Source organism: Ananas comosus, linkage group 17 (genome assembly GCF_001540865.1).
Source record: "Ananas comosus cultivar F153 linkage group 17, ASM154086v1, whole genome shotgun sequence".
Taxonomy (NCBI): Eukaryota; Viridiplantae; Streptophyta; class Magnoliopsida; order Poales; family Bromeliaceae; genus Ananas; species Ananas comosus.
In genome coordinates this window covers 2,191,669-2,319,167 of record NC_033637.1, presented here as the reverse complement: position 1 = coordinate 2,319,167, position 127,499 = coordinate 2,191,669, and the positions used below count along the sequence as shown (strand labels likewise).

Genomic DNA, 127,499 nt, shown 5'->3' with positions numbered 1-127,499 from the left:
GCGGAGATCGGCACGCTGTGTTGGGGCGGTTGTTGATTACATTAGTACTGTTAGACAATTAATTCATTCTAATATCACATAAAAGTTGATAGAATCAAAATATGACCGCGGCTACCATACCAAACGCTGAAGATAGATCTGCCGCTACTGAAGGTGAAAGTGGTGGCCGTGCACGCTTATTCTTTGGTAGGTGAGGATATTGTGAGGATTAATTGCAACAAGGGGTCCACTTCCCATGGTGAAACTCTATCTGGTCGTGGAATTGCTGAAGGTTCATCCTTGGACCTACGTATCACACCATAACATAAATTGAGACAACTGAGAAAAGTGAATGAATGAAAATAAACTAAGAACAAAAAGTTGACATGACTATCCAACATGATTTTTCTAATATAAAATATCTTAGATAAGCATGTCTACTTCAAAGATCTCACTCTGAATCTTCCATCGAGAGGTTGAAGCATCTACAAACCAATAATAGTGCACTAAACCTGCAATATTGGAAAATAGACCTTGCTAGAGATGTTGAGCTTAATTTGTACGAATTGTATATCATTGCTATACCATCTTTCAGGGAGCTTCATCACCCTCGAATCTCATCTTAAACCTCATGCCCACAGATTACTTACGATTTTTGGCTTCAAGATATTTGTTAACGTTACGACAAACTCAGATCGGCTTGTTCTGTGTAACAGAGGAACAGTTACTCAAGAGTTCATAATTTGCTTTTGAAGCAGGTATGGAAGCTAAATTATCTATCATCAAATTATCATTAGAAAGCTACACACTTCATGCCAGAACTAATAACTGTAAATGTGAGTTAAAGAAGAGGAATTGTATTGATGTGGTGCTTCTTTATGTACATCAACTAAGATTGCATAGAATAATCTGTTTTTTCTTACATGGTTTCAGAAGCTGAAATCAATTTGAGTCAAAGAGTCAAACCTTGGCTTGTAGAATATAGAAAAGAGGGTTCCAGTAGCAATGGCATGGAAGCAGTAGCCAGAACTCCAAGATGCATGCTATGACCCGATATGACGGACGATGGCATGTTGCTCAGCTGCTCATTAATCGCCTTACACCAACCCTCAACTCACCATTCTCACCTCTGCCACATATAGCAAATAAAGATCATTAAATTATAGGAATCAATGCACCAAAGAAAAATTGGAGAAAGAAAATTGAAATATATGGACAGTCACAGTACCATCCTGATATTACTACAAGTCCCTTAACTAGCACTTGAACAATCTAGTCGCTGAACTCTCGCGCATATATCACAAATTCATCGCTAACAATTAGAAAAAAAATCTAAGGTGTTCTATAATATGATCATTACACACCTGTATAATGACCATTTTTCTCCTGTGAAATAGCATCCTCATTTTTTGTGTACTTGAATAGGACACCAAAAAGCCATTTTATAGAAAAGAGAAGTTGCACATTGTCAAATTCTTTAGTGGCTAGAGATGGAATTGCAATAAATGAGGGGTTTTGGACTAGCAGCATCAAGTGAAAGTTACTATGTTGCAATATCAGGATATTCAGTGACTACATAGATTTTGCCAAGAGAAGGGGGAAAATAATCCACAATGAGACAGGCCATATACAATTGGCTCATCGCCCTGCAAAGAACTATCTGCTGACCTCAAAAATATAAATGCATCACCAGCTACAAGTCTTTTTCACTGACAAAGACGCTCACCTGTGTTGTGAGCAAATGACGCCTAGGTTGCCCTGAAAGAAATGGTAATGGAGTAGAATGTTATGTAGCCCTAGCTCTCAGTTTTAACCATCAGAAAGAATTGTTATATATGCCCACTAAATTCTTACACTGAGCCTGAAATTCAATGAGTCAACATCCATGAGACTAGACTACCTAAACAAAATAGCTATCTTTCAGCAAGCATCAACTGAACTTTCAAGCTCTCTTTACCAACTGGCCCATTAGTTGGTATCAATAGGCAGAGACTAATAATGAATAGCAATACTATAACCCATATAAAATCAAAGTCTTTCATATGATTGATATTACACAACTGCATTAACAGGAAGACAGTACATGAATCAAAAGATATATTGTAAAGGATATCGTAGTGAATGTTCCTTAATTAGTAAAAAGAAGCAATCTTATCCACGAGCAAAAAGGACAATGTTCACACCTCGAAAAATATGACGGAAATGCCACTCGTTCGCATGAAGATCTTTGGCAACTAATTCCTGCCATGGTGATTCTGAGACATATCCTGCCACAAAGAACAAAGGAACATTAAAATGATGGATGTAAAAAAGTAAAAGTAAAATAAAAAAAGAAATGATACAAATTTAAAATGTAATTGACCATAGAGGGAAAAAAAAAAAAATCTACTGTGGCTGACCAGTGGAGGTAGACATTCGTCTGCATGCCTCCTAAGAACTGAAAATCCACCATGAGTGCTTGTGTCCGAAGCAGTTAGCGTCTTGCAAATGAGTACTGTGCACCTTTCAGGTTCAGGTTGTGCAGGTGTCTGGACTTAAGACCTCACTTTGCTGAACAGAAATAGCAAGAAAAAGGGTCATATAGATACAAAAGACACCTAAGGATACTATGCTGATGGAAATAGCAAGAAAAGATTAAGGATTAGATTTTTAAATAACCAGTAGTTAGATAATTCAGAATAAAAGATATCCATCAGATAAAGATAACAAGAAAAAAGATCTCCTCACAAAAATTAAAAGAAGAAATAGTAACTTCAACTTCTGTAGTTTCTACGGCTGTCAGAGTGTGACATTGCTACATTGCAATTAACAGCAACCATAGTAGAAATTGGCACAAGGAATTACAATATGAAAACAGCAAAAAAAATTACTCACATTTGCATCCGGCAATAAAGTTATCTGTGCAAAAACTTCATCTGTATCTGCTTCAGCCTACATGTAAACGAGATGATAAGCGAATCTTCTATACAAGCATAATATCAACATTTCTACATACTATAGAAAGCAAGAAGGACAACATAGAAGTTTGGTTAACAGCAAGATGACCGAATCGAACTAACCTGTAGTCGAACATTGAAACCTTGCATAGGATCTTCGGATGGAAGATTGAACACGGGATCGGCTGGTCAAGCCCTGATTTGTTGATGCTTCAAGCTTCAAAATAAGAAAAATAATAATATTATAATAATATAATAATAATAATAATAATAATAATAATCAGTATGAGATAAGTAGCCATTACCAACTATGTTTAACATCCAACTATGTTTGCTAGCTTATAGAATATGAGTATCACTTCTAAAGCTTTGAAGAACACAATAACAATTCTCTTTTGATGAAGAGAGAGAGAGAGAGAGAGGATGGGAAGCATGCCACCCGCTATATTCATTAAGAAATAACACATCCAATATATAGAACTACTGTTACCTGTTCCATATGACCTCTGGAAAGTAATAGACCGCTGCTCTTCATGGGAACTGTAACCAGAGTTCTGCACATGCATGCCAGAGCTCGCGAAACAAGGCATCACCAAGAGGTCCTTCAGGCATAATGTTTCAACCAATACATTAGAAAAAACCCTATAAATTTGGATATAATTTACAGCGAATATGAAAATATGAGTCAATTAGACCATTTATGCAGTTCCTTCTCCGTCAACTTATAAATTGTGATTATAAAAGAAAATTCAAGTTTTGCTGAGGCTTATGGTCCATAAGGTGCAATAAAATTTAAATATAAACAGATCTTCATAACCCGAAAGAACTACAATTCTGCTTGACTCGTGATTCACGAACAACGAGCCTTGAAACAAGAAAGGCATTAAAGAGATCTCTACGGGAGCAGCAAAAGAGGATAAGAAGTCAAAAACATTTGTAATCTAATATCATCGACAAGCAGAAAACACAGAAGAAGCACCTCGCCTACGAATTTAAAGAGAATTAGCCCCAAAACCAAAAAGAAAAAAAGGGAAAGTGACTGATCCGCCTCAGGTGGGTAAACTTAAAATTTGGTCCTCGAAGATAAATATCTCTACCAACATTAAATTCTCCAGAAAATTTATCTAATTATTAACAGGTACAGCAAGGCCCACCCTATCCATTCAACCCAACATGGAAAATACGCAATTTTCCCCAAAACTCAAAGTAGAGGGCAAAATCAGAGCCATTAAGACCAAATTTAAGAAGAATTGAAAGAGAAAGAAAGAAACTCACCTGATCCAGGTAATCCCTCAACTGTGCAATTGAAGTCGCCATGAGGATTGCGCAACAACCTCTTCCGAGAGCTCGATTAGAAGAACTCAAAATGCAAGAAGACGAAGACACAGAACTGATGAAACTATTATTCTGATCTACCCCATTTCTCCAGCAATCTCTACACAGTAAACTCGAAAATGAAATCGAAGCCGAGAAAATATACGACCTTGCTCTTAGCTCCAGAATCACGTTTTTAATACTTATAAAAGTCCCACTGATCCAGGCATTAATTCCCAGCCCTTTTGAGGCTCCGCCTTCTCTCTAGAAACCCTAGGGATAATCTAAGCGAAAGGCGTCGCTTGATCTTTGGGAAAAGTCGCTACTACACCTCTCCTATAGTAGCACCTGCGCCCCTACTCTCTTTTCTCTTTGTGGTCAGTTGCCGCTTTTAACTCTCTTCGTAAGCAAAACGACTAAACGAGCACCCCCTCACGAAAATACCCCCCCTCCTCTCTCTCTCTCTCTCTCTCTCTCTCTCTCTCTTCTCCCCCCTACTTTTGAAACGGAAAAATTGGATCTTTAGCGGCTTAATGGGGCGTAAAAGCACTTCTATGCCCCCTTATCTTTGTCCGGATTTACCGAGAGGCATGTGAAGTAAATTTCCCCTGAAAACGACTAATTGGCGCCCAGGGAGAAGAAATTGGCGATTAAAACTCGAATTTTGTTAGGGTTCCACCGATTTGGGACTGTGGGGCTCAATTTCGACGCTTCAACTACAAAAGGCTAAAAGACGAATGAATTCGATCCGAGACCGAAGGAGTTCGAGTAGAAAAGGAGAGAAGAGGCTGAGATCTCACACAAATTAAGCCAAACAAGCTCAAAACACCCCAAATTAGATAGAAAACTCTTTGATTTCCCCAAAAACAGGGTCTGGAACCACCATTTCAGGGCAAAGAGAGCTCGATCGGCAGCGCTTCTTCTCTCGACTCCGATCCAAGCACTCTAGGGTTCCGAATTCGAATGCGTCGACGGAGCTCGACGAAGAAGGGGTGAGGCGGAGAACAACACTAAAGGTCGCTGTGGAAGCGACAGCAGAGGAAGGGAAGGAACGGTGGGAGGAGAGGGCCAAGCAAGTGGTGGGAGAGGGAACTCGCTTCGTCCTTTAACGCAGAGAGAGAGAGAGAGGCATAAAATTCTAAAAACAATTTTTTTAAAAAGAAACGAAAAAAAAATAGGTAATGTAGAATACAAAATAGTGTTTGTTGTTGATTACTTTATTATATTTTTAAAAATTTAGTGGTTTTAAATTAAATTATTATTATTATTACTATTTGTGCTACGACCCCCTCCTTCTAACGGTCCAGTTTTTCCCGCGAACTCCTCTTCTTACCGCGCTTTTCCGGATCTCTCCATGAGTATTTACGATTTTAAGGGTTTTTTTGCAATAGCCCCTGACAATTTTTTTTTTTTAAATTGCCCTGTGTAAAAAATTATTTGCAAAAATGGCCCTGGCCCCGCCCGTCAGCGCCACGTCAGCGCCACGGCGGCGGGGCTGGGCCAAGTGTTTATATTGAACACGGTGAACCATTCACCGGTTCAATACAAAATTTTTGATATGGACACGATGAATGGTTCACCGTGTCCAATACAAAATGGCTAAAGTGGATATATTTGTATTGGACACGGTGAATCATTCACCGTGTCCAATACAAATAATTGGACACGGTGAATGATTCACCGTGTCCAATACAAACACCCACACATTAGCCATTTTTGGCTAAGTCGAATGTATTTGTATTGGACACGGTGAACCATTTACGTGTCCAATACAAAATCTTGTATTGAACACGGTGAATGATTCACCGTGTTCAACTTATAACAATATGCCCAGCCCGCCCGCGTGGCGCTGACGTGGCGCTGACGGAGCAGAGGCCAGGGCCATTTTTGAAATAATTTTTTACACAGGGCTATTTCGAAAATAAATTTTTATGGGGCTATTTGCAAAAAAAATCCGCGATTTAAATTTAAATATAATTAAAATATTTTTTTAAAAAAATAAATATATTACAGTATTTTATTTTCTATCTGTTTTATTCATTAAAATTTAAACTAAGTTAATGATGAGTCATCAGAGGCTTCGGCTTCGAGAAGGACACCAAAAAAAAAAAAAAAAATATTCAGTTTAGATTGTAATAAGAATCTAAACAAAATTACAAATACTCAAAAATTGACAAAATATTTTTTTAAACAAATATAGCATATTATTTTATTTCGTTTATTTTTAAAAATAAATAAATTGTACACTTGGTTCTCAAACAATAATAATTTTAATTTATTTTAGTTATTTAATTAGTTCGATTTTAAAATTGTTGCAATCTATATTTTATAAATCAATTTATTCACTAAATAGTGATATATCATAATATAAAAAAATATATGTAATATTGTGATCGATGATACACAGGTAATTAAGAGTCACATTATTTTTATATCAGAAATTACTTATATTTAGTTTATTAAATTACGTTATAGACTTAACTGTAATATATTTTTTATTTTTCAAAAATTATAAAAATTAATGTTTGAGAACAAAAATGTCAAGCAACTTATAATTTGAGAATTAAATGTGCAATTTATAATGTATAAATGAACATAAGTAAAAATATGAAACAACTAAGTTTTCATTTAAAACATTGGGCACCAATTATTAATTTTTTATCACTACACTAAGAATGATGAATAACAAATAAAATAATATACTTGGTAAGCTACAAATTAATATGATTATATTAGTATTGTTACATTTATTACAAAATAAAGTATTTTGCTTCTCTATTTGACGAAAAATTTTGGAAAATAAAACACAAGCTATGAGAGAGAATATCTTCATTTTAAATCACAAATTAGCAGTTACCGACAACGTAAGAAACGATTAGATCAAGGAAACCAAGTTTCTAAAGGGAGTGTACTACACGGAAACAATTATTGAGCTTTCCAAAAAAAAGTTATTTTTGTATTTAACACTCGGTTAACAATTATGTTCAATCACGTATTCATTTAATGCATGAATATTTTGTAAACTTAATTAAACATACAATTTTAAGTACGTTAAAAATGCTGGACCACGCTACTTTATTAATATATTAAAAGCATTGTGTCTAAATTTTGTTTTTTTATTAAGTTGATCTTACCATTAATTATTTTTCAAAAAAAATCTAAGCTCATACAATAGTAATACCTTTTTTTTAATATTATAGTAGTCTCGGAGAAAAAAAAAAAAAAAAAAAAAGACAACAGTACACAGTAATTAAGTGCAAATAAAATTTTTATTACTAGAGGTATTTATATATTGTAGCCATCTTAAAAACATTAAAATCCAATAAAAACAATACAGCATATGTTTAATTAAGTAGCATTAAGAACTTATTATCATACTCTATATAAAATTATAACTAGTAATTAACTATTTATTATTATTTATATTATTATTATATTATACTTTTAATTTAATTTTTTGAAAAAAAAAATACACTAATTAGATTGTACAACGTGAGCAAAAACAAGGGTACATGATTTCACGCGCGAATCCTTATCACTGGACCCGAGGATCGGATCGGCTATTCAGGAGCTCGCCCCGTACACCCAAACAAACTGCCCTTAATTTACCATGTAATTACGTGAGAGAAGCACCCACTGAACATTTACCTCTGCAAATGCTTTTAATCACGAAATTGCCACGAGATTTAGTAGTTTTCCCGGATGCCGAGCATAACGGGACAAACGTGAGCAGGTTTTTTTTTATTTCCTTATCAGCTTATGGTCTACGGTTGTTGCGAGCTTAGATATTCGAGCCCTACCATTAGGGACTCGACAACGTTGGCGTAGGACACCCAGTGATTCGACAAGACCTGGTGTACGGTGTATGGAGGGGAGAGAGGAGACCGAGACCATGGGTGGATCAGAGCAGAGGGCGTGGTGTTGTGGGTCCGCGAATCCTACGGTCGTGCTTCACATCACCGTACAACAAAGATCTTTTTCGGATTGTTTTTCCAGGCCGAAAATTATTCAATGGACCCAGTCCACCAAAATAGCCTTCTAAAAATTTAACTTTAACCACAATTGTTGTTTACCACATGTTAATAAATGTTTTACCTTCGCAGGCCCGTTGCGTGATCAACTTCTTTTTACAACGGAATATTTTAGTACCTCAAATTAAGCCTGATATTAGTATTAGATCAAAAATAACATTATGTTACGAAATTTATAATTACAAAATATTCTATCTTCACTACGCAAGAATATATAAGCGTCACGTCAACGACTGTGAAGAAATTAAGTGAACTGGTGAATGATTCACCGTATTTAAATACGGTGAATGGCTCATCACCTATTTCGTGTTCAAACTTAGTAGCCAATGCGCTGATGTGACGCTTGTATGGAGGGATAAGACCAGTTTTGTATTATGAAATTTGCAGAATTATTTGTGAAAAAAAAAAATATATAAGGAAGCTAATCATAAAAGCTCTAATACTTATTAAATATAATCATTTTGAATATATATATACTACTTAGCCACTAATATTTTGTTATCTGAGAATTAACTTAAAAAAAAAAAAAGATAGAGTTCAATACCCTGCTAGGTGAAAAGAAAAAGAAAAAAAAAAAAAAAGTGTCAGATTCAATAAGTTGAGAGATAGGATCTTGGGGAGGGGCCACGTGGCCCAGGATCACGTGCCAGCCCAGAGCGCGGGTCGTACTGTCCAATCGGACGGTGAGGATCGCATCGCTACCGGGCACCTGATGGGAAAATAATTCGAACGCCGAGGGTAATTTGGTAAGTGGAAAAGTAGCAGGGCGTAAAAACGGGTCAAAAACAAAAAAGCTGTAATTAATTGAGCAGTACGGGAAGCGGAGTGGGAGGGGACCGCGACAGCAGGGCCGTGACCCCGTTCCGTTCTGTCGGCGGAGCAATCACTGCCGAAACGGCGTCCGGACTGACGGCGTCAGCGCCCGCAGGGCTCTCCCGCGCCTCGAACGGCCCGCCCTCTCCGTACGGCCGCCTCGAACGGCTCGCCGTCGCCGTCAGTTGCCGTTCGGCCCACTTGCTTTTATCAGTAGATCTTATTAATTAAAAAAAAAATCAAATTCTTATTTTTTTACTGAGAACAAAATTATTTTTAAGTATTTAAAAATAGAGGACTGATTTTTTTTTTTGTATCTTTTTCTAATAATACTATTTTAATAGTATTTAAGCTCTGGGTCTTACTTGTTCGTACTTCGTAGGTACTATATTTCAAGTATTTTATAAATGTTCTTGTGAATGCCCTTCAATTTATTTTTAAGGAAAAATTTCAAAAACTCCTCTAATGGTTTCGTACTTTTTCATTTTAATATTCTATAGATTAAAGTGTATCAAATTAGTACCATATAATTTCGCACTTTTTTATTTTAGTATTCTGTGGTTTAAAGTGTGTCAAATTAATATTCTGTGATTTTATTTTTGTATCAAGTTAGTACCATGTGATTTTATTTTTGTATCAGATTAGTACTCTGTGGTTTTATTTTTCTCTTAATGAAATATTAAACCACAGGGTATTAAAGTGAGAAAGTGCGAAATCATAGGGTACTAACTTGATTCTCACTTTAAACCATAAGATACTAAAGTGAGAAAATGTGAAACCATAGGTACTAAGTTGATACACTTTAAATCATAGAGTACTATAGTGAAAAAAAAATGAAAGCACAATGAGAATATTTGAAGTTTTCACTATTATTAATATATGTTATCTCATGTTACACGAGTTAATATAGATGCAATTAATATATCGGTATATTATTTGGGTATATTAGTGATTCATAAACATAGACCCTTTTTAATATTTAATGCCCTTAAAAAAATTAAATTGAACACGATAATTAAATTATTATATTGATATTTACATGATGATTAAATTACTGTATTCAATTTAAAAACGCCATATAAAACCTCGCATGGTAAAAAAAAAATTTATTTATACAAATATAAATTTATTAAAATTATTTATAAAATAAATTAACGGATTAAATGCGGAAAAAAATTCTTAAAAATAGGTCTATATATGAAATAGCTTTATGGATAAGGTCCGATTGATTTTCGCGCAAATGTTTTTCTATAACGTGAAATAATGGAGATAATAATAATATCTCAAATATTCACCACTTTGGAATAGTTGCAGCTATTTTTTATTTACATAACATCCCATAACTCTTGATATTTTTAATTTACAAAGTTCAAATCAACCAGCCTGGTTTTCTTAGTAGAAGTATTAAACTGTTGGGTTAGATTTCATAAATGATTTGGCTCCTATAAAGGTCGTGAGAAATAAAAAATAAAATAAAATGAAATGATTTTATTATTTTATTATTTTATTTTATTTTTTTGTTGGAGGTGAGAGGTTTGAGATGTCCAAGTCAATTGTTACGTTCAAGGGAACAGGAAACACAAGCGCTGTTAGTTTAAGAGATCGACATCATTACTCCAAAGCTCTAAAATTTTGTGCTTGATTGGTAGTGTGAAAGTGGGGAGCAGGTTAGGCGAAGAGGGAACAAATATTTTAAGAGGTTTGATCACATGGCATGTGAATATGTGATGCTTCTTACTTAACCAAACATTTTAAGGACCCTTTTTTTTTCTCTTCCTTGATATCTTTAACTATTCAGCATGATTTCCTCCAAAGATTTTTCTTTTTTTCTTTTATTTACAGAGTAGTCATCAAAACTCCATTTTTTTTCCCAATGTAGATGGTTTGAAATGCATTAGTAAGAGTTTTTTTTTTTTTTTTTTTTTTTTTTTCTAAGAGATAAGCAACACGTTATCCGTTTTGTTAATTTCATTTAGAAATAAATTTAACTAAAAATGCGAATCAACTATAATTCGAACTTGGGATCTCGGGTACCAATCACCGAGCCTTTTGCCACTTGCGGTAAAGAAGTGCAACTTCATCGAGAAAATTTAGTGGACTGTATGTATATTTTATATCTGAATCTTTATTAATAAGTTTCAAGTTATAAGTTTTTACTCAAATTTTTTTTTTTAAAGAGATAGGTAGCAGCAATCTACTGGCCTCGTTTATTTCTATTTTTTAAAAATAAGCTTGGCTAGAAATATCAAATAACCAAGTTTCGAAATTGAGATTTTGAATTTCAACCACCTAACCCTCAGCTAATTGTGTTAAGTACCATTGATTTTTTTTCACTCGAATTTTAGGCGCAACCACATTAGAGTACTGGCCCGATAAGCAATAATAGGGTGTTTTTTTTTGTTCTTTTTCATTTTTTTTCTTATTCACATAACGAATTTTCTTTCTCTCGGAATTTTCAACTTGAAGGATCGATACGCAACTACTACGCAAGACAAAAAAAAATAAGAACAATAATTTTTGTTCCTAATGTGTCAATTTTTTTAATTATTTCACATATTAGTCGTGGCCGGCAATCACGAATGAGTCAGATACCTGAATATTCTTTCTTTAATAATTTAATGCCATCTAAGAAACTAAGAAGATATCATGAGTTGAACAAAATTGAGTGGAATTGTGTGTTGGAAGATCCGGATGGATGATTGATCATTTCGGGTCGGGTTGGACCACCCCTTTTTCTATTTTGCGACAGCAACGTGTGCTGTGGAAGTTATCTTTTGTTGAGTTCGGAGAGGATAAGGAGAAAACAAGCTTTTTGGCAAATGAGGCAATTGTTTTGTTCTCAACTCCCCCACCCAAGTGACTCCAGATCAATCCGGGACTCTTGTGCCGCAACTTATTAGCTGATCTTAACTTAGAAATGCGCAGCATTGCACCAGATTTAGCTAATCCAGCGGTAGGACGATATGTTCTGTTAAATTCAGTGATAATCACTTCTTCTTCTTCTTCTTTCGAACTTTTGAGACTTTGGAACGGAGATAGTAGATTGGGATGCCGAGCGCTCTAACTTTTCTTTTTGGAAAATTTAATGTTCTACAAATCTCGTCTAAGCTGACCGGAAGAAGGAAACACATGCAGTCTACAATTGGGTATAATAAACTCAGAATGCGCGCGACGCACGATAAGTTATGTAAAAAAAGACGATGGATCAATGAATCACGGTGATGATGAGCCTAGATCCGGCCAAGGCCGACATGATTATGTTTTTTTTGGACTGGGCCACTACATCATCATTAAATAGTTTGAATTATAAAATTTCCTGGCCGATCCACGGTCCACTTTGAGTAAAATTAACAATATGTTTTGTCTCATATCTTTAAAAAAATTTGGGAGCTGGGCCTCAAATCACTTCAAATATGATTGCAAAGGTTAGAATTACAAACAGTAATACAATATGCTCTTTTTTTTTTTTTTAATTCCCCTTAAAAAAAGAAAATTCAAAGAATATTTGCATAGAAGAAGATGTTGGTGATACTCCCATCTCGTATAAGATTTGTGGCCTAGTCCGGCCCAAAAGCCCACAGAGCCTATTTCTAATGGGCTTTACAGTTAAATGGGCCTGTAGCATGAATGTTCCATTTTGAGCGCACGAACACGTAAAGAAAATAAGTAAATAAATATTGTCTACTATAAAGAGTATATCAGTAACTAACAAATTAAGAATAGAATTAATTACCTATTCCTTTTTTAAAATAAAAACAATACAATGGGCTCTTAATTTGCAATGGTAAAGAGTAGGGGTGCGAGGCGTGGCTCGTGGACGGCGTTTTTGGCCGGCTGAGCCGCGCCGAGCCGATCAGGTGGGGCCCACTTGTCCAGGGAGATCCAGATTCCGTGCTTCTTGTGCCTCGAGAAGTTCAACGGTCAGCCTCTCGGTCAAGATAAATGGGGATACAGCTGTCAAAAAAAAAAAAAAAAAAGAATACTATTAATCCCTTTTGAATTGGGACGTCTCATGATGATTAACAAAAAAAAAAAATTTTACTATAATTTTTTTAAATAAAAAAATATGATTGATCTGTTACTGATATATAGTATAAGTGTGATACAGTAAATTTTTTTATTAATAAAATGACATATCAATATACTTATTAGAAATAAAAAAAAATTAATATTATTAAAAAAATAGAAAAATAAAAGANGAAAGATGAACTCTCTTAAATTTATGTTTGACAATGTGTTTTGTAAACGCACTAGCTTGGATGTCCACATCTTTTTTTATCATTAAAAAAAAAAAAAAAAACAAAAACATAGCGTCTCAAATTGGACTTACATTTACAACTGGGCCGGGCCCATGCCCAATTTTCTAAGGCTCAGATGGAGTTGGGTCACTTTTTGCATAGGTGCGCCATGTGAACTACCAATACCGAGACGAATCAATAGCGTAAGATATTTTTTCGTTATTAGTTGCTGGTCATTATTATAGGCAAAAAAAAAAAAGAAAAGAAAAGAAAAGAATGAGAAGCAATTTATTCTTTCACCTTTTAATAAGATAGTGAGATTTTTTTAAAAAAATTTTATATTATAATAAATCTTTAAATTTGAATGTAGAGTAAACCATATGACTTATCAAACTGTTTCGTCAACAAAAACTCGCTGAGGAGTTAAAGATAATTGCATAATAAATTTAGCAGAGCCGAGCAGAATAGAGTTACTGAGATATCACGGTAGGCCACAAAATTTGCCATCGTGTGACCACCTAACCGCTAAAAAATCCGCCGCCAAACCAATCAACATCCGCGACAACTACTAATTTTGTTCTCCCTATAAAATTAATACTATTTAATTCACTAATCAACAATAATCACAATCAGTAAGAATAGGTAAAATTGTGTGAGCAGTTCCTCAACTCTCTGCCATTTTGAAGCAGACCCATCAGCTTTACTTTCATTTTATTAATTAGAATTGAGTTGAAAGCACTAAATTTGATTAATTATTGACGAACTTGATGAAATTTTAATTATTTGATTAAGATTACTTTAAGTTTTTGAAAGTAAAATGTAAAGAAAATGTATGATAAAAGTTGAGGGGTAATATTGTTCTATAGTTTTATACCAAGGACGAGGACTAATTAATGAAACCAGGAGCACGAAGTTCATTGAATCCGTTCTATATATGTATTCGTTGAATGTGGTCTTTAGTTTATTTAACTTAATTATAACCTTAGCACGCCAATGTTGGATGATTAAATTAAACTCGGTGATTAATGAAGAGTCCATATATATCCATGACAGGTTAGTAACAGCTAACATATCTAACAGGTCGTATAGAGGTTCCTTAAAGAGAATTCAATTTTTTTAAAAAAGTTTTCAACCGATAGAAAAGTATCTGTTGACCTCAAAATTATATCCATTCAATTTATTATTTAATTTTACCTCGAGGTTTAGTTTCGCGTAGCTTCAATTGAAATTTTAATAAAATATTAACGGAGATCTGTCTCTCGCTTATTTCTTCTCTTTCTTGTGAAAATTTTTTGGACGGTTCTAAAACAATAGTTTTGACCGATTAAAGCGAGAGAATAATAATGTTTGAATATACAATTTTTGTAGACTTAATTTCACTAATTACAAGATTAATTGGATTACAAGATCTAAACATATGTGGAGCCAAACTAAACATAATAAACTCTGATGATAGAGAATACCATGGCTGTGTCACTGCAATAGGAAATTGTATTTTAAAATGTCAAAAAGTAAATGCTAAATGATGGTGTTACGTAGGTGGTCTCCTAATTTGGTCTCCCACTAAACCATCGAGAATGACAAAACATTATCTCCTTTGAAAAATTTAACATCTAGTAATAATAATCTTAAGAAATCGATTGCCATATGCGGAATACAATTATTTCGAATGAGAATTAATTACATCAATATATAAGATTGTTCTTTATCTAATCAGTACATTGTTAATCTTAATTAACCATTAATTGGGCCAACTAGTTATCTACGTATTTTTTGATGTACCATATTCTATTTAAGCATTTGATTTGATAGTTACAACTGAAAGAACTAATTAAATGAAGAAAACACAAGTATTAAAATATAAAAGGCTCATAAATGGTGATATATATAGGATAAGATTGTAGGGCACAAACAAAAGGCTTAAGCAAATCCCTGGTATGCTTCTGGAAGTACGGAGCGCTCTGTGCTTTCAAGTCATTTTCGATGTTGGGATTTTCAAATCGACGATCAGTTCCGTTAGACTTGATCCAGAGTATTTTAAGTATATAGAAAATAAATTTTGTGATTTTTTGATATCATTTGCCTAGTGATCGAAGTGGCTCAAAATCAACGGCTGAAAATAAAAATCTTACAAAATATGATGATATGACATTAAAATTTTAGATAAAAAATAGTGATCTTGTTTTATATAGTATAAAGAATTTTCTATCAAAATTTCACGTAATTTGAATATTTCTACACCGTTAAACTTGCAAACGGCTCACCACGATCATTAAAATTATTAATTTTGAGCCCCTTCGATCAATAGATAAATGATATCAAAAAATCACAAAATTTATTTTCTAGATACTTCAAATACTTTAGATCAAGTTTAACAGAGCCAATCGTTGATTCGAAAGTCCCAACATCGAAAACGACTTGGAAGCACGAAAGGCTCCGTGTTTCTAGAAGCATACCAGCTCACTATATATATAGAATAGGACTACTACACTCTTATGAGTATTGGGCCCTTCGTACACCGTTAAACTAACAAATATTCCATACCGACCGTTAAATATTGTCGAATTTGAGACCTTCGGATCGTAAGGTAAATGATATCGAAAAATTATAAAATTTGATTTATAGACGTTTTAAATGCTCTAAATAATATTTAACGGTGTAGATCGTCGATTCCGAAGCTCTATCATCGAAAACAACTTATAAGTACAAGGGCGATCGTACTCATAAGAGTATAATAGCTGGACTCTCTCTCTCTCTCTCTCTCTCTCTCTCTATATATATATATATATATATGTGAGGCTACTATGCTATCGGAAGCACGGAGCCTTCCGTGCTTCCAGCTCGTTTTCGATGTTGCAACTTTCGAATCGCCAATCGGCTCCGTTAAACTTGATCTAGAGTATTTGAAGTACGTAGAAAATAAATTTTATGATTTTACGATATCATTTGCCTAGTGAACGAAGGGGCTCAAAATCAACGGCTGAAAATAAAAATCTTACAAAATGTAATAATATGACATTAAAATTTTAAATCAAAGATATTGATCTTGTTTTATATAGTATAAAGAATTTTCTATCAAAATTTCACGTGATTTGGATATTTCTACACCGTTAAACTTGCAAACGGCTCACTACGGCCATTGAAATTTGTTGATTTTGAGCCCATTCGATCACTAGGCAAATGATATCGAAAAATAATAAAATTTATTTTCTAGGTACTCCAAATACTCTAGATCAAGTTTAACGGAGCCGATCGACGATTCGAAAGTCGCAACATCGAAAACGAGCTGGAAGCACGGAAGGCTCCGTGCTTCCGATAGCATAGTAGCCTCACTCTATATATATATCCTTTAGTTAATGTGAGGTCTATAATTTATTTTGGATTGTAATTCTATAAATTTCAGCGTCTAATTAAAGGCTATATTTACTACCCTGACCTTATCATTCAAATTTTTTTTTAAAAAAATTACTAAAGATAAAAAAAAATTTGTTTAAACCCTTATAATCGTCGAATTAGGAATTGTAAAGAATACAATCTTTTTTAGCTGTAGACTTAGCATTTTTTTTTTTTCCCTTTCCTGTTCCAATCGCGGCCAGTTCCGTTCCGTTTTTGCCACTCTAGCCATGTTCCCACCATACACACTCATATGCACATGCAACCTAAAAATTTCAACCAATTTGCAAGGGCATATTAGTCAATTATTACAAAAGGAAAAAAAGAAAAAAGAAAAAAATCAATGCATGCATCCTTCTACAGGTTGGACCTCTTTCCTTTTTAAAAAAAAACTTTTCTTTTAAAATTAAGAAAAACTATATATATACAGGTTGGACCCTAATAAAGACTAGTCCACAAAGGTGAAATGAACACCACCACCAAGTTTTGGGACTATTATAATAGTATTATATATTGTGCAAGGTCCTACCTTCTCTGGTCTCTCCTTTCTTACCTTTTGCTTTTCTTCTTCTTCTTCTTCTTCATCTTCTCCTTCTTCCTCTTCTGCTTCTTCTTCTTCTTCTTCTTCTTCTCCTTCTTCTTCTTCTTCTTCTTCTTCTTCCTCTCTCTCTCTCTCTCTCTCTCTCTCTCTCTCGCCCCTAAGGATTTTAAACAACTTTCTCTCTTATTACTTTGATTGGCCATTTAATTTCCTTCCTATCACAACTTCATCACTTGTTGCCTTGGTCTTCTTTTTTCCCTTTTCATTTGATATATATACATAGATAGGTATATATATATATATACACACACACACACCTTAAATTGGAGTGTGGAGAGTTAGATGAGTACTACTCCATATAATATGGGAGGGCAACAATTTGGAGACACAACTTACACCAAGGTGTTTGTTGGAGGGCTTGCTTGGGAGACCCAAAAGGAGACCCTCAGGAAACACTTTGAGCAGTTTGGGGAGATTTTAGAGGCTGTTGTTATTACTGATAAGAACACTGGGAGATCCAAAGGCTATGGATTCGTGAGTTCTCCTTCTCCTTAACTTGATCTACTTTTTCTTTCTCCTCTTCTTAATTTGATGGGTTACTTTTTGCAAATACAATTCCTTTTATTTTATGTGCACATTGTATATCACTAATTACCTGATCTTCTCTTTTGGGTGCATATATTCTCCAAAGAATCCAAGATGTTTCATATATATGAACATATTTTTTTGGATAAAATTAAGCATCAGCTAGATATCGAATCTGGAAATAATAGAATCAGGATCTACTCTAATTAATTATTATTATATATACACTTATGTAATATCATTTCTTTTTTTTCTCTCTCTTTTCTGCATATATGTATGGTATTTATGTTCCTTAATTATAATTTGATCTATCGAAATGTGTTTATGTTTGGCTTGAATCAATGCTTTACTTATTTTAATTCTTCTTAATGCCAGGTTACATTTGGTGAGCCAGAGGCCGCAACGCGAGCTTGTGTAGATCCTTCGCCGGTGATCGATGGAAGACGGGCTAATTGCAATCTTGCTTCCCTTGGTCTTCAGAGATCTCGACCGACAACACCTCTACATGGTATTTATCTCCGATTCTTTATAAACATCTTAATTTATTTACTTTTTCTCCTTTTTAACTATGCAAAAATCAGTACATTTTACACTCATTCATAAATAGGTTGCATATAATTTTTATTTTTTTTGAAAGCCTCTAATTAAGTAGTTCATGAATTTATAAACTACTTATTGTGTGATATTCTTCAGTGCTTAATTACAAGCCTGTTAGAAATTTAGTGCATGGTTGCTGCGATTCATGAGAGCAACATATCATCAAGTTTGGTCCTGCAATATAAATTTAATTATATAATTTAATCTAAACTTTGGTGAAGCTTCAGTAAAAAAGAAAAAGTAGGGCATGGTAATTAGTAATTACGCAAATAGAAAATATGAAACAGTTGTCTCCAAAAGTTAACATTCCTTTTCAACAAGGTGAATGATAACAGGAATGGTAGTTATCCTAGGTAGTTGTTCATTTTCCATAAATAGTAGCTCAAAAAGAAAAGAAAAAAAATTCATCCTTATTTGTTTATCACTTTATATACACAATCGATACAACATTATTTCTTACTATTTGCTAGGTTGATTAATTATTCACCATGCATGTTTTGTTTTTGTTGCTTATTATTAATGGAAAAAAATATGTGACAACTTTATTTTAATGCAGGAGGGAGCAGGAACTTTAGGGTTATGAAATCATTTCATGCAGCAGGCCTTCAAGGTGGAATGGGGGCAGCTTTTCCTTCTGCTCATGCCACCTTCCCTCATTATGCCATCCAGCAAGGGATTCCCTACAATGTCTATGGGTAAGCTGTAAAGATACATACATCATGCATGCTTAGTTGCTTACTTAATTACTTATAGCAAAGAGCACTCAGATGCATAGCATGTGCCCACACAGAGTACTACTTTTTTTTTTTGAGAGAGAAATAGGTAGCACGCTACCCGCTTCGTTTATGTCATTTAGAAATAAACTTAGCTAAAAATGTGAATCAACTAGGATTCGAACTTGGGACCTCAGGTACTAACCACCAAACCCTTTGCCACTTGCTCTAGGGACGGTCGGTCCCCACGCAGGGTACTTCAAAAGGGGAAAACTCTAAATAGCTATCCTTTTCTATGTTTTTCACTTTCCAGTCTTATAAGATTTTGTTGTTAGATAAGATAGTAAAGTAGTATATATATATTTTTATAATATTATCCGAATAGTGCGATATTTGTTCTTGTTTGTAAAATATAATATCTTGTTATTATCCAATTTAAAGTGTGAATATAAAAGCAACAATGTTAGGGAAACAAATTGCAAACACATTATATGATAGGGAGCGTCAAAATGACCATACACGCTCAAACGCACACGTACAAACATGTGCGTTTGTGGGTGCGCACATGGACTTGTTGGCACAACAAACTATATATGGTAAAAAAAAATAATAATAATAAAATTGATAAAATAGAAAGAGAAATGATCTAGGCTGGTCGCTCAATATCATCTTTATATGTTATTAATATACTAACACTTATAATGTGAAGATTTTTGATTGATTCATGCACGCACTTTAAAGTGTCATATAGATTTGCTAACATGTCAGTAACATTAATGACGTATAATATTATGAGCAACCAGTAGCAGTAGTAATTAGTTGATTACTAGCTCCAAATGCATATCTTATCCATCCTCCTACAAAATTAAGCTGACATATTCTTATAAATTTCAGGTATTCTCCATATTCTCTTGAGTATGCCTATCCAGCGGTATGTTGCAATCTCTTTGCTACTTCATTTCCTACCAGAGTATTATGAAATGGAATCCTAAATTAATTTCAAAGGTTTTAATTTTATCATTTAGTCTCATGGTGTATATATATGAAATAGGTAACTAATAAGGTATTAATTTAAACAGCCACATGTGATAATAAAACGCATTATTTGTCAAATGGAATATTTTTAATGGACTAAAATGCTTCAGTGCGGTCAAATACAAAGGCATTAGTCATAATCTTCATGTGATCACAGAGTTACTACAATCCCTATGGTGGGGCAACATCTCAATATCAGATGTATGGAGGAGCAGCAACTGGATCAATGGCTACGGCGCCGAATGGATTTTATCCCTATTTGCAGTTAGGAGCGGGTGGTGGCGCCGCCTCTTACGCCGGAGTGCAGTACCCGCAGATGTTCCACTACTCAACTGCGGCCACAACGGCCGAGGCCATGGGCTTCGGGTCCCAGCATTACGGAGGGCCCATCTCCGCCGCATCGACCGCTGTGGCTCAAGCAGGTTTGTTCAGAATTGTATTGACGGCCTATTTCAGGATAGTGATATCGACAGAGCTGATCGAAATTATTATAAAGAGAGAAAAATTTATTAAGTTTGGTTTAGCTATTAAGTATGGTTGTAACTTTTAACAGTGTTTCTCCTTGTTAAACAGGTATTACAATGGCTCTCACTGCTCCAACTCTGCCAAGTCCCACATCCCACCACTACAGAGTCATCCCCACTCACTTCACTGCATCAGCAGCACCAGAACAGTCCTTGGCCTAAACAATGGTTGCTTCTTCTTTCTCTCTCATCTCCCTCCCTCAATGTGTCAGTCACTAACACATGCCCATGTCTACAGCATAGGGTCTATTAATTGCCACAAAATTTGAGTCCCAAAATGACTATTTAAAATTAAAATTTTCGGAAGAAAGAAAAAAGGACTAAAAAAAGATTGTGGGTTTAAATCATGAACTGTGGTGGTCTAGTGTGTCATCTTTAATCACAATGATCACTTTTATAAAGTATAATTAGGACCCTTTTAATCCAAACTGGGGTTTCAAATTCCCAAGTAATCTAACAGTTCAATGCTCAAAAACAATCTTATTTGCATATTTGGTGAGATGCTAGTGTTAATGACTAGTGTTGGTCCATAAATGTTCTTTGTCTCAGTAGAGTTCAGTGTAACTTAAAATATGTCCAGCTACTCTAGCTAGTGTAGATTTTAATTAGTTCTTTTATGTAGATCAATGTGGCTTAGACTCTGAGGAGAGTTTTATAGGCCCCGAGTCAGTGGCTGGTTTTGGATCACAGCTACTGTTTGTTTTTGGCATGTTTCTCTGGTACCTGTTTCTAACATTACTACTACATGTGTACTCCACATATGGTTGTGGGGTACCAACAATTAATCATAGGAGAGTTTTATTCAATCCTATGGATATACAACTATTAGTTATTTATTTTGGGTCTCTTTAAAACCCCTTCTACAGCACCATGGTTAGGTCCAAGGCCTCTCTCTCTCTCTCTCTCTCTCTCTCATTTGCAGTGTGGTACTTTCAATTAGCAAACATACAAAGCTATGGTTTGTAATAATTAACATGTATTTGCTTGTGTGGAACAAGCCCGTGATTTGGCTTTATATTTTGGAATCAGATGACAATTTAATTAGCTAATGTATGAAACAGACATGTGTTAAGCAATTGTGGCATCTAAGAATTACTCTTAACTATGTTCTCTACGCATATATACATATATACTTCCTTCTGAAAGAAATGGTTAGTTTGATATTTTCCATGTTGAGCTATTTGTTAATTTAGTAACGAGTTAATTTAGCATTGTTGGATTAATTTGCTGCTAAACCTAACATTATCTTATAACCATCACCTGGGGACTATATATGGGTGGTAACTGATCTCAATAGTAAGGCCTAGTCCGGCATTGCGTATGGAGAGGCGCTCGTGGTCGGAGCTTTCCTGAAAGAATGTTTCTACATCGTGCATTTTGTGCAACCTTATATTGTAACCAACTCGTTTAGCTGGTTCACCGTACTTCATTATTTGGTCAGTAAACACGGGCGGTCAAAGCATTTTTTAGAACAGATATATGAGCGTATAGGACATTTGTCCTTATACCTTCCTCTCTCGTTCTCTCTTATTTTTTTTTAAACTGCAATACACATTTGATTAATTTTACTTCTCACCTCTCGCGTCCATTCAACTGTTGTAGATTCTATTGTTGTGATGCTGGAATCTTTTCTTTGGCTGATACCTCCATAAAAATGGTTGAGGGTTGAATTAATCAGGTGTAGAAAAAGAATAGTTATGTATAACGTGTTTTTGTACATTTCTTTGTACTTTTGAATATGGACATTACAATTAATAGGCCGAACACAAAGGTATTCCTACCTTCCTAAAAAGGAAAAAATTGGCTCTAATTTTTGGGTGTAGACTGCATGTTTCTGATTTAACAAAAAAAAAAAAAGAAAAAAAAATTTTTAGAAAGAATTTTAATAAAAAAAAAAACTATTTTTCACGGTTTGTATTTTTTAATGATAAAAAATTAAGAACAAAAATATTAATTTCAAGTAAATAAAAATTTTTTTAATAATGGATCTGAAAAAATAAAAATTCAGCTAGAAAATTATTTTCAAATATTTTCTTGAAGTGCCTACTACAGGAACCTTCAAATATCCCTTATCATGCTATTGATAAGATAATTAATAATGCTATTATTACTCTCTAAATATTCATTACTAAATACCAAATACTTATATTATTAAACCTTAACCATTTTTTATAATATATATATATATATATATATAATATATATATATATATAGAATTTAGAACTGGAATACTATCAATGCACTAATTATTAGTGTTATTAGGTTTTCGGCTCTTGGATGAAAAAATGAATAGTTAGAATGATATGGGCCGTCTAGAGTTGAGTGAGTTTATTGATTGAATAGTATAATTTAATGGGTGAATAATTCAAAATATTAAATCTAAAAATGAAAATTCGATAGCACTAAGCGCTGGTGCTATCGCATAATATGCCCAGCAGATATATATATATATATATATATATATTATATATATATATATTATATGGCTACTATGCTTTTGGAAGCCAGGAGCTTCTGTGCTTCCAGATCGGTTTTCTATGTTGCGACTTTCGAATTGTCGATCGGCTCGAGTTAAACTTGATCTAGAGTATTTGAAGTTATCTAAAAATAAATTTTTATAATTTTTCGATATCATTTGCTAGTGATCGAAGGAGCTCAAAATTAATATTTTAATGACCGTAGTGAGCCGTTTGCAAGTTTAACGGTGTAAAATATCAAAATCACATTGAAAATTTGATTAGAAAATTCTTTGTACTATATAAAACAAGATCAATATCTTTGATCTAAAATTTTAATATCGTATTATCACGTTTTGTAAGATTTTTATTTTCAGCCGTTGATTTTGAGCCCCTTCGTTCACTAGGCAAATAATATCGAAAAATCGCATAATTTATTTTCTAGATACTTCAAATACTCTAAATCAAATTTAACGGAGCCGATCGACGATTCGATAGTCGTAATATAGAAATTGATCTGCTTTGTGCTTCCAGAAGTATAGTAGCCTCACTTTTTATATATATATATATATATATATATATATATATTATTGGACAAAGCGAAAATGAAATACCCAAAACGTTTACCTTTTTTTGGGAACCAAACACCTTTATCATAAATGAAGAGACTACTCTCTAAATGAGTATAATTAATGAAATTGTGGTTAGCAATATTCTTGCTGTACGGTAATAACACGTTAGGTAATTAGGCACCGTTTGGTTAGGAGATAGGAATAGGAATAGGCCCTTATCCCCTCTTTATACCAAAACACTAATTTTTTAGTCGAGAATAGTAGTTCTCGGTTATCCCCACCAACACCTCCATTTTTTATATAAAACTTCCTAATATTTTTTTTATCCCCGGGAACAACCCAATTTCCATCCAAACGCTATTTTTCTTATCCCCATACTTGTACCTATCCCTGTAATAACTAGTTCTTGCTTATACCCGAATCAAAGTGGGTTCTCCCAACGACCACTCAAATTACCCATCATCAAAAGTACATACTCTAAATTTTCAGCAGAATTAGTTACACAAGAAACAAATCAGCGTAGATTCACGTATATACGTACACTTATTCTTACCTACATAAATAACCAATTCATACTGCATTACACATTACACCAACTTAATTAATCATCACTACAAGAATTTTGCTTCGTTTCAGCATGGCGGAGGAGCGCAACGTTCTAGACCTGCAAAGCCAAATCCGGGCGTGGCAAGCGACGACGGCGTTGGTCTACACCATGTCTCTCCACTGCGCCGTCGAGCTCGGCATCCCCGACATCGTGGACGAAGCTCCGGCGACGCCCCTCCCCGTCTCCCGCATCGCCGCCGCGCTCCACTCTACGGGGCCTCCCCCAGACTCCTCCGTGCTCCACCGCCTCATGCGCTTCCTCGCACACAAGGGCGTCTTCGCCGAGTGCGTAGACCCAACCAGGGGCGAGCCCGCCTACGCGCCGACCCCGATTTCGCGCTGGTTCTCGCGCCGCTCCGAGCTCAGCCTCGCCTCCGTGGTATATATCCTAACTATTATCAAAAATATTAGTATCGTATTGAATACAGATTAGCTAGATCCAATTCTGACCTGCATTCATGACTATAGCTACATGTATATAATGTGAGGGGGGTTTCTCCGCGTCTTAGCTAGCTTAAGATGAGATTGCGATTATCGACCGCGGAATATCATGCGTTGCTGAACACAGGTGCTCCTCCAGAAGTGGGGGTTCCAGGCGAGCCCGTGGCACGACCTTGCGGAGAGAGTGGTGCTGTGCCGTGGCGGCAGCAAACATGGGAAGCGGGACATGTGGGAGATGACGGCGGCGGAGCCCGAGTACTCAGCGGCGTTCAACGCGGCAATGGTGGGGATGAGCAGCATCGCCATGCGGGCGGTGACGGCGGTGTACAAAGGCGGAGGCTTCGAGGGGATTCGGACGGTGGTGGACGTCGGGGGAGGGACGGGGGCGGTGCTGAAGGCGATCACGGAGCTGTGCCCGAGTGTCTGCGGCATCAACTTCGACCTGCCGCATGTCGTGGCCGCCGCGCCGGAGTGCCCCCGCGTCGAGCACGTCGGCGGCAGCATGTTCGACGGGATCCCTGCGGGCGATGCTATCTTTATGAAGGTAGAGAGAGACATTAATGCATGCACGTGCACCTGCCCAACCGAAAAGTGTTACGAGCACACGTGCCGGCAGTTGTAAAAGAGTCAAAAAAATTAATATATAATTAGTCGGTCCAGACCACATAGACATAGGTAGGTTAGAACCGTCTATTTTAAGGACAGATATAAATTCAGATTCAAATATTGAGTATAAATTCAGATTCAAATATCGAGTAGATCAATTTAAAAATTAAATTACTTTTAAAAATAAAAAAATTAGTTTTTAAAAATATAAGATGGAATAAAAAATAGTAAAAAAGTTATAAATAAAAAATAATAATATTGCCCTTTATATTATATTTAAATTAAAATTTTTAAATTTTATATTTAAATATATAACTTTTAAATTTTAAATTTTTAAAATTTAAAATTTAAAATTTAAAAATTTTAAATTAAAAATACAAAATATAAATTATTTAAATTTTTATTTTAAAAAAAATTAAATTGCGGTGCGATTAGCTAATCCAACCTAAATTCCAGAAAAGGGTCAGGTTCCCCCAAAAAGTGTGGGGGGACAAGGGGATAACCTCTTATCCCCCTATACCCGAACCAAACGCTTAGATGAATAAATTTTATTAGATCTGTCATATTTTTTTAGCACTTCATGAATTTGAGCTTAGCCCTTAAATTTTTAACAAGTATATTAGAGCCGAAGGTTTGATGGTCCTCACGAACATTAGGAAATCATAAAGTGCAAAAGTTGATATGTACTATTAGGCCTTGGGCTAATAGGTTTATATTCTTAGGTTCAATTTATGTCACTAAATATGTCATATTTTTAAACTCCTATTATTAGTTTGAAATAGACCCAAAATTTTCTAATAAAAAATTTATTGAAAAACCTAATTTTGAGACGGAGAAGATTATAAATTAATCCTTATCAATTTCTTTTTCGAGTTGACTAATATATTATTGATTTGTGACCTCGTGCTAAATTATTATTTTTTTCCCCCTTTCTATTCTTGCTTGTTGTGCCAGTTGGTACTGCACTGCTTCGACGACGAAGGCTGTCTGAGGATACTAAAGAACTGCCAGAAGGCACTGCAGCAGAAATCTGGAAAGCTTATAATCGTTGAGGCCGTGTTGGGGGCAGACGAAGACGACTCTCTCGAAGACATGAAGAAAACATTCGATATGATGATGCTCGCGTACACCGGAGGGAAAGAGAGGACCGAAGCGGAATGGAGGAAGCTCCTTCGCTCAGGCGGCTTTCCGAGATGCAACATCATTCGGCTTCCGTCTTTCCATTCGATCATTGAGGCGTTCGCTGAGTGATGATATACTGATTGAAGGGGTTGAGATGTAATAAAAAAAAAAAATAAAGTTGAATAAGATCTTTTAGATAAGTTTGTTTCTCCTTCAAGAAGATGGTAGCTACATATGTTAAGGCTCCTATATATTGTTGGTGCAAATAAGGCTTGGAGTAATATTGTAGCAAAACTCTTCTTTCAATACAAATTTAAAGTAATATATTTGTGCACTAGTAAGTTTGCAACTATTTTTGGTGTAGACAACAATTTCTCTGAAAAGAATCTTCAGAGGTCCTAGTTGCATGCCTCACTGCTATTGATAAATTTATTTTTTGAATAAATAAAAACGGATAGCATGTTTTTTTTTCTAAAAAATTTATAAAAATCTTAAAGAGAAATTTAATTTTTTATCGAAAAAATGGAAAAAAAAAGATACAAAGACAATAAAAAAAATTATACTTGAAAGGAAAAAGAAAAAGATAAAAAAAAGATAAAATGAATAAACACTAATAAATTGCTGCCGATGGATCACCCTTTAATTAAGGTTAACATTTAGTCTAATTTCTACGTCAAAAGTTGTTTTCTATGAAAGAATTTCTTCGATCGTATTATATAATATCATATCATGTTAATATATAGAAAAAAACTGTTTTAGCTCTCCCGCCACATTAATTCGAACAGCTAATGATCTCTCCTCTTTAATTCCCTCTCTCCCCTAATTCTCGATAATAATTCTGGGTAATTCCCTTTCCATTCTCATTCTCTCCTGAGAGCTAAACCCCGTCGTCGTCAGGTTCTTTAATTTGATCGTCGCCATGAGAAGGAGCAGCACCCCCGAAAACCTGCTGGAGTTCATCTGCGAGCCCCAGCAGGTGGTCCCCGTCCCCACGGCGCTCTCCGTACTCTACCCGTCCACCGAACCCATCCCCTGCGACCCCCTCCACCCCACCNCCACATTAATTCGAACAGCTAATGATCTCTCCTCTTTAATTCCCTCTCTCCCCTAATTCTCGATAATAATTCTGGGTAATTCCCTTTCCATTCCCCCTCCCCCCGACCCCGACGATGATGTCGCCGCCGAGGACGACTCCCGCTCCATCAGGGCCCTCCTCCTCCCACCCTTCTCCAAGTCCCAGCTCGTCGACCTCCTCTTCTCCGCCGCCGCCACCCGCCCCGACCTCATGGACCACATCCGCGCCGCCGCTCGCCGCAACCCCCGCCACCGCAAGGTCTTCATATACCCGCTCCGCCACGGCACCACCCCCGCCTTCCTCGCGGACGTCCTCCGCGCCCACTAGATCGGCCCCGACTCCGTCGAGTGCGCCCTGCTCGCGGAGCTGGGCGCCCTGCTCGCGCGCTACGGCGCGGTCGCGGAGGGCCCCGCGTGGGTGGGCGCTCGCGTGTCCAGCGCCGACGGGAAGAGGACGCCGGAGCCGAGCGCGGCGTACGTCGTGTACGAGGATGCTGCGGCGGCGTACGCGGCGTTCGTGGATAACCCCAAGGTGGTCGCGGGCAACCTCGTGCTCTGCGAGAGGGTGCTGCACATCACCTGCTGCCGCATCAGCTGTCGTCTGTCGATGCCGCCGCTGCCAATGACGGCGGAGGGTCGAGAAGGCCCGAGGGAGGGGGCAAGGCACGAAGCTGCGGCGCCTCCTTGAATTTGACGATCCTACATGGCTGACGTTGTAAAGATCGTTAATTGTGCATTAATTCTTTTAAATTCGCTCTTGTTGATACTAGCTAGGAATCTTATAGGATTTTGGACTGGCTCGATGATAGGAACTTGTTGTGCATAACAAAATATTGGAAGAGAATTTTGCGTAGTTTTGAATAAGAGCATTAATGGAGGTAAGTTTTGCATATTTTTGAAAAATGGCTCTAACTTAATTTAACACTCCTTTGCCCAAAAACCAATTTACGCATATTTTCCAAAAAAAAAAGATTGGAAGAGAATTAACCCCCTTGTTGATGGAATTGTCATCTGTTCATTATTATGGGGTTAATGCAAATTTTGTCTCCTTTCTAAAGAGGCATTCATTTGAATATGTTACCACTTCAGTTTTAGAACTTTGACTCATTAACTGTTTAGCGCGACCAAATTTGGAAAAAATATAAGACAACTTTATGTGAATACAGTAGGGAGCAGAAACTTTAGGCTGTGTTTAGTATCGGGATATTTCGAAATAAGACGGAATATTTCTCAATTTCTAACCAAACGGTGGAGAAAATTTTAGGCTGTGTTTGGTATCGGGGATATTTCAAAATAAGACGGAATATTCCTCAATTTCTAACCAAACGGTGGAGGAACTTGGAGGAACGGATTGTTCCGATCCAAGCGAGTTGTTCTGCGTTGTTCTGAAACAACTCATTAAAAATAGTTTTTAGGGGAACTAAGAACAACTTTATTCATCTCTTTATTTTATTAAATAAACAGTTATATAAATAAATATATTAATATAAATAGTATCATTAGGTTAATATATTTATACTTAAATCTTATTATATAATATAAATTAATTAAATTAAATATATTATTTATTTTATTAATTTTTATCACATATATATGAATATTTAATTATTTTTATATTAAGTATAATATATGTAAAACTATTTTCTCNACCAAGTCCATTTCTACATCCATTTCGTGCAAAAATGACTCCGACTCAGTCCGACACTCTCCAGAAGTGTCGACTAGTCACTAATACTATAGTCATTCTGACAACTAAACCCTAGGAACATTACATTATTAATTAAAATTATAAAGATATTGTTAGTATTATACTTTATTCATTATATATATTATGAATAAATTATATAAAATAAATCATTACATAAAATAAATTATTATATATAATAAAATAAATATAATATTTTAAATTATATTGTTACATAAAATATTATATTATAAATTACTATATGAAATGATTCTATAAATAATTTTGTATAAAATATACTAATATAAATTAATTATTTTATTTTTAAAAATATATTTAGAATTTGTTTTACCTTTTTTTATCTAAACGTTTCTAAGAATATCCTCTAAAATATCTCAAAATGCTTTCAAGTTTCAAACACAAATTTATAATTATTTTATCTTATACCAAAATATTTTCTATTTTTAAAAATAATAAAAATTATTTTTTAAGATTTAATTTTCCAATCAAACTCAGCCTTACGGTTATGAAAACATTTCATGCAGCAGGCCTTGGGGGCAGCTTTTCTTTCTGCTCATGCCACCTTCAACCTTTTGAAGGACACAAAGACAATAAAACGGATAGCATACTTTTTTTTTTCTTTTTCTTTTTTTTCTAAAAACAATTTTAAGAAAATCTTAGAAGAGAATTTTAGTTTTTGTATCAGAAAAAAAAAAATACAAAGACAATAAAAATATTATGAATGAAAGAAAAAAGAAAAATAAAAAAAGATAAGATGAATAAACACTAATTAAATTGTTCCCAATGGATCACCCTCTAATTAATTAAGGTTAACATTTAGTCTAATTTCTACGTCAAAAGTTGTTTTCTAAAAAAGAATTTCTTCGATCTTATTATATAATATCATATCATGTTAATATATAGAAAAAAAACTGTTTTAGCTCTCCCGCCACATTAATTCGAAGAGGTAATGATCTCTCCTCTTTAATTCCCTCGCTCCCCTAATTCTCGATAATAATTCTGGGTAATTCCCTTTCCATTCCCATTCTCTCCTGAGAGCTAAACCCCGTCGATCGTCGTCAGGTTCTTTAATTTGATCGTCGCCATGAGAAGGAGCAGCACCCCCGAAAACCTGCTGGAGTTCATCTGCGAGCCCCAGCAGGTGCTCCCCTTCGCCACGGCGTTCTCCGTACTCAACCCGTCCACCGAGCCCATCCTCTGCGAGCCCCTCCACCCCACCTTCGCCCCGCTCAACCCCGACCCGGCCGAGGACGTCGCCGCCGCTCACTACGCTGAGGGCGACTCCAGCTCCATCAGGGGCCTCCTCCTCCAACCCTTCTCCAAGTCCCAGCTCGTTGACCTCCTCTTCTCTGCCGCAGCCATCCGCCCCGCCCTCCTGGACCGCATCCGCGCCGTCGCTCGCCGCAACCCCCGCCACCGCAAGGTCTTCGTCGACCAGCTCCCTCCCGGCACCACCCCCTCCGCCCTCGCCGCCGCCCTCCGCGCCCGCTTTGGCCCCGACTCCGTCGAGTACGCCCTCGTCGCCCCCGGCGGCCTCTGCGCCATCGTCCTCTTCCGCCGCCTCTGCGACGCCCGCCGGGCCCTCTTCTCCCCGGTTGGCGAGGGCCTCCTCGGCGCCGGCCTCTTCCTCCCCCTAGACTTCTTGATCCCGCCCGCCGGCCGCGACCGCCGAGCCGTCGTCGCGCGGTTCGCGGGCCCGCGCTCTCCGGAGCGCCTCGCGGAGCTGGGCGCCCTGCTCGCGCGCTACGGCGCGGTCGCGGAGGGCCCCGCGTGGGCGGGCGCCTGGGTGTCGGGCACCGACTGGAGGAGGACGCCGGAGCCGAGCGCGGCGTACGTCGTGTACGAGGACGCTGCGGCGGCGGACGCGGCGCTCGTGGATAACCCCAAGGTGGTCGCGGGCAACCTCGTGCTCTGCGAGAGGGTGCTGCACATCACCGCTGCCGCATCAGCTGTCGTCTGTCGATGCCGCCGCTGCCAATGACGGCGGAGGGTCGAGAAGGCCCGAGGGAGGGGGCAAGGCACGAAGCTGCGGCGCCTCCTTGAATTTGACGATCCTACATGGCTGACGTTGTAAAGATCGTTAATTGTGCGCGCGCACTGCATTAATTCTTTTAAATTCGCTCTTGTTGATACTAGCTAGGAATCTTATAGGATTTTGGACTGGCTCGATGATAGGAACTTGTTGTGCATAACAAAATATTGGAAGAGAATTTTGCGTAGTTTTGAATAAGAGCATTAATGGAGGTAAGTTTTGCATATTTTTGAAAAATGGCTCTAAATTAATTTAATACTCCTTTGCCCAAAAACCAATTTACACATATTTTGCAAAAAAAAAAAAGATTGGAAGAGAATTGACCCCCTTGTTGATGGAATTGTCATCTGTTCATTATTATGGGGTTAATGCAAATTTTGTCTCCTTTCTAAACAGGCATTCATTTGAATATGTTACCACTTCAGTTTTAAAACTTTGACTCATTAACTGTTTAGCAGTGCGACCAAATTTGAAAAAAATATAAAGCAACTTTATGTGAATACAGCCTATACAGGAGAGAGTAGAAACTTTAGGTTGTGTTTGGTATCGGGAATATTTCGAAATAAGACAGAATATTCCCCAATTTCTAACCAAATGGTGGAGGAACGGTAGAGGAACTTGAAGGAACGGATTGTTCCGATCCAAGCGAGTTGTTCTGCGTTGTTCTGAAACAACTCATTAAAAATAGTTTCTAGGGGAACTAAGAACAACTTTATTCATCTTTTTATTTTATTAAATAAACAGTTATATAAATAAATATATTAATATAAATAGTATCATTAGGTTAATATATTTATACTTAAATCTTATTATATAATATAAATTAATTAAATTAAATATATTATTTATTTTATTAATTTTTATCACATATATATGAATATTTAATTATTTTTATATTAAGTATAATATATGTAAANTTCGCCCCGCCCCCCCCCGACCCCGACGAGGACGTCGCCGCCGCTCACTCCGCCGAGGCCGACTCCCGCTCCATCAGGGGCCTCCTCCTCCAACCCTTCACCAAGTCCCAGCTCGTCGACCTCCTCTTCTCCGCCGCCGCCGCCCGCCCCGACCTCATGGACCACATCCGCGCCGTCGCTCGCAGCAACCCCCGCCACCGCAAGGTCTTCGTCGACCAGCTCCCACCCGGCACCACCCCCGACGCCCTCGCCGCCGCCCTCCGCGCCAGCTTCGGCCCCGGCTCCGTCGAGTGCGCCCTCGTCGCCCCCGACGGCCGCTGCGCCATCGTCCTCTTCCGCCGCCTCTCCGACGCCCGCCGCGCGCTATTCTCCCCGCTCGGCGCGGGCCTCCTCGGCACCGGCGCCGGCATCTTCTACCCCCTCGACCTCTTTCCCCCGCCCGCCGGCCGCGCCTGCCGCGCCGTCGTCGCGCGGTACGCGGGCCCGCGCTCTCCGGAGCGCCTCGCGGAGCTGGGCGCCCTGCTCGCCCGCTACGGCGCGGTCGCGGAGGGCCCCGCGTGGGCGGGCGCCTGGGTGTCGAGCACCGACGGGAGGAGGACGCCGGCGCCGAGCGCGGCATACGTCGTGTACGAGGACGCTGCGGCGGCGGACGCGGCCCTCGCGGATAACCCCAAGGTGGTCGCGGGCAACCTCGTGTTCTGCGAGAGGGTGGTTTACATCATCGATCCACAGCCGCATCCCCCGCCGCCGCATCAGCTGTCGATGCCGCCCCCGCCGCCACCCTCCACGGTGGCGGAGCCTCAAGAAAGCCCGAGGGAGAGGGAAGGCAGTAACCCGCGACGCCGCCTCGATTTTGACTGCGAAGAGGGCGGACCCCGTAATTAAAGATCGGTAATTGTGCGCGCGCGTTACATTCTTCCAGATTCGCTCTTCTTGATATTAGGAATCTTGTAGGATCTTGGATTGGCTCGATGATAATGATAGGAACTACTTGCACATAAGAAAAATATTGGAAGAGAATTCTATGGAGTTTTGAATAAGAGCATTAGTGGAGGTAAGTTTCTAACCCTCCTTTGCCCAAAAACCAATTTACGTATCTTTTCCAAAAAAAAAACATTGGTTGATGTAATTGTCATATGTTGATTGCCATGGGGTTAATGCAAATTTTGTCTCCTTTCTAGAGAGGCATTCATTTGAATCAGATATATATATTTAGCCTGATCATATTCTTACCCGAATTAAGGTTGGTTGAATTTTCAGGAGCAACTTAATTTCCTAGTAAAACTGCTGGAAAGGAGTTAACAATTGCTAGATTTTTTTTGATAAGGGGAGCTGAAGAGGGCCTGTTTAATTAGGCCAAAATGTGAAGCACATAGCAAGATCGTTTGGTTAATGAAAGAAACTTTTTTTTGTTATTATTATTGTTCTTTTCAATGAAAGTTACGTAATACTATACTTACAAATAAATTTTTATAGTATTTCACTAATTTACATATACAGTCATATTTAATTGATGAACAAGCACAAATCACGAAAAGATTAACACAATTTACAGTTCTAATGTTAAAATCTAACTTTTAAATTTACAATTTGTAAAATAGTATAAGGTTTATTTATAAACAAATTATTTTCCGAAATTGATTACAATGGTTACAAGAAGTAATTAACTCGAGCCAAAGCAAAGCTACAGCTGCTATTCTATGAGCTCGAGATACAAATCATTTATTAGAAATAGGGACGGGCCGAAGTAGCTCGTCGAATCACCTTTAGGGCCTGTTTAGGCGAATGCTACGCACATAGCATGTCGCGCATGTAGGAGATCGTTTGGCAAATTTAAAAAACTTTATTTTAAATTGTTGTTCTTTGCAATGAAAAGTAATGCAACATTTACAAATAAATTTTATAATATTTCACTAATTTACACACACACACACACACACACATATATATATATATATATATATATATATATAGAGCAGGACTACTTTGCTATTAGGAGCACAGCAGCCCTTGTGCTCCTAACTTTCTAATCACTCATCAAGTTTGATGGGTGGTTTGAATGAGAGAGGGAAGAGATATTGGAGAGAAATTAGGTGTCTTAATTTTTCTTCTCCCTAAATTTCTCTTCAATATCTCTTCTCCTTTTTATTCTAACCACCCATCAAACTTGATGGGTGGTTAGAAAGTTAGGAGCACAAGGGCTGCTGTGCTCCTAATAGCACAGTAGTCCTATTATATATATATATATATATAAATTGATGAACAAGTATAAATCACGAAAAGATGAACACAATTTGCACAGTTGTAATGTTAAAGTCTAACTTTTAAATTTATAATTTGTAAATGTAAAATAGTATAATGTTTTATTTATAAGCAAATCCTTCTTCAAAATTGATTACAGGGGTGAAAAGAAGTGACTCGAGCCAAAGTGAAGGTACAGCTGCTATTCTATGAGCTCGAGATACAAATCATTTATAAGAATGATAATGCAAGAAAAGATGCGAAAGGATCGCATTATATAAATATAACTACAAAAATTTTGTAACAAGTTGTATGAAATCTAAAGTTTTTTTTTCTTTTGCGTTCAACTATGGACATTGATGCTCAACTACGCACTACCCGTATCCATAACTTATTACCAATAGAAATGCAATTGCCAAGTTGCACTACTATTACAGGAAAATTATAGTCTATGTTTCCTTCTTCTTTTTTTTTTTTTTTTTTAATCCCCTTTTCTATTAGTTTTATGAGTGGGTGCAGTTTAGTTTCCTCATTATATATGTTGGCAAAGCATCAAATATATACGGTGCAATCACACTCAACAACTTTATTTTGGCTTCTCCTTTTGGTACTGTCTCTTTCTCTGCATTTATTTTGGTTAATTTCTTACACACACTAGAAAAGCCATCCTCAAGCTATCCCCAATCCCCCTTTTTGGAGAGATCACTGTATGGAAGTCGTTTACCAAATCATCAATGAAAATTACAACTTCACATGCAACATCATTGGATATGAATATTATCGAAAGAGCAATGTTATCTGTACCTTTGGATTAGTTGTGTATCTTATATTTTATTCATCCAACAGCTCTTTTTTCTTACTTATTTTATTAATTTTTTTACAAACTTAAAATACCATATTTGTGATTTTGCACTTTTTTATTTCAGTATCCCGTGGTTTAAAGAGTATAAGATTTATATTTAAATATACGTATAGATCGTCCAATTTAAAAAAAAATAAATTCTTTTTTAGGTGTTGATGTCTTCTAACGCTAGAAATGGAAAATGAGAGTGAGGCAAAGACATATAGAGATGTAAATTTCTATTTGTTAATGGGATCGAGCTGGATTTGTATATAACCGGCTCATTGTGATATGCCTAACATACTATTATAAAAATAAAAATTAAATTCTTCTACCATAATTTTCAACCAAACTTAGCACAATTTGTCTGGAGTTCCAAACAAAACCTCTCCTCTCTAAACACGCTTTTAACCAGGTCCACTGGACCAGGTCCACGGAATAATCGACACCCATTTTGGGCCGTAAAATTACGGCCCATTAATTCGTATCCGTTGATTCTCCTTTTGACTCGCGAAGACTCCGGTCAACACATCGCCTGGGCAGCGTCAGAGGCACATAGTTCCATTTCCGTAGAAGCTTCGAAATTTCCAACAAAATTTATAAATTTAAATCAAAAATAAAAATTTAGGCGATAATGAAGTATTCCCCGCCAACGAGGTTAGGATGGTGTAATTGCAATTTAATATGAGATCAATCCTAACCTTAAACAACGGGGACCACCATAATCGGACGGCTAAGAAAGGGCCGCATTTGAATTTAAAAAGGAAATTGAGTGGGTGCGCTCATAATTGTACCACAAATATACCCATACGGTAGTTTACTCTTTTTTTTCTTTTTTTTTTGGGAGAAAAATAGTAGGCTCCTACTTCAAATTTTTTTTTTTTATAAAAATAAATTTAGTTGAAAATATAAATCAACTAGAATTCAAATTTGAGACCTCATAAATCAACCATAAAATTCTTTGTTACTTGTTCTAAGGACGATCGGTCTCATACAGTAGTTTGCTCAGACTAATGAACAAAATTTTTTCACGACGATCTCCAACATAAGAGCATAAAAATATTTCCAACAAAAGTTAAATACACACATCTTAATACTAGTCGAAAATTTAATAGTTAAAAAATATCAACCAATTTTTTTAGTTATTTGTATTATTTTTGATGGATTGATTTGAAATGAAAAATTGTAATTTATCATGTTTGTAGAATTATTTTCAAGGAAATTAATTTCGCTTTTTTTTTTTGCTGCCCAATTCTCAGTGGAGTTAACATATCACCACCATCCTTTATCATCTGTATTATTTTTAGATGCATTTATTTGCACCATTATTAGGGTTTCTTTTTTTGGGAAGGGGAATTGTAACAATCTCTGTATCTTCACTTTAAGGTACAATTTGGCGTACCCGTAGCAAGGCTAAAATAAAAAATTCTCGAAATTTTACAAGGGTAAAATTGTCCAGTAAATTTTTACCTACTAAAACCCTATTCCTCTCTTTCTTTTACTGGAGCGATAAATGGTTCTCACTCCTTGCTCGGTTTCTCCATTTCACTCTCTCTCTCTCTCTATCCATTTCCCAAAGCGGAGGCGTCTCAATCTACTTCTTCTCCGACTCCGGAGACTCATCTCTGATGCTCTAATCTCTGGATCGCCCCTCGATCGGCTCGGCCTCGTCGGAGCTCCGCCGCAGCCGCCTCCGACGCCGCCCGAGCCTTACGCCAACTCCTCCCTCTGATCGGTGATCGCGTTATTCTCCTTTTGGTTTCGAGGTTTCTACAAATCACTCCGATTCTCCTCGCGTGGTGCGAAAACGAAGTAGCACTTAGGGTTTATGTTTGGTGTTAGGCATTACACCTGGTTTTAGTAAGCTTGATTAGGAATTTCCTGGCCTTTCTTACGGCATTGTTGTTTAATTTGTTGTGGGCGCGCTGTATCTTTTGTTCAATCTATTGTGTGTTTGGATTTTTTTCTTTTTGTTTGGAATTTTTTTTTTTTAATCTCTTCCTCGTTTTAACTGGAATTGTTAGTGAACTAACCCGTAGATGATCTCGTGTGCTTGATTCGTGATGTGTTCAAACAAATAACCAACCATTTGACAGCTTGTGTTCGCAGCATTTTGCTTCTGTACATCTACTTGTTGTTATTGTTGCTGCCCTAGCTACATTCTACTTTACAGATATTGATATTAATGTTGTTGTGTCTAAGATCACATCAACGAAGCGTCTAGGGTTTATTTTCTAATAAGTGAAAATATGCAAAAAGATTTTCCTAGATTTTTCTTTTTTCTTTTTTTTCTGTCCCCAATTTTCTTATTATTACTATACATTGTGTCACCTGTTCATGTACTCTGTCTGGATGTCTTGCTTTCTCCTTGTCTTAACTGCAATTTTGGTTAATAGTTTGTTTTCTATGGCTTTGGTCTCGTATAGCGGTGGCTTTGAAATTAAACGTCTGAGACCTTATCATCGACATCCCAGTTGGATGGTTTTTCAGCTTGTTTCATTTCTACCTCTGATTATTATCGACTAAGATAACTGTATTATTAGTTATCTTCAATAATCTCAACTGTAAGCAACCTATCCAATGATAAGACTCTTTAACGAATGTGCTAATATATTGGGTGATAATAGTTCCCATCTGACTATCTGAACAGCAGATCAGCGTGCCCTTTGATATCCATAAGTTCTCTAAGTCAGATTCGTTCCTTTCATAGTTAATATTCTGTCTGCAAGTAGCCTAGTAATTATGTGAAATCTCTAGTGTCGTATCGATTTGGCAGGGACCTGGTTGTGGTTTCCAAAGAAGATGAGTTCGAGAAAGGGTGGAGGCAAGACCTTTCAAGCTACAGCTGCTGGTGGTGGTGATCCATCAGCAAAGGGCAAAGGAATTGATGAGTCTGGTTCTGGGAAAGGTAATCCAAAGCTTGATCAATTGAACCGGGACATGGCAGAGGTAAATTTAGACTCTCAAGAAAGTGGGTGGGAGGTGTGTGGCAAGAAATCCAAATACAAAAACAATTCAGCTGCTGGGAAACAGTTGGGCTCATCAAATTATGCGCCTAAAGCACGGGGCCAATCAGAAGGTGCACCAAGGCAAGGATGGGGAAATCCTGGCTACGGAAGGGCTCCAGGAAACAACTCGGCCCCAGTAGCTGATTCTCGTCGGCCTGCTGGGAGAGGTAATTCCAAAATGCAACCTCAAAGTAGGGCTTGGGAGAGAGAATACATGGCACCACCTCCAAATGTAACTCCCACCCTTGCACGTGGCTGGCAATGGGCATCAAGAAATCAATCATCTGGCTCTCAGAACAGGAAAGAAGGGGAATACCCTTCTCAAGATGCATCAGTTGGTTACAATTCTGACACAGACCCAGTTCCCCAACAAACTGATGATGTTTCTGATGATAATGATGATTTGCTGGTTGATAGTGATGATGATCTAAGCGATGACTATGATTCTGACGCAAGCCAAAAGAGCCATGAAACTGGGAAAAAGAACAGGTGGTTCAGGGGTTTTTTCGAAGCCTTGGATAAATTGACTGTTGAACAGATAAATGAGCAGACAAGGCAGTGGCATTGCCCAGCATGCCATAATGGTCCAGGTGCCATTGATTGGTATAAAGGTCTGCAACCTTTAATGACTCATGCAAAGACTAAAGGGGCAACAAGGGTCAAGCTTCACCGAGAACTTGCTGCGCTTCTGGAGGAGGAGCTTCGTCGGCGAGGGACTTCAGTGGTTCCCGCTGGAGAGCTGTACGGTAAATGGAAGGGATTGCGGGAGACCACGACTGATCATGAGATAGTTTGGCCTCCGATGGTTGTCATTATGAACACTTTACTTGAACAGGATGAGAGTGATAAGGTGAAGTTTCTTCTTCTTCTTCTTCTTTTGGGTAAACTTCAAATACCAACCCTGTGGTTTCGCACTTTCTCATTTTAGTACCATGTGTTTTAAAGTGTATCAAGTTAGTGTCCTGTGGTTTCATTTTTATCTTTTCGTTAGCTTCTCTGTTAATATTTTGTTAAATTATATACAAAAAGCTTCAAATACCCCACCTAGGTTTATCGAATATTCACTTTAGTATCCTTTAGTTTCAACTTTGTCACTGATTTAACGAAAAAAATTAGTGGAATCGACAATAAAAAGATAAAAATGAAACCACATGGCACTAAATTGATACACTTAAAGCACAGGGTACTAAAATGAGAAAGTTTGTAACCACGGGGGTGGTATTTGAAGTTTTCTCTTTTTTTTCCTTACATGAAGTTGCTTTACTGTACCTTTTCTTTCCAGCAATTTATTAATTGTTGAACCTGGTCTAATTTTTACTGCTCTGGAATTTATCTAGCAAGATTTAATTGGTAATTTGGAAATTTTTAAAGTCTATTTTTCATCATTCTAGTGGAAGTGAATTTACCTACTTATTTGACTTCTCAGAATCTTCCAACTTCTTTGGATTACTGTCTTGCAGCTTTTTTTCTTCTTTTTTCTTTTTGCCTGTGTAAGATATGCTGAATTTTTTTTTGATCGTCTTGATACTAAATAATGAAATAACTATTTGTTATTTGTTTTAAAGTTTACGAGCATGGATGGGAAAAAGTGATAAGACAGTATATTTTGTCTCTGTGGCTGGAAACAGAGCTGAAATGTGTTTCCACTTTGCAAAAACGAAAATGGATCAGCAATTTAATTTAGTCAGCCATGTTTCTTAGTTCTATGTTTTTTTAATTTGTTATGTGGATACCATTCTAAAATATGCCAGTAGAAAACATTATTTAAAGATTATGCAAGGATCCATCAGAATGGCTGGCTTAAATACTCTTTATTGTAGGACCTAATAAGATGTGTAATTTCCATCTTTCTGCTCGTACCAAAAAAAGAAAAAGATTAATGCATAGTATGTTTAACATCGGTTGCTAGCTTATTAGGCTGCAATCTTGTGTTCCCGATTGTACCTGTATTATCATGAACTGGTTGAACCTAAACAACCTTTCATCTTTCATTTGAGGTAAACAATGAAATATTACAATCACTCTATAATGTCAACCTTGACTGCAATTATTGATTCGCTATTTATTATTTGTTCTTTAAAAAATAGTGGATTGGCATGGGAAATCAAGAGCTGCTTGAATATTTCCACACGTATGCTGCAGTGAAAGCTCGCCATTCATATGGTCCTAAGGGGCATCGTGGCATGAGTGTTTTAATATTTGAAAGCAATGCTATGGGCTATGTGGAGGCTGAAAGGCTGCACAAGCATTTCGCAGATCAAGGAACAGACAGGGATGCATGGGAGCACCGTCGGGTGCTGTTCTTAGCAGGTGGTAAACGCCAGTTATACGGTTACTTGGCACGCAAAGAAGATATGGAAATATTCAACCATCACTCTCAAGGTAGAAATATTCATTACGCTCGTAAAAGCAACCAAGAAATATAAGTTTTATTTGTCTGATGTACAAACCAAGAATTCAAGCTATATTAAGGAGCTACCTGTGATCCCATATTGGTCAAAATAATTCAACTGCTTGTTTATTATAACTCAAATTTACTTCTTTTGGTGCTTTTGATATTGAATTAAGTTGCCTCTTGCCAATCTGACATAACTAAGAATAATTAAATAATTGTGATGTCATCCGTACTTGGCGTTGTTTCATTAATCTCATTTCTAGCCCTAGCAATGCATTAAAGGAAATCTTCTGTGGCTTGAGTACAACATTTGCATTTATTTGCTCATTTACATTGTCATATCGCTGAGTACTTCTTGGACCATAAGTTTTGAAATAATTGCGTTCTGAAACTCTTGTTTCTTCTTATTCTTATTTATGTGTTACCTTATTATACATTATACTCATTTTTAGACATGACATATGAAGCCTCTGAGAAAGTGTCAGGTTTCACCATTAGTTTTAAGCTAGGATAACAATACCTTATGAGTTATTTTCAATACTGTTTGATAGGAAAATTACGCTTGAAGTATGACATGAGATCATATCAAGAAATGGTTGTGAACCCAATGAAACAAATGAGTGAAGATAACCAGCAACTTCTTTGGCTCAAGAACAAGGTTGTTAAGCAAGAACAACGTTCTAAGGCACTTGAGGAAACTGTCAAGGTGGTGAACCAGAAACTCTCTGAGACGATGGAAGAAAACAGGATTGTGATGCTCAGAACTAAGATCCAGCATGAGGAAAACAAAGAAGAGGTAATACCACTTCGCAGAAAGACTTCTAATTGGCCAAGCATTTCTATGTTGATAAGATTCAATCCCATTGTCACTTTTTTATTGTACTATTTCATTGAGGATGTGGACCCACTTTCTCAAAAATATCCGTAAATGTAGTTTGTGATGTATGCACTATGATTTCTTGGTGCTTCTAACTGCATTAGAAACATGCAGAATGTTTCTTTTGGTGGGCAGGCTACTTGCTTATCTCCTCTTTTACCATTGATAGGGCATTATTTTACTGTTTTGTTTTGTGCCTTTTCATTCTTTGGTACTTTGCATATCCGATCTTAGTACATGAGAGTTGATTAGGATGGTCATATCCATTTGATGCCGCCACATAATTCCTTTCTAGATGGACAACCAAGAGCGTTTTTTCAAAGAACAAATGGAGAAAGTTCATAAAGCTACTGAGGAGAAAGAAAGGATCTATGAAAGGTTGTTACAGGAGGAGCGTGCCAAGGCGAAACAATGTGATATTGATTCTGGAACCACTGAAGACCGCAAACTTAGGTAATTCTCAATACTTGCAGCCTCGTTTATGGAAAACATTTGTGTTCTCATAATTGACTTCAACGTATCCCAACTGTAGTAGAAATAATGATTTTATCTTCGCACGATATGTTATCATCCGTCACAATTGGCCCATGCTTTTATTAAGATTTGGGTATCAAGAAAATAGAATGACTTATTAGTTTTTTTTGGCACTAATTCTATATGTATTTTCTTCGCAGGAAGGAAGAGATTGCGAGGTTTATTGATAGCCAGGTGAAGGGGGTCAAAGAGTTCGAAGCGGAGAGAGAGGAGCTGATTCGTATGCACGAAGATAAGAAGGTTAAACTGAGGCGCGAGTATTTGGCTAAGGAAGTCGAGCTCGAGCAGGAGTTTGATACCGTCCTCACAGAGTTGATGGAGAAGTACAAACCCAGTACCTTCCAGACTTCCACCAACCCCTAAAAGCTGGACATAGTGAAAATTAAGGGATAATCGTTTTTCCTTAGTTGTGAACTATGACTAATATAGAACTGTTACATATAATGCATGGACTTAAGAAGGGTGAAACTTACTCTGCTTGAAAGGACTTCAAATTTATACAAATAGAACTTGCTTAGATTGGCTATATGCGGCTACATGATTTTGTGCTTTGCCAATTACGTTCCCGTCTTTGGCATGAGCTGTTCTGCTTGCTGCTACTTGCTTTACAATGCTGATGGCTGAAAATATGTGGAAGTTTTCCATGCTATTGTTTGTGTTATGTCGACTGGTTTGCAATCAACCTGTTTTAAAATTTTAGTCTTGTCGCAGATCATGGAGCCGAGTAATTTGTGAGTTACAAATGTGCTATTGAAAGATGAGGTGAAACACTTGCTTTCAAAAGCTCTGAATTCTTATGGCAACAATTTACGTTTGTATTTGACGTAGCACGATTGTATTGTGATCAAAGATAAGCCCAAGTTGAGCTTGGGTCATTTGTTCGCTAAGTGTGCTCCAGAATAAGCACAAATACGCGGTCGAATCGAGCTTGGGAGCAATGGATCTGGTTTAATTTTCTTATAAGCTATTTGATCTCATAACTGGAACACAAATCCAATATTTTGGACTGATGTCTTCTGCATTGGGTGCGACCCCTATGCACCGGACAGGAGGATTGATCCTGATCCTGTCGCTCATCAAAGGTGGGGTTGATTTCCGACTTCTGGTGATGTGAGCGGCTGGATTAATATCGCTATTAATGAGGGGCGGAATCAATTCCGGTGCGTAATACTCTGTTTGTTTCCGCTCGCTTATTATCATGTAAAAATTAGTCACCTCTATTTCCAATTAAAAAAGTATTTTCTTTCTATTAATTTATTTATTGTGTGAAATTTGGTAACTTATTGTGTGAAAATTGGTAACCTCCTTTTCCAGTTAAAAAAGTTCTTCTTTATTCAACCAAAGTAGATGGAGACGAACTTTTTAGGTTGTGATAAGTTAGGCCAATACCTACGTACAGTTTTTTAGTTGCATTATTATTCATTTCCAGGACCGTAGCTAAGCCCTATGTAACATGGTCAGCCCAAAGCAAGCCACTAATTTCATATCTATTCTATATATACAATATATATGAATTATAAGTTGAGTCACATCAATAAAATGATTGTCCTAAAGCCACCTAGTTGATTAACCTATGAACCAACGGGAGCTTGCAAAATATCTAATAAAAATTTTGGATACATTCATTACACATTCTGAAATATGTATCAAATATAAATTTATATTATATTTTATTTATAATACTAGCTATCAAATATTTCATCAATAACTTAATATATTATGCGGTGTAAGGAGCGTTAGTATACATCAGGTGTAAGCAAAGAGTTATTTTTTTCTCGGAATTATGAGGGCACCCTATACGCACTTTCTACACGGATGTGTATGTATACATATACCATATACTTAAAATTTTTTAATATATATTTTACAATTTAATTTATTAAATATAATTTAAACTATTAGATTGTGTAGATTATATATATTTAATTAAGTTTTGATATTAGAACATTAGTCATTTAATATAAGTTACGGTATATGAAGTATTAATATACACCAGTTGCATGCAATAGTTTTTGCTTTCTCCAATCAATTTTAACAAGTTAAATACACCTCACCCTTTTCAACAATTTGAAATAAGTCTTCCAACTTTAACATTTTAGTTAAAAAGTTTATTTATAGAATAGATATTAAAAGTATTAGGTTTGATTGAAGTTTTAAAAGAAGTTATTAGAATAATTTAACTCTTCAAATACTGAAAGTTAAAAAAATATTAATAAAAAAGATTATTTCTATAATGTACATAAAAATACTGTATAAATTTTTATTATAATTTTTTAATCTTAAAATTAATAATTATATATTTTAATTGGCTGAAATACTATCGATCTATTCGTAGTGTAGCGCGGATCCTGTATTAGCTAATAAAAAACATAGATATGTATCCCAAAAATTATTACTGTAGTCTCCAAGAAGAGAAAGGTGTAGTCAATCCAAAACAAAACTGTAGGGTCCAATTAAAACTACTCGATCTATGGGCATAATCAAAGACAAAAATGTCGGAGATCCGAGATTCTTGGTACATAGCTTAATAAGTGCTTCATTAGCCTAGATCTACCGACTAATCTTCCGCCTACAAACAAAAAAACTCGCATCTTAAAGTCCTAAACAAAGTGCTTTCACCATATTCCCGAGAAGCGACGTCACGCCTAATCCTAATTAACAGTATAATTATGTCATCTTAACAAGTCGGTGGCGATAGTTGCTGCATACATGTTTTTTTTTTTTTTTTTTAGAGAGAGATAGATAGCGTGCTATCCGTTTTTTTTATTTTTTTTAAAAAATAAATTTAACTGAAAATATGAATCACTTAGAATTCGAACTTGGAACATCAGATACCAATCACCAAATTCTTTGTCACTTGCGTCAGGGATGGTCGGTTGCTGTATACATATTTAATTAGTTGAAACCTAGTGGATGAGAATGTTGGAGCACTTGCTTCTTCGTACAAATGAGATAATTAAGAAGTTGACAATTGTGTGTAGATGCTTATGTTTTGGGGGCCAATTCATAGCATTAATTTTTAGTCTTTTAATGCAAGCAGAATCTATCTCTCTCTCTTTCTCTCTCTCTCTCTCTCTCATAATATATGATCCAACATTGGGATCATTTACTAGTTAGTTTGTCACTTTAGGAGGGAGGTTGCATAATCACGTGATAGCTAAAAAATGTGAATTAATTTAAATTCGAATTTGAAACTTCCGATACCAATCATTAAGCTCTTTGTTACTTCCACTAATTAAAAACAATCGACTTCTTTGGAGAGATGTTGTCTAACCTAAACATAGACTCTTAGATTCCTTTCAAGAAAAAGAAAGAAAGAAAGAAAGAAAAACATGCAAGTAGAGTAGAGATAGCTAGATAGATAGATATTTTTCTTTCTCCAAGCATGATTCGTTGCTTATCGATGCTAGATCTAAGTGTAGAGATAAGATTGTGCTTTATTCACAAGTAGATACATACATATGGACACTGCTCAGAGTACTTTTGAAAAAAAAAAAATTAGAAAAAGGGAGCATACTATTCATTTCGTTTTTAAAAAATAAACTTAACTGAAAATTTGAAACAATTAGATTTCAAACTTGTGATTTCGAATATCAATCAATAAATCTTTTGAAGCTTATGCCTGGGCAAATTGTTTTAAGATACCTGAAATCTTCATGCGAGCATTAGCATAGTTTTAGAAAGGTACAGAAACAGTGCTCACGGTTGCATTAGTTTATAGACTAACAAATCTCTCTCTCTCTCTCTGTCTCTCTCTAAATGAATTCACTCAGTTATATCACCCTCACCCAAGAAAATTAGGAGCATATTCTCTTCAAATCAGAGACCAATTTATAAAAGGGGTGGACACCCGTAAAACCCGAAAAGGGGCTGCCACTTGTCGGTTTCTTAGCCCTAGCCCTAGCCCTAGGAGCACACCATGTGATGTGGCTCATCTTAAACCAAGGAGTTTGGGGGGGCCAATTTAGTAGTCATTCTCACAACAGGATTTTGGAAAGACATATCACAAGCCAAGCAAAAGTAATTTGAAGGAATGTTTGAGAGAGAGAATGAACTAGAGAGAGAGAGGAGAAGAAGAAAAAAAAAAACATAATTAAGGGTAGAATATGTGTGGATAGTTACAACTTGGCCATGGTCATTGTGTTTTAAGCTTTTAAATTAGATTAAACATAGCTAAAAGGTAATTTAATATTAGCAGAAGTCGAATTTCTTACTGTTTAACCAATAAAGTATAATATATGTCAAATAATAACTTCAGTTTTTAAGTGATAGTAAATTTGGGCATTGAAATCAAAATCTTCCCAAAGTGAGAGAACGTTTACGACGATTTTGGCTAACTTGAATAGCTTTAAAATTAAAAGTTAAAATAATAAAAATATAAAAATGAAACATATATAGTGGTAATTTAAGAGAGAGAGAGAGCAAGATAGAGAGAGAAAACACATGTGATGCAACACTTTTGGAATGATGATCATGGACAAGTAACAAATCCAATTGAGCTTCTGACCTTTTCCTGTGAGAAGAGCATTGGAAAGTGCTTATGCTGGTCGGCAGATTGTGTGTTACCATCCCATGCCCATCCTCTTTTTTTAATAATTTTTTTAATCTTTGTTTTATTTTATTTTATTTTATTTTATATCTTATTTTTATTATTATTATTATTATTTTTATTTGCTAAGTGGATTGGGGTGATTGTGCCACCTTAGACTTTCTAGCCCTAATGAGGTACCCATTTTCAAACTCAGGGTTGACTTGGGAAGCCCTGGTAATGATGGTAGTTAACCACACTAACAAAATAGAGAAGAAGAGGAGAGAGAAATTAATTAAGCCCCACCACTTTGTCCATTTTTTTTTATTTAATTCCTATTATCTACCATAAATAAATCATGCTTAAGCCTAACTCACCAGCATCACACTTCTAATATTTGGAATTAGAATATATTAGGGCCTAATGGGGGTAACTTTTTGGTGATTAGATCAGGAGCAAAAAGATTAGCTAGACCTTAACATTATTAGAATTGCAAGTGATCTTGCTAATTTTAGTTAAGTTTTAATGGTGAGAAAGGACAAAGAAGTATCAACACTTTTTCAAAAAAAAGACTCATTATTTTGCGAGAGAGAACGAGAAAAATATGGGTGGTCAATAAAAGTTAAACGTATTATCATGCCAGGTATTATCATACTAATTAAAACATCAACTCTTTGCCAAAAATAGATGCATTTTTTTTGCAAGAGTGAGCCAAAACAAAAAAATATAGGCTATCGATCGAAGTTGAACGTACGAGGAGGAAATCAATCAATCTAATAATGCAATGAAGCTTAATTTTTTACAATAAAGACGATACTTTATTGGCTTTGTGTTTTTATAAAAATCTTTATTTTACATAATTTGATGCACTCGCAAAGAGAGCTGTATTTTAACATTTCGAGGCTCTGCTTATAACAAAAAGTAAACGTTTGCAAATTAATCAATAATGATACTCGGCAATATCAAGGAGGGAAAAAAAATCTTGTAAGTACACAATGGTATAATTTTATGAAAAGTACTATTTATGTACTTCTAAATGAACTGTATACCTTATATTGTAAAAAAAATTTTAAAAATTTAAATATTAAAAACAAAAGTACAAGCCTTTTTAAGTAGTGGACATTCCATGAGTAAAAGATTTGTGCCTTCGTACGTACACTCATTTCCTATACAGTACTTTATTCCACCATAAGGAGTCTGAAGTTAAAATTTAATTTAATAAACATAAGGTGTAGAAAACCTATTAATTCATGCATCAAATAAAATAAAAAATTTTAACGAATATAAATAGAAATATTACTCGACTTGCAAGAATTAGAAGTTTCCTTTTTACCTTATGTTTGGGATTGTGCGTGAAGTGTAGTAGTTTTAACTAGCACTAATTTCATACTGATTTCTGCAAATAAAGTAAATGATAAATATATTTTTACAAAGTTTAATTTTTATATGTTATTTCTGTAAAAGTTTAATGTTTTCAAATATATTCTTATAATTTGTTACCGTTAGAGAACTATTTATTTTTGAAAACTAAAAATCATAACATTATAATAGGAGAAGGGTAAAAATGTCAAAAACTAACCATAGTGAAGTATTTAATCTATGATTAACTAAAATTTTCTAACAGATTCTAACGGTAGGGACATATATCAGAATTTTTACAAGAACAATAAATAAAAATTAAATTTTGTAAATAATATTTATTATTTATTATATTTATAGAAATATGTATGAAATTAACCTTTTTAGCTAATAGCGTAGGAATTTAGAAAGCAAGCGTTGTGGCCGTACACACTCGTGGTGATCTATGATGGGAGCTGATGTGGTTCGCTTATCCGTTTGATTTGGGCTGGGCCAAAAGTGGGCCATTTGGTCCACCACTCAGGAATAGTGCTTCAAACCCTTGGGGCCCCACCGTCGTCGAATGGGAACCATCCATTGGCCCCGTGGGGCCCACGGCTGACTTGTTGCTTAAACTTTGACTATTTTTACATGTAGCGACGGAGAGAGTGTGGCCTATGAGAACTCACATAGAGACTCCTGTTGATTGATCATTGAAAACACATACAGCAACAAGGAGCAATGGTTAGTTGCTCGTGAGACGATCGATCGATCGATCGATCGATTGTAATTGAACAGCGAGTATCCTATAGCTCCAACGGGACCACTCAATTATACGGGGGAGCACCTTTACATACTAGCATTTACAAAGAGCCTGTTTAGTCGTACTTTTGCGTTACCGTCATTGGAGAAAGCTCGAAAAGTTATTTTCTTTCAACTGCAACCTAGAACAATATCGAAAATCTTCGAAGCTTCAAATTGGAGCTCTGCTCTAGCTATAACCGCTAGACCTTTTATATCTTAGACATCAAGTATCTTCTTCGCTTTGCACGTAAAAAGAAAAACTGTTTCAAAAGCCAAGACCGATATACATAATATATATTACTGTAGCAGCAATTGTGGAACAGCAATAGCAGCAAAAGTGGTAATTGGTAAAATAAGGCCACTTAATAGTGGATGGTAAAACAAATGAAAAATAAAAAATAAATAAAAAAGGATGGTGGTAAATGGGTGTAGTGGGAGTGGTGGTGATGGCATATATATATATATATAATTTAAGTTTGTAGGAGCAATATAATGAGCACTAGTAGCACCACCACAAAAAATGAGCAGTGTGAACAACCAGTGCTCTATATTTAGTCATCCATCATCGATATCACACTTTTTTGGATTATCATTTAATTCTCGGGCATAAGTGAAATTAAATTTGTAAGTAAAATGCATGGCGTATGCTATAAAAGTCGTGTCCATCTCTCTATGGATAATATTTATTAGAGAAAAGGATCAATATGATGCACTTTGTAGTACACCCACGACACTGAAGAGCCGAAAAAAAAAAAAAAAAGCAAAAAGAAGAGATCATACAGTGTTTACAGCCCATAATACAAAAAAAAAGCAAAAAGCCCAAACCTAGTGGGTGATATTCTTTTGCATCTTCCTCAATTATACGGTGCGTTTATATATTCTGTGATGTGATCGTAGCTAACAAATCAAATTTCAAGTTCATATCGAGAGCGAGTAATAATTTAATTTCGTATAAACCATCTTATGTAGTTTCTCTATATAATAGCCTGACGTTGTAAATTAAGTGTACAAGCTGATACTATATTCTTACCGCAGTAGCAAAAGTTTCAAATCTTATGTTTGTCCAATTTTCGATTGTTGCTTATTAGAGTAGAAAAATTGCTCTAGAAGCTAGGCGGATCAGGCACATCATGTGATTTATCCAATTAGCCAAATATATGTTGAGCTAAGTTAACTCTTTTTGTTGTAGTATGTAGGCAAAAAAAAAAAAAAGACTCAATAGAGAACAACATAATTTACTTCTATAGCAAGGAATGTGCAAGGTGACTGAGTTGCTAATGTGGAGGTTAGTAAGTGTGGAATAATCCACTTCCATTATTGCTGGAGATGGTACGAAAAATAATAGGAAAGAATAATATGAAAGATGCTCTTCATGCTAGTGTGTGAGGGACCATAAAACGACTTAAAAATGAAACCTTGTGTAGGCTATATATATATATATATATATATATAGCAATGCAAAATAACAATTTGGAGTGAAGGGAGATTCCAAGAAGTTGTCCTGCATGTTAATTAGGTGTTCCCCTTCCCTACTCACAAATCACAATAAAATAAGTTTTCATCAGATGTTTCCAAACTTGTACTTCTCCAAACCTCTATTTTAATTCGGATAATGCTTTTGTAAGTAGCGCTAGTAGCATATTCTGCAAAAGAGTTATACGAATAATTTTGGTATTTTCACAATCTAAATTACACATATGATATAATTATTTGGTATAAATACTAAAACATCATTCCTTGATAACTCAAGTTATTACGAAATCAATTATTTTACATGACATCAGAGTATGATATGTTAGTGCAAACCTTTTCAAATGTATTTAATCATCTAATTGAAAAACGAAACAATTGCCATCCATTGAGTGCTCTAATGTGTCCTTTACTGTACATCCTACGCCACGTTATTGAGATTAATTATTTAGTTGGTAGAGATATTATACAATAAATCTGTGATTGGCCTTAGCAAGGGCAACTTTCTGCCTCCCACACCACTTGCATTACCAAGTGTTATTTCTTTAATCACTGTTAAGAGAGTATATTAGGCTTTCAACAAGTATAGAACATATGAATGTCACATTGAAATGAGATGTGTTGGAGACCAAATTTTTGTACACTCAAAAGCACAACACACTCTTGACTCTGCAACAGAGACCTGCACTATCTTGTACTATTCTCAGCCCCTCATGCCCTTCACCTTAGGTCAAATTTTTTTGAAGATCTATGAGTCATAAAAAACAGCGCCTTTTTAAATTAGATCTTCTGCAGAATTACTATCTCAGTAATGTTGTTCGGACCAGTAATAACATTTTCTTCATTAAAATTCACTTATAGTTAAAAAGCTACAATCCAAAGTTTCGCTCTCGATGAACACAATAAATAATATAAAAGCTATTCCAGAAACCAAGTCAGACGTATACGAAAACATGCTCGCTTGATATTAATTTCTTTTCTTTTCTTTTCTTTCTTTTGTACTGATGAACCATCCAACCTATCTCTCTCTTTTGTCAGATCGTTGGCGCTAACTATTAATCCCAAAAACTCGAGCGGCTAGAAATACGCAACCAATTCATTTAAAGCGTACATATACAATGTTTACGAGTCTCGATTGTGACTCGGTCCACCGAGCCTTACGCCACTTCGAATATGACTCGATCCAATCCGACCTCATACCATTTCGAACGTGACTCGGCCCACTTGACCTCCCAACCATTTAAGCCAACTTATCTCTCTCTCTCTCTCTCTCTCTCTCTCTCATCTCCTTGGGCTATTATAAATAACCCCACCAACTTGCCTCAAATTTACCACAAAGTTGTCTGGAAAGGAGGGCTGGTAATTGTGCTGTTGTTTGTAAGCTCCTAGAGAGATTCTTTCCTGCACACAGCAGAGCATATATAAAAAAGAGTGGTGTTGTTTGAAACTTAGAGCATATGGAACATATTCAGAGGCCACACAACCTCAAGGGAGACTCCATGGTCTCTGAGGTTTATGTTGATTGGAGGGGCAAGCCCTGCAAACCCAGTAGGCACGGTGGCATGAGAGCTGCTATTTTTGTACTAGGTATCTATCTCTCTCTCACACACTCTCTCTACTTGGTGAAATTAATGCATGAGAAGCTAAGCTGAATTTTAGCTCAAAAAAGAGAAGCTAAGTGGATTTAAATATGTATATGGAGAGGTTAAATTTGTAGTGGGTGCAGGATATTGCTAAGCTAGTAGATGTGTGGGTTGAGCCAGATTGATAATTACAGCTATTTTTTCTTAAAAAAATATTTTTTGAGAGATTCCAACATCAGATATTTTCTCCAAAATTAGAAAAGAAAGAAGAGTCCTAACATCAAATTAAATGTTTTTTTTCCAGTAAAGAAAATAAGCATATTAATCATTATATGATTCCGATTTGGTGATGTAAAGATGGTACATAAATTACTAATTTTCTTAGAATATCTTGTGAGAGCCCAACATCAACAATTTTTTTCTCAAAAAGAAAGAGAGTCCTAGCATGTACTTGACTAAATTATTTGGATTACTTAGGAAGAATCTTCCCATAAAAATACTCAATATATGGTTCTGATATTGGATATGTCTAAATTATTTTAACTTTTTTTATTCATTTTTTTTCTTTTCTTTGATTTTCAGGAATTCAAGCATTTGAAATTATGGCAATAGCAGCTGTTGGGAACAATTTGATCACATATGTGTTCAATGAGATGCACTTCCCCCTGTCGAAATCCGCGAACATAGTGACCAACTTCATAGGGACTATTTTCCTCCTATCACTTGCTGGTGGCTTCCTCTCTGATTCTTACCTGGGGAGCTTCTGGACTATGTTGATCTTTGGATTTGTTGAGCTTTCTGTAAGTCCCTCCATTCACCTTAATTCTATATATATATCAAGAACATGAAGTGGAGTGAAGAACATTAAACTGTAAAAATAACAGGTTATAAAAAGTTTTTACTCCATGTAGAGTTACATTACTTGTTGCTCTGTATAAAGAACATTAAATTGTTAAAAAGGGGTGCAATAAGTTGGTGACTCTTATCATGCTCTGTTCTTTTTAACTTTTTTCTCACAATTCAGAAAAGGTACAAAAGGAAAAATTATGAACTTTACATTTTGCAAGCAGAATAGAGTAGACAAAAATCCCCACCTGAAAAGCAATTCCATTTAGAGGAGTTTCTTTCTAACAATCATTGTTCCCACTCTCAGTTATATATTAGTTTTTACAAATCAAAGGAAACAATGAAAATAAATGATTATATACTGGATGTTTGATTTTTCATTATTGAACTTTGAACAGGGCTTCATGCTACTGTCAGTTCAAGCACATCTCCCTCAACTGAGGCCTCCCCATTGCAACATGATGTCCAAAGAAGAACACTGCATAGAAGCTGAAGGATTTAAAGCCACCATATTTTTTGTTGCACTCTACTTAGTTGCTTTTGGAAGTGGATGTTTAAAGCCTAATATGATTTCTCACGGCGCCGACCAATTCAACAAAGAAGATCCTCAACAATCAACGAAGCTCTCTACATACTTCAACACTGCTTATTTCAGCTTCTGTGTTGGAGAGCTCATAGCTTTGACTGTTCTCATCTGGGTGCAAACAAAAGCGGGGATGGCCGTCGGATTTGGCGTATCGGCGGCTGCGATGGCGCTGGGGCTCATTAGTTTGATCTGTGGGGTTCCCTTTTACAGGAACAAGCCTCCTCAGGGGAGCATTTTTACTCCAATAGCAAGGGTGATGCCTCATGACTAAGCTCACATGTTTTCTTGTTAAGTAAAAAAGATTATAGGATAGCTTCTCATTGCAGTAGAAATGAAAACTTTAAATTCAAACTACTACTTTGAAACCCAAAAGCTCTTTCTTTTTTCCTCTTTTTTTTTTTTTTTTTTTTTTTTTTTTTTTTTTTTTGTACCAGCAAAATTTTTGAACATTTTTGGTTTCTGAAGTTGAGAGTTTTTTGAGCAAGATTTCAAAGTGATATCTCTCGCATAAAATATGGTCACACTCACAAGAACTAACACATAAGAGTGGGCTATGTAAAGTTATTGTTATTGTTATTTTTTATTTTTTTATTATGCATGTGATGTTTATATGATTTGGTCAAGAGTCAAGGGAATGTGTTATTTAGTGTTGCTCCATTTAATAAGTCAGAGTAGCTGTCTCCTTGTTCATTATATTATATAATACTTAATTGGATAATTGTTCTCTTTTCAATATGGTGGAAGGGTTGGCCATTAAATTACTATTTCTTACTTCTTTTTATCCTGCCTACTTGTAGCTTTTCTTTTTTTTTTCACCAATTTACACAAATTAAGGCATGACAGTTGGTCAATGTTTATTGCTGTTGTTGTCGTTATATAGATCAGATCACAACTTACCTATGAATAAAATAAAATGTTTCTTTGTCATGTATAGTAGAAAATAAAATAAAATTTCTCATGTGCAGTATACTTTTCTGATTGTAGCCTTTAACAACAACTAGTTTATACTTTAAACGTGTCCCCTTCTGTAACTTTACGCAAAAAACAGAGTATCTAAATTTCTGAAATTTAATTTCTGTGATTCAATTTAACTTTTAGAAAATCCGCAGGTTTTTGTAGCTGCAATTACGAAGAGAAAGCAAGTGTGCCCATCAAACCCGGAAATGCTCCACCGAGGCCAAAATGGTGCACCCAACCATGTAATCATCAATGTTTCCCAACCAGCTTCTAACGTTAGCAATCTCAGACACACCAATCGATTCAGGCGAGTATTTATTTCCGAAAATCTAACTGTGCAATTTCCTTATGAAATCAAATACATATGAATACGTCATATTTGTAGGCAGTGTGGCCTGATGAATAATTTAAATTGAATCTTTATTTTATTTTATTTTATTAGCTGAATTTGAAATTAATAATGCTAGAAGTCAGGCGGCGTAACTCGAACTCGGAATCTCATGTTCTATCATCGTATTAAATAATACGGAACAACCGTCGTAAGAGAATAACGGTCGTTTCGTACAATTTAATAGTGTCGGTAGAATTGATGGATCGACATTGCTATTGGGCTTCAGGTTCCTGGACAAGGCGTGCATCCGGGGGCCGGAGGGGCGGCACACGGAGAGCCCGTGGCGGCTGTGCACGGCGGCGCAGGTGGAGCAGGTGAAGGCGCTGCTGTCGGTGGTGCCGATCTTCGCGTGCACGATCGTGTTCAACACGGTGCTGGCGCAGCTGCAGACGTTCTCGGTCCAGCAGGCGGCCGCGATGCCGACGCCGGCGGCGCTGCCCTTCACCGTGCCCCCGGCCTCCCTGCAGTCCATCCCCTACCTCCTGCTCCTCCTCCTCGTCCCGCTCTACGAGCTCGCCTTCGTCCCCCTCGCCCGCCGCCTCTCCGCCCGCCCCTCCGGCATCTCCCCGCTGCAGCGCGTCGGCGTCGGCCTCTTCGCCGTCTCCTTCTCCATGCTCGCCGCCGCCCTCGTCGAGCGCAGGCGCCGCGCGTCCCCCCGCCTCTCCGTGCTGTGGATCGCGCCGCAGTTCGTCGTGTTCGGCCTCTCCGAGATGTTCACCGCGGTGGGACTCATCGAGTTCTTCTACAAGCAGTCCATGGCGGGAATGCAGTCGTTTTTAACGTCCGTGACGTACTGCTCCTACTCCTTCGGCTTCTACTTGAGCTCGGTGCTCGTCTCATTGGTCAACACGGTCACCTCGGGATCCACGAAGACAGGGTGGTTGAGTGATAACGACTTGAACAAGGATAGGCTAGACCTGTTCTACTGGCTCTTGGCTGGTCTGAGCCTGCTTAACTTTTTCAACTACTTGTTTTGGGCGAGGTGGTATTCACAAGGCGCTTCGGCTGCTGCTTCACTCGATCGTGGCCGTGATACTGCGGAGGAGGAGCTCCATGTTATTAGTTCATCGTCTAAGCATGTCGAGATTAGTGGTGAGAATATAGTGCTGTGAAACAAAGAGAGAGAGAGAGAGAGAGAGAGAGAGAGAGAAAGGGGGGGCTTAAACTAATTATTATTCTCCTTTTTAACAACCATTTATGTTTTTTTTTTTTTTTTTTGGGTTTTAGCTTCTCTGGTTCTATCTTGACCCTTGTACTAAAGAATTTAAATGAATAGAAAAAAAAAGTAAAGTTACCATGCATGATAATCTCAGTTATATCTTTCTAAATCTTATATTGCAGATGCGTTGATTAAAATGTGTATTCTTAAAAAAAAAACACAGAGTAAGAATGCACTAATAAATTTAAAGCTCAATTTTAATCATTTGTTCTATATTGAATGAAATGATTGTACTTAAATCATAACACAAATGAACCAACCGATCAGTAATTAAGAATAAATATTTTATATTTAATTTATTAGTGTATCTTTTGTCTGAGCCGGTCTCGTGTTTATATCTAAAAGCAAATTAGGCCTAAGTCCATCCCTCCCCCCTTCTCCTTAGGTGTTATTGTCACCAGATATGTCCTTACCAAACCTTTTTTTTTAGTGAGAAGATTTGAGAAATGGATGTGGTGGGGTTAACCTTTGCTTTTAGGTAGTTAAAGAGGGTCCATTTGGAGCCAATGAGGGGTGATGTGGTGCATGTGGGGGGAGTGGATAGAGACACACACCACCACATGAGAGTGGGTGGGGCAAAGTTCCAATTTCCTGGTCATGTCACTTTAATTAATCACAGCAGCAGTGTCACAAACATGTCCCAATGCATACATGCCTCTTCTTGGTTGTGGGCCCTAACATAAAGATAGATAAACATGCACATCTCTCAGCAATTGAATACTTTAATTCGACAATGAACTTTTACTGCTCCCAATATTAGGACCCTGTTAGTTGAAATCAGGTACTCATGCTCAAGGGATATGGACTTTAGACTTTTCATTGAAAGCTGCATATTTCACTGTTTTCTTTTCCTTCTCTTTCTGTTGAAGAGGGACATAAATTTTGAGCCTTTCTGATGACGCCGACACGTTAACCCTATTTTTGCTTTTACCTTCAGCTTCTCTTATTTGTAACAGCGTATTCAATGATTGAAATAGTGTAATTATTTATACACTTTAAGATTTACTTGCTGTTACTTGAAAGAGTAAGCTATCTTTACACGTACTTCTATAGTGTAAATCTTATATCTCACTCATTCAATGCCTACTATTTTTTCACTAAATTTGTCAAATTTTCAAATACTACAAATTTATAAGAGGTTTATAATTCGTACAATTGGTGGGGTTAAGATGTACTATATATATATATAGAGGGTGTACAGATAATATTTTTCTAATTCTAATTAAACAGCGAGGAACTTAAAAGTCAATTTGAATTTTTTGGACACTATTGTGTGAAGAGTTGGACCACATATTGGGCCATTTGAGATCAAGGTTTAAGGAGGTATTGTGAGAGACACAAACAAATGGGTTAGGCCCAAATGGTTTAATTTAGGCCCAATGTCTCTCATACGCCCGGCCCATTTACACCTATTTGCATATTCTCATCCAATTCCGATCAAACCTGTATAAATTCGGTCCATGTTAAGTTCGTGTAGTAGGAACGCATGTAACCAAGTAATGCTATCTTTATAAATAAATTCTATAATGTTTTACAAATTTGCTTATGTGATCTTATTTAGTTGGTAAAAGATATCAGTAATGAGGTGATTGTTGTAATTCATAAAGCAAAGAATAAAATATAACCACTAAATTTAAATATTATAAATTATTGTGGAAGTTGTTTGTAAGAATAATTTTTAATATTTAGTCTAACAAATGTGGATAAAATTAAATCTGAAGAAACATGGATAACTACGTTGTCAAGCTGCTTTTTTTTTTCTTTTGATAAACCATTAATATTTTATTTCAGATTGTTATTTTTTTCCTTAAATTAAGATAAAAATTACCGAGCCACTCTATAAGCAAGTCTTCTAAACCATAATTCTGTTTAAAAAATGAAATTTAATTGTAAAAGGGTTCAGATATTTTGAAACATTTTAATTTTCAAGTAATAGATTTTTAAAACATAATTAACCTTCGAAAAAAAAAAATTGGCCTGTTCCTTGCTGACGTGGTGGAAAAGATCCAGGAGATAATTGACACGTCATGAGGGTTATTTTAGTAATTTCACATTGTACTCGACCGACCTAGTCCGACTATTTAAGGAAAGTCCAAAGCGGGAAAATATACTTTCGCTAGTCTCTCAATTTTTTCATCTCCCGCTCAATTTTCGCACCCCAAATCGCCAAATCGCCAAATCCAAATCCAAATCCCCCTCTCTCCCATTATCCAATACGATTTCCAAATCCCAGATCCAATTGTAATTTGGAGACGTCTCTAAAAAGTAAAAACACACACATATATATAAAACCTTCTCGACTTTCAAATTCAAATCCAAACTCTAAATCCCCCACCCCGGTCTACACCCTGTAATCGCCGTCCTCCTCCACCGCCATACGCCGATCTCCACCCCTCCGATTGCCTCGTGGTTCACGACGATCCAGGCGCCATGACCGTACACGGCCGGCCCCTGAAGCGCGCCAAGCTGCGGGTCACCGCCGACCTCTGCGACTTCCTCGCTTTTCCTGCCGGCGGCGGAGTTGAGTTTTTCCGGGGCCCGTTCCGGGAAAACGTACGGGCGTTCCTCTCGCGGCGCGCGCGTATTGCGCCGCCGCCGAGGGCGGCGTCGGCGACGGCCGCTGAGTCGGAGCGCTTGGTGACTTGGCGAATAGCGTTCCGGGTCGGCAAGATGGATGGCGGCTTTGCGCAGGACGCCGCGGCGGCCGTCGAGCTCGATGTGGTGGAGGAGGACGTGGCTCGGTCCAGTAAGATCTATTGCGAGCATTGCAGAGTAACGGGTTAGTAATCTCACTAGCTTTACTCTATTCCCCTCTTAATTGTTGATATTAATGGACGAATTGATCTTCTATATTTTTAAAAATATCAAATTATTAGTGCTTGTAAATTCTCAATATTTGGATAAGAATTTATAATATTAGAATAATAATGGTCTCCTAATATTGATTGGATGGTTGGTGGAATAGTATAATCTAAGTGGTGAAATTGGTCAAATGAATAGATCTAACAATGAAAAATTTACAAGCTTGGTACTTTTAATAGCACTATGGTTGGGCTCTTAATATAGTAATCAAGTTAAACTCAATTAGATGATCCGATTTAATGCATATTATAAATATGTGTGTCTTAGTTTAAATCTTGTGTTGTGCTTGTTTCTTATCCCCAGATATTCGATACTTCAAACTCGGCTTGAATAGGCTTAGCAAATTGACCAAATAACCAGTAAAATCTCGTCTGCGTTGTTATATAAAACAAAGAGTAAATGACAAATTACATGCCGATATTATGCAGTTTATGTATTATAATCACTCGTCTTTTTTTAGAGCATAGTACTGAGATTGTACTGAGCTTATTTAATCGAAGTTCAAATTTGGAAAGGGCCAATCTCTTAATTCACAATCCTATTTTGACTCAAAATTAAATGATAGGTCGAATTTGTTATACTCTTCCAATTTACGAATGATTTTATGCTGGATCTGGTTTGTGTCTGATTCTGAGGGGGAATGAAATTCCTGAAACCTAAAGTAGTACAGATTCACATTTCTGAGGAAGAGAGAAATTAGATATCTTCCTTGTCTAAATTTGGTTGCTTTCGATCTTTATAGGCTGGAGTGGTCATCCTGTTTGTCGAACTCGTTATCACTTCATAATTCGAAACAACAATAACCTTTTACGCCCGACTTGCAAATATTGTGGATTGACAGAGGACTTGTTTAGCACAAGGTATGTTGTCTTTCCGGATATTCATACACATTTTATAGTAGGCGTCCTCTTCTTTACTGCATGATATAGGGCAAAGGGTTTAGGATCAAGAAATATAAAAGGATAAAACACTAATATTTACTTATATCTGTGCACTATAGAGTGCTTACATTTTTATAAGGAAGCTCATAAAATTGGATACAGATTTCAAAATTAGCCAAACCCCCACAGAAACAAGCGAAAATTCCCGCAGAAGATTGGAATATGCAATCTACAAGCAAAAAACAAATGACTATATAATATTATCGGCATAGATGTGCTATGCTTGTCTAATTTGTTGCAGGTTTTTCTGCAGATGTTCCTCATGCAAACATGAAATCAGTTCAGATGTTCTAGGAGATGGCGAATACTTTCAGTTGGATAATCCTGGCCATTTGCTGCATGGAGTGGTACATGCCAATGGCTACGGTCACCTTCTCAGAATAAATGGCCGTGAAGGCGGCTCAAAAATCTTAACAGGGTGTGAATTGATGAGTTTCTGGGATCGCCTCTGTAAATTACTCTGTGTCAGGTATGTTTCAGAATATTATGCTTTCTATTAAAATCCAAAATAAATTTTTTTTATCATTTAAACTGCTGCTAAACTAGTACATTCTTCGATTGCTACATAAAAATATCAAAAATTGTACAATTAGCAATAGTGATTGTGCAAACGAAACAATTTAATTCATGTATGTCATTAGTATTTATGTGATCTTATGTTTTGCTTTGTGAAGTATGTCTACGGTCAACATTAAATATGATGCACCATTGCCAATCTCAGCCCAAAATTGATCCTCCCCTTGATGTTGTGCGATCACAAATCACCTTCCTTTTGCAAAATTTAGTTTGTAATTTTGGAGAGTACGGGAGGGGGGAAAAAAACTTTATTAGTTCTGAGTTTTTTGAGCTGCTATGAAGTTAAAAACTGATCTGCTTTTGAACATACATGGAATTAACATGCTCAGCATGTAAGTCTAACATTACTTCTGCATGGCAGGAAAATTACCGTAATGGACGTGTCGAAGAAATTCAGCATGCCGTACCGTCTCCTACACGCAGTGGCCGCCGGCCATTCTTGGTACGGAGAATGGGGGTACCAATTTGGGTCCGGAAGCTTCGGTACTACTGTCGAAGATTACCAAAAAGCAGTCGATGCCCTCTCGACCGTTCCATTATCCCCCTTCTTCTCACATACACGAGCTCCACGAAGCCGTTTACAGAACACCATCGCATTCTATCAGTCCCTCTCCAATCGCCCCCTGGTGACCGTTAGAGACCTCTTCTGCTGTGTGGCCGAACTGCTTAGATATGCTCTTGAACAGAAACCTTCAGAGGCGAAGAAAAAGAGATTTGATATGCGAGAAGAAATAATGTGTAGATGGCCAAAGGAAGACGTCGGACGGGGTTTTGAGGCCATGGTGAAGGTTCTTCGGGCTTCTGATCAATCACTGTGGGTGGGTTTGCGAGCTCTCAAGGGAACGCTGAGTCGATCGGTGGACCCACCGGAGTTGCTTGACTTTATTTTGAAGAGCCTCGCTGGGAGGTTAACCGATGATGGCATGGTTGTGGCTGCCCGATGTAATGCAGAGACAAACTCGATTGAATACAGGTTGGAATCGGCAATTGGATTGCATTTTTATTCACCAGCAAATAAATTCTCAAAACTCAATTGCTTGGTTGCATTTTCGCAGGCTCGAGGCTATTACGAAGGGGTCATCCCTTGCTCAAAACCCTTTGAGGCCGTCGGTCGAACACCTTATTCGCGACCTCAAGTTCTTATTTGATGCTCTCGTCAATCCGGAGACCATGCATTGCTACAATCCGCGTGCAACTTACGAATCCGCGCGGAGCTCTGCATTGAAACTCCTCGACTGCAAACAATGCATCAAACACTACGACAGCACAGTCGACTTTGTCCCTCCGCATCCTTCAACTCTCCGAATATGGTGCCACGTAGTCATCGCAGACCAATCAAATAATCATTCGTCTCCGCCTGCTGAGCTTCTCGTCTTGCCGTCAACCGCCACGGTGGCTGACCTCAAAGCCAAAGCTACAAAGGCATTCAGTGAGACCTACTTGATCTTCAAAACGTTCCGAGCTGAACAGCTTCTCGACTTTAAGTCTGCGGACGAGGCGATGACCCTCGAGTTGCTTCTAGGTTCATGCAGCTCGGTCCGAGTCGTGGGGAGGTGTGTCGGGATGAGGGAGCGGCGGCTCGGGCCCTTCCGGACGGAGCGAGGGGTCGAGAAATGGACGGTGGATTGCGAGTGCGGGGCCAAGGACGACGACGGGGAGAGGATGCTGACTTGCGACGCGTGCGGTGTGTGGAAGCACACGAGGTGCTGTGGGATAAGCGATTTTGAGGACGCACCCAAGAAGTTCATATGTAGGCTTTGTATATTACATTGCAGTAGTAAGTTACGTAAGAAGGGTAAACGAGAGTGGAAGAGTAGTGCATCGTTGTATGGGAAGTGTAAACGTGAGGCAGCGTTTGGAATAAGCGCAGGGAAAACGTGTGGACGCTCAGCCTTAGTTGGTTGATGGTTTGTGTACTATTTTGTGTTTGTATAATTATACGGTGTAGAATATTTTATAAAAGGTTTTTTTTTTTTTTTGAGATAGGTAGTTTGTTATCTGCTACTTTTATTTTATTTAAAAATAAATTTAGCTGAAAATGTGAATCAATTAGGATTTGAACTTAAATCTTGGATATCAACTATCAAGTATTTTGCCATTTATTCTAGAGACGGTCGGTTATAAAAAAATTATTATTTATTTATTTTTTTGGTTTTTTAGGTTATTTTGTGTATCAGATTTTTCCTCATTCTTAATGCACGTTTTTTGCTTTCATCTGGAAATATATTATTTTGTATATATTTGATCGTATCATAATTTTTTTTTTTCTTCACTGAAGGATATTTTTGTTCGCATGGAATATTTTTGACATAGACTCACATTTTAGCGTCCAAATCTTTTCAAACATACTAATGCAATCAAATTCTATACTTTTTGAGGCTACAATAGCCAAAATCAAATTGCAATTTATTTTAAATACTTTTTTGGTGTGTTTGGTTCCGACACTTCGGAACATGCAACCATCAAAAGTTGGTGTAAACTCACGCTGAGATTAGTTCGACCAACGGAAATTTTGAGTCATTTTCGGGTGGGTCTGATTGGTCCAAATTTGGAAAATTCCGAACCCATCGAACCCAGAACCCCGGTTGGGTAACTTGGGTTAGCTTACTCAGGTCGAGGACATCCAAAATTGTTTGTCACATCATCGTAGTAAATCTAAACCCTTTAATAAACTCCTTTTTTAATTTTCTCTCTTTTTATTATCCGCTCTAATATTGTCTCTTCAACGACACCCCGTGCTTTCTCTCTCTCTCTCTTTCTCTCTCCGACTCTTGCAAACCTCAAGGTCCTCAACGTCACGTCCTTGTTCGAAACCCTAATTCTGCTCCAAAGCCCTAGCCTAACGCTGTGCGATCCCCAGTCCGGGGGAGGCGATGCCGTTCCTTCGAGGATTCGTGTAGCATTCCGTGTTAGGGTTCGATTTGTGGGTGCTCTTAGGGTTTACTGTTGGGGATTTCGCACATGAAGGAGCTGCTCGATCGGACGAAGGTTGTGGTGCGGCAGTTGCCCCCGTCGATCTCGCAACAGGCGCTGATGGAGCAGATCGACGGGAGGTTCGCCGGGCGCTACGATTGGGCGTGTTTTTGCCCCGGGAAGAACAGGTTAGGGTTTCTCTCCGCCTCGATTAGTTATAAAATTTGCTCATTTTCGTCTAGCTAATTGAATTAGGCACACTTTCTGTTTTTTTGTTTGATGTTTAAGACCTTCCATTACGTGATGTGCTTTAGTATTTGTTGCAATTTTGGACCTTTAGAAAGGTCCTTGCATCGTCAAATCTAATAGCTTCAACGTGTTTAACGAAAAATTATGATGAAATTTAGTATTTGTTGTAATTGTGGACCTTTAGGAAGCTTCTTGCTTCGTTAAATCTTATAGCTTCGACGTGTTTAACGAGAAATTATGATGAACTTTAGTATTTGTTGCAATTTTGGACCTTTAGGAAAGTTCTTGCTTCGTTGTTGTAGCTTCAACGTGTTTAACAAAAAATTATAGCTTTTGTGCTAGTTTAGGGAGGGACTGTCTAGATCTGTAGATTTTTGTGCCCTTCTTAGCCTTCTGATATCTTCTCTCAAGATCAGTTCTTATTCAGTTCCCATGTTTATTCTTGTCATAGTTGTGATTGCTTAGGCTCCTATTTTAATATCATAAATTTATGGTGACAATTAAGAATTTAAGTTAGATATTATGGGTTTTTTAAAGTTTTTTATACTTTAATTAAATCCAGTCTAGTGATTCTTACTCCTTTTATCTTTTCTAACCAATTTACGCAGTCAGAAGAACCAGAGATCCTCTAGAGCTTACCTTAATTTTAGAAGGCCGGAAGATGTGGTAGAATTCGCTGAGTTTTTCAATGGTCATACATTCGTGAATGAGAAGGGTAACTCTGCAATTTTTTTTCTTGAAACTTTTTCTCCACTATGTTTTTAATATAAAGGTAGCCAGAAGAATTTGTAACCCCTATGAGAACTTTTTTGATACATGTTGCACTGAGTATTGTTTTCTTTTTTATCTTTTTTTTTTTGCCTTTCCATCACAGAGACAAATTGTGCATGCTAATTACTACATAGAAAGATATTGCTATTAAGCATATCAGTGTCGATACTTTGCAACTTTCTTCTAGTTAATGTCTCATACATGATAAGTATGATCTAAGTGGAGTATGAGGATTAGGATACAAATGATATGATAAAAAATCTCCTTTTGATTTAGTTTGATGGTTAATTTCCTTTTGTTTTAGTTCTTTAGTTGGTAATTATTGTCTGTAATTGCATCTCATGCAATATTAGATTAACCTAGAAACATAACTGAGAGATTATCTTTAGAGATGCATCGTTTTGTATCTCTACAGTGATGTCTATAGACATATTCTGTATCAAAATATTTTGTCTATTGTCCAACAAATTGATACACCCCTTTTGCAGTGTTTTGAGTAAATGCGTTAGAGTGACACGCTAGTGGAGCTGATACTGAGAACTTGAATTACATAATTTCCTGCCCAAGTGCCCGTATACTTAAAAAAATATTTTCAGACTGCCAGGGTTTTGTGCGTGTAACTTCATTTTTTCCTCCTTTTTATATAAGAATAAATAGTGTAATTCAGAGATAATGCATGAACTACTTCACATATACTGTTTCTCTCAGGTGTTAATTTTAAGGCTATTGTGGAATTCGCACCATCTCAACATGTCCCGAAGGCATGTATCAAGAAGGATGGCCGCGAAGGAACTATATTAAAGGGTATGCTTTTCAATGAGCTGCTGTATACATTTGTAAAGTTCGAAATGCTTTGTCTCTTGAATGTTAGCTCTCTCTGGTTTAATCACAAACAGTTTTTTGATAAATAACTAGATCCTGACTATTTGGCGTTTCTCGAGCTCCTCTCAAAGCCAGTTGAAAATCTTCCAAGTGCTGAGATTCAGTACGAAAGGAGGGAAGCAGAAAAAGCTGGTTAGTTCTCTCTTATGTGTGGAGAAATAGCATAGCCTTTTAAAAGGAATCGCATATTTGAACAGAAAAGTCACATAATGATGTTCAAGAGATAAATATTAAGGTAGCTGCTTCACCACTTCTTTTTCAACTTCTTCAGGTGCTGCAAAGGAGACACCAATTGTAACACCTCTTATGGTTTATGTTCGTCAGAAACGAGCTGCTAAGTGTGGACCACAGGTAATCTGGGAAACTTTAAACTTTAAAATTTAAATTTATTTTGGCTATTTATAAGTTGTCTTCATATTAGTTGTATCGTAAGAAGACAATGAGCTTAGTGTTGTTAGTTTGATTGCTCGTTTTCCGCTATCTGGTTTCATTTTTGGCAACAAGTCCATATGGTAGTAAACTTTTCGATCTTGCTGCTGTTTCATAAAATCTGTTATCTGCTGGTCGTGCCAGTGGAAAATTTGATATTCTGTTAACGATATTTGTGTGAATTCAGTATCATCTCCACCAAATACTTACAGCTTATTAAATTAGGATAGTGTAGATCTAGTATCTTAACGTAAAATGCTTTGATTGATAGTTTATTTTATTTCATGTTTCTTTGTTTCTCGTTTTCTTTCTTTTCTTGGTGAAATATGCACTTGACATGTTTTAAAATGTGAAATGATGCAGAGAGCATCTGGAAGCACTCGACTTAGCAGAAGAGCTTCTGGAATCCCGACCAACAGCTCTAGTCCTTCCAAAAGAGGTTCAGATAGGCGTAGAATTTCTTCTTCAATGGTATGTATAAATAATCTTTTATATGGCAGTTCATAGGTTGGATGTGATGTGGCTTAGAAAATAGCTTATAATAATTATTTTATGCTCTACATATGCTTGAAAAATGTTGATCTGTTACTTTTCGGCGGAGTTATTTGGTTATGAAGAAAAATCTGTGTGCATGGCATTTCTAATGGATTCCTGATACGTTACGAAGTGAAATTATTAAACAGGAACCAATCTTCTATACCCACTTATGTTGTGAACAGCTTCCACTTATTTCGTACTCTCTCATGACTAAAGAAGCCAAATGCCATAAAATTTCTTTGTTTCTAGAACTGTGCTCCTTCAATATTAATACGCAAAATGATATGTTTTTATTATTTTGGACTGGTCTATTCATCTCACTGCTTTTCGGTTTTTACAGTTATGTACTTACATGGCTAATGTGTTTCAAGGTGGAATAAAAACTATTTTATATATCATATTTAAAATTATACTATAGATTAATTAATGACAGACGAGCTCAGAATGTTTATATTTATATCCTTTGCTACAATTTTGCATCTTTTCTTGTGGGCTAGCCTCGATGCAAATGTTAATTTACTTTTGCCTGCTTTTTCTGGTCCTTTCTGCAGTACGTGTTAAGAGACCGTACAAGGAATGAAAAATCCAAGGAAAGGCCCACTTTTATTTTATTGCCCAGGCGAGAAGAGCAGCCAGTTAAAGATAAATCCATTGCTGTTGCCTCTGCTAGTGCAAGTGAAACAATGGAAAATGACATCGGTATATTTCCTTCTTACCACTTGAGAATGTCTATCAATTGAATGGACGTATGTTTTTAGTTCTTTTGCAATTTTCTTCGATAGAAATATTTTTTCCTGAAAGTACATTGGCATGAACTTGTTGTATTATAGCAGCTGGTTCCAATGAAGCAATCTATGGATCTTCTGGAGCGGCTGAGGCAGGAAAAAATAAGGTTGTCTTTCTGAAAGGGAGAGAGAGAGAAGGTTATCATGTAAGCAATGATCTTTCAGGATAATAATGTATCATTCTCTCTTTATCACCTTTGTTGTCGTTATTGTTATCATTGTTACCATTGTTTGCATCTTTTCTCAACTTTTCTTGAACAGGCATCCAGGGGTTCACCCGTTCATCATGATGTAACTTCTTCAGTGAGAAGTTCTACTGCTTCAACTGCTAAACAGGATCAATGTCTTGATCCTACTGGAAAAATTATCAGAAGCATACTACTTAACAAGGAAGGGAAAATACAGTCAATATGCTCGGAGAAGGACAAGCGCCCTCCCCGGCCACCTAGCATGCGCTCAATTTTGAAAGATCCCGTATCTAGTCATCCATCATATGCATCTGTTTCTGATAATGATGATAAAAGATACTATGATGAAAAAATTTCTGTGGGGTCTTTATCGATTTATGAAAAGCACGACAGGCGTTCTAGAAATAAAGATAGACCTGATCGTGGTGTTTGGACTCCTCGTCGCTCGGAGAAATCTCGTTCTATTGATGGAACTCTTTCTCCATCTTCTGATCCTGCACAAGCATACTCAGATTCTTCAGATAGAGGCTCCCTTTACCAGCAAGCAACTGGCATTAAAGACGATTGTCTGTCTGTTCAGAATGCTCACATTAGACATGATACGGTGAGCAGAAGGGAGGATTTCAAAAGTTATGGCAGTGGACGAATCAGCCCTCAACTTGAGAATGGTGAGGCTTTATTCAGTTATAATGACTTCAACTTTTGTCGGTTATTACCCAGTTTGTCTCTAAGATTTTTGACCTTCAGTCATTCCATTACTTCTCCAGGCTCACATAAGCATCTCAGTCACCGTGGGCCATCGCGTAGTTCAAAGGAAGTGGAAGGATCTTTGGGTATATCTGAAGGAAAACATACGAGACGAGGTTTTACTGGCTATGGTGCCCATGAGGTGAGCCATAGTTTGGCTATCGCTATTGGCTATTATATTGGAATATTGCCTTTTGTCCCCAAAAGTTGTTCATTATGGTCATAACTCTTTGGGACTTTCTTCTTATACAGAGACAAGTATGGGTTCAGAAGTCAGGCTCAGCATCATGATCATGTTAATATATGGTAATATCTTTGTACAGTGAATTTATACACCTTGCTGCTCTGGTTTGCATGAGCTCTTGCTCAAGCTTCAAATACTAAATTTTAGTCCAAGAAATTGTAGGTTGAATAAATTCATTCAGTCTCCTAGAGTTGGAACCGTGTGCTGTTACTTTATGGCAGAACCAAGGAGTGCGACGAGGGGGGTGCAATTGATAAATGGCATCACTAGCACAGCAGTAACTTTAATCTATTTAGTAGATGACTCTCCATATTAAACTGTACACGTCTGCCATCTTTTTATAATTTTGAATTTCAAAGAACATATAAGCTTCAGTTTGTATGAAGAACAAGGTGGTAATGTTAATAAAATGAGTAGGAAAAAAGCAAGTTTTATAATTACTATATGGTTTTGCTCTGGATTGAGCAGCGTCCATAAGCTACAATATAATTTCCGTCATAGGCATGGAAGTAAATAAGAAATAATATTTTTGCTTTTTAGGTAAAGACACTTGCATTTTATGATTTAGAAAGAAGCTTATACTTTTGCATTGATATAGATAAATGTTGTCCTCTCATTTATTTATTTATTTATTTATTTATTTTTTCCACCTCCCCATCTCCCTGGCAGTATCCTCTATTAACCCAAAACTAAATGGCTCTGTTTTTTTTTTTATCTTTCTTCTCTGCCTTCTGCAGCTTTTTTGAAACTGTGGTGAAGTTGATTTTGCGGCTCACTCTTCTCTCTATCAACTTGTGATTCCATGAAGTAGCATAAAGGAAAACGTTGTGCCTTCATGAGGTTCAGAGATATCATTCTCGATTAACCAGTTCGGACTAAAACAGTTGAACGAAGAGCTATACTAATGAGATGCTTCTGGTTGACAAGTTGAAAGTGAGAATGGATTCTTAGGTCAAATTACATATTTCTTCAGGTAAATGGTTCTGAATGGTTGTATGTAGTGCACTGCTACAGTTGACTCTGTCGGCGAGGTGAAAAATATTTTGGCATTGAAGGTTTGAGGCAATTCTCATACATATTCCGACGACTAGTTGGCTATTTTGAGGGGCTTTGAGGGGTTAAAGGTAAGTTGCAAGTACCTTTAGCTGGAGGAACTTAGCTCTCACCTCTCGCACACGCCTATGGACCGATGTAGCTATCAACCGGCTTCGTCAAGTGAATAAAAGTTAGTTTAGTTGTGGTAATTGTGGCAAAATCCAAGTTTCGGCAACCTGAGTTGCTATTATCGTAATTGGGCAACCAGCTGAGTGGAGATGGATTGGGTTCGTGTTTTGCTGTCGGATGAAATGGATGGTCGACACATTTAGAGTTGGTCCTACGTGGCACCCCGGAGGAACCTTGATCTCTTTGTGATAGTTTGGTTTATGTTGGGGTTTATTTTGCTAATGATGTGTATTCTGTACAAAACAAGTGATGTTTGCTTCAGTCTAAAGTGCTGTTATTTTGATAAACTTTCTTCTTTTTTACGTTTGTATTTGTGTTATTCCTTAATTTGGGCAGTGGCTGTTGTTTGCTTGCGTCTACTTGATGATTAAATCAGATTTTTGTTAAACAAACGAACAAACAAACAAATTTCACATGTGAATAGGGAAACCAATACGGTTCTTCTTCTTTTATCTCCGGGCTTTTTTGGCAAATAGTCCTCTGAGCAATTTTTATTTTAAAAATAGTCCTATCGAAATTAAAATTACAAAAATGGTCCTGTTCTTGTCACGCAGGCGCCACGTCAGCGCCACGCGGGCAGGGCTGGACCAGGGTATTAAGTTGAACACTTTCTAAACACGGTGAATGGTTCACCGTGTTTCTTACGTATTTTTTGTATATTGAAAAGTGGAATAAGGAGTAGGGATGTCAATAGGTATGGATACCTGAAATATTATTCGAATTCAAACCCGAATAAATTATATATATATANCTTAGATCTTCATCCAACGGCCCGCTGGGTTTGATGAAGATCTAAGGAATAAAAATTATTAAATATTTTATATATTGTATAAATAAATAAAAATAAATTACGTATATATATATAATTTATTTGGGTTTGGATTCGGATAATATTTCGGATATCCATACCTATTGACATCCCTACTTCTTATTCCACTTTTCAATATACAAAAAATAAAAAAATACGTACTAAACACGGTGAACCATTCATCGTGTTTGAACACGGTGAACCATTCACCGTGTTCAACTTAACACACGGGCCCAGCTCTGCCCGCGTGGTGCTGACGTGGCGCCTGCGTGGCACGCCCAGGGCCATTTTTGCAAATTAAATTTTGACAGGGCTATTTTTAAAATAAAAAATTGTCAGGGGTCTAAATACAAAAAAAGCCCTTTATCTCTTTTTTTTAGCAAACTATCTGATTTAACAAATAAAATGTATCTACATTAAATTTTGTTCAGTTTGTATAAGCAATGATTCCAACTAATTGGTACTGCTGATATGCCATACATTCTTATACTCCTTTTTTTTTTCTTCTTTTTTTTTTTGAGAGAGAAAGGTAGCATGCTACCGCTTCGTCATTCGTTTATTTAATTTAAAAATAAAATGAATCAACTAGGATTCGAACTTGGGTTTTGAATACCGACCGTCAAATTCTTTTGCCATTTAGAAATATACTCATTGTTTGAGTTTTCTCTATTCCAACTTTGAGGGCTAATAAATAAATAAATAAATAAAACACACAAACAACATTATCTGAGCCCTTCGAAGTCGTTGCACTTCCACTCCATATATGATATCAAGCCCAAAGTTTCAAATATTGTCACCCAATTTAATTTGCCTAATAAATGGAAAATTCCCATCCAAAAGCGCTTTCTTCGTCTCCATGGCTTCTCCAAGCCGTGGTTCCATCCATACTTCTCTCACCACCTACTCCCATCTCCTCAGCCTTCTACGGAATACGAAAGCTCGCCGATCTTTATGCGCGGGAAAGATTGCTCACGCCTGGATTCTACGATCCAGGTCGGAACGTAATCTTATTCTTCTCAACAATCTCCTCCATTTGTACTGGATCTGCGGTTCTCCGCGATGTGCACTCCACTTGTTTGACACAATGTCTGTGAGGGATGTAGTTTCTTGGAACACCATGATTTCCGGCTCTGTCGGGTTGGGACTTTACTCGGATGGGTTCCACTTCTTCTGTGAGATGTTGCGTGCTGGAATGCCCCTGACTCAATCGAGTTTCGTGTCCGCGCTTGTTGCTTCAGCTGAGATGGCCAGCGCCAATTGTCTGCGGCAAGTTCATGTCTCCAGTTTAAAGCTTGGATTTTTATCGGATTGTTGTGTTGGGAATGCACTATTGAAAGGCTATGCCAACTTCGGAGGAGTTGTTGACTTGAGAAAGTTGTCCGAAGGGACAAGGGTTCTGGATGATATTTCTGTTGAGATCTTGCTGAGAGGCTATGCTCAACATGGAGCATTTAGTGATGCTTTGAAGCTATTTAAATCGTGTATTCGAGATCACGTAACATTTAGCAGCTATGCATTTTCGAGCTTATTAAGTCTTTGTGCCTCCTCAGGTTTGGTTGATTGTGCAGTTCAATTTCATGCCAGTGTTGTTAAGGTTGGTTTGGACATGGATGTTTCTGTGGTTAATTCGCTTATCATGATGTATTCAAGATCGTGTAATCTCGAGGATGCAGAGCAATTATTTAATTGGTGTAATTCGCGGGATATTGTCACATGGAACTCTTTGATTAGCGGGCTTGCTTACAATAGCAGGGGAGATGCCGGTATTGCTCTTGTTCAAAGGATGTTATTATCCGGAATGCAAATGAATGAGTCGTCCTTTTGGAGCTTTCTTTCCTGCTGTGCATCTATCACTAATCTTGAGAATGCGAGGAGAGCTCATGTTCAAGTGTTGAAACTGAGAGGACTAGTAGATCAAGGCACGGATAATATCATACTGACAATGTATTGTAAAAGCAAAGGCTTAAAGTATGCAGAGAATGTCTTTGAAAGCATGGAAGGCCAGGATAATGTGTCATTTAATCTGATGATGAGTTTATATCGGAGCTGTGGCTATTTTACTGAGTCTGTCGAGCTATTTCTCTTGGCCCATGAAGAGGGTCATTGGCTAAACGAAGCAGTGCTATCGGGTGTCATTTGTAGCTGTTCAGTACTTAATCTTCTCGATTTAGGAGAACAAGCTCATGGGTCCATTACAAAAGCAGGTTTTGGGAACTTCCCTTTTGTGGCAAACTCTATTCTAGAGATGTATTCTCAAGATGGTAGAATTGATGAGATGGAACAGATATTTTATGACATAGCCAAACCAGATATTTTCTCATGGAACACATTGTTTATGTGTTATGCAAGTTTTGGATTAATTAACAAAGTATGTGAAATTTGGCAGAAAATGGAAGACTTAGGAGTTAATCCCAACGAATTCTCGTACTCAGCTTTACTTGCTGTGTGTAGTAGTGCTGCTACATTATTTATTGGCAGGCAAGTCCATGCTAGTATCCTGAAAATGGGGCTATTGTTCGATGTTGCTTTGATGAATTCTCTAATCACAATGTACTCCAATTGTCATACAATGAAGGAAGCTCTCGCTGTATTTAAGGAAATCTCTTTACCCGATAATATATCATGGAATGCCATGGTTTCAGGATATGCACAAAATGGGCTTGCTGAAGAATCTGTAAAATTTTACATAATAATGAATAGAAGTGGTGCAAAAGCTAATTACTCGACCTATGCAAGCGTTTGCATGGCTTGCGCGACACTCTCGGAGTTCAGGTTGGGTTCGCAATTTCATGTTCAGGCCATCAAAAGTGGATGTGAGTCTGATGTGCCACTTTCCAACTCGCTTGTCGCAATGTATGGTAAGTGCGGTCGAATTGATGACTCGTTCAAGATATTTCAGGGTACTGAATCCAAAGATGTTATCACATGGAACTCTTTAATTTGCGCATATGCTCACAATGGGCTTGCGAGCAAAGCGATTGACGTCTTTGAGGAAATGAAGCTTTCAGGGATGGAGCCTAATGGTGTGACATTTGTTGGTGTTCTCTCAGCTTGCTGCAATGCTGGTTTAGTATCAGAAGCTTGGTATTATTTTAACTCCATGCATGAAAACTACGGCATTACCCCTCTCGAAGAGCACTATTCTTGCATGGTCGACATACTATGTCGGGCTGGGAAGCTAGAAGAAGCGAAAGATCTAATCGACAGCATGCCTTTCGATCAATGTTCGTTAGTTTGGCGGATTCTGCTAAATGCTTGTAAAGTCAATGGAAATCTCATCCTTGGCAAGGTTGCTGCAAAAAGAATTATGCAATTAGAGCCGCGAGATTCGGCCTCATACATCCTCCTGTCTGATACGTATGGCTCCGTGGGCGACCGAGAAAACAAGGCTAGAGTGAGGATGCTAATGAAGGATATGGGGGTGAAGAAAACGGTCGGATTCAGCTGGATTTCGAGTTGAGGCTTTTGAGATCTGAATTGATCTTCAACTGACCACAACCACTTCTCTTCAAGGGCAATTCATTAGGTATGTCTAAAACTAGAGATATATATTTCATCACTGAGCATGGTTTTCAATTTCAGGTTGTTGATTATGTTTGCTTAAACTTGTTAAGCAAATCAGAACAATATTTATCCATATTAATTGGATTAGACTAATGAATTTTTAAGCCAGTTTGTATTTACAACTAGATTGCTATGAAATAATTTTTAAAGAATTATTACTTTTATAAGTGGACTATTCAAAAATTATATTTCCGGTGTAATTATCTAGGATTGAATTTAAGGCCCTTGACTTAAAGAGTTTCGGAGACCGTGGTGTATACACCCTGGTGCACGCAATAATATCTCTGTGTTTTGGCCCATATACGGCCTAATAGGCTTTGGATATTCGAATTTGGGCCGGGTTGTTCCGATTCTTCCTCTTCTCCTCTGTGTTCCCGTCCCTCTCTCTCTTGACTTCGGATTCTTCCTCTCTTCTCCTCTCTCTGTTCCCGTCCCTCTCTCTGGAGTCTCATACTGGAAATTTGAGAAAAAAAGGTTAAATTGCGGGGTTTTGTGGGGTGGATTTGGTGAGGGGTCTCTACGAACAAAAACCCTGAAAATCCCCGTTTCCTGGATTTGAACGCTCGCATATAGCTTCTTCTTAGATTTTTCTTCTTTTTTTTTTCCCCCTCAATTTGTAGCGGAGTATACAGTTGATGGCAGAATCGTTGGTTGCGGCGGAGGACGAAACCACAGCACCACCTCCGCCTCTTCCGTCCACGGCGGCGGTGGCGGCGGAATCCGGGAATCCGGAGACGGAGGTCGACGGTTTCCGGCGCCGCATCGATGACCTCATCTCCCAGGCCGATGAGGTTCTGTGATTTCTCCTTGCTCCGCTCTTATGTTACTTCTTTACGTTGCGATCTACAATTTTAACCTAAACTTGCAATGTTTTATATGTACCATAACTCTAGCTAGGGTTTTAATCAAGAAACGAGCAAAAAGATTTTTTTTTTTTTTGCTGTATTTATGGATTCAAGTGGTTGTGCAGCTGGAGAAAAAGGTGAGTGAGGTTGTGGAGTTCCACGCAAACAAGAAACAAACGAATAATTTAAAGGGTAACTCCGTAGTTAGGGATAAGGAGAAGGAGAGGCCGATCGGGAATGGGAGTAGCAATAATTGTGTTAATAATAGTGGAAGCAACAGTAATAGTAAAACCCAGGGGGATGCGGGTCGAAAGGAAGCTGTTTGCTCGAAGAGAATGCAGGAGCTCATGCGGCAATTCGGCACGATTTTACGCCAGGTGAGTCGGGAATTTCCTCCTCTCTTAAGTGTTTTCTTCAGTGTAGATGTTCTTATGCTTTCTGATTATAATGTATTAGAATTTTCGTTGGTGCTAGTGTAAGGCACTAAATTTTATGTAAGTTACTTCTATAAATTGCAAATTATGGTCAGATGTTTTATTTTCAGTTGATATTCTCTATAGTTGATTACAACTGTATTGACAGTTCACCCGCATATTGTTTCTCTTCATGTCTAGCAGTATTGTTACACTATAAAATGTGGGGATAGGCTAACTACTTTCATTATTAAGAAATTTTTCTTATTTTAGATTTTTAATGTCTATTGTGTAGTCAATGATTTGGCATTTTCACTGTATGAAATGTATGTTGGATTATTGATGACATGGCTTATTATGTTGTATCTGAACATTTTGTAACTATGGTGAATGTGAATTCATTGGAGGCAAAATGATACAGAATATGACTTTGTGTTTCATGCTGTACTTTTATAATGACACTAGAATAAGTATCGTAGTAGTCCACTGAGTTCTAGAATTCAGGGAAGAACTTCAACCAGGAAAGTTATGGATGTTGAGAATGCTTAATGAAATATTTGATAATATTGAACTGACAACGGGAGGTAAACAAATCCTGGATATAGACGAAGGAGTTAAGTTCATTAAAAAAGAGACAGCCTCCATACCTACAAAAAGAGAAAGGCCTTAAAGAACCAACGGCCACAAAATCATCTGAGTATTATAATGCTATCTGAACAAGATATTTTGAGGCATAGAGAATGGCTATTGTTGTGTAAAATGGTCAATATGACACCTCTTGTAGCAATTTTTTCTTGCATTTACTTTTGATTTAATTATTGTTTGGAAATATCCATCTTTCCAGATCACTAATCACAAGTGGGCTTGGCCATTCATGGACCCTGTAGATGTTAAAGGCCTTAAACTTCATGATTATTATGAGGTAATGTTTTAATTCTTGTTAATCTCCATTTCTCGCTTTAACTATAAAATAATCTCTCTTTAGGAATTATCTTTGAAAACTATAAAACTACAGAATTTGTATACATATGATTACTATTATCCCATAAGTGTAATTTGCAATTTAATGTGCATCTCTGTTGTTTGACTTATATTTAATCCGCTATATCTTATTTGGAGTTTGGTTGCGTGTCTTTGCTGAACTGCTATAATATCAGCATATAATTCTAGCATGCTTCTTGATTTGATTTATTTAGTTTTGGTGTATCTCAGATTATTAAGAAGCCCATGGACTTCCATACTATTCAAAATCAGATGGAAGCAAAGGATGACTATAGATATAAGAATGTCCGAGAAATATATGCAGATGTCAGACTAATTTTCACAAATGCAATGACGTACAATGATGAGAAAAATGATATTCACCAAATGGCAAAGACATTGTTGGAGAAATTTGAAGAGAAGTGGTTGCAATTGCTGCCTAAAGTTGTTGAGGAGGTAAAACGTTTCTAAATTGTTGTTTTGTTTAATTTTCGTCTAGAAATTTGAGTTATACAGGTTTTTGTTGATCTTCTTATAGAGAAGCCTGCTTGTCACTGCAAGTTTAAATTTTCTCGAGGACTTAGGTTACCTGCTGGCCTACTTGCTTCACAATCGGTGCTCTATGTGGTCAGGAAACAAGACAAAAGGAGGAGGAAGCACAAACAATTTTTAATATGCAGAGCGCTCAAGAGGCCGCTATCGTGAGATTAGCAAGAGATACGCATACTGAGGTAGACAATTTTGGAAGTGGGTTTAAGAGGTTGCGTCATTAAAATAGTTATCTTTTACTTCTAATACGAGAATAGATGAATATATGATCAAAATAATCGATAGGTCACATCATCAATAAATGTAAAGCATCGGATTAGTAAGTTATATAAAATTAGTTGTGAATTATTTTATCTGTACATTTATCAATTTACCAACTTGAGAATCTCCAAAATATCCTTTACAAACAAACAATTACTGATAAAAAATAAAGCTGAAGCGGTTACGATTTTGTATTACCGAAAGGGGCAAAAGGACCATAGCTATAAGAGGCCCAATCACTTAAGCAGGTGTCCGATGGTCTGACAGTTAGCTAGTCACCTAGATAGGCATTTTGGGATCGTGGAATTGTTGAGAAGGTACCCAATAATATAGGGCTGGTAGGTCAGTTTTTTTTTGTAGGCATAGGTGGCTACTAATAACAGTCGATGATGCTTTAAACCTTTGCATCAGACAGAAACCATGTATATGTAGTGGCTTCAACCTCTTGCTTTCTTCTTAGAGTGTCCAAATAATATCTCAACAGTTCCATTTATTTCTTTATTATTTCTCTTTTTCTAATTTGCTGCGTTTCAGCTCAATGAACTAAATTCGCTTTTGGAGGATCTTCGAAAATCGGTAGTCCAGAAATGCAGGTATTTTCCTTATCTTTGCTCTTCACATATGTGCTGAGTTTTATGAAATAACGTTTATATGGATTCTAGGAGCATTGTTTAGTTGATTTGGACAGGACTAGTATCAGTGATTAAGAATAATATTACATATTGAGAAGCCAGTGTCGCATTTGGTACTCTTTTGCTGCTACGCAATAGCAGATGCCATTACTAAATTCAAGTTGTCTTGGGTTTTTTGTTTTGGCTTTATTTAAATGCACCTGTTCTCATAATATTTCATCCATGTAAATTTCTTTGTTACGGGTGTTCGAATTTAGAGGGCATTTGATTTTCCTTCTACCTGGCCCTTTTTTTCATTAAATTGAACTGCTGAAACTCTAAATGGACATCTAATGTGCCAAATAATGACTAGTTGCCTTGTCATATTTTCTTTCTTGTTCTTAATGTTGTTGCCTTATTGCATCTCTGTTTTTAACATCAGAAGAATGACATACAATATGGACACTAACTTTTGGAGAACTTTGCAAGGAAAATGTCCACAGAGGAGAAAAGAAAACTGGGTGTGGGTTTAAGCAATTTATCTCCTGAAGATCTTAACAAGGCACTAGAGATTATTGCTCAAGACAATCCGAACTTCCAATCGACGGCAGAAGAGGTGGACCTTGATATGGATGCTCAGGTCATTTCTCTACAGAGTACAGTTATAATTTTTAGCACATAAGCATGCATAATTGTGTATATTTTAAGCAGATAAAATGATGGACTTATGATATTACTCGGTATATATATTTTTTGATTAACGAAGCGGAGCTTCTTTTCACATTCTTGTCGTATACTTTTTAGCATTTTGCTGCATTTCTGAACTTATCCTAATGTGGAATAATATTTTTGTGAATAATTGAATTCTTTTTGATATTTCGTCTCATTTTCACATGCACAGCGTAATTGCCGATTGATTGCTTTTATTCTGTGTTGTTGTTCTAGAGCGAGAGCACATTGTGGAGACTCAAATTCTTTGTGAAAGAAGCATTGGAGCAGCAAGCGAAAAATAGTGCAACCAAGGCTGACGAGAACTCAAAGCGTAAGAAAGAGATATGTGATGCTCTCGCCAAGACGGCCAAAAAACGGAACAAAAAGCTCTCTTCTTGATGTACCTTTCTCGCTCATCAATCCATGCTCCTTTTCTTGTTATTGTCTTTGCTTAAATCATGTGTAAAGCCGTCCCTGAAGGACCGCTGTGCCAGAGCTGTAGAAAGCATGTGGTTTTGAGCTCGATAGATCATAGTTAGAAGGAAAAAATAACTCCACATGGTTGGTTTGAGACTTGCTTTTTTGAAATGGTTACGAAGACATGTTTGCCATGTTTTATTCTATGTAGAACAGGATTCTGAGCACGCTGAAACTTTCGCATCAGCAACACGGTGGATGGCCTCTTTGTGCAACGGGTGCCCCCACAAGCTACCCCAGGTGCACTGATGAGTCAATTTTCAGATTTCGGCATTTTAGATGAAAATCAAAATTTATCACTAAGTTTGATAAAGCTATATCGCTAACTAGCTGTCATATTGTGAAAGGAGAAATTCATAGCGAGTAATGCTGACGTGTCTCAAAAGCTAGTCCGAAAAAACAGTTAATGACTTGGATTTTAAATATGGCAGATGAAAATTAAGTGTCAAATTGGAAAAACTAATGTTGGTTATATATATAATTCATTAATGGTAAATGTTATTTGTGTAACCCAATCGCAGTGTATATTTTATATTTTATTTATTTGTCGAATGAAGCATTTTTATTAGTCATTTGATGTGATTAGGTGTACCTTTTTGAATATATAAATAGTACTGTTTTTTTATTAATTATATTTGAAGGTACGTTGTAAGGTATTGGCAACATACTGTTCAATGCTGGGGCTTTGATTGAGACATCCATTTGCACCAAAGAAAAGTTGAATTGATATGACAGTGGAATTAAAATGGAAAAGAAAAAAAAAAAAAGGCAACAAAGAGCACACTCATCAAAGGTCCATAGGACGACACCAAAAAGGCGAAGTTTGCACTTCTCCGAATGATGACAAGACAAGTCACATCCAAAGCGCAGGACGCTTAGATGACTCGACAAATATTAGACTACGAAGCATATTCACGCGGAATTTCCCGAGTAGGATACAACATATTGTGGCTAAAGATTACAAAGATTACTACGAAAGGCCCCCAAAAAAAAAAGAAGAAAAAAAAGAAGTTATGATAGCAGGCTATTGTACATGGACCACACCCATAGAGCAACATGGCAATACAAAAGCCAAGCTAACCCTACATCAAGTCTCTCCATAATAACCCTATACACCTTTAGCAAGAACAAAGAATTCCGTTGTTATTCCCTCCTTTCCCCACCACACCACCTTGCTTTCAAAGTATTTTGGGAATAAAAGGAGGCGACCAACTTATGCATGCTTCAAAAGCTAGAGAATAAAGGTTGCTTGAGCATCATTAGTGTAATTAATGGAATAACATCCCAACATCTGATCATTATCTAGGTCAATAGATCTGGAAAGAGCTTGTAGCAGTTGGTCTCCTTGCTGGGGCTGCTCTCTTCTTGCTGCGGCGCAGATGACGAAGGAGATTGATCCTCCGTGACACGATGCGGGAATTCGCAGAGCATTTGGACCACCTCCCTCATCGTCGGCCGCTCGATGCTGTTCTCTTGAACGCATAACATCGATATGAAAAAGACGTGCATTGCTTCGTCGATAGGCAGCGTGCTTAGCCTTGGGTCCGCAATACTACCGACGTTCTCTCGGCTGCAGTTTGTCATCCTCTTAGCCCATTGAACAATATCCACTCCGTCCCCGAATTCCCCGACCGGGCGACGGCCCGTGATGAGCTCGAGAAGTACCACTCCGAAGCTGTAGACGTCACTCTTCTCATCCACCTTGAGGGTATAAGCATATTCTGCAACCAATCGAACGCAAAGAATGTTAAGATTTAATTGCAAGAGGATAAAAACAATATGCTCATTAAAAATAAAACAAACTACACAAACTTAGTATAACAAATTTTGCACGACAAAATAATTGGAAGAGAAATAAGATATTGTCATTGCCACAGACAAATAGATTCATTTAAATCTGATCATCATTTGCTAGCTATATTTAATCAAATTGAATAAATTAAATTTACCTCTAGTAAAACGAAGTCATCATGTTTACAATCATTAAGCAAATCGAACTACTCAGCCAATGAATAATCATTAGAAAGAATAAACCAATCTATCTAAGCTCAAAACCAACCCTATTAGTAACATCCCCGTAATAAAAAATGACTCCCACCTGCCCACAAAAGAATGGTATGGGGAAAATTGTTAGTTTCTTTAGGCTCAGCCTATAAAAGTGTGGAGGTGGAGGTAACGTTCCACCCAAATCCCGAGGCAAGAATATGCCCCGTCAAATCTCGGCTCTCAGAATTGTTTATTACTAATTTCGGGAACCCCTAAAAATAAATCCATTGGCCCAAGAATCGAAAGATATCACACGCTGATTAAAGCGCGCGTGTGCGGTGGTGGTGGTGGCTGCGGCGGCCGTGGTCAAAAGGACAAAGAAGCAGAGATGGGTGCTCATAGTGTTTGGTGCTTAATAATAAATAAATAACAAGAAGTAAATATAATGAATATAAGCCAAAAACCGAAGGGACGAGGGGAGAATGGGGGGAGGGTCTGCTTTGAGATTCGGGATTGGGGGGTGTGTGTGTGTCGCTTTCGCTAAAGTCGATGATGATGGGTCTCTCATGCTGTGGTTGGGGGTTGAGGGTTTAGGCGCGTCAGAGGGTCGGCTCTGATGCCGCGCGCCCCAGCCCCGGCCAGCCGTGACTCGGATTTCCATTTCCGATTGTACGACGACGCACTGACCCTCCACCCCCTCCTTACCGGGTACCCCCTGGTGGGGGATTGGTGTGGGCCCCACCTCGGAGTCGCAGGTGTCTAGTCCTTGTCTTCGGCGGGGCCCCAATACGTAAGATGGAGTTTTACTGTTATAGCCCTGCGTTTCGTTTCAGAATGAGGAAAAANTTAAGTAATATATATATATATATATATATATATATATATATATATATATATATATATATATATATATATATATATATATATATATATATATTTGAACAGTACTGCTACTACTGTGTGAGCGTTCAGGTTTCTCGGTTCGTGTTGGGAGCTGCAAATGAACTTCAACATTCAACAAGTCAACTATTCCTTGGTTTCCCGAAAAGGATAGTTCAGATCCCATCTGACCAGCTGGGTGTAGTCAACCCAGTTGTCTCCACGTGGCATGGGAGAAGCCTAATTCCGAGACAAAATGTCCGGAGCGATATAACCTACTTCAACAGTTTCGGAATGAGACCTCTGAGTGCCCGTACTAATTTACGACTTATTATTAAGACGAAAAACCCTAAGTATAACTCCGTTTCTTCCTATTTATGGCCAAATAATAATATAATGAATATTAAAAATAAGTTGTGGAGCTTCAAAGACCATCCGATTGACATCACACGGCTATTGTAAACAAATTGAAAAAATCAACCAGAGAAGAGAGAGAGAGAGAGAGAGAGAGAGATGTAGAGAGATGTAGAGAGCGCACCTGGAGCGATGTATCCGTAGGAACCGGCGACCGCGGACATGCACTCGGAGGCGCCCCCATCGCGCAGGAACTTGGCGAGGCCGAAATCCGCCACGTGTGCCTCGAAGTTGTCGCCGAGCAAGATGTTGTTGGACTTGACGTCTCTGTGCACGATCATGGGGGAGCAGTCGTGGTGGAGGTAACACAGGCCCCGCGCCGCCTCCACCGCGATCCTGTACCTCCTCTCCCACCCCAGGAACCCACCCCCCTTCCCATGCAGCAACTCCCCCAGGCTCCCGTTGCTCATGTACTCGTACACCAGCACGTTCGCCTCGTGATTCGTGCAGAAGGCCAGGAGCCGCACGATGTTCCGGTGCCGGATGCTCCCCAGCGTCCGGACCTCCGCTGCGAACCCGTGGTCGTGCTCGCCGCCTCCGCCTCCGCTGCCGAGGCCAAGCAGACGCTTCACGGCGATCGTGCCGCCGCTCTGGGTCCGCCCCGCGTACACCACGCCCGCGCCGCCGCGCCCCACCACGTTGCCCTCCTTCATGCACTCGAGCACGTCCGAGACGCCGAAGTTGACCTTCTGGAATGTGCTGAGACGCCACGCCCCGCCGCCACTGCTATCAGACCCGCCGCGCTTGTAGGACCGCACCGCTGCGGCGGCGGCGAATATGAGGGAGCAGACTAATAGGCCGAGCGCGAGCACGAGCTTGTACTCCCCCGGCACACGACGCAGCCGTGCCGGGCCGGTCGAATAGTTGCATGGGCTGTTCAACACCGGACCACAGAGCTGGGGGTTGCCGGCGAATGCTGACGCGTTCAAGTAGGCCAATTGGCCCGTGCTTGGCAACCAGCCCGACAAGTCGTTGAACGAGAAGTCGGCCACTGTGAGGCTCCTCATTCCGCCGATCGACCGCGGAATGCATTGAGTTAGATGATTCCTTGATAGGTTGAGGTAGTTCAGGATCCCAATTTCGGCGATCTCTGCCGGAATTGGTCCAGAGAGGTTGTTCTGGCTAAGGTCAAGGAACGTTAGGTGGACGCAGTGCCCAATCTCCGGCGGGATCGGACCGGATAGCTCGTTGCCACTGAAATCGATCTTAACCACCTGTCCGAGCAGGCCGATCGAGTTGGGGATTGCGCCGCCAAGCCGGTTGCCGCCCAATAACAGTGTTTCGAGGGAAGATAGGTCTGAAATAGAGACCGGAATTGGCCCAGAGAGCAAATTGTTGGACAAGTTCAACTGAGCCAATTTGGTCGGGTGTCGGCTCGTGCTAGGGTTCTCTAACAGGGGTCCCGTGAGGTAATTGTTTTGGAGCTCCAAAAGGTTCAACTGGGGTAAGTAAAGGAACCCTGAGGGGATGGTACCGTTGAGATAATTTTGCCCGAGTCTAACTCGGATCAGGCTCGAGCAATTCCCCAAGCTCTCCGGAATCGGACCGAACAAAAAATTCTTCAAGAGGATGAGCACTTTGAGCTGATTTGAGGAGCAGAGGCTATCAGGAATGGTACCGGTGAGCTTGTTCGATGAGAGATCGAGCACCTGGAGCTGCCCGTTCACACCAAGACGTAATGGGACAGAGCCAGTGAAGTTGTTCGTGAACAGTTGGAGAGTATCCAAATTCGGAAGCTCCGATATGAATCCTGGGACAGAGCCGTGAAGCCGGTTCATGAACAGGTTCAGCAGCCGCAGCTCCGTGAGCGCTGCAAGCTGGGCAGGGATCTCGCCAGTTAGAGCATTGTTGGAGAGGTCGAGCATGACGAGCCGCGTGAGGTTGCCCAATTCCGGAGGGATGGGGCCGGAGAGCTGGTTAGTGTGAAGGAAGAGCGTGTCGAGAGAGAGCAAACTCCCAATCTGCCGTGGGATTTCGCCGTCGAGACTGCAGCTAGAGAGGTCAAGGTGGACTAAATTGGCTAACCGGCCAAGCTCAGCTGGGATGCCGCCGTCGAAGGAATTGAAGTAGCCCAAGTAGAGCTGCTTTAAGCTTGTGAGATTGCCCAGCTCCTTGGGGATTCGGCCGTGGAGGTCGTTGCCGTTTAGTGAGAGGTACTCCAGCGAGATCATGCCACCGTATATGGCCGGTATTTCCCCGTGAAAGAAGTTGCCGCCAAGGTCTAAGTACTTAATATTCTTCAATTTTGTGACGGTGAGAGGGAGGGGGGCCGTGAAGTTGTTGTCGTAGGCATCGAACACCTCCAAGTTGGGCAGGGTCGAGTAGTCCCAATTGAGGCCGCCATTCAATTGATTGGTCGATATGTTGAGAAAGCGAAGACCGGGCAAGTTGGAGAGCTTGATCACTCCTGTAAGATTGTTCACGGCGATGGAGAGGTTGACGAGGAAGTTGAGGCCGGAGATGTCAATCGAGGAGGAGGAAGAGATGTTTAGATAGGAAAGATCAACGGCAACCACGCGGCCGTGTTCACATTGTACTCCGAACCACGAGCACACCGAGCTTGGCTTGGAAGTGTTCCAGCTATCCAATACTAGGTTGGATGAATCAATGCCTTGTTTCAGACTGGCCAAGATAAGAGCATCTCCCTGGAGGGAATTGGAGCTAGTAGGGCTTGAAAGAGAGAAGGTAAGAAGAAGAAGAAGAAGAAGAAGAAGAAGAAGAAGAAGAAGAGGCATCATTTGTTGGTTTTTTTTTTTTAATTAGGCATGGGGGTTTGGGAATTGGGCTGAGAGGAGGGGAGAGCGTAGAAATTGCGGTTTAGAGGGTGAGAAAGGGAGGTTTTAAGGGTAAAGAAGAAAGGGGAAAGGGAGTTAGAGAATCTGGGAAGCTTCAGAGGTGAGTGGTTCAGGAAACAGAGGCATCTGTGGAAGAGAGGCTTCATAAAGAAGGTAGGGAGAGAATAAAAGTGCCCCCTTTATCCCCTCAGTGTTGTTTGTGTTCCTCTTGCGTTCCACACACTCTCTCTCTCTAGAAAGAGAACTGTGGAGCTTGGAACTGTGCAACAAAGGAAAGGAAACAATGGGGGTGGAAGAGAAGAGGGTGGGGTGTTTTAAAATTGTAGAAGTTGGGGGAGGAGAAAGCGTGAGTAGAGTCTGGGTACAGAGTTCTATTAAAGTGCTTAGAGGTTGGGAAAATAATAAAGGTTAAAGTAACTGTTCAAAAAGATTGGGCTTGACTCCCTCAGCCCAAGGAGGCCGATCCATGACTCAGGTTTGGTCCGGATTCGATCAAGCCAATCAATGTTAACTTTTTGGGTTTTTTTTTTTTTTCTAATCAAATCCAGTAAACATTGTGCTGAAGATTTTTCTAAATTTAGATGACAGTTAAGATGAAAATGTTATAAGAAATTATATAAAAAAAAAAAATTGTAACAATTACGTCATTCCTAAATTTAGCCAACGAGAGACTAGGTTTTAGATGCACAGTATTTTCTTTTCCTGAATTTGTAAGTAAATAGTGTTTCTTGAACAGAAAATTTGAAGAAATACTATCAACTACAAATTTAATTACGAACGTATACTAAACAATACTATGCTATACCATCCTATATCAAAAGTAGATATGCTTAACCCACACCTAAAAGTAGGTTAATAGGTCTAATCAAAACTCGAAGCCAGAGAAATTGATCACAATCAACATTAAGTTTTGATTCTCTCTTACAGCTAAAATTGCTGATAAAATATATTGTACTTTTTTCCTAATTAGGTTTTAAATTACTGGGCCTTGTGAACAATCTTCTAAACATTCTATGCAAGGAAAAACAGCACAACCGGCATTGGGTCAGATAGGAGAACCGTACTCTGCAACAAAAAGGCAAACTCTAATGTCCAAATTGGCTCAACGAAGCTCAAGATTTCACCAACCTCGTAGTGATGACATCCATGATTTTAACCCCAGAATAAAACAGCATGTGAAATGGGTGCAATGCGGCCCGATGGCATGACTTATCCCAATGCACGTACTAACACTACGTAGTAAAGTGAAAACTGATATTATAGCAGAATCATGATGTCCGGATAACTATAGATGAGACGCAATTATATTATAGAAGAATGAAATGATTATTAAGAACAATGATAAGTATAATAATATTGAAGTGTGGATTTGTTGTCTGGAAAGGGATCATTAAGCTTTCCTCTGCTTTATTCCTTCCCCCCCTTAGCTCCACCCTTTGGATATGTTCTCACCGGAAAAGATAGAAAAGCAAAGAAGATGCGCATTTAAAAGAGAGATATGTTGAGAGAGAGAGAGAGAGAGAGAGAGAGAGAGAGAGAGAGAGAGGAGGCGGATCCCTCCACTACAAATGAAAATAAAGATATCAGCATGGGCCCCCTCGCATGGGAAAGAGTGCTCTTGTATCATATGGACTTGGAACCTCTCTCTTTCTCTCTCTCCTACTCCCAAAGTGGTCCTCTTTGCTTCCCAGTGCTTCTTCACTCTTTTTTAATGGGTTTTCATGGTTCCACCCTGGTTAACCCACTTTGCAGAGGTTTACTTTGGTTATATCAATGGCATCTTGGATCACCCTTTCTAAGGGGGTTGTGGTGGTCGCCACACAGATTTTAAGGAGCTCCTTAATAAGGGTGAGGAGAAGAGTCTCACCCGTGAGAGGTCACCATCAAAGCCTTTTACGGCATTATTAGAAGCAAGTGGTCTGTTCCACAGAGTTACCACCAATAAATGGCAAAAGCTAAGTTGATAAGAAATGTATGGTTTAGTAAGAGAATGCAACAAATCTGATGCAATTGTGAATTAAAAGGTAGTGGTAATTGTAAGATCTCAAGTGGCCTCCACAACTCGGTGGCTCTTTTACTTGGAAGCCTACTAAAGGCATCTCAATCATTTTTGAAGGCATCTATACCCATAAATAAAGTTCTTTGCTTACTTTAGGCATAAATTCCATATGAGATGTGCATCCGCATCAATTCCTTACAGAAACTTCGATTTCATGACAATGAACATAAATAATCTTCGTTCCAGGCAACTGACTAGGCGATTTTTTTTTTTTTTTTGAGAAATAGGTAGCATGCTATCCGTTTCGTTTATTTCATTTAGAAATAAACTTAACTAGAAATGTGAATTAATTAGGATTCGAACTTGGGTCTCGGGACTAGGCAAATTCTGAACAATATAATGCTAGACTAACACTACTGTTAGTGCTCTAGACGCAGCCAAGTAGAAACATAATAGCTAAGGGTGTGTTTGGTTCCATATAAAACTGTGGAAAAAAAATTTTCTATGAAAAAAAAGTTTTTGGTGGAAAAAATATTTTACGTTGTTTATATTTGGTTCGTAGGAAAAGAAAAGTAATTTTTCGAGACGGTTGTTTGGTTGAAAGGAAAAAAAATTATAAATAAAAATTATTATATATATNTAAATTTAAAAATTTTGAATAATAATGAGGAATGTATAAGCAAAAGTCTTTTTTTTAGGCTAAATTAAAGAAATTTTACTGTCAATAGCATTTTTTAACTTTCCTCCCATATTCTGAAAACCTAGGTTTTTGCCATCTTAAAAATTAAGAAATGTTCACTTCGGACCCATCAGTGTTTCGTTAGGATTCCGTTTATATTATATTATTATATATATTATATATATAAAAAAAGAAGATGGGGGAGAGAGGTCCACCGCAACCAGTGGACCTCTCTCTTGCGGTCTACGTCTCATGGACCGCGACCCTGTGAACCCCGCCCCTCCCAACCCAGTTTTCGTTTTCCGCTCTTTTCGAGCGACAAACGAAAACCTCCGTTTTCCTCAGATTTGTAAAAAAAGTTTTTCCAACAAATTTTTTTACGGACAAACAAATGCTTAGAATTGCACTTTTTTACTGAAATTTTTTTTTCGGGGCCATTTTACGGGAAACCAAACAGCCCCTAAGCGTTGCTATGAAGCCAACTTCTTACTGCATCTTAAAATGCAAACTATGCCAGGGCTCTTTTTCTTTTTCTGAATGGTGGTGTACTTAAATCTCATTTTCTTGTGCCATGATATGAAATAAGGGAAGGACAAGCAAAGAAAAGGAAAAGACAAAAAGAGAAAGGAAGGATTTAAAGGAGGAAAATAAAGCAAAAACACTGCAATTTTCCTCCATTCCTTTAGACCTAGAACCCTTTAAAAAGAGATATCACCCTGGCTTCTAGGACAAGAGAGTATCTTTGGAAGGTGCCATGGCTCTCTCTCTCTCTCTCTCTCTCTCTCTCTCTATTTGCCTTAGCAGCGAATGACATAAGAGGAGTAAAGAATCCAAGTGTGCGAACACAGGGTAGTGATAAAGCTATTGTTCCCCCTTTAATCTATTCACAGGAGGGTGAATGCACACCCCCCTAGTATGATGGCAAGGAGGTTTCCTTGTTTGAATGCCATAAAGCCTTTTGCATGCCCACTTGGCTTTCTTTTGCATTATATAATGCACTTGTGCTTTGTACTTTTCTTTTGTATGTATGGGAAGAACATCTCAAAAGCCCAACTTCAGACCCTTTGGACTACAAAGACAAAGAAGCAGTGGAAGAAACTCCAGAAAAAACGAGGCTCGAAATAGCTAATGCACTGATTTCATTAACAACACACCCCATTTTATCATTTTGCCAAATTATGTTCTCCCCATTAGGTTATCAAGGATATTCCCCATTTATTTGTAAGTTGTAGTACAACGACTCATGTTTTCTTATAAAAATAGTGACACAGAAGTGACTTATATGATACAAATGCAAAAGCCAGGCAATAACAGGACACATTGTTTGCAAATTATATCTAGTTAATAGTATTCCAGCAAATCTTGAAGGTAATAGTGTTCCAGCAAATCAAAATCCCCGTGTCAGAGGCCTAGTAAAATTTCAAGGTACACTAGAGAAAACTAACACTAAGGGTTTGTTTGATTCTAATGGAAATTAAACCTGGAATTGGAATCAGAATCGAGATGCCAAATGATTTATAGTTGAGATTCCTGAATAGTTTTGTTTAACAAACCTCTCGAAATAAAAAAGAAAACACAAAAAAGAATAGTTTTATTCTTAGCATCAATGATCTAAATTATAGAATAGTGCATGCGTGGCAGGCATATTATCTACAGGAGCAGATTCGATCTGTGTTGTTTTAAAACTTCAAATTTTTTGTTTGAGAATTGAGATAAAGGTTGCACGCTACCCTAAAACTTTGAAAATTGAACTTGCAATATGTGATGGTAAGAGAACTTTAAAAAAAGAAATATAAAACTAAATTAAGAGGATAATTATGTAGGTATTATGATTTTATAAGTTAAAATTTTTCTCAGGTTATCTAATTACAAGAAGGGAACACAAAAAATTGAAATTTTTTTACCAAATAAAAAGCAATGAGAAATATGCCATAGTAAATTTTGGGGTGTCAATCCAATAAAAAAAAAAATTTGAAAATTAAGTGTCAAGGTAGCTAGTTATGTTTGAAATCCATGCCTATTTTATCTAGATTCTGCTGCAAGTAAAGTATTCGACAAATCACGTAAGAAATAATTTTGGCCTTAAAAGATCTACATCACATACCACGATCCATAAAACAGCCTATTACTATTTGATAAGAAAAAGCGATATTCCCAGAACCTAGGCACTGAAGTCCAAGCATTTCTTTTATTACAAAAAACAAAGGGGTTATCAGCTTCAAAGTGCGTAGGCATCCAAAGTACTATTTTGTTAGCTTCCAACAAGATTAGTGGAATGCAGATTCGACCTATATGCATTTGTTTATTTGGTAGGAAACTGAGATTAGTGACACTTGAAGATAGGAATATGTAATATTAGGCTCATATTACTAAAATAAGTGTGCATTAATGCCTTTATGTAGGTGGTACACGCTATTACTTATTACGTGGGACTATTAATTGGCCCCAATACTTTCATTATCTAAATCTTCAAATCAAAGCATAATTAAAATTAGACTGAAGGGAGTCCAAGACTTGATTACCCAAATATTTCATGTAAAAAAATAACAAATGTGGGACTGTAGTACTCATGAGAAAGCTTGAATTTATGAAAGAATGAGCAAGAGGTCAAGGAAGACATAGCGAAAAGCAGAGGAAGGATAAGAGGATAAAATATGATGATAAAGTTTTGGTGATGATGGATCATCTTTGTGCAAGACAAGCATCCAACTTCCTTTATCACTATATAATTTTGTAGATGCTCTTCTGTGCAGCTAAATCATAAAGATTAGCTTGGATTCCCAGATCTAACCTTAAAATAGCATCATCCAATTAATCCTTCAGACATTTATTTTAGTTTCATATGGGTCTCCTAAAATATTATAATCTCAAACTTTTTCCTGCTAAGGAATGACTTCTAATGATTATGACATTCTTACACCCAAAATGGGCATGTAAAGAGGTTCTTATGGAGAAAGTGGACTCAAGAACGAATCGCCAAGAGGATTTCACAGCGGAACGAAAAGGAAGAGGATAAATCCTTAGCCAAAATCTCAGGAAACAGAAACTATCAGACTACATGTAATGTAGCCATATTGTGTGCCACAAGATTGCAAAAAGACTAGATCACACTCTGCCAGTGCCTCACTCCTAGAAACTCGATTCTTTACGACTATTCCTTTTCCCCACAATCCACATAGCACAGTGAACCTTTTGTTGTAACCAGTAACTGTAACAAGGTAAGAGCAATAAAAGAAAATGATGTAAGAAGGGGCGAGTTTGATCTCATCTACATATCTGAAATAGCAATTTATTGCTATGTGCCTACATTTTATGACTTCTGTGAGATGGTAATACCTGTTAGATGTGACTCAAAATTGATAATAGATTTCAGTTCGGGACTTCGACTTGCTGACAGTTTCGCGGTGTGACATTTGAAAATAAATTTGTGAAAGAAAATTGAATGTTTGTGGCGGATAGCGGAGGGCTCGGGCTGATAGGCCGAGCACCACTGATATTCGCCAGGGGGTGCGGAGGGCGGAGCCCCCGTGGTACGGATCGGATCCAAAATCCCGTTAAGAGTTTTCTTTCTCATTTTTGATCAGCTTTCTTGTATGAAATTGTAACGCGTCAATAGTCCCACATCGGGTGAGAAATTGATTCTTATTAGAATATATGAGGCCTACGCGGTAGTAATAATAATTGAGATTAAGCATTTTGGGCCGGCGGTTTGGGCTTTGGGCCAAACGAGTTATTATTGCTGGCGGGTCGAGTCGTTATAAACTGATTCTGATTAAATATATGAGGCCTACACGCTAGTAATAATAACTGGGTTTAAGTATTTTGGGCCGGTGGTTTGGGTCCAACGAGTTATTATTGCTGGCGGGTCGAGTCGTTATAAACTGATTCTGATTAAATATATGAGGCCTACACGCTAGTAATAATAACTGGGTTTAAGTATTTTGGGCCGGTGGTTTGGGTCCAACGAGTTATTATTGCTGGCAAGTCGGGTTGTTATAATTGGTATCAGAGTCGAATACTAGTCGGAAGTGTGAGAGCTAAGTGCTATGCGGGACAAAGTGTTACACAAACGGGTTTGGTAGGAGTCACCTCTTGAACCTATAGGCGCCATCTCTAGAATCTCCCATCGTAATTTTGGTCATCGTAATTTTGGTCTGTATTTGTAATCTGGTTTGGACCCGACAAGGACGTCGGGGCCTAAACAGGGAGAGTTTGTAATGCCCCAATAGTCCCATATTGGGTGGAAAATTGATTCTGATTAGAATATATAAGATTTACACACTAGTAATAATAACTGGACTTAAGCATTTTGAGCCAGTGGTTTAGGCCCAACAAGTTATTATTGCTGGTGGATCGGATCGTTATAGAAACTGACCACCACTAGCACCACGGTGCCCACCTATCACATGTTAACCTCATAACTACTAGTGAACAACTATAAATCAATCAGTTACCTTTACAGCAAAAGAATCATCTTCATTGGTGTAAACTATCATTTTTCTATATGCTCGGCACAACGTGATATAAGTCATTTCAGTCTTCTGACAGTAAAAAAACACTGATAAACAAGTAAATATAGCATATTCATCCATCTTATTGTAAATCAATAACACAATAATGCATCCTCAAGTCACTAAAACCTAGAAAAAGTTAATGTTCTTTGCATAAAGAGCTAAAAGATGACCGTGTGGCAGAAAAATAAGTACAAGAAGCAGAGCTACTTGTGAAGTGAGAGCTAAATTATGTTCTACCAGTTACAGCTAGTTGTATGCCACAAGACAGTAGATAGAGAGGGAGATTGATAGTGGGCCGCGGTTTACATATGACAAGCGGATAATGTTTACAATTCTCCAACAGATCCTTCATAAGTAGCAAAATAGTAATATTCTCCCAACAAATTATTCCTGATTAAGAGTGCAAGTAGGACTGGCTAAACATTTTTCTCTTATTTTTCTTTAGGTTCTTAGAAGTTTCTTTCACATCTCAGTTCTTTTCTTCTTTTACAAGGCTAATCTTGAGAAGATTTATTAGACTGATTTGAACAATTATCGGTTGCATAAAAGTGGATGAACATTGGAAAGACTAATATTGATTACATCTAAATTCTGCAATTAACCTTAAAGAGTTGATAATGTCTCTATCACAGATTCATGTTGCTCTCTCTAGCAAGTTGTCTTAAATCTGTTTGCTATCCAAAAGAAATGAAAGAACTAAAAGACATGAACCAGCATTTACCTAAAAGGCTCGGCAACCTGCTTTGGCAAGATCCTACTTGAAATATCTTGCGCTGCTAGAAGATGAGCAAAAGAGTGCCTAAACACAAGTCTATCATGCAAAATGCGGATAAAATCTACTGAACATGCAGCAAAGCAAACAAGTGCAAGCTGGTTATCTAGCGCATGACTTTACTGCTAAAGGGGTCAGCAACGAAAGTCTAGCTCCAGTTTAAGCCGTAAGGTACGGTTATTTAGAGGCAAAATAAAATATGGTCTTAGCACCCTCTCTTACTATATGATTATCCGCAAATGCAACGGCAGGGCAGGTTTTTGCACACAGAGCGGCAGAGCGAACCATGATGTTGGTTTCACGCATTGTGGGAATCCAAAGTGCTGCTTTACAACCTTAGTGTGAGTTTCATAGATATGATCAATAACTTGGCCATCAAAACCAATAAAAGACCAATGGTGGAGTATAACAGTTGATAACAAGTATTGAATTCAGCTTCTACACGGCCCTAGTCTACACGCTACACATACATATATGAACGTAGCACGCACATAAGTGTCCTTCTACACACTTGTCGAAAAAGTACGTATCCCAATATGAACCAATATGCACTATATATATTACATAGACATCATTCAGGTAGTTAAGGTTTCGCTAATCCTACATTCCATGGCTAGATTTAAATCACGAGGTCTAGAAACACTGCAAATTGGCCATAACTGCAAATTACTGAAAAATTCGACAGATTAGAATAGCACACAGGATGATTTGATCATCCGATGATAGCAAATGATTCGATCACAAGTCAAATGACATCAAAATGTTAACATAGGTCAAAAGCGTCAAATTAATCAGTAAGAATCGGAAATTTCACCACAATTGGACGAAACTACCGAATCGGAAGTTGAGCGTAAAATCAAAGAAGCTTATATATCGCACTGGATCCATAAGGGAGAGGGGAAAGAGAGGGGACTACACACCTCGCAATGGGGTGGCGAACAGGGATCGAGGATTTATAGCGACGTCCACCGCGACCATAAGGTACCTGAGTCCTCTCCCATGTCTCCAATGCCGCACCCTAGGGTTTTTCTCTCTCCTCCTCCGCCGCCGCCGCCGCCGCTATGCGGAGGAGGCGGAGCGGCGCCGCGGAGGGGGCGGAGGGGGAATTTAAGAAGAGGGGAGCGGGAAAACGCAATTTCGCATGAGAGAGCTACTGACTTAAAATGGACCGGGCCGGGCCGATTGGGCCCATAGAGCATTCAACGAGAGCTGAGTCATTGACTGGCCCATTGAACTAGTTTGACCCAAACCATATAATACTTCGGCTTATGGAACTTTTTCTTTTCAAATATTTATTTGGTTACAGAATTGGTCAGTTTACAACCCAAAAACAAGAATTATAATTCTACTCCTAAAATTTATACAACCTTTTTTACATATTAATATTAAAAAAATTGATATGACTAATGAGAAAAAGTTGGTCTTCGGATGAACAAATTGTGAGATTACAATCAAAAATTGTTTACATATCTAGCATTGCTCATTTTGAAACGTGAAATATTAATATACATTTGTGCGTAAGTTACTCACGCTACTCTTTTATCCATGAATCAATAATTGACCGGCACTTATAAATATTAGCAAAGCATTATTGGTACGCAATGTGGGGCTACTAATCGAATGTCGATACCAATCGATGCCCTGTCACGCAAAATAGACACAACTTTTTTAAAAAAATATTTTTGGGGTTTGAAGTGAACAAAATAAGAACGTTCTTTGGAGCATCTTACTTACATCTGGGTTGCTTGGAGTGTTACCACTGTATATTTAGGGATCCCTATCTTCTTCTTCTTCTTTTAAAAAAAAAGTAGTAAGTTACTCGCTTCGTTCGTAAAGTGGAATGAATTTGGCAACATAGGTGAGACAGCCAAGGTCTCAAGAAAAGAAAAAATAAAACATAAAAAAAATAGAGAAAGAGATAGAGGGAGAGAGAGGAAAGAAAGAAAGGGGAGAAGGGTTAAGGTACAAGTATATAACTAACAATACTGTTTTAATCAATTCTACGCGAATGAATGTATGCAGTGAAGAACTTGAGTTGGGCTTGAGCCTCGTCTCCTAAAGACAACACCATTTCTTTCTGTTTAGATTGCCTATTATATAGCTGAAAGTTTGATAAGTTCGTTTATTAACGACTACGACAGTCAATCTTGCTACAATATTTCTCTCACTGCGTTGTAACAGCAATTGAATAATACTCTCGCTATGTTCCAAGTAAACCATCCAATGCTTAATTTTTGCTCTCCCTCTCTCTCTCTCTCTCTCTCTCTCTCTCTCTCTCTCTCTCTCGTTACTTGATTACAGGGGCCCCCAAAGGATTGCGTTGTTGTCTCACCATAGAAGTTTTTAGGAATGTTCCTCATACCATTTCATTACATTAATTATATAACACAAAATGCCACATGTGTCGTATATGATAGCAACCTTTTAACTTCTACAATTCATAATGTGTATTCTAGTTCTTCCGAAAAATAAAATAAAATTGTGAGTATCTTGGATAATCCCATATATACTGGCTAGCTTTCTGATGCGTAGATCCAAGGATCATGCTTCCGTAAATCACGGATCATGATTATTTTTTTTTGCGATTTAACGGAGGACTAAAAATGCAGATAAATGCAGCTAAAAACATAAGCACAACTTACAAAATGGATATTTGTTGTTCGCATGCGACAAAATGGCTCTGTTAGATTTTGAATTGGGTTTCAGTAGTCTGGATATAATTGAAAGCCAAAATCATCAAAGCTCATTAATTAAGAAAATTTTGAAGTTTTCAAGCTCATTCCAGAAACTATAGTTCATCAATATTTGCAGTTTTATACCAAAGAGAGAATTATGCATCTTCGTCAGGGTATTATTGCCCTCTAATGAAAGGACTAATGCAAAGAATTATACAGCAGTTCCAAATTAATTACCACAAATTAATCCTAATTTAACACATGCTAGCATAAACACAAGCCCTGCGCCTTTTGGCAAAGGGGTATGAGTCGACTTCCACTTAAAATGAGAAGAGAAGATAATATATATAGAGAGAGAGAGAGAGAGATGAGCTAGAATACTCTCAAAAAACCAACCGTCCCTAGAGCAAGTGGCAAAAGGCTTGGTGGTTGGTACCCGAGACCCAAGTTCGAATCCTAGTTGATTCATATTTCCAGCTAAGTTTATTTCTAAATGAAATAAACGAAGCGGGTAGCGTACTACCTATCTCTCAAAAAAGAATACTCTCAAAAGCACCAAGGGGTAGTGCTTTTGAGTTTTTAACTATTGGATGAAGAGATGTAGGGTTGAGATGATGATGGTAGGTGGTGGTAGGTGTAATAGTATTTGATCCAAAGGGTATTATTAAATAAGGAGTAGATCTAAGGGCTAGAAACTTAGAAGTATTAAGGGATTGATACTTCTAAAGTATTCTAACTCAATTATATATATATATGTATATATATATAGAACTAGGCTGGTATACTATTAATAGCATCAATGACTTGATACTATTAAGTTTTCTGCCCTTGGATTAAAAGATGCGCAGTTAGAATGATGCCAGCCCCCTAGGGTTGAGTGGGTGGCTAGTTGAATAGTATAATTGAACGGATGAAAATGATAAAAGAGGTAAATTTAACGGTTGAAAACTTGATAGCACCAAAATGCTTCGTGCTATCGATAGTATCCCAACAGGACTATATATATATATATATATATATATATATATATATATATAATTGAGCTTGAATACTTTTAGAAGTATTACTCCCTTAGTGCTTTAAGGTTTTTAGTCCTTGGATCTACTTCTTGATTACTAATAGCCCTTGGATCAAATACTATTCCACCTACCACCACCTACCACCATCATCCCAATCTTACATTTCTCAATCTAAGAGTTAAAAACTCAAAAGCACCAACCTCTTGATGCTTTTGAGAGTATTCTAGCTCATGAGTCCGGCTGGGATACTATCGATAGTATTAAGCATTTAGTGCTTTTAAGTTTTTCAGAACACTCTGCCGGACCCTCTACTTGTTGCCTGTAAGTTGAAATCTGTGACGGAACTTTGGGAACTTCTCCAGCGTATAAATCAGACCTACCTCTCCTAGTTTTTTTTTTTTTTTTTTTTTCCTCTTCCTGAGGCCTTGTTGCCTCACCCATGTAGCCTAATTCACCTTTTCTATGAATGAAGCAGGTAGCGTGCTACCTTTCTCTCAAAAAAAAGTTTTCGCCGTTAGATTTAACCCTTTGACTATTTTCACCCGTTAGATTATACTATTAAATCAATAACTTACTCAACCCTAAGTGGTCCACATCATTCTAACCGTACATTTTTTCATCCAAGGGCAGAAAATCTAGTAACACCAATAACTTGGTGCTATTCGTAGTATTCCAACCTAGTTCTATATATATAATAGGCTACTATACTATTAACAGTATCAAGTTATTGGTTTTATTAAATTCCTGATGATCATAGTGCACGGTAATGTATCGATTTCATTCTCTTAACATAAATAAAAGGTTAATAAACGTAACCATCACTTAGCAAAAAGTTATTTAGTACCAAATGATACGGTCCATTAATATGGGTCCAGTAATGATATGGAGATCAAATTGGTTTATTCTTAATAAGAGCACATAACGGATTCAAATATTTGTAGATTAATTAGCTTGTTACTTTACTTCAATTAATCCAAGTAGAATAAAACAAGGAACTATTTTAAAACTAAAAAATCACAAGAAAATTTATGTTCGAAAACCAACTTGCAATTCGGGACACAGTACAGGGACTATTGACACATTTTGCCCTCAAAACTGCGGGAAAGTGATCGGACGGCTACGATCGCTTGGGCGGTGCGAATTGACAGATCGGTAGTGCATGGGCCAGCTTTTGTCTCCTCTCTCAACACAACACAACAATTAAAGCATCATATTTTCTCATAAATAGTTTGCAACGTTGCGCCCATTGGATTTGTCCACTTTATTTTGCTTCCTTGTTCCACTTTCCAATCCGATATAATGAGAGTTTTCATGGTGCTTAGAGAGAGAGAGAGAGAGAGAGAGAGAGAGAGAGAGAGAGAGATTTCACGTGCATGTACAATTGAGCTCTAATTGGCATAATAATTATGTACGAAAAATATGTAAACACTTTATGAAGTTTATCTTTTTTAACAAATAGATGTTTGAATTACTAATTTTAGCAATTAGATCTTCTAAAGTTTATCAGATAGTTTACTAGACTCTTATATATCCTCATTAAAATTGCAAATTATAAGATATAATTTAAAAAGTTTAATTGTCAAAATTAAAAATGTTGATGTTCCTTTGCGAAAGAGCTAGCGCTAAAGTTCAGAAATTCTTTAAACAATTTACATTGAGTAATATATACTATTCAAAAATAATAAAAAATAATAATAAAAAAATAATATCGATAAATGATAAATACGTGAAATCATCGGCTGCAGTAGGCTGGCAGATTCGTACCATCATTTTAGACAATTACGTACAATCCAAACAAAATTCGACATGCATACTATTATTTTGGTTTCTTAACAATAAAATTTGTAGTTAATATCCATACAAAAAAGGCTAATTTTCTCGCACTTGAGAAAAAAAAAAAGAAAGAGGAGAACATCACAGAAATTGGAACATATTAGTTAGTAATGACGCACCGGTAATACGATTATGGAGTAACAAGCAGTGTAGATACGACAACGAAATGTTTCATATAAAGCTTTCGTTACGTAGTTCGCTTGCCGCCCTAGAATTGAGGTCATTTCATTCTCTTTGGAGCGCTTCGAAAAATCCAATTAATCATTTAAATGAGGATGGAACGCAGTTATCATCTTCACGCTTTCTCAATTTGCAATTCCCTTCTTTCATTCTCTCTTGTGGCCAGGGTTCACACAGTATTATATAGAGGCTGTTTTTGTTAGTGATTTGTGTTTCTTTTGGTAGGAAAATATGGCTCATCATTGGGGTATTACAATAGGGGTTTTTGGAATATTCAAATGTTTAGATTTTATCTAAATCATTGTAAATTTTGAAATGGATATCTAAATTTTTAAAAACACCGTAATTTAACTACTAACCTTAAACACAAAAGCAATTCGATCTTGCAAGAATTTGGCACAGTAATAACTCTAGGTTAACAAAGTGCTTACTATGATTATAGTGGGACAAAAGATAATGAAAAAATAAAAACTACTTTTTTAAATAAAGAATATAACACATGTTGTGAACCTAATTTTATAGAATAAAAGATGCATTAATTTGTAAGTTATTATTGAAAAAAGTGTAGAATGCACTAGTTATATAGCTGATGTGGTGTCTCCAACAAATCAGATTGTTTGCTTTTGAGTTCACCCATTCCATCGTGATTATTAAAAAATATTTTTATTATATATTTTTTAAAAAATAATATAATCGATCGATTAGTGACAGAATGATGTAAGTGTTATATAGTAGCCTTTCTGGTCAACATTGACTGAAATTATAGAACTCCATTAGGCAAGTGAATAGTGTACTTTGCTGACGAGCGTGGCAGGTTTTAATTGGTGGCAACTAAGGACCCACATTTCAATCAATGTGGTCTTTACACTTTGAGCTTGATATGACTCGAATGTGGAGGTACCCACCCCTTTAAGACTACAATTGGATGTGACTTAATTGCTCATAAAGCGACACGTTATCACAATGAACATAATAGAGCTGTTACTGTTAACCCATTGATCGAAATCGACCCCGTTCCAATTATTGGAATCGATTGCAAGTGGTTAGGTATCTAGATACCGATTAAGAGGTAACAGCTAATTTTAGCTTCTTGAACAAGCTTAAATTTAAAACTTGTGCCTCTGGTTGCTTTTCAAGGAGTTTTTTTTTTTTTTTTTTTTGAGAGAGATAGATAGCACGCTACCTGCTTTGTTTATTTCATTTAGAAATAAATTTAATTGACAATGTGAATCAACTAAGTTCGAAGTTGGGTCTCGAGTTCCAACCATCAAGTTTTTTACCATTTGCTTTAGGAACAGTCAGTTGCTTTTCAAAGAGTTAAATATCTTAAATTAACACTTACTAATTTTATAGATTTTTTTTTGTTATTACAGAAGCAATCAAACACCATCAGCTTACGACCAAATTAGTTGGTTATCGTGGTCAATTACTTCTCCGAGTTTATAGCCAAACCTACTAAGTCTAGAGTAACAAATAAAGAAATATATAAAATTATATCGCGATTATCCTTGCTTAATTGTGTGCGAGCTCATTGCATGTCACCCTCTTATTAACTGCTATACACAGAAAAAAGGATAACTAATCTTTTTTTCTTTTTTAATCTTTTGTCGAGGCGATTCGCTATTTTAGAGAGTCTAGTTACCTCACACACAATTAATAAGATATAGGTCCTTACATTTTCTCAAACTAAATTATGTATTTAAAAAATGACATCTAAATTTTAAAAAAATTATATCTTCGAACAATCCTCTCTATGCAACTATAATACAATAGAAAGTTAAGATTTTAATTAACTTTCATAGCCACGTGGTTATTATACAGTAAAACAAACAATGCACAGTAGCAAAAAAAAACAATTAAGTATCTAAATAATTTTATGTAATTTTCTGAAATAATTAAGATGGTCACTTACGGAAAAAGAAAAAAAAAAACGTGATTGTTCAAAAGCCTACTGGATGTAGACAAATGCAAATTTTTCACTTCTCGTTCTTATCACGGAAGCGTAAAGCCATGGTTCTTAAGAGAACAGATAACCAAAATATTTGGCGATACATGTGATGCCGTACGGAGAACCCGATCGCCGTCCATCTATTTCCTCTTCAATCTCTGCCGTTCCCTAACGAACGGCTGAGATCGACGACTCGAGAGTTGTACGGTGGATCACCACCCCCCACCGACGCACGAGCACTGCTGTAATTCACGATCTCTAGTGCTCCGTTGAGAAAATTATTTCATGCACCTTGTGTACCCGTAAACCTCATGCGCTACATTATATATTTTGAAATTAATATCCTAACATCATAATTGACAATGATAATTTTTTTAAAAAAGAAATAATCAAAAGTTTGGCTCTCTACAGTGCTACACAGAATTTTCCCACTGAAATAGTCTACGTTATAATGGATACGCCACATGAGATTTATCTCACACAAAATTATGTTTATATATTTGTTATATTTTTATGAAATGTAAAGATATTTAATTAGATGTTGCAAATTCTATATGAAATAACTGTAACAAAAAAGAAAAAAATTTCTCTTCGCTTGAGACTAGAACCCTATGACGCCAACATACAGCAGTGCAGATGCTTTATTATTATAGTACTACTTATCTGACAATTTATAATAATAAATATATTAAAAATTTCAAAAAATTATATAAAAAATTTTATTTTAGAATTTTGTTAATTAGGCATGAGATAGATCCAAATTGTTGACTAATTGAAACGAGACATCATTTAACTTATAAAAATAAGTGTTCAAATATTTGTAATCCGGCCAGCTTTTTAAATATTATAAAATATAGCAATAAATTAAGTTCTCTAATATAAAATTAATAGAGTATGTAGTACATGGTGTACAGGTTGCATGCAATAGCTTTAGCCATAATCTAAAAGGGATGAGGGGTATTATAGTAAATTTACAAGACCCCCCCACAAATTAATTTTTTCACGAACCCTTTTTTAAGGTTCCATCCCTTTAATTTCCTCCACTCCTTATCTCGTGAGTGAGCAACGAAGCACGAGGGGAAAATCTCTTCCCCCTCCCCCACCCAAAACCAAAAAAAAAAAAAAAAAAAAAAATCCAAACCAAATATTCAATAAATTTATTCATATTTTTCTTCTCTAATTTCCGATTTGACTCAACGCAGAGATGGGCTGAGGAGAAGAGAAGGATTTCTCACAGGTAATTAAATTATTCATTAATTGGTTGTAAATTAAACATTTTGTTTATGCATTTGCTTCCTATTGTTTATTTAGTTTCAAATTAAATTTTTGAACAAAGAGTTTTAGGTTTTCCCATGATATTTCGATTGGATAGCTTAGATTGCTTGTTTAGATGATTATGCAACGTAATTAAGGAGCTTGTTGAGTATTGAGCTTCTTCTACGGGCAACTTCTCTTCCTACTATTGAATTCGAATTGGCCTTCGAAAATTTAAATTCGAAATTGATTTGGTTTCATTTGGATTTGGTTTGTATATGGGAGATATTTTTGTTGGGCTAAGCCCTTTTTGTTCTCTCAAGTGTATTCCAAGTTAGAAATATGCTTTGAACTTCGTTTTTGTAGTTTTTTTAATACTTTGTAGAAGTTATATTTAAAAGATTAATTTTGAGCGGATGGCTATGATGATCTAACTGTGTGGCGTAGGATATGCAACTTTTTTCCCCCTAAGAGAAAGATATAGCATGTTACTCATTTTATTTATGTTTTAAAATAAATTTAACTAAAAATATAAAATAACTAGATTTCGAACTTAAAACCGTATATTCCAATCCTTTGCTACTGGTGGACTATTACTTAGGATATGCAAATGTTCACTTGACCTGATGATGGGATCCTGTACTTCTAAGCTACTCTTTTATTTTTGTTCTGGAAAAGAATATGCATGCTAAGATGTTCCAAAATATTCGCTAAATTGTAAATAACCCTTCCAACTTCATAAATAAAGTTATCATTATAGGAAGTTATATGTGAGAAATAAACTCTCCGTTTTAAGAGTGATCTCGCATACAAATTAGCACTTAATGACTAGAGCCTGTTTGGATGCTCTACTTATTATAGAGTGTTACTATTATTGCATATGGCGTGGACTCAAATTTTACACTAATAGGAAATTCGAGAGATAAATATTTAACCTCACTTGTATTGTAAATTTGTATTGCCATAAGGTATTTTATTGCAGTGTTTAATATTTTTTTAAAAATAAATCAAATACTCCTTAGAAAAAAAAAATGAAAAATTAACGTAAATATTTCAACACTGTGAAATTACAACTAAGACCTTAGTGCGCTCATATATTATCTACTTCATTTTTTTCTTATTATATTTTTCTTATGTAACAGATAACGATGTAACCAACGGTGGAGAAACTCTTGGTGAGTTCAATTCAGGAAAATCTAGGATAGCTGTGGGCTTACTTTATTTAAGGGAAATCTCTTAATTCAAAAATAAAAAGAAAAAAGTTTAAAATTATTAACAAAAAACAAATGAAGTCGAGGGGCTATATCAAAAATACTCTAGAGTTGAGGGGTCTTTATCTATTTTTACCGCAAGATAATTTGAGCTTAGATAACGGATTAAATTCGCCGATGCGGGTCTTAATCGTGTTGAGTGGGAACTGCTAAGAAATCTAATCTCACGGACTCGGGTCCAAAAAAGGGGTCAGCGGTCGTTTCGGTGTCACGAGTGAATGGGGGTGGTGGGGCCCACGGTTGAGTGCGAGGTAAAGCTAATACGCATGTGCCTGTTTGATGCTGACGTGTCATCATTACATGCCACTAATTATGCAATGGTGATTGGTGAGGCGCGTTTAGTGCGAGGGGGTGTCGCAATCCAAAACAGTATAGTTCACGCAGCATAATAATAAAGTACTAATAAGGCTTTACGCTAAGGGAGCATATAGTTAAATATAATTACAAAGTTAAAAATATAGGTAAAATAATAGTTATAATAATTATATACCTCTTATTTGATTAAATAAAGAAAAAATTGTTGCAGCTGTAAATAATATGTTTTATTTTATGCAATTGAGAAATGCATTTACGAAATTTTGTTATTTTTTTATATAGAGCGATGAGTTTATTCCTATATAGAAAAATTTTGTTTAATTTCTTTAAAGTTGTTCCCTTAAGTAGTGTTTGGTTGGAGATTAAAGGGGGGTTAAAGGAGATAACCCTCCTTAACCCCAAACACTATTTTTTAGGGTGGGGTTTGTTAACCCCACCCCAAGATAGTCCATTTGGGGTGGGGTTAACAAATCCCACAATCCCACCCTGCAATGGAATTGAGCTGGGATTAAAGTTAATTTCACTCCAATTCAATTTTTTTAATTTAAATTTATAATTTAAATTTATAATTTAAATTTATTTTTTAAATTTTTTAAATTTAAAGTTTGTAAGCTTAAAATTGAGACATATAATTTTAAATTATTAATTATAAATTTTAAATTATTATTTTAAATTTTTTAAATTAAAAATTTAATATTTGATATTTTTAAATTTAAATTTTTGAATTTGAGATTTAAAAATTAATTTTTATTTTGAATTTTTAATTTTTAAAATTATATATTTAAATTTAAAAGTTTAATTATAAAATTTAAATATTTAAATTCAAATATAAAGTTATTTTTTATTTATAACTACTTACTATTCTTCTTATTCCATCTTATCTATTCAAACGCTATTTTTCTTAATTTCTGGAACAACTCAATTATCATCCAAACGCAAAATTGTTCTATTCCAGACGTAACCCTGAACTTAACATTTCTAGAATAACTAATTATTACTTAACCCCAAACCAAACGAAGCCTTAAACGACTGTAGATGAAATTACGATTAATTTACGATTAATTTTGGAGGCAGTTAGTTCTAAATGTTGCAGTTGAGGCTTTTTGTGCAGCTACAATTACAGCAGCTGACCAATCAATTTAAATTTGCATGCAGTAATAACTAAAATGTAGTTAAATAATCCCCAAGCGCCGGTATTTAATTGGATTATAAATTTTTTTTTTCAGTTAGTTATTTTAGTCACGGAACTTCTTTTGTGTTGCTCGGGAGAATCTTATTACGCAACTAACTTTTCGAATCTTTTTATAATCTAATCTCTAAGGTATCTTTTTTTCTGCTGTACTTTGTTCTTATAGGTCTTCTAAAACCACTACAAGGGATTCATGGAAGTTTAATCCTTTACGAGACTCAGCAAATTGCCCTCAACAATGATAGATCACTACTTGTGCCTTCATTTGATACTCATCTCTCTCCTCCTCTGTTTTCTCCCTACCTCAAACTCCCAAGAGGTGGAAGTTCATGCTCTGCTCCAGTTCAAGAGCAACTTAAATGATCCTCTACATCATCTTGATAGCTGGACCGAGTCCAATTCTCCCTGCCACTTCCTGGGGGTAAGTTGTGATTCCACTTCCGGCGAGGTGGTCGGAATTTCACTGTCGAACCGGAACCTCTCCGGCAAGATTTCGCCTTCCATCTCCGCACTCCGTAAGCTAACCTATCTTGTGCTTGACACCAATGCGATCTCCGGCACCATCCCTCCTCAGCTGAGTAGTTGCACTAGTCTTAAGGTCCTCAATCTATCAGCAAACAGTTTAACTGGCCCGTTGCCGGATCTTTCGTCCTTGAACAACTTAGAAATTCTCGATCTTTCCATCAATGGATTTTCCGGTCATTTCCCCGAATGGATCGGAAATTTGTCGGGTCTGATTTCATTAGGCCTTGCTGGAAATGACTTCGACGAAGGGGAGATCCCGCCAAACATAGGGAATTTGAAAAACCTGACATTGCTTTACTGGGCAAACTGTAATCTGACAGGGGAAATCCCGCCGTCAGTATTCGAATTGACATCACTGCAGACTTTGGATCTTTCCAATAACAATATTTCTGGGGATTTCCCGAAAGACATTTCCAAGTTGCGCAATCTGTACAAGATCGAGCTGTACCGGAATAACTTGAAGGGAGAGATCCCGCCCGCGCTAGCGAATCTCACAAATTTGCATGAATTCGATATATCTCAGAATCAGATGAGTGGGGAAATTCCTGCCGAACTGGGTAGTCTGAAGAACTTAACAGTGATCCAATTGTTCAGAAATAACTTTCGCGGTGAGATCCCAAAGGAGTGGGGGGACTTGGAATATCTAAATGGGTTTTCAATCTACGAGAATACTTTCTCGGGAGAATTCCCGCCCAATTTCGGCCGGTTCGCGCCTCTCAACAGTCTGGACATATCAGAGAACAACTTCTCCGGCGAGTTTCCGAGGTTCTTATGCCGAAACAACAATCTGAATTTTCTTCTTGCACTCGACAATAATTTCTCAGGTGAATTTCCCGAATCCTACGCCGACTGCAAGACCCTTGTAAGGTTCAGGATAAGTCAAAATCAGTTCACGGGAAAACTTCCAGATGGTTTGTGGGCATTACCAAATGCGACCATTATCGACATCTCAGATAATAATTTTGTTGGAGGGATTTCGTCAGAGATCGGGAAATCGGTTAACTTGAATCAGCTCTGTGTACAAAACAACAAGCTCTCCGGTGAAATTCCCGCTGAAATAGGAAATCTCATGCAGTTACAGAAGTTGTATGCATCAAACAATTCCTTTTCTGGTAGCATACCATCTGAGATTGGCAACCTGAATCAATTAACATCTTTGCATTTAGAGGACAATTCTCTCTCTGGATCTTTGCCATCTGAGCTTGGTTTGTGCAGTAGATTAGTCGAGATCGATCTTTCGCAGAATTCATTGACCGGCACAATACCAAATTCACTTTCGTTCTTGGCGTCTCTCAACTCGATTAATCTCTCACAGAATTTGATCTCGGGTTCGATCCCGGATGGCCTACAGGCACTCAAACTGAGCTCAATAGATTTCTCGAGAAATCGGTTAACGGGGCAGGTCCCGCCGGGCCTTCTCATGATAGCTGGAGAGGAAGCATTTGACGGGAATCCGGGGTTATGTATTGTGGGAAAATCGGGAAGCAGATGGGATCCTGAGTTGGGTATGTGCAAAATGGATAATACACACAAAGATATATTTGCAAAGAAACTGCTTATTGTGCCAGCAATTTTATTAGCTTTGTTGTTCCTGTTAGCTGGATTAGTATTCATAAGCTATCGGAGCTTCAAACTTGAAGAATCACTTAGAATGGAGGAGGGAAAGGATGGCAATAAGTGGAAACTCGAATCTTTCCATCCGCCGGAGATTGATGCAGAAGAAATTTGTAAGTTGGATGAAGGGAATGTAATTGGAAGCGGCGGAACCGGTAAAGTTTACCGACTCGAATTAAAGAATAGAGGAGCAGTCGCGGTGAAACAATTATGGAAAGGTAATGGGGAAAAAGCTTTGATGGCTGAGATGGATATACTAGGAAAGATTCGGCATCGGAATATCGTAAAGCTTTACGCCTGCTTGACTAAAGGGGAGCTTAACTACATTGTGTATGAGTACATGCCTAATGGGAACCTTCATCAAGCTCTTCGTCGTGAAATTAAAGGCGGTCGGACGGAGTTGGACTGGAATAAGAGGTATAATATTGCTTTGGGTGCAGCAAAGGGAATCATGTATCTTCATCATGATTGTTCGCCTGCGATTATACACAGAGACATTAAATCGACGAATATATTGCTCGACGAGGAATACGAAGCGAAGATTGCTGATTTTGGGATTGCGAAGATAGCTGAAGCCTCTGAATTCAGTTGTTTTGCTGGTACTCACGGCTACATTGCGCCAGGTAAGTAGTTCTTCCACTGTACTGAGCACTCCCTTATAACTGTTCACTCCCAACTATAATTGATCTTCTTCTTTTTTTTTGGAATATAAAGTGTTGTGTCATTTCTCATTAAGAACAAAGCTTTCATTCTCACAATTCTTTTCTATTTTCTTCTGCCTCAACTAAAGTACATATATATGTAGGCTATGAATACTCAGTAAGATTACTACTCAGTCTTGATCATAATAAACTATATATGTTTACATGTGAATTGAGAGTTTACTCTGTTGGTGTCCGTAAACTAAAGAAATTCATCTTCTTTTTCTTTGACATATCAATTCATCTTCATGTTTATCACTTAAGTTTACTTTTCGTGCTGTTGCAAAAGCATTTGCATCTGCTTTTACTCTTGATAAATCAAATGATTCTACACTCACATCTCTTCTGAATATTCTTACATGTACTTGAATTGCTTTGAAGCACCTTCTTGTCTCTTCAAAGAAATACTTACTTGCACTTGCTAATTTTCCCCCCTTTTAATTTTCTTTTCAGAACTCGCATATTCTCTCAAGGCGACAGAAAAGACCGATGTCTACAGCTTTGGAGTGGTCCTGCTGGAATTGCTAACTGGCCTTAGCGCATTTGAGCCGCAGTTTGGTGAAGGGAACGACATTGTCTGTTGGGTCTCGGCGCATCTCAACTCCCAAAATTCTTCGCAGGTTCTTGACCCCAGAGTTCCGATCTCTGCAAAAGATGACATGATCAAAGTGTTAAAAATCGCCGCCCTTTGCATTACAAAGTTACCGACCACGCGCCCTACAATGAGAGAGGTGGTGAATATGCTCATTGATGCTGATCCTTGCAATGTTCTCAGGCTGAGGAACTGCAAAGAACTGCAATAAGAACTGCCAGTTTTTGAAAGCAGGTAATCTGTAGATAAGTTATTGGTGGTTATGTTGATCAGCCCCTTTAGATCATAGTAACTTGCGTTTGTAATTTATATTTAGTTTAGTCAGTGTAATTTCTTCGCACTATTGGCTCTTTAAGAATTTGTATCTTTAAGACATTTGTATCTGTATAATTAGAAATATAACCATAAGACTCATAAACTAGTACAAGAAACATCATGTCTTTCTTGTCACATTATCTCATAAGCACAACTATGGGAATTTGGTATTGTGCTTGTTTTTCTCTTTTTTAAGCTAATATACTACGAGTAATCTGGTTTGCTTCTTTTGCGGTAAACGAAACTAATGCCATTCTATTTAAGTCTCCGGGTGCGTTTGGTTCGTATTATCTTTTTAAGATTCCTAGTAATCTAATAGGAATAACAAAATATGACGGTATTTGGCTAAATGCACTAAATAATTTAGTTGGTAATACTAGATTTACTTGGAAATGAGATTCATCCCAAAGTAATAATCTCATTTCCTTGAGGAAGGATGGGTATCCTCATATTAATGGATTGGAGTGATCATAATATGTCTAATCTTTTTCTTTCTCGCTATCCGCCAGCTAGTTGGTATTATTTTTCTTTACACTCTAACTTCATATCTCTCTCTAAACTTATCTTTTTCTCTCTAAAGTTCAACTCTTTTTCTCTCTCTAAACTAAGTTCTCTCTCCCCAATTTTTTCTAAAATCTCAATTCTCTCACTCCCTCTAATCTCGACTCTATTTCTCTTCCTATTTCTTTAATTATGCTTTCTCTCCCTAACCTATGTTCTCTCTCATTTTTTTTTAAAAAAATGTTAAAATTTTTTATAGCATTATCTAAAATTAATTAAAAAAATAAATATATAAATTATATATTTTTTTGTAATCTTAAATAACATGACTAAATAATATGATCGTATAAACCAAATACAGTAATACCATATTCTTAGTAATAGGATGAATATGAATAAAATTTTCGGACATCTTTTCATTCCTAGTAATTTTTCATAGTGCGAACCAAACACGCCCTCAATTTATTAGAATTCTTAAGGGTGAAATACAGAAGTGATTGCTTAATCACTCTCTTATGGAGCATTATTTTAAATTTATTATCTGTACCAAAGAAGGTTCTAAATGTTCTTTATTCTTAGTCAAGATATGATTGTTTACAATTGCTAATGTTATGTATAGAATATCAATAGTTTAAGTGGTGTTGTACCACAACAATATATACTTAGGAGCATTTAGCAATTACATGCCTAACTTAAGTTGACTTGATAACATTACTAATATTAGAAATTAGTTCATAAATTGACTAAAATCAACTTACCAAAATATATAGGTTTCAAATGCAACATAGTACAGAGCTATTCGATACAGATCGCGATCCAACAGTTTCAGCTTCAATAACTTGTTGAATTTTTTTATTTTTTTTGAGAGATAGGTAACATGCTATCCGTTTCGTTTATTTCCTTTATAAATAAACTTAGCTGAAAATGTGAATCAACTAGAATTCGAATTTGGGACCTCGGGTACAAACCACCAAGCCTTTTATCACTTGCTCTAGGGACGGTTGGTTAACTTGTTGAATTTTTATTCAGATGAAATTTTGGATGCAATATGGTTTATTCAGCCAAAATTGACCCTGCCCAATTAAGTAATTTAATTTGGATTGGTTGGATTCAGATTGCGTCTAACCCTTCGGATCTGAACAGAATCCGATCCATTTACTAGATGATGCAAAAGCTGTGCCCAATTTTTATTTTTGTTGAAACCATCAACTTGTTTAATTTGAAAATAAACATAGGATAACTACAAAATTAAATTAAGTAGAGTTGGTACTATATTATCTTCTAATATGTAATTTATTAATGTTAGCTAATTTATTCAAATTAACATGAATGGTTGGTCGAAACGTGACTGTAGTAGTTGATCTACACCGTCTACGTACCCCCTTTAACTTAATTTTGTGCACGTTACAGATACATTTTAAATTATAATATTCATCTTCATTATTTTACGCCTTTGGTTTCTACTAAATAAAAGAACAAATACCAAGTCCATTTAGTTTAGAAACTAAATAATAAAGATCTGAACCAGCATAATTAACAAAAGGGTTAACAGTTTTTCTACTGTAAGAGAGTGTATTTAACGGGAGATCATACATATACACTATCCATCGAGATTAGTTTACATATAAGCTCTAAAAAGATCAATTTACAAAAGCTTAATTTTGGTTAATTATAAACAAAGGGTTTCTTGGAAACATAAATAGATTTCCAAAACTCGAAAACATTAATATATCATTTTTTTTAGATTACTGAATATAATAAATAGTAAAATTACGGTTCTCTGCCATCTTAAATTTCTGAGAGGCAATGTTTAGTTTATATTAAATTTTACATGACTAAAATTTTTGAAACATATGGTTTAAATTGCAGTGGTACAGAAGCGTGCCGCTATCTATCTGGTATGGTACGGCACCGATACGCCTCCATATCGACACACGATACGCTTGCGTGTCGGTAGATACGCATAATCTCTTACTGACACGCTTTGGTAGGGATTTATTTTGAGTTTTTTTAGTTCCAATAAATTCTTATAAATGTTAATGTTATTTAAAAAATTTAATCAAATAATTATGAATACTTCTTATATATAGTTTGCTATACTTATTAATTAGCATACTTATAAATTTTTCTATATATAAAATACAACTATATCTGATACAGAATATAAATTTTTATAAATTAGATTTTTAAAATGAAAAGTATCTTTCTTTTTTTTTTTTCTTTTGATCATATTGCAATCTTTATTTTATAAAATACAAAAAAAATAATTTTTAAAATACTTTTTAAAATTATGAATACTTCTTATATATAGTTTGCTATACTTATTAATTAGCATACTTATAAATTTTTCTATATATAAAATACAACTATATCTGATACAGAATNAATTAATTTTTTTTAAAAAAATTAGTAAATCTATCAAAAAAGAAATTAAGCAATAAATTATATAACAAATAAATTAAATAAATTTAAATCAATTGAGTTAATTTAATTTTTAATTTTATCAGTATTTTTAATTTTCTAACATAAAAATAAAATTTTATATTTGATGTATCTTAAAATTTATTTATTGAGTTCAATTTTGCTTTGCTAATTCAGTAATAATTTCGCAGTACGATAAATTTTGATAAAATAATTTATAAAGAAAGAATGAATGTCTGTGGTGGAAGCGGAGAATTCGAATCAATAGACTCGAGCCCGCAACCCACCACCGGCATCCGAAGCGGTGTGGGAGTTTCGCCCGCTGCGGTATGTATCGGATATATAAATTAAAATTTTATCTGTATAGTGATAAATAAAAAAAATAAATTATAATTTTTTTGATTTGCTTAATAAGTAGAATTTTGATTTACAATAATTTTGAGGGGATACCGACTGTCCCTAGAGCAAATAGCAAAAGGCTTGGTGGTTGATATCCGAGACTCAAGTTCGAATCCTAATTAATTTACATTTCTAGCTAAGTTCATTTCTAAATGAAATAAATGAAGTGAATAATGTGCTACCTATTTTTCAAGAAAAATACTTTTGAGGGGATGTAGGTATCATAAAAAAAAAAAAGAAAAAAAAAGCAAAAAAAAAGTAAAAAAAATAATTAAAAAAATTAGCACAGTATCGCGGCAACGCCATGCCGCGGCACGGAAAGGGGGTCCGGGACCCATCCAGTACCGTATGATATAGGGTGATAATTTAATCCTGATTGAAGCATAATAATTTTTATATATATATAAATATTGTAGATCATATTCAACGGTTCAAATTTTGATTCTCGTCGTTATGACTGGTTTTCACACTTATGTAACAAAAGCTACCGCGTAACTTACACACTTTACTCGGTCAACGTATTCCCACTCGTTCTCTCCCGGGAGAAAAGTCAACCTAAATCAATTTGGTTGTCTCACTCGAGCGCTTTTCATCGTTCTATTTGATTCAGCCTAGGCCGCGTCCCGCGGTTCCTTCCGAAGGAAAATTGTAAACCAACTTTTCAAGAGGTAAGTTTCAAAGGTGTAAACCGTCCTATAAATTGCAACTCACAAAAAGGAGAAAACTTTAAGCGAGTGAGAATGTTTTGAAGTGGCTTACACAACGGAGCTATAAATTATCCCGTGGTTATTCAGTTTCTAATCCTTGATTAACATAAGCATGTAACCAAAACAGTATGCGACGAAAATCTGAATAACTTTTTTTTTTAGAGAGAAAAATAGCATATTATCGTTTCATTCATTTAGAACATAAACTAAGCATAATAGATGAGACAATCAAGCCTCAATACAGATAAAAAAAAAAAAAAACTACATAGCACAGTGCTAAACCCAAAGGCTTCTAGGTGAATGAATATCTAATACCAACTATTTCGAGGAAAGTTTTCTTTTTTCAAAAATTTTCTATTCCGCTCCAGCCAAATGGTCCACTATGTAGTTGCAATTGTAGCAAGTAACTGAAAATAATCCTCTTCTCTTATTTGATCTTATTCTCTAACTGGTACAATGATAATACTATGCCTTGCGCTACAAAATTGTCAGTACAATGATAATACTATGGTAACACTGGTAGCCAAAGGAAATGGATGAGCTCAGCTTCCTAATCAACTGATCAGAAGCAGGTAGAATTGATTAAGATCAACTTGCGGGAAAAGAAATAAGAAAGAAAAAAGGAAAGAAATAGTCAGAGTTTCTGAAGGAATCAGAGAAATGAGAAAAGGAGAAAAAAACGAATAGTCTACCTCAAAGACTCCTAACCAAAGTTTCTGGTGTATAGAAATCCAAAGACTTGGTCTTTGGTCTTTGTAATCTCTCCACAGCCGCGTTTGGCCGCTCTCGCCTCGTGACCCAAACTACTTCTTTCTCTCTCTCTTCCAAATTTTCATATGAAATTTGGCGCACCACATCATCCTATGGACCGCACCCTCCTGGTCATCCCTTCTGATTCACAATTAAATCTAATAATGAGAGAAAATGCATCAATATTAATAGAATTTTTTTTTTTGAGTTGTCAATATACCATCAATCTCGAAACTCTTCATAAGATTACACTATGTATGTACTACTCAAAAAATCAGATGCTCAAAATCATTCATTTGAACCATAAAACAATTGTTCGGACCTTCAAACCTGTTAAATAATTAGTTGGATGACAATTAATTACTGCATACAAAAAGAAAGCTAGCTACATTTGCTCTATTTACCGACAGTCCCTAGCGCAAGTGGCAAAATGGCTTAATAGTTGATACCCGAGACCTAAATTCGAATTCTAGTTGATTCACATTTTCAGTTTAGTTTATTTATAAATGAAATAAATGTAACGGATAGCATGCTACCTTTCTCTCAAAAAATAAAAAAAAAACATTTTGCTCTATTCAAAAGTAGGATTGTACATGATATGTGGTAGGAATATACAATAAAATCATATTATATCTATTTTTATAAAAAGTATCTATTATGTTTATCATATTAATTTAATAAAGATATGATTATGCTAGTTATTTTATTTATTTTTTAAAAATAAATTTAAATAAAAATATAAAATAATTAGATTTTAAATTTAAACCTCAGATATCATTCACCAAACATTTTATGTACTATTTACTTGATTTTTTTTTTTGGCCAACAATTCTAGGTGGGCGGCATTCAATATCCGATGAGCCATTGAAGGAAGACATACAAAGTCTATAAATTGTACGATAGAATGGATAATTGAAGAGTTGTGGCGCACTGAAGTAAAGTGGTGCAGCGGGTCTAGACAACGAGATCATATCCTTCTTTCACACCTCATGTAATATACATATCTACTCCCCGCCCCCAACCTCCTCATATTATAGTCTCCAAAAATCAGAGAGACAAAGAGTTCTATCGATCCTTCAAACTCCTCTCCCCTCTCATCCTCCTCCTCCTCCTCTTCTTCTCTCTCTCTCTCTCTCTCTCTCTCTCTCTCTCTCTCTCTCTCATACCTCTTGGGGTGCTACAATGATATACTCCATCCCAACAACCACCCCAACTCTCCTCAACCAATGTCTCCAAACCACCAGTTCCCACTCCTCCCAATTGTAGCTCTCTTCATACTAGTACTCTTTGCACCCACCGCCACCGAATCCTTCATCCCCTCCGCCTCTCTGTCGACGGTGGCAATCTCCCACATCTCCAACATCACCCTGGTTTGCGCCTTACTCCCTGCCGGCGATAAGACCTACCACCTCAACTGCACCAGCCTGCCGAAGAGGTCCCAGCACAACTACCCCTCCGGCCGCTCCGGCTTCTCGGCCATCGCCGCGGGCGATGGCTTCCTCTGCGCGCTCGGCCCCGCGCCCACTCCCGCGCCCCCGCCCGAGTCGACGATGCGGTGGTGGGACTTCGCCCAGAAGACCAAGAACGGATCCGCGCCCGACTCCAAGCGCGTCTACAGGGGCACGCCGCTCGCCGCGCTGTCGGCCGGGGAGTCGCACGTGTGCGGGCTGCAGGGCGTCGGCGTCGGCGGCGGCAATCTCACCTGCTGGCGCTGGCCGGAGCTGTCGGTGCCGCCGGGTTTAGAGTTCTTCGAGATCGGCGTGGGCGGGGACTTCGTCTGCGGGCTTCTGCGCGGGTCGGGGGAGATCAGGTGCTTCGACGGCGGCGGCTGCGGCGGCGGCGGTGGCGGCTGTGTTGCTCCTGCCCAGCATAGTTTGTTCTACGCGTGCGACGTCGCCGCGAGCTGCGACTAGCTGGTCTGCTGGGGAGCGACGGCTCCGCCGTTGGGAGAGGCGCCGGTCGCGGGGATCAGCTCGCTGGCGCTGGGGACGAACCGCACGTGCGGGCTGCGGAGCAACGGGACGGTGCTGTGCTGGGGCCCGAACGCGGGGCCCCCGAGGGGGCTGGCGGAGGCGCAGTTCGTGGCGATCCAGGCGCGCGGGGACGCGCTGTGCGGGGTGCTGATGGCCAACTACTCGCTGGTTTGCTGGGGGAGCAAGGCCTTCGCGTCGAACCGCCTCGTGTTCGACTACGTGCTGCCGGGGCCCTGCGCGCCGCTCGCGTCTTGCAGCTGCGGGATCTTGGCCGGGTCGGGGAACGTCTGCCCCAACTACGGCGGGATCTGCCAGCGCTGCGCGGTCGAACTGCCGCCGAGCCCTGCGAACGGGTCCAAGAGGGGCAGGAGGAGGGCGATTTTCATCGCGGTCGGCGTGATCGGTCTCGCGATCGGGCTGGCGGCCGCGGCCTTTTTCTTCGTCGCGCACCGCCGGAACTCGTGCCGGGTGCTCCAGGACGCGGGGCGGATCCACGCGGAGCCTGCGCAGGCTCAGGCGCAGCCGCAGCCGCAGCGGCTGCTGCTGCGGGGCGTCCCCAGCGCGCGCTCCTCCCGGGCGCCCGGCGGCGCGGACTCGCCGACGACGATGGAGAGGCGGCTGTCGGCGCTGATCGGGAAGGGCCCCAGCAGCACCATCGAGCGGTTCCCGCTCGCGACGCTTCTCGCCGCCACCGACGCCTTCTCGGAGGGCCACAAGATCGGCTCCGGCAGCTTCGGCTCCGTCTACCGCGCCGTGCTCCCCGACGGGCGCGTCGTCGCCATCAAGCGCGCCGAGCCCCCCTGCCCCTACGCCGCCGCCGCCGCGGCGTCCGCGACCACCTCGTCCGCGTCCGCGTCCACCTCGGCCGCCCTCCCCGCGAAGCGCCGCGACCGCGAGTCGGCGTTCCTCTCGGAGCTGGCGCTCCTCTCGCGCGTCAACCACAAGAACCTGGTCCGGCTCCTCGGCTTCTGCACCGACCGCGCCGAGCACGTCCTCGTCTACGAGTTCGTGTCGAACGGCGCCCTGCACGACCACCTCCACAAGCGCGCCCCCATCGCCCCTCCCCTCGCCTCGTGGAACGCGCGCCTGAAGCTCGCGCTCGACGCCGCGCGGGGCATCGAGTACCTGCACGCCTACGCCGTCCCGCCGATCATCCACCGCGACATCAAGCCCTCCAACATCCTCCTCGACGACTCCTGGACCGCCAAAGTCTCCGACTTCGGCTTGTCCTTATTATTAAGCACCGGCGAGGACGACGACGACGACGCTCACGACACTCCCCGCGCGGCGGGCACGGTCGGGTACATGGACCCGGAGTACTACAGGCTGCAGCACCTAACCGCGAAAAGCGACGTGTATAGCTTCGGAGTCGTCCTGCTGGAGCTGCTGTCGGGTTGCAAAGTGATTCAGAAGTACGAGGAGAGCGGGACGCCCCGGAATGTCGTCGAATTCGCGGTGCCGCACATCGTGGCGGACGACGTCCACCGCATACTCGACCAGCGGCTGCCGCCCCCGACGCCGAGCGAGATCGAGGCGGTGGCCTACGTCGGCTACCTGGCGGCCGACTGCGTTAGCCCGGTGGGCCGCAATCGGCCCACAATGACGGAGATTGTAAATGGGCTCGAGCGGGCCGTCTCCGCTTGCGGAACGCCTAATCTGTCGCGCTCCGGCACGGAACGGTCCGGCTGACACGTGCCAAAGCACCAAACAATGTTATTGAACCAACAGAACCATTTTGCTGACATAATTTTTTCTTTTTTTTTTAAAATCATATTTTGTTTTATTTTTGTTGCTTGAATTTTTTTTTTTTTTTTTTTTAGAGGTTTGATTGATTCGGTTGTAATCACATTCATTAATGAAGATTGAAGGTGCAAAAAATTTATGATAAAGTGGTGGGAAAAAAGAAACGAGGAAAAAAGAACATAATTTTTCTGGCTCTCGGTGGCTTGCGTCATAGTGGAGTTCTACCAACTCCACCCCCCTCCGCTGCTTTTCTATTTTTTTCTTTTGTTTTTCCGGTTTGGACGCACCCAACCAGCGCGAGTTACGGAGAGCGGGGTGGGCTATCACATGGTGTGACACGCCTTGTATTTCTCATTTTTATTTGGATAAATTGTTATGGATAGTTCCTGTGCTATTACTATTCTTATATCACAACTATTTTAATTTGCTATAAAAAATTAAAGTATTATTTTATAACAAATTAGGTTTTTCTAACTTAGTTTTTTTTTTTTTTTTTTGAGAGAAAGGTAGTACGCTACACTAGAGTAAGTGGTAAAGGGCTTGATAGTTGGTACCCGAGATCCAAGTTCGAATTCTAGTTTCTAGTTAAGTTTATTTCTAAAGGAAATAAACGAAGCGAGTAGCATGTTATCTATCTCTCAAAAAAAAAAAAAAAACAAATTAGGTTTTTAAAAAAAATATTGAAAAAAAAATTTATTTAAATAATATAAAATACCCCTTTCTATTATTATTTTTTAAAGGGGGATCGTAACAAACTATAACAGAAATAGGGGAGATAAGGTGGGCATCTAAATTCGCGAAGACTACTCGATTGGACAAGGAAAAAGTGTGGACAAATTAATCATTTACTGTTTGAAAAAATGGATCACGTTTTAAGCGTACGAATATTCACTATCATTTATGATGGGTACCCTTATGTTACATCAACTCCTTTAATTATTTTTATTCGTTAAATTATACTATTCAACTAATCTACTACTTAATTCTAAAAAATTACTATCATCCTAATCGTATACCGCTTCATCTGGGAACTAAAAACTTAATAGCATCAATTACTTTGTTTTATTAATAACATATTTTAGCTTAGTTTATATATATATATAGAACTAGGCTACTATGCTATCGGTAGCACGGTGCGCTCCGTGCTACCAAGTTGTTTTCGATAATACGGTTTCCAAATCGACGATCGGCTCCGTTATACTTTATCTACACTATTGAAAGTATTTAGAAACTAAATTTTATAATTTTTTGATATTATTTACCTACCAAACAAGTAGTCTAACATTGAACGGCTGAAAATAAAAATCTCATGAAAAATGGTACTAAAAGATTTAAATTAAAGATCAGATATACTGATTTTACTCTAAATAGTGAAAAAAATTTTCTATAAAATTTTCATCGCATTTGGATTGTTTTATACCGTTAAATTCACAAACACACCACATCGGCCCTAAAAATTATCAATTTTGAGATTTTTTGATCACTAGTCAAATGATGTCGAAAAAATCTAAAATTTAGTTTCCAAATACTTTCAATAGTGTAGATCAAGTTTAACGAGCCGATCGTCGATTTGAAAGCCGCATAATCGAAAATAACTTGGTAGCACGGAGCGCTTCGTACTACCGATAGCATAGTAGCCAGACTCTCTCTCTCTCTCTCTCTATATATATAATATATATATATAGGCTAAGGCTACTATACTCTTATGAGTATAGAGCACTTTGTACTCATAAGTTGTTTTCAATGATGGAGCTTCCGAATCGACGATCCACTCCGTTAAATATGATCTAGAGTATTTAAAACTTCTAGAAAATAAATTTTGTAATTTTTCGAAATCATAATAAAGTTCATCGAACGGGTATAAAATGAACGGTCAAAATCGAACGACGTCTTAAAAATGGATGATCGGATCCTTCAATTTAAGATCGGAGTTATTGATCATTATTTATGTAGTGAATAGAATTTTCTATCAAAAATTCAACTGATTTTGATTTTTTTGCACCATTAAACTAGCAAATATCCCATATCGGCCATTAAAAATTGTCAATTTTGTGACATTTTGATCTTAAGATAAATGATGTCGAAAAATTATAAAATTTGATTTCTAGACATTTTAAATGTTCTAGATAACGTTTAACGGTGTGGATCGTTGATTCGGAAACTCTATCATCGAAAACAACTTATGAGTACGAGAGCGATCATACTCAAAAAAATATAGTAGCCGGACTTTATATATATATATATATATATATATATATATATATAGAATCCGGCTACTATGCTATTAATAGCATGAAGCACTTGGTGCTACCAAGTTTTCCACCGTTACATCTACCCTTTTGATCATTTTCACCCGTTAGATCATACTATTCAACCAACCACCCACTCAACCCTAGAGGGCCCACATCATCTTAATCATATATCTCTTAATCCAATGGTCAAAAACTTGGTAGCACCAATGACTTGGTACTATTAATAGCATAGTAGCCTAGTTCTATATATATATATATAAAACTAACTGGAATGTTATCAATAGCACCAAGTTATTGGTGCTATTGGTTTTTTAGTCTTTTGTATTAACAAATTGCGATTAAGATTGATTGGCCCTAGGTTGAGTGGGTAGTTGGTTAATAGTATAATTTAACGGGTAAATAATCAAGAGATTATCTACCGCAGAAAACTGATAGCACCAAGTGTTTAGTGTATGATAGCATAGCAGCCTGACTATATATATATATATATATAGTATATATATATATATATATATATATATATTATATATATATATATATATATTATATATATATATATATATATTATGTTACTATATTATCGATAGTACCAAGTGCTTAATACTATCGAGTTTTCGGCCATTGGATAAAAAGATATGTACAGTTAAGATGATAGCGGTCCCCTATAGTTGAGTGAATGGTTAGTTAAATAGTGTAATCTAATGGATGAAAATGATCAAAATGTAGATTTAATGGCCGAAAACTCAATAATATCAAGAGTTTGGTACTATCGATAATATATAGGGATGCAAATGGATCCGGGTTGGTGGAGCTCCGGCGGTCCCCTATAGTTGAGTGAATGGCTAGTTAAATAGTGTAATCTAATGGATGAAAATGATCAAAATGTAGATCTAATGGCATAAAACTCAATAGTATCAAGAGTTTGGTACTATCGATAATATATAGGGATGCAAATGGATCCAGGTTGGTGGAGCTCCCGCCCTGATCCGCCCGACAGGGTAGTAAATGGGAGAAAATAAACGGATTCAGGGTGGGAAACGGAGTAAATTTTACGATCCGAGACGGATTCGGGGTAGGAAACGGGAGAAATTTTAACCCACCTCGAATCCGCCCCGCCATGATCCACCCCGAATCCGCCCCGAAAATTATTTATATTTTTAAAAATATTTCTAAAAAATAATGTATTTATAAAAAAGTTCAAAATACAAATAAATTACTACTCTCATTTCTAATGTATTTGAATCATTTGAATTTTGTTTTGGATTATGATTGGTATTTTTGATTTTTATATTTGATATTATTAATTATATATATAATATTATTAAAAATTATTAATTTATATTTTATAAAATATTAATAATATTATAATTTCATAAAAAATATTAGTTGGGGGAGCGAATTCGGGGCGTTGGTGGGAGGCGGGTTACGAGGCAAGACGGATTATGGGATGTATTTTTTAACCCGTCACGGATTCTCGAGGTGGGAGGCGAGGCGGAATTTTGCTAGTTGGGGGGAAGGGGGCGAGAGGCGGGGCGGGGCTCACGCTCCCGGATCCGCCTCGTTTGCATCCCTAATAATATGGTAGTCGGACTCTATATATATAGAGAGAGAGAGAGTAGAGCTACTATACTAGTAGGAGCACAGCAAATCTTGTGCTCCTAACTTTCTAATCATCCATCAATTTTGATGGATGGTTAGAATAAGAGAGAAAAGAGAAATTGAGGAGAAATTTAGTGTCTCAATTTTTCTTTTCTTCTCTGTCTTCTCTCTCTCATCCTAACCATCTATCAAATTTGATGTATAGTTAGAAAGTTTAGAGCACAAGAACTGCTGTGTTCCTAATAGCACAGTAGCTCTACTATATATATATATATAGGGGGCTGGTATGCTTATGGAAGCACGGAGCCCTCCGTACTTCCAAGTTGTTTTTGATGTTCGGACTTTCGAATCGACGATCGGCTCCATTAGAGTTGATCTAGAGTATTTGAAGTATCTAGAAAATAAGTTTTGTGATTTTTTGATATCATTTGCCTAGAGATCGAAGGGGCTCAAAATCAATAATTTTAATGGCAGTGGTGAGCCGGTTGCAAGTTTAACAGTGCAGAAATATCCAAATCACATACAATTTTGATAGAAAATTCTTTATACCATATAAAACAAGATCAATAACTTTGATCTAAAATTTTAATATCATATCATCATATGTTGTAAGATTTTTATTTTCAGTCGTTGATTTTGAACCACTTCGATCACTAGGCAAATAATATAGAAAAATTGCAAAATTTATTTTTTAGATACTTCAAATACTTTAGATCAAGTCTAACGGAGCCGACCGTCAATTTGAAAGTCCGAACATCGAAAAAAAACTGGAAGCACGGAGCTCTCCGTGCTTCCATAAGTATCATAACTGCACTATATATATATATATATATATTATATATATATATATATATTATATATTAGGTTGAGCTGGTATGCTCTTGATAGCAAACCGGTGCCGTGCCACCCATTTGTTTCGATGATGGGCCTTTAATGGATCAGGCATGAGTGAAAATGATGTATACACTTGAAGATAATTGTCGAAACAATTTCAATATTTCGACATTTATGATCTATGATCAAAGGGTTTTCAAAGTTTGATTTATGGTAGTACGAAGGGTTTTCTCGTTTAACAGGTGTTGTAAAAGCTATCAAATCAATTGAATTTTGGTTAGAATTCTTTAAACTATTTAGAATAGATCTTACTTCTCGATCTTGATTACAAAATTCCTATCATCACTTTTTTAGAGGAATAATTATTTTAGGCGTTCATTTTTACGCCCATTTTGATGGACAAGAAAACAATATTCGAAAAAGATAAAATTTGATTTCTAGATACTTCAAGGTTATATTTAGATCATGTTCACAGTGCCAGATCGTGATTTGGCAGGCTCTATCATCGAAACAACGTATGGGTAGCACGTAACCGTTTGCTATCGTAGTATTCATAGTAACTTATTATATATATATATATATATATATGTTTATTTCTTGCATCAAATTGTCCTTGGACGTTTCGTCCCACCCCACTTTTTCTCTCTCTATCATTCTCGCATACAGCGAGAATTATCTGCAAAATAGGACAAGAATTGGCCCATCAATTTGGTAATGTCCTGTTTAACTGAATCATGTTAAACAAGTTAGATGAAAAATACTTTGTCAATTTTACATTGTTAACATATTTTTTATGCAATCGGCACATATGATTATTTTGTGCGCTTGTATTTACAAAATTAATTCGTTGACAGTGGCGACAAAAATTTAATAGATGCATTCGAAAGGAACGAACATGTTCCTTATAGAGATAAGATGAATGATTATTTGCAAAAAAATGTGTTCTCTATGGAACATCTCCGATAAAATTATTTTCCTTCACTATCATAAGGTCGATCATATTACCGTCTAAAAGTTTGAGTCATTAATTTTCATGCATAGTTTGGAAGTCGACATCCAAGGAAGAAAGAGAGAGAAAGTAATCACGGGATGAGATCATTTTTTTTGTACTTTGTTAGACACATTAATTAGCTTTATATTAAGTTTAGCATATATTAAAAATTTTAGTTATGTATTATTGTGTTGTGTGAAACATTTTCCATCTATCAATTTCCGCTTTTGATCGAGCCCGACCGTTTTTAAAATGGTATTAAAACTTGTTACGCATCCGAGCTTAATTATTTCTCCCTGATGTAACATGTTAAGTATGTAGTTGATAGTTTAGTCCATTTCGCGTCCTAATCGATTCCTTACCATATTATTATTATTATTATCATTTTAAAATTTGGTCAATATCATCCTATTAATTAAACATCTATGTCCTGTTCACTGAAAGGAAAATTTCAGCATATTCTTTAATTTCTTTCAAGGGTTAGCTTTGCCAAACTATCCATCAATTTGAAGAGATTTATGCTTGGCAACAACAGGAGCAAAGGGTCTCCTTTCCCTTTCCTACATGCAATTAAGTTACCAACCATGCTTTTTTTACTCTAAATTACGAAACAGGAATATTTGTGCTGAGACATGTACTAAAGCAATTCGACAGAAATTTGATAAACTAGACGAGGGATTCGCTCGTCGAAAAATCTCTTGAAAAATTTACGCGCCAAGCTTCGACGTTAATTAATCGACAGTAACTGGGTTAGTTGTAGTGTGTTTTAATTCTTTTTCAAGTCCAAATTGGGGGATATATTAACGCTCACATCATCATCAGAGTCATGCAAAATCCTTGCCAAGCTGGAAAACGTGACAAGAGAAAAGAAGGGACGAAATTTCACCAACAACAAAATTCTTTATTAACAAAAAAACAAGAAATTTCACCATCCTTCTAGACTCTCTCCTTTTCAATGTACAGCTCGATCATTAATTTTCTCTGCGTATATAGTGTAGGTACGTTTGGTGTACATAAAGACGCAAAACATACATAATTGTTACATGTAGAGCTATAACCTTTTTTTCTTCGAAGAAAGAAAACACAATACAATGTGTTTTTTTTTTTTTTTTCTTTTTTTCTTTTTTTCTTTGAGGGAGAATCCAAGTTTATGCCAACAATGAACAAATGAAAACAACGTACATCATTTAATTCGTTATCTATCTACTCTTTATGCTTGATATATTCAAACGAACAATTAACCTACTCACTCTTTCTTTCAAAGAATGAGAAAGTTTCGTCACGGGAAGAGAAGAGAAGAGAAGGAAAATCATATTTGCAAATTTATAAGCCCCAGTTAATTTTCGTACATTGAACCGTCGAAATGTTTGATACATGCCATGCCAATTTGTCTCATTGCTACCTAACTTGCTTTGACCCGAACAGGGTATTTTGTAGCCTCCAAAACTTCGAGTTTTCAACTGCCTCTCAACCTAGCGGAAGATCCTACTCTATGGTCGTGCATGAGTCTAGACTATTTCTAAATCATTTTTTAATCAAATCGATACTTTTGACCAAACATGATATTAGATTCGTCCCGAGCGCCCCCCCTTCATGTATGTCGTTCAATGACATAAAATTTTTGTGTTCTATTTAGCATGCATGATCCACTTAATTTTCTTCGTACATGTTAGCAGAGGTATTAAAACTCTTTCTGAGTAGCGACACGAGCCTAGACGTCCAAATAGGGTCATATGGTTAATTACAACCGTCCTCAGTTTAAGCTAGTCATTTTGCTTAGGGCTTAGCCTAGTTCTTATGCCAACCTCTTAAGAATAAGAATAGCGCAACTCTGTTATCCTCCATTCATACTTTTAAGTTGGAGGGTACCAATCAATATTTCTTATCATTGACTCCGTTGGCTACAACATCTCATCCAATGTTAGCGTAAAAGTACTTTTCTATCTATTTCAGGAGTCTTGGATTACATGCAGTGTTGGTACCCAATAATATTTGTTTATTTAATGCTGGGGCGAAACATCACAGCGTGTTAAGTGAAATGGAGCTATCCGATCCTAACCGCGCTCATGCAAAGAGTTATATCTTTGACTCACAAGGCTTGTTAGGAGATGAACGAACGCTTATATATACATCAAGGGGCTCACTCATGAGCCCTGTTAAATTTGTCCCCATGCTTTAGAATATAATTTTGGAGATTCCTCTCTTTGACATTTTGTAGAGATATTCAATAAAGGTAATTGTGACATGCACAGAACCTATTTGGGAACTCCAAAACAACCAAAAGAGTGTGAGACACTACAAGAAGCGAACTAGAAGAATTGAAATACTAAGGTAGTAGCCCACATATATAGTCAAAGAAATGAAACAACAACTACTCCCAACCTAATATGTTAATGGAATGTAAGAAAAATGGGCCTCAACATAGAGCTAGTGAAATATTATATTAGGTATTGTGATATTCAATTCAATTATTTCTATTCTGAACCGCCTAAATAATTTGATACTGGTCTTTGTCACGTTGATATTATTGCTGAATTTATGAAAAGAAAATAATTTTGTTGGGCTTGAATCACGAGACTAAAATATTTAAGCCTAAATTATCAATATTGTACACTAAGCAGGATGTTTCGTACGAATGGTTTTAACTAGGTTACTAGTTAAAAGTTAGCGACTAAATGCTATACTGGATGAAGTATGTAGGAGCTATCTCTAGAAGCCAACAACGCCTAAGGGTTTTGGCCGTGTTAATGGAGCTGATTATGAAAACATCCTGGTCTAAAGAGAGGGAGCTTGCGATACCTAAATGATTAATCCCATATTGAATGATATGGATTAGTTGAGGACCATACATGTGGCTAGTATATTAATTAGCACTGGTGTTACATAATTAATAGTATCGAACACCGTATGAACAAACCATCACAACGTAGACGGTGTGAATTCTCAACAGTCGTAGCTAAATCACTGAAGTTTATTATACAAATTGAGATGAAAGCACAGCTTTTCTATGCTTCATTATTAGCCATATCATTATCGAGGTCTAAGACTACTAATCTCGTAGCTATTAAATAACATCTTGGTGAAGTCAACTAATGCATAAATATATTGCACCAACCAAACCAAACCGTGAAATTAACAGCTCACTTTGACTCAACAATTAAAATAGATTTCATGCTCTCCAACAAAAAAACAAAAAAACAAAAAAAAGGACAAGTTCGTAAATTTGGACTCTTAAGTAGAGCCTGGTCTGAGACACATGATCTGTACATCATGGGCCGTTTTAGGTCTGGGCTGTGTACATTTTGGTTTCGGCCTAAGTTATGTATCATCTCGCGCATTACCAATTTTCAGTAGAGCGTTTAGCAAAAAAAATATTTGGATCAAAGTAGAGGTTGTAGTTAGTGCTCTTCTGATTCTGCTAATGAAGAGAAATGACGAAGTGGGAATCTGTTTTAATGTAGTTATTTTAGCATTCCATCAGATATACTACACCATTCAATAGAGCCAAAAACATCCAGAAGTAAATGCAAAATTTCGAATTTTGTTTTCTTTATTAGCTCAAACTAAAACAAAGGCTCGAACCTCCTCAATATATAGTTTTGAAAAGGACAACAACTTTAAGATTATGCACAATATCACCGACCGTTCCTAGCGCAAGTGGTAAAGGGCTTGGTGGTTGGTACCCGAGGTCCCAAATTCGAATCCTAATTGATTCACATTTCCGGCTACGTAAACGAAGCGCGTTGCATGTTACATATCTCTTAAAAAAAATAAATATTATGCACAATATCTTGCACAGAGCCGATAGCAGCAGCAAGGGAAATTAATAGACAAAGTAAACTCATACCCTGCAACATAAGCCTCTAACTCATACCCTGCAACATAATCCATGCAACCAAGTAGCAGGCTGAAGATGGTGGTGAGCATAAGGCCGTAGAATGTCGCCTTCTTCATCGTCTTGTTCTCCGGCGGAGGCGACTTTATTGTATCCTTGAGATTGATCGAAAAAATAAAATTTTTCAGTACTGAGAACTAAGCAAATACATATATATTAGACTAAAGCAGAAGCTTTTGTGACTTGTTTCGTCACGAATGAGACCTACCGGGGCTTAATCTGTAGAACAGAAACTTCAAAATCCTGACCTAATCGACCCAGATCAGTTAATCCTGACTCAGCATTAAAATTATTCAATGGACACTGGTTTTGAGGTCGAAATTAAATATTTGCATGAATTGCACCTAGTTTCCTCTAGCAAACCAAATTTGGCTTTGAACATTGAGTCTCTATTAACGTTACCTGGATCTCGATGAGTACATCGACGAAAGAATAAGCGAAGGCAATGTCGCCGAGAGCTAGCAGCACATTGAATGCTTTGTCGCCCGGCGACCCGTCGTTCGCGCCTGCTAACGTGCCCCTAAAATTGCCGTGGGAGGCCCATTTCCCGGCGCAGAGGCCGAGACTTATGAAGGAGTAGCCAAAGGAGGCAGCGACGGCCACGGCGGAAAGCCATGTTATATTTTTGAGGCTCGGGAGTTGCGAAAGCACCAGCTGGAACAGCCCAAAGACAACCATGAACGTGCTGCCGGAGGCGTCGCACCGTGCACCATGACCGTTGCGGTGGAAGCAGATCGCGCGCTCCACCGCGCTTTTCCCCCCAGTTGAACAGGAAAATGTTGTTTACACAGATTTTGAGCACGATTTAAAGAGATCACAGGAAGATTAGGTATGCGTACTTACATCATTGCATCAGTAGCCGTGATAACTGACCGTTTCTAGCGCAGGTGGTAAAAGACTTGATGGTTGATATCTGAGGTCTCAAATTCAAATTCTAATTGATTCACATTTCTAGAACCTAAAAGCAAATGCGAAAATAAAATTGCCCCCTAATAGTAAGATTATGCGTGCAATGCATGCTTTATACGACACAAATTAAAATTCTTAAAAATAGTCTTATACGTGAATTTTAATCTTAACCAAGTTTATTTGATTATAGTCATAAAATTCGGCAGAAAAAAGGATTATAGTAGATTAAATAAAATTAAATAGGACATTTAAAAATTAGTAAAACAAATTTTAAAATTGAATAGGACATTTAAAGTCCAGGTATAATTTAAAAGTATATGGATATAATTGGGGAAAAAAAGATTGACAGATGGAGAAATTCATTCGCTATTTTATATATAGTAGTTGTGAAAGGAGGCTAAATTGGATATCATCTAACGGCGTCGATAAATGCACGATTAACGGTTCCGGTAATGCGATCGGTTCCGGTAATGCGATCGTATGCCACAGAGTCTAAAATACACCTTATATATTTTAAAACTACTTGAATATTAAACAAATAATACTAAAAAATTATAAATTTTGATTTTTAAATAATTCAAATAAAGTATATTATGTTTAGTAATTTTGACTGTTCATTCGGATGCCTCAATACTATAA

At 37.4% G+C, this 127,499-nt stretch overlaps 14 protein-coding genes and 1 long non-coding RNA gene across 25 annotated transcripts; 11 read left to right on the top strand and 4 right to left on the bottom strand.

Annotated features, from left to right (window-relative positions):
* Positions 571 to 2,467, bottom strand: LOC109722961 (auxin response factor 7-like). Its single transcript, XM_020251136.1, is given in 9 exon segments — positions 571 to 659; positions 662 to 684; positions 946 to 994; positions 997 to 1,065; positions 1,068 to 1,108; positions 1,648 to 1,687; positions 1,690 to 1,737; positions 2,163 to 2,246; positions 2,379 to 2,467. Coding segments are annotated over 9 exon segments (459 nt in total). The 5' UTR covers positions 2,395 to 2,467.
* LOC109722962 lies at positions 2,503 to 3,077 on the bottom strand. Its single transcript, XR_002219578.1, has 3 exons — positions 3,039 to 3,077; positions 2,854 to 2,910; positions 2,503 to 2,529 (listed from the first exon to the last, which is right to left on the bottom strand). It is a non-coding gene; the product is annotated as an uncharacterized LOC109722962 (long non-coding RNA).
* On the top strand, positions 17,345 to 21,804 carry LOC109722932 (RNA-binding protein 24-like). Its single transcript, XM_020251109.1, has 6 exons — positions 17,345 to 17,779; positions 18,206 to 18,338; positions 18,984 to 19,122; positions 20,035 to 20,071; positions 20,333 to 20,597; positions 20,749 to 21,804. Exons 1-6 carry the CDS (start codon positions 17,588 to 17,590, stop codon positions 20,859 to 20,861), a joined length of 879 nt encoding a protein of 292 aa, XP_020106698.1. The 5' UTR covers positions 17,345 to 17,587; the 3' UTR covers positions 20,862 to 21,804.
* On the top strand, positions 24,242 to 26,811 carry LOC109722931 ((R,S)-reticuline 7-O-methyltransferase-like). Its single transcript, XM_020251108.1, has 3 exons — positions 24,242 to 24,713; positions 24,903 to 25,319; positions 26,336 to 26,811. The coding sequence occupies exons 1-3, from the start codon at positions 24,366 to 24,368 to the stop codon at positions 26,630 to 26,632; spliced, it is 1,062 nt and encodes a 353-aa protein (XP_020106697.1). The 5' UTR covers positions 24,242 to 24,365; the 3' UTR covers positions 26,633 to 26,811.
* Positions 30,367 to 31,263, top strand: LOC109723322 (UBP1-associated protein 2B-like). Its single transcript, XM_020251654.1, has one exon. The coding sequence runs from the start codon at positions 30,367 to 30,369 to the stop codon at positions 31,261 to 31,263; it is 897 nt and encodes a 298-aa protein (XP_020107243.1).
* Positions 31,260 to 33,116, top strand: LOC109723321 (UBP1-associated protein 2B-like). Its single transcript, XM_020251653.1, has 2 exons — positions 31,260 to 31,300; positions 32,216 to 33,116. Exons 1-2 carry the CDS (start codon positions 31,260 to 31,262, stop codon positions 33,114 to 33,116), a joined length of 942 nt encoding a protein of 313 aa, XP_020107242.1.
* On the top strand, positions 36,827 to 42,663 carry LOC109722930 (protein SUPPRESSOR OF GENE SILENCING 3 homolog). Of its 4 annotated transcripts, none has more exons than XM_020251107.1 (6): positions 36,827 to 37,048; positions 38,090 to 39,171; positions 40,409 to 40,703; positions 41,268 to 41,512; positions 41,889 to 42,046; positions 42,268 to 42,663. In XM_020251107.1, exons 2-6 carry the CDS (start codon positions 38,116 to 38,118, stop codon positions 42,488 to 42,490), a joined length of 1,977 nt encoding a protein of 658 aa, XP_020106696.1. In that variant the 5' UTR covers positions 36,827 to 37,048; positions 38,090 to 38,115; the 3' UTR covers positions 42,491 to 42,663. The 4 variants fall into 4 exon arrangements, with proteins under 4 accessions (XP_020106696.1, XP_020106693.1, XP_020106695.1 ...); XM_020251104.1 differs by having other exon boundaries at positions 36,827 to 37,079; XM_020251106.1 differs by having other exon boundaries at positions 36,827 to 37,112.
* Positions 51,598 to 55,921, top strand: LOC109722936 (protein NRT1/ PTR FAMILY 4.4-like). The gene is made up of 5 exons (XM_020251113.1): positions 51,598 to 51,854; positions 52,433 to 52,650; positions 53,095 to 53,535; positions 54,392 to 54,546; positions 54,857 to 55,921. Exons 1-5 carry the CDS (start codon positions 51,725 to 51,727, stop codon positions 55,740 to 55,742), a joined length of 1,830 nt encoding a protein of 609 aa, XP_020106702.1. The 5' UTR covers positions 51,598 to 51,724; the 3' UTR covers positions 55,743 to 55,921.
* Positions 57,910 to 62,207, top strand: LOC109722935 (PHD finger protein At1g33420-like). The gene is made up of 5 exons (XM_020251112.1): positions 57,910 to 58,628; positions 59,454 to 59,571; positions 59,906 to 60,121; positions 60,590 to 61,201; positions 61,284 to 62,207. The coding sequence occupies exons 1-5, from the start codon at positions 58,280 to 58,282 to the stop codon at positions 62,131 to 62,133; spliced, it is 2,145 nt and encodes a 714-aa protein (XP_020106701.1). The 5' UTR covers positions 57,910 to 58,279; the 3' UTR covers positions 62,134 to 62,207.
* LOC109722937 (regulator of nonsense transcripts UPF3-like) lies at positions 62,937 to 69,499 on the top strand. 3 transcript variants are annotated; one of them, XM_020251115.1, is made up of 12 exons: positions 62,937 to 63,329; positions 63,999 to 64,105; positions 64,870 to 64,965; positions 65,077 to 65,175; positions 65,315 to 65,394; positions 65,836 to 65,943; positions 66,561 to 66,708; positions 66,843 to 66,940; positions 67,056 to 67,650; positions 67,750 to 67,871; positions 67,982 to 68,035; positions 68,711 to 69,499. In XM_020251115.1, exons 1-11 carry the CDS (start codon positions 63,190 to 63,192, stop codon positions 68,018 to 68,020), a joined length of 1,632 nt encoding a protein of 543 aa, XP_020106704.1. In that variant the 5' UTR covers positions 62,937 to 63,189; the 3' UTR covers positions 68,021 to 68,035; positions 68,711 to 69,499. The 3 variants fall into 3 exon arrangements, with proteins under 3 accessions (XP_020106704.1, XP_020106703.1, XP_020106705.1); XM_020251114.1 differs by having other exon boundaries at positions 66,840 to 66,940; XM_020251116.1 differs by lacking the exon at positions 65,077 to 65,175 and having other exon boundaries at positions 66,840 to 66,940.
* LOC109722856 (transcription factor GTE6-like) lies at positions 70,696 to 78,932 on the top strand. Of its 5 annotated transcripts, none has more exons than XM_020251022.1 (9): positions 73,406 to 73,531; positions 74,190 to 74,360; positions 74,540 to 74,791; positions 75,672 to 75,749; positions 76,040 to 76,264; positions 76,393 to 76,539; positions 77,153 to 77,211; positions 77,719 to 77,869; positions 78,175 to 78,932. In XM_020251022.1, exons 2-9 carry the CDS (start codon positions 74,205 to 74,207, stop codon positions 78,337 to 78,339), a joined length of 1,233 nt encoding a protein of 410 aa, XP_020106611.1. In that variant the 5' UTR covers positions 73,406 to 73,531; positions 74,190 to 74,204; the 3' UTR covers positions 78,340 to 78,932. The 5 variants fall into 5 exon arrangements, 4 of the variants coding, with proteins under 4 accessions (XP_020106611.1, XP_020106610.1, XP_020106609.1 ...); XM_020251021.1 differs by lacking the exon at positions 73,406 to 73,531 and adding an exon at positions 73,924 to 74,075; XM_020251020.1 differs by lacking the exon at positions 73,406 to 73,531 and having other exon boundaries at positions 73,955 to 74,360.
* On the bottom strand, positions 79,223 to 84,795 carry LOC109722855 (leucine-rich repeat receptor-like serine/threonine-protein kinase BAM1). Its single transcript, XM_020251019.1, has 2 exons — positions 81,821 to 84,795; positions 79,223 to 80,138 (listed from the first exon to the last, which is right to left on the bottom strand). Exons 1-2 carry the CDS (start codon positions 84,432 to 84,434, stop codon positions 79,720 to 79,722), a joined length of 3,033 nt encoding a protein of 1,010 aa, XP_020106608.1. The 5' UTR covers positions 84,435 to 84,795; the 3' UTR covers positions 79,223 to 79,719.
* On the top strand, positions 101,164 to 108,081 carry LOC109723601 (receptor-like protein kinase HSL1). 2 transcript variants are annotated; one of them, XM_020252037.1, is made up of 4 exons: positions 101,164 to 101,347; positions 102,507 to 102,539; positions 104,306 to 106,901; positions 107,433 to 108,081. In XM_020252037.1, the coding sequence occupies exons 3-4, from the start codon at positions 104,378 to 104,380 to the stop codon at positions 107,780 to 107,782; spliced, it is 2,874 nt and encodes a 957-aa protein (XP_020107626.1). In that variant the 5' UTR covers positions 101,164 to 101,347; positions 102,507 to 102,539; positions 104,306 to 104,377; the 3' UTR covers positions 107,783 to 108,081. The 2 variants fall into 2 exon arrangements, with proteins under 2 accessions (XP_020107626.1, XP_020107627.1); XM_020252038.1 differs by lacking the exon at positions 102,507 to 102,539.
* Positions 113,483 to 116,573, top strand: LOC109723320 (serine/threonine-protein kinase-like protein CCR4). The gene is made up of 2 exons (XM_020251652.1): positions 113,483 to 114,517; positions 114,578 to 116,573. The coding sequence occupies exons 1-2, from the start codon at positions 113,891 to 113,893 to the stop codon at positions 116,324 to 116,326; spliced, it is 2,376 nt and encodes a 791-aa protein (XP_020107241.1). The 5' UTR covers positions 113,483 to 113,890; the 3' UTR covers positions 116,327 to 116,573.
* On the bottom strand, positions 125,578 to 126,722 carry LOC109723319 (amino acid permease 6-like; the record flags this gene model as incomplete). The annotated part of the gene is made up of 2 exons (XM_020251651.1): positions 125,578 to 126,046; positions 126,354 to 126,722. Coding segments are annotated over 2 exons (582 nt in total), but the record flags the coding sequence as incomplete, so codon positions are not given.

What these genes read in the sequence shown, in the direction of transcription:
- LOC109722932 (XM_020251109.1), top strand. Translation starts at nt 17,588, where the DNA reads ATGAGTACTACTCCATATAATATGGGAGGGCAACAATTTGGAGACACA. An exon ending in GATCCAAAGGCTATGGATTC is followed by an intron (nt 17,780 to 18,205) that starts GTGAGTTCTCCT and finishes TCTTAATGCCAG; the next exon opens with GTTACATTTGGTGAGCCAGA. An exon ending in TTGAGTATGCCTATCCAGCG is followed by an intron (nt 20,072 to 20,332) that starts GTATGTTGCAAT and finishes ATGTGATCACAG; the next exon opens with AGTTACTACAATCCCTATGG.
- LOC109722931 (XM_020251108.1), top strand. Translation starts at nt 24,366, where the DNA reads ATGGCGGAGGAGCGCAACGTTCTAGACCTGCAAAGCCAAATCCGGGCG. An exon ending in AGCTCAGCCTCGCCTCCGTG is followed by an intron (nt 24,714 to 24,902) that starts GTATATATCCTA and finishes TGCTGAACACAG; the next exon opens with GTGCTCCTCCAGAAGTGGGG. An exon ending in GCGATGCTATCTTTATGAAG is followed by an intron (nt 25,320 to 26,335) that starts GTAGAGAGAGAC and finishes TTGTTGTGCCAG; the next exon opens with TTGGTACTGCACTGCTTCGA.
- LOC109723322 (XM_020251654.1), top strand. Translation starts at nt 30,367, where the DNA reads ATGAGAAGGAGCAGCACCCCCGAAAACCTGCTGGAGTTCATCTGCGAG.
- LOC109722930 (XM_020251107.1), top strand. Translation starts at nt 38,116, where the DNA reads ATGAGTTCGAGAAAGGGTGGAGGCAAGACCTTTCAAGCTACAGCTGCT. An exon ending in AACAGGATGAGAGTGATAAG is followed by an intron (nt 39,172 to 40,408) that starts GTGAAGTTTCTT and finishes TTTAAAAAATAG; the next exon opens with TGGATTGGCATGGGAAATCA. An exon ending in ACTGAAGACCGCAAACTTAG is followed by an intron (nt 42,047 to 42,267) that starts GTAATTCTCAAT and finishes TTTTCTTCGCAG; the next exon opens with GAAGGAAGAGATTGCGAGGT.
- LOC109722936 (XM_020251113.1), top strand. Translation starts at nt 51,725, where the DNA reads ATGGAACATATTCAGAGGCCACACAACCTCAAGGGAGACTCCATGGTC. An exon ending in AGCTGCTATTTTTGTACTAG is followed by an intron (nt 51,855 to 52,432) that starts GTATCTATCTCT and finishes TTTGATTTTCAG; the next exon opens with GAATTCAAGCATTTGAAATT. An exon ending in TTGGATTTGTTGAGCTTTCT is followed by an intron (nt 52,651 to 53,094) that starts GTAAGTCCCTCC and finishes AACTTTGAACAG; the next exon opens with GGCTTCATGCTACTGTCAGT.
- LOC109722935 (XM_020251112.1), top strand. Translation starts at nt 58,280, where the DNA reads ATGACCGTACACGGCCGGCCCCTGAAGCGCGCCAAGCTGCGGGTCACC. An exon ending in CGAGCATTGCAGAGTAACGG is followed by an intron (nt 58,629 to 59,453) that starts GTTAGTAATCTC and finishes CGATCTTTATAG; the next exon opens with GCTGGAGTGGTCATCCTGTT. An exon ending in ACAAACTCGATTGAATACAG is followed by an intron (nt 61,202 to 61,283) that starts GTTGGAATCGGC and finishes GCATTTTCGCAG; the next exon opens with GCTCGAGGCTATTACGAAGG.
- LOC109722937 (XM_020251114.1), top strand. Translation starts at nt 63,190, where the DNA reads ATGAAGGAGCTGCTCGATCGGACGAAGGTTGTGGTGCGGCAGTTGCCC. An exon ending in AACAATGGAAAATGACATCG is followed by an intron (nt 66,709 to 66,839) that starts GTATATTTCCTT and finishes GTTGTATTATAG; the next exon opens with CAGCTGGTTCCAATGAAGCA. An exon ending in CTGGCTATGGTGCCCATGAG is followed by an intron (nt 67,872 to 67,981) that starts GTGAGCCATAGT and finishes CTTCTTATACAG; the next exon opens with AGACAAGTATGGGTTCAGAA.
- LOC109722856 (XM_020251022.1), top strand. Translation starts at nt 74,205, where the DNA reads ATGGCAGAATCGTTGGTTGCGGCGGAGGACGAAACCACAGCACCACCT. An exon ending in TCATCTCCCAGGCCGATGAG is followed by an intron (nt 74,361 to 74,539) that starts GTTCTGTGATTT and finishes GTGGTTGTGCAG; the next exon opens with CTGGAGAAAAAGGTGAGTGA. An exon ending in TGCCTAAAGTTGTTGAGGAG is followed by an intron (nt 76,265 to 76,392) that starts GTAAAACGTTTC and finishes TCGAGGACTTAG; the next exon opens with GTTACCTGCTGGCCTACTTG.
- LOC109722855 (XM_020251019.1), bottom strand. Translation starts at nt 84,434, where the DNA reads ATGATGCCTCTTCTTCTTCTTCTTCTTCTTCTTCTTCTTCTTCTTCTT. An exon ending in CTACGGATACATCGCTCCAG is followed by an intron (nt 80,139 to 81,820) that starts GTGCGCTCTCTA and finishes GATTGGTTGCAG; the next exon opens with AATATGCTTATACCCTCAAG.
- LOC109723601 (XM_020252038.1), top strand. Translation starts at nt 104,378, where the DNA reads ATGATAGATCACTACTTGTGCCTTCATTTGATACTCATCTCTCTCCTC. An exon ending in TCACGGCTACATTGCGCCAG is followed by an intron (nt 106,902 to 107,432) that starts GTAAGTAGTTCT and finishes TTTTCTTTTCAG; the next exon opens with AACTCGCATATTCTCTCAAG.
- LOC109723320 (XM_020251652.1), top strand. Translation starts at nt 113,891, where the DNA reads ATGTCTCCAAACCACCAGTTCCCACTCCTCCCAATTGTAGCTCTCTTC. An exon ending in GCGGCGGCGGTGGCGGCTGT is followed by an intron (nt 114,518 to 114,577) that starts GTTGCTCCTGCC and finishes AGCTGCGACTAG; the next exon opens with CTGGTCTGCTGGGGAGCGAC.